The following is a 138,904-nucleotide window of genomic DNA, read 5'->3' as shown; positions in this document are numbered from 1 at the left end:
TGCCGAAATGGTTTGGATAGCGTAATCCTTTTCTCCAGACCTAGACCCATTTCTAGTAATAGTGAGTTCAAGGCCAGCCAGGCTACAAGGACAAAAGCCAAACAAGATGGCCCACACCAGCACTCAGGAGGCAGATGCAGGCATACCGCTGAGTTTGAGACCAACCTGGCCTTATCTCTAAAAACCAAACCAAACCAACCAAACACACCACCACCACCACCACAAAAAAAAAAAGAAAGAAAGAAAGAAAGAAAGAAAGAAAGAAAGAAAGAAAGAAAGAAAGAAACAGCGTACTCAGGTGTGGAGTCTGGCTGGTGGCAGACCATCCATTTAGTATGCGGAGGACCTTGAGTTTGATTTTCTACATCATGACCAAGAAGGAAGGAAGGAAGGAAACAGAGCATGCGCTAGCCCTACACTTTCCATGAAAGGCGATAGAGAGTGAAGCTCCTCTCATGAGGTCCTCTGGCCATCTGTAAGCCAGCTCCTCTCTCCCTCCCCCGTCTGAGCACTCCAGTTCATCAACGCTGAGCTTAAAATAAGGCACTCAGTCTGAAGTTCCCCGGGTACGGCCCTAGGCGGGCAGAACAGCAGAGCGACTTCACGCTCTGTGATCTCCAGGATGAACACGGCAAGCAGCCGCTGCCACTAAACCCGTCTTCTAAGAACAGGGTTGTAAGGTCCTGCTGGAGGGAGACCTGTCTAACGGATAGACAGGTAAGCTTGCGTTTGCAAAGGCTGAAGCAAATGTCCGCTCAATTTGATACTGAAAATGGCATCTTGTAACAATGTACGTAATGCTTTGCAGGATGTTGCACCTCAGACCAGGGCTCAGCTCTCTCACTCCCACGTGCAGGAAGAGGCCCTTGAGGAATGCCATTTCTATTGCCTTGTGATGTTAATTCACGGCAATTAACATTAATGGCTAAAAGCCAGCTTTCCTTGTTGTTTTTGGGAAAGTCCTGTGGTAGAGGACCTGGCTGCCTGAGAGGTGGAGGACCGTAGACCTTCCGAATCTGGGCATCGGTTTAACCACTGTCGGTGACTGCAGGATGGCTGAGTGGTTAAGAGGGTACACTCTAGGTTCACTTCCTGGTAGCTCACAGCTGTCTCTAGGTCTAGGGGATCTGATGTCCTCTCATTAACTCTATGGTCACCAGACACAGTGCACACATACATAAACATGCAGGTAAAACTCTCATACACATAAAGTAAAACAAATTTAGTTTTTAAAATGTATTTTTAAAAAGTTCAAATGGGCCTATCAATCACCCAGGCCGGAAAGCACCCCTCAGAAAACCAGCTCTTTCTAGAAACTTTAAGAAATAGTTTAAAGGGCTGGAGAGATAGCTCAGTGGTTAAGAGCACTGACTGCTCTTTGGGAGGACCGTGGTTCAATTCCCAGCACCCACCTGGCCGTTCACAACTGTCTGCAACTCTAAGATCTGACACCTTCACACAGACATGCATGCAGGCAAAACACCAATGCATATAAAATAAAAATAAAAATAAAATAGTTTAAAGCCTAGCCGGAGAGGTGGTTAGTGGTTAAGAACATTTGTTGTTCTTGCAAAGGACCCAGGTTCTTCTGTTGCCAGCAGCCACATGGTGGTTCGCATCCATGACTGCAGTTCCAGGGGGATCATCTGATACCTTTTAAAATCAATCTTAAGAAAGACTTAAAGAGTATAATGCCTGCCTTAAAGTGCAGTTTGTGCGATGGGCTCTCTGGGCCTCGTACTCTCATCCTGTGAAAGGCTCCCCCACCCCGGTCCCTTCGGTTACTGCCCACTCTCATCCCAGGAAAGCTCTGTGTTTTTTGAGGGTCCCGCCAGTCACTCCCCACTCTCTTCCCCCAGGGACACCACTTTGCTCAGTAATGTACTCTTATTTGCTTTGTGTGTTTTGTCTGAGTTCCTTTGACAGAGATGACAAGGACTAGAGAGCCTGGGGTGGGGGGCGGGGCGACCAAAATGAGATCCTGATAGCAGCTTCATATGGCAATTTTAATTAATCAATTAGTTTATTTATTGATTTTTTTTTTTAGTGTGTTTTTTATTTATTTTGGTTTTTTGAGACAGGGTTTCTCTGTGTAGTCTTGGCTGTCCTGGAACTCACTCTGTAGACTGGGCTGGCCTTGAGCTCAGTTACACACACACACACACACACACACACACACACACACACACCTGCGCCTGTGAGTGCAAGTACATGCCACACACACACACACACACACACACACACACACACACCTGCGCCTGTGAGTGCAAGTACATGCCGTGGCATGTGGGGTCATTAAGCAACTTTCAGGAGTCATTTTGGCCTTCTATCTTGTTTCTGTCTTATGCACCATGTCCCGGGCCAGCAGGCCCAGCGGCTTCTGTGCTTCCTGTCTCTGCCTCCTCTCTCACCACAGGAGCGCTGAGGTTACAGATGCCCACCACTGCACCCAGCTTTCTACCTGAGATTAGGAGATCAAGTTGGTGTCATTAAGCATGTGTGGAAGCAGTTTTACCTCTCAGCCACCTTACAGGCCCTTCACTTAGTATTTTTGTTTGTTTGGTTGGTTTTTGGTTTTTCGAGACAGGGTTTCTCTGTGTAGCCTTGGCTGTCCTCGAACTCACAGAGATCCACTTGCCTCTGTCTCCTGAGTGCTGGGATTAAAGGCGTGCGCCACCACCGCCCGGCTCACTTAGTATTTTTGATGTGTATTCATTTTCAGCTTTTATGAGGCAGGATGGGCAAAACTTCGTTTGCCCATTTTAGAACAGTTTTTATCCCAAATAGAGGAAAGGCTTTTCTCCTTCTTGACACACAACCACATGACATGGACCACACAAATAAGAGTTACTTTCCTGAGCTTGTCTAGAAACTGTTTCCATGATTCACGCTCCCAGCATTCACTGGGAGGCCTCCACAAGCCATTTCTGGGGCCTTTCATTAGCTGGTTTGTCCCCTCTTCACATGGATTAAACCCAGCATTGAGAGTGGGGCATGGTGGCACATACCTCAATCCAAACTCTTGAGATTGCAACTTTGAGGCTAGCCTGGTCTACAAAGTGAGTCCAGGACAGCCAAGACTACATAGAGAAGCCCTGTCTCAAAAAACAAACAAAACATCTTTGTGGTTTGTTTTGTTTTTGTTTATTATTATTATTATTATTATTATTATTATTATTATTATTATTATTATTTTAGTTTTTTGAGTCAGAGTTTCTTTGTGTAGCCTTGGCTGTCCTGGACTCACTCTGTAGAGTGGCTGGCCTCGAACTCACAGCGATCCTCCTGTGTCTGCCTCCCGAGTGCTGGGATTAAAGGCGTGCGCCACCACCGCCAGGCTCATATCTGTGTTCTTTTGTTTTTTTAAAGAACAGCCCCGCCCCCAAAATGGCCTCCCAAGCCAGGTGAGGTGGTACATGCCAGAGGTAGGTGGATCTCTGTGAGCTCAAGGCCAGCCTGGTCTACAAAGCCAGTCCGGGCTAGCTAGGGCTATACAGAGAAACCCTGTCTCAAACAAAACAAAACAAAACAAAAACCCAACAACAACCCCCCAAAACCAAACAGACAAAAGAATGGACTCCATAGGCTCATATATTTGAACGCTTAAGTCACCAGGGAGTGGCACTGTTTGAAAGGATTAAGAGGTGTGGCCTTGATTGAGAAAGTGTGTCAATAGGGCATGGGCTTTAAGGTTTCAAAAAGCCATGCCAAGTCTAGTCTCTCCTCTCTCTCTCTCTCTCTCTCTCTCTCTCTCTGATGTAGCTATCAGCTACTGGTCTAGTACCATGAGTGCTGCCATTTCCCTGCCATAATGATAAGGGACTAAAGCTCCGAGACTGTAAGCAACCCCAATTCCATGCTTTCCTTTCTAAGTCTTTTCTTGGTTATGGCGTCTCTTCACAGCAATAGAACGGTGACTAAGACAGCCACCTAGTCAACCTCTTCTCCAAACCCAAACCAGCTGGCATGGTGGCACACACTTTATTCTAGTGGGTGGGAGGCAGGAGGATCAAGAGTTCAAGTCATCCTCAGCTACAGAGCAAGTTTGGGCTACATGAGACCCTGTACCGTTTAATGTTATGTCAACAGGACACACAAACTAGAGTTATCTGAAAGGAAGAAACCTCAACTGAAAAATGCATCCATTAGATCTGGTTGTAGCGCATTTTCTTATTTAGTGATTGGTGGCGGAAGGCCCAGCCCATTATGGGTGGTGCCATCCCTGGGCTAGTGGTCAAGGGTTCTATAAGAAAGCAGGCTGAGCAAGCTAGTAAGCAGCACTCCTCCATGGTCTCTGTATCAGTGCCTGCCTCCAGGTTCCTGCCCTCTTTGAGTTCCTGTCCTGACTTCATTTGATGATGAAGATGATGAACAGTGAAATGGAAGTGTAAGCCAAATAAATCCTTTCCTCCCCAACTTACCTTTGGTCATGGTATTTTTGAAAAAGATTTATTTATTTATTTATTTGTTTATTTATTTATTTATTTATTATTATATATACAGTGCTCTGCCTACATGTACACCTGCATGCCAAAGAGGGCATTATTTCACATTACAGGTGGTTGTGAGCTGCCATGTGGTTGCTGGGAATTGAACTCAGGACCTCTGGAAGAGCAGTCAGTCCTCTTAACCTCTGAACCATCTCTCCAATGCCTGGTCATGGTATTTTATCACAGCAGTAGTAACCTTGTCTAAAACAGAATTTGTCTCAAAAAAGTCAAACAACAAAATGGAAAGAAAAATCATTCCCAAACTATTAAAACATACAAATAAAAACAATCAAACAAGTGAACAGAAAACAGATGAGTTGAAAGTGCTGGGGATAGATAAATAATTAATATTCTCATGTTTCAGTGTTGGAACCTCTGGGCCACAAAGAGAAGATCTTGAACAGCTCTGGAGAGTCAAGAATCTGAGACCAGTGTTGGTTGTAACCATACATCAGCTTTAAAGGGGGGAAGCCACAGCTCAGAGATACGGAAACACTAACATCAGCTCTCTGAAGTGGGGATTTGTCAAAACATAGGAAAAGCTTTGAAAAATGTATATTCTCTCCTGAATCAGAGAGAAAACATATTGGTCAGAAGGAAAACACCCACTAGGTGTCCACGGAAATGTAGTTGAAAACATGAATCTCAGAGGCCTTGATCGTGGTGATGATGATGGTGATAATGGAGGTGATGATGGTGTTGATAATGGAGGTGATGGTGGTGCTGATGATGGTGATGATGGTGTTGATAATGGAGGTGATGGTGGTGCTGATGATGGTGATGATGGTGTTGATAATGGAGGTGATGGTGGTGCTGATGATGGTGATGATGGTGTTGATAATGGAGGTGATGGTGGTGCTGATGATGGTGGTGATGGTGTTGATAATGGAGGTGATGGTGGTGCTGATGATGGTGTTGATGGTGTTGATAATGGAGGTGATGGTGGTGCTGATGATGGTGATAATGGTGGTGATGATAATAGAGTTGATAATGGTCATGATAATCTTCTTCATCATCATCATCATCATTATTTATTTTCTGCAGGGGTTAGGCATAGGGCTAACCTGTGTTTCTCTGTTTCCAGTGCTGACCCTGTGTTGAGACTTTAAGAGATGGAGTCTTGCGGAAAGAAGCAGGTCACTAGAGGCAGACCTTCGAAGGTTTCATTAGTTTCCAGTTCTGCCCTGAGCTTTCTGCTTCTTAATTGGTCAAGATGTGGAAAGCCACCATCACCACAAGCCAAGGACCATGTGTTATGCTTGGCTGTCCCTGCCATAATGGATGGTCTGTGGCCCTCTGGAACCACAAGCCAAAATAACCCTCTCTTTCCAAGTTGGTTCCGATGGGCATTTTGACCATAAGGATAAGAAAATTAACTGATACACGGTCCTTCATTGGCAACAGAGGATGGTTCTTCCCAACTCAGGCAGATCAGAGGAAACCACCTCTCCCTGGGGGCACCACAGCAGGGCAGAAGTTGAGCATTGCTGAGACGGGCATACAGGTAAATAAAGCACTGTTAATTGTGGTGGTAGGCCTTCATTGTTAGCTCCCTTTGAATGCCTTTCTCTCTCCTTCTTCCCTCCCTCCCTTCTTTCCTTTCTTCCTTCCTTCCTTTCAATAAAATGTCTGTGGCCAGGGCAATTTGACTCTCTAATTGACAGTTGTTAGAAACTTCCCTTCTGCCCAGGCTGCCTTGAGCCCAGGCTTGCTAGCCAAGCAGCCCCTATTTGGCAGCCAACTGGAAAGCCCTCACGCCAGCAGGCTGCTTTGAACACTTCATGGATGTCTTGAGAAAGCTATACTGCGACCACAGGTGCTTGCTGCCAAAGCACTACTCCAGCTCCTCCAAAAGGCACTGTTCCAGATGCTTCTGTTCCAGATAGCTTGCACCAGACTCTTTGCCATGGCAAGTCTTGGTGAATTCTCAGTTGTGTGTGTGTGTGTGTGTGTGTGTGTGTGTGTGTGTGTGTTCTCTTTCTTTTTGTTTTTGTTTTGTTTTGTTTTTTACCAAGGCTAGATACTCAATGCTTTCTGTAGTCACCCAGAAAAATGTTTGTGATTGGTCCAGACATGGTCTTTCATCTGAACGGACTGTGCTATGACTGGTGGAAATGCAGACTTTAATTTGCATGAAGGATTATGCCACACTGCAAACATCCTCTTGCCAACCCTTTCTGGCAGTGTAAACGGGTTGTTCTGAATACTTTTGAGTCAGTCAAGAGACACCCTTCTATGCCGGGCACGATGGCACACTCCTTTAATCCCAGCACTTGGGAGCCCGAGGCAAGCCGGCTGTGGTGGCGCACACCTTTAATCCCAGTACTCAGGAGGAAAAGGCAGGCAGACTGCTGTGAGTTTGAGGACAGCCTAGTCTACAAGGAGAGTTCCAGGACAGCCAAGGCTACACAGAGAAACCCTGTCTCAAAAAAAAAAAAAAAAAAAAAAAAAAGACACCCTTCTGTGCTGCCCCCTAGTGTTGTGACAATAAGCCCATTAAAAGGCTTTCTCTCCTCTTTAAATTGTTTCCATTTTTGTTTGTTTTTTGAGTCAGGGTTTCACTGTGTAGCTCTGGCTGTCCTGGATCTAACTATGTAGACCAGGCTGGCTGAGAACTCACAGATATCCACCTGCTACTGTCTCCCTAGTGTTTGGATTAAGGGTGTATGCCCCACACCCAGCCTATTACTTTTCTTTTAAAATTTTAAACAGGGGCTAGAGAGATGGCTCCACAGCTAAGTGCACTGACTGCTCTTCCAAAGGACCCAGGTTCGATTCCCAGCACCCACATGTCTGTAACTCCAACATCTGACACCCTAACACAGACATACATGCAAGCGAAACACCAGTGCATATAGAATAAAAATAAAAGGTATTAAAACTTCAAACAAATTTAATATATATATATATATTTACTCTGTGTGTGTAGGGGGGGGGCACGCGCATGCCATTGTTCCCATGTGAAAGTCGGAGAACAGCTTCTTAGAGTTGTTTCTTCTACCTTTGCATAGACTCTAGGGAATCAAAGTCAAGGGCTGGTCATGCAGGGCAAGCCGCTTTACCTGCCGAGCCATCTTGTGGCCTTCCTCGATTGCTTTTGGTCCTTATCATTAGCAGAGCACGCTGAGCTGAGCACTGCCAGGACCGGTGCATACATTTAAATAACGCACTGTTAGTGGTGACGAGAGACCTTCCTTGTTAGTTCCCTTTTGAATGCCTCAGGAGAGGGCACCTGAAGAGTTGCAGAGGCCACAGGGTGGAGAGCAGGCCTGACAGAGACGACTGAGGCTGAGAAACTGTGAGCCCCGATCACCGGAAACCTTCTGAGAGTGTCTGTGTGCTAGGCTTGAGCTGGGAAATACTAGGCGCGGTGGAAGCTGAGGATTCCAGGACCAGAGCTCACACACTAACAGGTGCTGCTCATCGCTGCCAGTTGCTGCTCATTGCTGCCCGATGTCACCGCTCACTGTTGGCAGCCGAGGGTTACAATAGGGGCCATATGCCAGTGTCACTGGTAGTTAAAGGCAGAGCAGTAAGCCTCTGGCTGCTGAGACCTGAAGCCATAGGCTGCCGAGGCTCAGGGTTTGGAGCTGTGAGCCACTGGGTTTGCATTTCAGTCCCCAGGCTGTGGACATTTAAGCGCCTGGGAGTTCAAACATTAAGAGTTTTGAGGGGGGGTGGGGAGGGGCTAGGGTTAGGGGGGCTGAGGGTAACCCCAGCACTTGGGAGGCAGCGGCAGGCTGGTCTCTGTGAGTTTGAGGCCAGCCTGGTCTACAAAGTGAGTCCAGGACAGCCAAGGCTAAACAGAGAAACCCTGTTTTGAAACCACCCCGCCCCCCCCAAAAAAAAAGTTTTGGATTTTTTTCTTCTTTCTTTCTTTCTTTTTCTTTTCTTTTCTTTTTTCTTTTTCTTTTTCTTTTTTTTTCTTTTCTTTTCTTTTTTTTTTCTTTGTGTGGCTTTGGCTGTCCTGGACTCACTTTTGTAGACTATACTGGCATTGAACTCACAGAGATCTGCTTGCCTCTCTCTCCCAAGTGCTGGGATTAAATGTTTGCACTACCATTCCTGGCCATTAGGAGATTTTATTTTGTTGTTGTTGTTTTTGTTTGTTTGTTTGTTTTTCAAGACAGGGTTTCTCTGTGTAGCTCTGGCTGTCCTGGACTCCCTTTGTAGACCAGGCTGGCTTCAAACTCACAGCAATTTGTCTGCCTCTGCCTCCTGAGTGCTGGGATTACAGGTGTGTGCCACCACGCCCGGCTTACATTAGGAGATCTTTACATCACCTATTCAATTATTTTCATCCAGGTACAGCAAAAGGGACTCAGCAGCCAGCATCAATTTCTGTCAGGAACAGTGGGCCAACAGCTACAAGACATTCAAAGGAAGGAAAATGTGGGCCAAGTAGTCTATACCGTCTATGTACCTTCAAGTGTGACAGCTATACCCAAACCTGAGTGTTCATCCTGGCACTCAGGAGGCAGGAGGGATCTTTATGAGTTTAAGGCTGCCTGATCTACATAGTGAGTTCCAGATCACCCAGGGCTATGTAGTGAGCCTTGCCTCAAAAAGAAACAAAATTGAAAAAACAAAAACAAATTTTCTGTAATCCTAGGACTTGGGGAAGCTGAGGCAGGAGGATTTAGAAGTTAAAGGTCATCAGGTACACAGCAAGTTTGACAGTGACGGCAACAGAGAGACAGGCGTGGTGTTTCGCTGCCTGTAATCCCAGACCGGGAGAGGCAGAGACAGTAAGATTGAAATACGTGTAAGGCCAACCTGGACTACACAGCCCGCAGCAAGTTCCAGTTTAGCCTAGGTAACATAATAAGACCCTTCCTCAAAAGCAAAACAGAACAACAGGGAGCTGTGAAGAGAAGCCTTGACACACGGGCTGCTCTCGGAAAGGACCCATCCAGGTTCAGTTTCCATCACGCACTTGGTGACCCAGACTGCCTGTAGCTCCAGTTCCGGGGGAACCGATGCCCTCTTCTGGCCTCCACCTTCCATTTGTACAGATAAAACACTCATATACATAAAAATAAACATTATTTTATTTTATTTTATTTTGAAGCAGGGTTTCAACATGTAGCTTTTGGCTGTCATGCAGCTCACTCATGTAAACCAGGCTAGCCTAAAACCCACCGTCCTGGACTCCCTTTGTAGACCAGGCTAGCCTAAAACCCACAGAGCCTAAAACCCACTGTCCTGGACTCCCTTTGTAGACCATGCTGGCCTCCAACTCACAGCAATCTGCCTGGCTCCGCCTCCTGAGTGCTGGGATTAAAGGCATGCATCACCTACCACATTTGGAAATGTCTCTTTTTATTTTTTTTTTTAACTCGAAGTATGGTCTGGAGAGGTAGCTCAGCAGGTAAGAGCACTTTTTGTTCCTACAGAGGACCCAGGTTCGATTCCCAGTATTCACATGACAGCTCAAAACTGTCTGTAACTCCAGTTTCAGGGGATCTGATATCCTCTTCTCCCCCAGGTATGCACATGGCACACAGACATACATACAGACAAACACCCATACACACAACATTGTTAAAAATAGTAAGAAAGCCAGGCAGTGGTGGTGCACGCCTTTAATCCCAGCACTCGGGAAGCAGAGGCAGGCGGATCACTGTAAGTTTGAGGCCAGCCTGGTCTACAAAGTGAGTCTAGGACAGCTGAGGCTAGCACAGAGAAACCCTATGTTGAAAAACAAAAACAAACAAATTGACCATGCTGCACTATCTTAAGTGACAAAGCCTAACTGGTACATTGATGTAAAAAGATCATGTAAGGAGAGATACATTACTGCCTTTCCTACTTTGATTACTGCCAGTGAGGAAATGGACATTTTGAATTAAAAGAAAAGAAAGAAAGAAAGAAAGAAAAGACAATGAACCACACAGTATAAAAGATATGTAAGGAACAAAGAACAGAGTGGGAAATGGGTTTGGAAGTCTAATGGCTTGTGGGACTTAAAAATATACTATCTCTGTAGCTAAAAGGCCAGGGTCTTTTTCTCATGGGGCCCTGTGCAATTGTTGCAGGAACTGTGCAGCCTATATCTTGTCTGGGTTGCCCTGAGGGGCCTTCAAGATGGAGTTTTCTGGTGGATATACTTGTTGCTGGCTCATGCTGTCCCTACTCTAGGCTACAGACCTGTAAGCTCAGTGCTTTTGGGAGCCCCCAGGAGGACACAGTGGCCAGGTTCACACAAGTCAGGTCATCATGTCCACCTGCTTCAACTGCAGACCAAGGGGCATGTGTTCGAGACCCTGGGAAAGGCCAGGTCCACGTTCACTGCCCACCAGAGGGTCCACATCTCGGAGAACGGAGACTTCAGCACATTTAATGCAGATGGATTTGAAGCCAAGATAGCTGAGAAGCAGCTTATCCCTCGTGTCTGTGGGGTCAAAGACATCCGCATTCTCCATCCCCTGGGCCAGTGTGGCCCTGCACTCCTGAGGGCTTCCTCTGTCCTGAGTTCCACATTCTGCAAATCATGATTACTAATAATGCTCACATCCAACCTACCTACCAACCAACCAACCAACCAACCACAAGGCCAGATGTAATGGCTCATGCCTGGAATCCTAGCACTGGGTAAGTGGAGGCAGAAGGATCAGTATTTCAAGGCTAGCCTCAGCTACAAAGGGAGTTCAAGGTTGTTCTGGGCTACATAGGAGCCTGCTTTTACAAAGCATGCACCACCTTCCATACACACACACACACACACACACACACACACACACACACACACACACACTCCAGCACACCTGTCATCACAGGAGTTAGGAAGCTAAGTAAGGCAGGAAGGTTGAGATTTCAAGGACACTCTGAGATACAGAAAGGAACACCATCTCGAAAACTGAATACATAAAATAACAGCAGAACAAAACCACACACACACACACACACACACACACACACACACACACACAAGCCTAAATAAGTGGAGAGATATATCATTATCATGTTTGTAAACTGGAAGATTTAATATTGATGAGAAGTTAATTCTTTCCCAATTCATCTATATATTCAACATAGTCCTGTATGAGATATCAACAGTCTGTTTCTCTAGAAGTCAACAAAGAGATGTTAAAATTCATATCAAAAGTCAATAGCATGGTGGAGCACACTTAAAATACCAGCTCTGGCCAGGCATGGCGGAGCATGCCTATAATCCCAGCGCTTGGGAGGCAGACACAGGAGGATCTCCGTGAGTTCCAGGCCAGCCTGGTCTACAAAGATAGTCCAGACCAACCAAGGCTACACAGAGAAACCCTGGTCTCTGGCAAGGAAAATACCAGGTCTGGGAGGCTGAGGCAGAAGAAGCATCTTAAGCTTGTAGCATGTATTATTAAAAACAAACAAACAAACAAACAAAGCAACTGGAGCTGGAGCTGTGGCACACGCCTGTAATCCCAGCACTATGGGAGACAGAGACAGGCAGATCTCTCTGAGTTTGAGGCCAGCCTGGTCTACAAAGTAAGTCCAGGACAGCCAAGGCTACATAGAGAGAGCTTGTCTTGGAAAACAAAAAACAAAAAACAAAAAACCAAACAAAAATCTCCTGCCTCAACATATGGAGTAGCTGGGACAAAAGATGTCTGTCACTGTACCTGGTGTATCGAATGTTCTCAGAGTCTGGTCAGGTGAAGTTAGAAGCAGAATTACCCGGAACCTTGATTCTGGGTACCCAGGGGTTCACTTGGGAGTCTGCCAAGGCAATGAGCTTGTCAGGGCACGTCGTCTGCGTGTTGAACACTTGGACCTGGTTGCTATTATCCACTTTGGTTGCTGCTTGCTGGGGAGAAGCTGCTGCTATCAGTGGATTCTCATACTTGGTTCAGATGCTCTATGCCAGAGTGTGAGTACCATGCCTTCCTGAGATTAATGAATGTCCCCCAGCTCGGTGCTGGTCCTCACACTACTCTGGCACGTGTGTACTGGATTGCATTTGCGCCTGTTGAGGTCCTGACACCTCAACAGAAGTTGCAGGAGGGAGGAAAGCAGTTGCAGGCCATCCTGAGGTATGTAGTGTTAAGACCCTGGGGTGGGGGGGGAAGGGTCTGCCATAGCAAACAGCATATATATAATGAACATTTAGCTCACTCACCACTTAAGACCTTCCCTGGGGCCAGAGATCCTGAATTCTGGGTATTCTTCTGTACCCAACGTTACATTTTATATTTTTACATTTATTTGTTTGTTTGTTTGGTGTGTGTGTGTGTGTGTGTGTGTGTGTGTGTGTGTGTGTGTGTGTCTATAGACACCCATGTACCAGAGCTTGCCTGTAGAAAGCCAGAGGACAATTTTTCAGGAGCTCGTTTTCTCCTTCTGCCATGTGGGCTCAAGGGGTTGAACTCATGTGGTCTTCAGTTTTCCATCACCACTGTCCACACCCCCAAGACTGGAGCAGTCGTTTGTTTCTTCAGGTTTGCGGCAGCTTGACTTTCTTTTATGACTTGTCGTCAAGTTCCCGGTTACTTGGGCAATTCTTTCACTACCCATCTACCTTTCTCACAAAGTTCTTTTGGGGTGGGGCATCCTGGGCACCAAACAATGAGTGCCTGGTAGGTCCTCATCGGACGATGCCTCACGGCAGGAAGGCAGGACACAACCTGAGTGAAGATGCCGAGACCACAGTAAATCCTTAAAAGAGAGGACCTCACTCCCCAGGGAGATCTACAAAACGTAGGGTAAGCCTCAGCTGTGGCTGAGGATACAGAGGTGCCTGGGAAACACCCCAGGGCAAAAAGGCAACTGAAGAGCCCCAACAGGCACCCAGCTGAGGACTCAGTATACCTAGCAGTTGTAAACACGGTAAATGCTGGAACGGCCCTTGCAGTACTAGGTCGCACTAGGCCTCCGTGCCCCGCGAGGGCGCTCCTGGTCAGTCCTCCAGAGCAATCGCGGTCAGCCGGGGCCGCTCTAGCCGAACGTGACGGCGCGGGGCGTGTCGGGAAAGCGGCGGGCTGGTGCGATCGTCGGTGGCGGCAGCAGCGGGAGCCATGGTGGGTGGCGAGGCTACCGCCGCGGTGGAGAAGCTGGTTTCCGGCGTGCGGCAGGCCGCCGACTTCGCCGAGCAGTTCCGTTCCTACTCGGAGAGCGAGAAGCAATGGAAAGCGCGCATGGAGTTCATCCTGCGCCACCTGCCTGAGTACCGAGACCCACCCGACGGCGGCGGCCGCCTGGACCAGCTCTTGTCCCTATCCATGGTCTGGGCCAACCACCTCTTCCTGGGTTGCAGGTGCGGACACCCCGACGGCTGGCTGACCCCCCCGTCCCCATCTGCCGATCCTCTGCTTGGCTGAACCCCTCTTAGCATTCCCTCGGCAAGGATGTAGCTCTTCTCGGAGCCTCGCTTTCGAGAATGGGTGGTTGTGATGACTCCAGGAGTTAAATGGTGGATAGTGCAGTGCAGGTGGGCTCTAAGGCGCCCTGTATTGCTATGGTCATTTTTTATTACACTTTATTAGCCCAGAGGATGTCCTTTGCAGAGTGTGTTTGAAGTCCGTTAGCTCCTGTTACCCACATGGCAAAGGTGCAGATAGAAACCTAGACTTTGCCCCTTACCCTCTATGTGAAGACACCTAGCAAGAAGGCGTGATATATCGCACCGTTGGTTGGTGGGTCTCACCGCTAAAGCAGGGTGTAACCTTTCCTCCCCTTTCTCCGTTTTGCATTCCCTCTTATGGAAGTAACGGATGCTTTCTTGTTGCTGTCCCAAGGCCCCCTGAACCTTCACGACCACCCCAGGAAGGCAAGAGCATCCTTCAAGGCATTCCTTTAACCCACCTGGAAAAAGCGCCAGGTTTTTTAACTCGCTTGTGTTTTTTATATTTTTAATTTTTAAGGCAATCTTCCTTTATAACTGAGGCTGCCCTCCGGTTTATTATGTAGCCCAGGTAAGCCTGGAACTCCAGCCTCCTAAGCACCCACGTTCGGAGATTACAGGCACACAACACCAAACTCTTACAGGCTTCTAGAGTTTCTTAAGATTATGTTAGAATGGGATAACCGCACTCAGACTGATGTTTGTCCTCTAGCTGGTCACATGGCCACTTGGTTTGCTTTTTGGTTTTTGTGCTAGGGATGAAACTCAGGCCCTTCACATAGCAAATAGCTTCTAGCACTGAGCGTCACCCCCAGCACTGAAGCTGCTTGGTTCAGATCTTGGGATATTTGTCAGAACAGGATGTGGGGAAACTGTGCCAGACACACCCATTTCTCTCTCTCTCTCTCTCTCTCTCTCTCTCTCTCTCTCTCTCTCTCTCACACACACACACACACACACACACACACACACACACACACAGTGCTGGGATTAAAGGCATGTGCCACCACTGCCTGGCGATGAAAACAATTGTTTTTCTTGAGATAGGGTTTCTCTCTGTGTAGCCATGGCTGTCCTAGACTCACTTTGTAGACCAGGCTGGCCTTGAACTTGCAGAGATCCACCTGCCTCTGCTTCCCCGAGTGCTGGGATTAAAAGCCCACTACCTCCTGTCTATGATATTATTTTCATGAGATCAACATTCTGTGTGTTTTAAAAATAATCAGTTTTTTGGCCCTCAAATCTCATTCATGAATATGTGCCACCAGATGTATGGTGCTCCTGATTTTGTACTTTAATTTATTTATTTATACCTATCTTAAATTGTGTATGTATGGGCGTTTTGTCTCTACCATGTGAGTGGAAGCCAGAAGAAGGCATTGGATTCCCTGGAACTGAAGGTGGTTGTGAACTGCCATGTGGATGCTGGGAATTGACGCTGGGTCCTCTGGACACCCAGGCTGGAAGCAAGTGCTATTAACTGCTAAGTCATCTCTCCAAACTCCTGCTTTTGTAATTAAAAAAAATTTTTTTAAATTTTATTTTACGTGTATGCGCATGTAACAAATGTATACCCAGTATTCTCAGCGGCCAGAAGAGGGCATCAGACCTCTAAGGCCTCAAATTTTAGCCATGTAGGAACTGAACCCAGGCTCTCTTTTAAGAGTCTCAAGTGCTCTCAGCTGCTGAGCCATCGTCTCTCCTGGCCCTGTTGTTGTAATCCTTGACATATCTGCTGTATTGGCAAGCCTAGCTCTGGACCCACAGGCGGAGAGAGAACTATTTGTTAGCCACACGCCAAGCGCCTCTGCAGTATCAAATCAGTCCTTGCAGATCACCACATATGTGTGTATCTGTGGTCCCAGCCACTGAGAAGGCCGAGGTGGGAGCATTGCTTAAACCTCAGGTGGCACAGTGACGAGAGCGCGCGTGTGCTGCCTCAGGTTTTTACCCTGCTGCTTTCTGTTGTGCAGTTACAATAGAGACCTTCTGGACAAGGTGATGGAAATGGCTGATGGGATTGAAGTAGAAGACCTGCCACAGTTTACAACCAGAAGTGAGCTGATGAGAAAGGTAATGAGCGCTTGCGAGTGTAGCGGCGAAGGCCCCGCTCTGGCGCTGCGTCATGTTGGTGTTGAGCGCCCTTGTTTCCTGCTCCACGGTCTTCCGTCCTTTTCATTGTTTCTTCACGCTTGGTATAAACCTTTTCATAACTAGGTAACAACTCAGTGTGATAAATTATGCATTGTTGGTGGAGTAACACACAGGCTCAGTCTCTTAGGTTTGTCTAAAACACTTCTTTTCTCTTGATGCCAAGGTTTAAACCCAGGTCCTTTATGCTGGGTACACGGAGTCAGTAAAGAGGATTCTTTAAAAAAAGTAGAAACATTTTCCAGCTGCACTGCTAGGGATTCTGGGTAAACATAGCAGTGATTTTACATGCGTGTTTATTGCTATAGTGTTCATAGTAACCAGCCGTGATATCTATCACTACACAAATGGATAGTGAAAACACAGTGCATATACACCATGGGATATTGTTCTACTGTAAAGAAAAATGAAATTGAATGTTCACAGAAAATGAATAGAAGCTGGGATAGATCTCTAATGGATAAAGATCCCCGTGTTGAACAAAAAAAGCTAGAACAAAGAAAACCAAGTATGTTTTCTCTCACAGTGAAGTGGAGGTTTATGTGTATGCTGTTTTATGTTAATGGAATTGAGCCCAGAGCACTGTATGTGCTAGGCTAGTGCTCTACCCCTGAGTGTGTTTCCTTCTTTCTTTTTCCACACAGGGTCTTGCCCAGGCTTGATGTTGACCTTTAGCCCAGTAGGCTCTGAGCTTGCAGTCCTCTTGTTCTGCCTTTCTGGTGGCCTAGATAACAGATTCTGTCCCTAGGCACAGCAGTTTTCTTATTTATTTAGGTTTTTTGTTTGTTTGTTTGTTTGAGACAGGATCTTGCTCTGCTGCCCAGGCTGGCCCGGAAGTTGCTGTACCAGGCTGTTCTCAAACTTAGTGTGATTCTCCTACCTCTTCCTCTTGAGTTCTGGGATTATAGGTATAAAGCCCCAGGCTTGGTTTGTTTTGTTTATTTAAAAAAAAAAGAAAGACAAATCTTGGTTAGAATGTTAAAAGTTAGAAGTACTTCAGCAAGGCATGGTAGGACACGCCTTTAATCCCAGCACTCTGGAGGCAGAAGCAGGGGATCGCTGTGAGTTAGAGGCTAGCCTGGTCTACAGAGTGAGTCCAGGATAGCCAAGGTTCTTGTTATACAGAGAAGCCCCCCCCCTTTTTTTTTAATTACTTCATTTTAGAAAAATTTATACAGAGTATCTCCTGTCTCTGCCTCAGCAGGTCATGGCTGGACCAGACTTGCATGGACTCTCTCCGACTAGCTAATAAAGAATGTGGTGGGGGTAATGTCTGGACACCACAGCTGCGTCCTGGTCTTCAGGCCCTGGCCTTGTACACAGTGAGCCTTGCCCTAGGGTCTTATACTAGATCCTGGATCCCTGGGGCCAGGGAGAGGCAGAAGGGGCTTTGGAGAATCAGGCTGTGTACCCGGGACACGTGTGTTTCTCACATCTGTCCTGGGCTCTTCAGGCAGCAGAATTGCTCCCATGTTTCCTAAAGGCCCTTTCTATCTCCCCAGGCCTCTTATATAAATGCCATATTATTTATTTGGGGAGAGTATGAGGTTTACTACTGAGCGTAATTCAGGAGATGGTGAAACCACGTAGGAGGCAAGAGTGCAGGGCCCGCTGTGACACCACAGACCTTCCTCTCAGCCACCCAGTCTTCAGATTTACTTGCACTGAAGTTGGTAACGCCCCACATCTGTGGGCTGGGGTTCCCTGGCAGCTAGTGCACTTCAGATCTTATGCAAGGCATCCGTCACATGCTCCTTACTCTCAGCTTACCGCAGATGGACAGGATGACCTCGCCAGCGTGAGCCAGGCCTCTGCGCTCTTCAGAGACGTCTCAAATACCTGTCTGGAGCCTGTAAGCCCAACATGGAACACCAGGATGGCTTGTTAGCGACAGGGATGCTGGGAAAGGCTGGAGCCATGCTCATATGTGAAGGCAATATTTGCACAAATATACCTAACATGTACTCCAGGGCTTTGAAGGAGACAAAGTGTGGAGATAAATTGGGAATTCTTCCACTTTGTATTCTGCCCTAAGTCAGATGCCAGGCTTGGGCCAGTGAGATGGCTGGCAGATAAAGGTGTTTCCCGCAAGCTTTATGACCTGAGAGCAATTGCCAGAACCCACGTGGTGGAAGGAGACGACTGCCTCCTGAAAGTTGTCCGCTAACCTCCACCTGTGTGCTGTGGCCTCCACACATACATGAGCACACACAGTGTAAACTAAACAAGAGAGATTGTTGTAGGAGGCTGGGGATGTGGCTCAGTGACAGTGCTTGCCAAAGTTTGGTACCTCCTAACACCTGCAACAAAACAAAGTCCTATAAATAAGCCCTTCCTGAGAATCTGTCCCCACGCACTGTGACTGGGTTTGTGTGCTGTTGAAGCCACCCTGAGAGTCCTCTGCAGAGTGTCTTCCAAGTAGTGTGTCCTCCCTTTCCTGTCAGATGAAGCTGAAGAGTACTAGGCCAGGAATCTAAAAGCCCTGTCGTCAGGCCAGTCACAATCGCTCCTCTAAAATTAGAGTTTAGTTGGGTTTAGAGTTAGCTGGCTTGTGGAAATGAATTGCTCGGGATTGTTGGCACCCCAAGACGAGGTGATGACTTAGACATAAGCTCTCTGGAGTAAACTTTTCAAAATGCACTTTACCCTCCTGCAGTTTGGGGCAGGTGTATCTCTGTCCAGCTCTTCAGTCTGAGGGACAAATGTGACAGGTGGGCTTTCCTCAGCTGCTAGAGTGTGCGCTCTTCTCTGAAAGGGGCATTTGGCACAAGCCTATTGAGCAAACAGCCTTGGCGGTCTCAGTTCTACCAGGGCTCATCTGCAGCCTGTAGCCAGTGTGGCTGCTGCAGGAGCAGTGACAGTGTCAGCCAACTCAGGACGTCGCCAAGCTGCCGTCACTGAATCAGTCAAGAATAGCCAGGTGTTGGGGGCTGGAGAGATGGCTCAGAGGTTAAGGTCCTGAGTTCAATTCCCAGCAACCATGTGGTGGCTCACAGCCATCCATAATGAGATCTGGTGCCCTCTTCTGGTGTGTAGATGTACATTATAGTCAAAACACTGTATAATAAACAAACAAACAAATAAACAAACAAAAAAACCTAGCCAGGTTTGGTGGCCACGCCTTTGACCCCAGCCCTCCGGAGGCAGGTAGATTTCTGAGTTTGAAGTGAGGCTGATCTGCATGTTCAGTCCAGAACAGCTAGGGTTATAGAGAGACTCCACCTGAAAATGACAGAGAAGCTGTCATTGGTTTAAAGAAATCGTTAATGTCATGGTTTGATTCTTCTCCTGGGAGCGTCTGCAGCCTCTGAGGAAAGTGAGAACAGATAACAAAAGCACAGGCAAGGTTCTCCTATGCTGTGCGCAGTCTCAGCCTACTCTGAGGCCATGTTTTCATGAAAGCCGTAACCAGATTTGGGGTCCACACCTTTAACCCCCCCGCACTCCAGAGGTAGAGGCAGGAAGGTGAGGCGCTCAAGATGTAGCCTAGCTGCCTGTCGAGCCAGTTGAGACAAGCCTGGACGGTGTAGACCCTGTCAACGGAGAGGGAGGAAAACTAGATCTCACCCTGTGGGCCAGATGGATGATGGACCCGCTGACAATGCTGTGTGGAAAGGCAGCGCTCTGGGTCTTTCCAGGTGAAAATCTGAGTGAGGCGCTCAGTGGCTAAGAGTAAATTCCCAGCGCTAACTTGGTGGCTCACAATCATCTGTTACCCTAATCCTGGGGCATCTAACTCCCGTCACCTGGCACCTCCTCAGGCACCAGGCACAGACTTGGTGCGCAGACAAAGCACCTGCATACATGACATAATTTTTAAAGAGAAAACCTGAGGGAGGTGGCTGGGGGTGTGTGCCCTGGACTGCTTGCAGGTGTTGTCTTGGGTCATACTGTATTCTCCTGAGAGCACAAGGACTTGTATGTTATCTCTGCTGCGCGTTTTTGGCTGAGCCAGGAAATAGGTCATACCTTGAAGTCTCGGATTACTAAAAAGACTTTCAAGGTGATTCACTCCTGCTGCTCAGTGGGAGGCACTCCATTCAAACACCCGGCAACAGTCAGTGATCTCGTCACACTCACCTAAAAAGCTTTCTAAAGCCACGTTTAAATTTGCCGAAGGTGCTAGAGAGCACCCGGAAGGAATCTGTGCGCTCCAGGTCATTGCTGTTTTCAGACTCACTTTTACAGTTTCTAATTTTGTGAACTCCAGAAATACGTAACCTTCACATCTCCTAGTGCCCTCCTGACTCAGTGCAGAGTGCTACAAATTACCACCTGAGTCCGGCCGGGTTGAGTTGGGAACAGTGAGTGTTTGCGGGAGCAGAGGCTGGCGGCGGGAGGAGCATTTTAAGTTTTTGCATTATCATTTTAAATTGTGAACACTTAGAGACAGCAAGCCACAAGTCAGGGAAGTCAGGGTTTGGCTTCCAAATGGATCATGTGGTCAGTGTCTAGCTGCATTTTCTGTATGTAGTAAAATATTAATAATTTCTGAGTAGACTTGCCATCTGGGTCGCACATAAATATTCCATCACTTCTTTATTTGAATGTGTGAAGAGACGTGATTCACGGGACCCGATGGCTGTGTAACTTTTTCTTCTCTCTCTTTTTTTTTTTTTTCCTCCAGCATCAAAGCTAAGGCGGATCTCCACATTTCCACCCTGGGGACAGGCTTACAAAGGAGACTAGGGTGAAGGTGACTGAACCATGGCTGCTCGGGAGGTTCCTGGGATCTGCAGCATAGAAGCAGCTGGAATGGAAAGGGACCTGGCTCAGGGGCTGCAAAGAACTCTTCGCTCTTCCAGAAGCTGCTGCTGTAAAACGTACATGTGCATATTTATGTGTTTATAAGTGGCGAGCTCTCAGAAATTTGATCAGCATTGCCTAAGCCAAACTTTGTTTGAAATGCCTTTTATGTTGATATAACAATGACAGGTGGTAAATTTTATAATTTGATTTTTTTTTTAAGCAGAGTACCTTTAAATGTAATTCTGTTTTTTTGCCTACCCCCATCCATTTTTGTCCTAAGGCAAGCCGGATCCTCTGTGCCCCTAATTCTTCCTGAACTCCCTCTATGCTTTACCTCACTGCTGATGGCCACCGAAGGACTGTGCACTGACTATGTCACAGGAGCAAACTCCACTGCTGGACTCACAGATCTTTGTGTAGGAAACGGGAATCATGTTGCAGGCCTGACGTAGCCGAGCAAGCTCATAGGGAGGTGGCAGCTTACAAAAAGTATCTGGCCTCATTTTAAAGTCACTGCAGGCCAGAGCTGTAGCTCAGTGGTAGCATGCTCGCTTAGCATGCTTGAGGTCCTGGGTTTGCAGAGAGAAAAAACCAGTTAGATTCAAAATTGCTGGTTTCCAGACTCTCTAGGTCTCCCAGGCTGCCCATGTGCCTACAGCCTGTTTCTAGAAGGTTTTCATACTTGAATTGCCTTGCACATTACCTGTAGGTTGAAGTGCCGTCCTGCTCTGTTCTGAGGTGGTGGTATTGATATCCCCCGACAGCTGATGTGTCTGCTCTGGTCCTCTTCCCCTTGTTTAGTCACCTATTTACTTCTGACTCCCCTTTCTCTATTTAGTTACCACGAGTTAATGCCTGAGCTGTGGGCAGCAGCGGGACAGTGTAGCACTCACCGGTGACAGGTCCATTATGGCCAGCCAGCCAGTGCGGTCTGCCTTAGTTTAGTCTACTGAACACAGGAAATTGGGGCCGGTGGTGTTTGGCATCAGAGCAGTGGGATGACATTCTTGTTTGTGGCTTGAGATGAAGGCCACATCTTTATGTGGCTTTAGCTCTAGTCCCCAGTGACCAGGAGGATAGACCGAGTCATGATTTGTAGCCTTGGACAAACTCCTCCAGCAATGGAGGTCAGATTGCCTGTCAGGGCGAGTGATGGCAAGGGAGTGGCTGATAGCGGGCTCCGCTCTGTACTCTCTGCCTGAGACTTAGCCTTGTCTTCTCAACTGCAGCCTAGTGCAGCCTAGTGCAGCCTTCTACCATTCTAATCACCTGTGCGAACTTGTGAGGCTTAAAAACAAAATGAAAAATTGTGATCATTCACTTTAAAGTCACTTTCCACAGACTTGATTTTATGTTCTGTATACAAACCCCAATAAAACAGCTTTTCCATTGAATGAAGTTAAGTTTGAGTTGTGTGATTTCTTCCCTTCCGTTTACACTTCCTTCCATGTAGGCAGTTGGACAACCAGAATCAGGAAGTGAGACAGGCCTGAGCCATGGTGTCTTGGGCCCAGCATGGCAGTTGTGTGGCCTTCCATTCTGTTTCTCCCTCTCACCCTTTCTTTTTTGCTTTTCTTTGATTTTGGAGCTGATGATCAAACCCCGAGCCTCATTTGAGCCACGCAAGGGCTCCAGTGAGCTACATACCCAGGACCCCAAGTTAAACTTTTGGTTATGTTTTTGAGTAAGCTTTCGTTTCCTCAGCTAAGCTGCCTGTCTCTCTTCTCGTCTTATGTTTATAACCTGGTGGCTGACTCACCTATAAAATTAATCAGCATTTTATTCTTTATGTATTTCTTCCCAAGCTTGAAGCGAGAATATGTGAGGTCACATGGAGGGCCATCCTAATGCACACACTCAAGTCATGCCGAGCAGAGGACTTCCCGAAAGTGGAAACTGACACAGGAGTTGAGGTTGGAGGTGCAGCACCCAGAAAGCCGTGCTCTGCAATGTTCCTGAGAAGCCTCTGGTCCACACTCAGGACATGGCTCAGTTGGTAGTGGAAGCCCTGGCTTTGATCCCTAGCACCACGTAAACTGGATATGGTGGTGCATGTCTGTAATCTTAGCACTAGGGAGGGTCAGAAGTTCAAGGCCATTCTCAAGCTGATACTGAGTTCAAGTCTAGCCTGGGCTACATGTGACTGAGTCTTTTTTAAAAATTATTATTACATAACAGTGTTCTGTCTGCTTGTACCCCTGCATACCAGAAGAGGGCACCAGATCTCATAGATGGTTGTGAGCCACCATGTGGTTGCTGGGAATTGAACTCTGGACCTCTGGATGAGCAGACAGTGCTCTAAACCGCTAAGCCATCTCTCCAGCCTGTGACTAAGTCTTAAGGGTGGGGTGGGGTGGGGGAAGGCTGTGGTTCATGTGATGAAATCTCTGTCCTTAAAGGTAAGGATTCCCTCTGAGCCATTCCAGGGTTGATGTGGACCACTGGCTCACTTGTCTGCGGGCACTGGGGGAATGACTGTCCACTGGGTAATGCTTTGTAATGTGTAGGAAAATGCCGTTTGAAGTCAGACTCCTGTGCTGCCCACTTGAGCGCTGAAGGGTCTGGACACCAGTCATGGTGGCACTGTTCACTGGAAAGGGGACTCCACCTTCTGCTGCCCACAGCCCGTGTGCTTCATGATACCCAGTCATGGCTCTTGTTATTGACGAGTTTCCTGCTGCCAGTAAGATCTTCGGAGACAATAATTTCATAACTTACAAACCAGATGTCAGAGGGAAATGCTTCCTTCCACAAGTACTGAAATAAGAAACCTTATCTTGTGAGTATGTGTGCAAAATGAACTTCCAGGTTCGTTCACTCTTTCTGAAAGATCACACTGTTGGGCCGGGTGGAGGAAGAGTAGCTGCCACCAGCTGGGCAGCCTGTGGCATGTGCTTGTCAGAGACGGAGGGGGAGCTGGATACCCATACTGAGACACAGCAGAGGAAAGCAGGTTTTAAGCTTAAGCAGTCTAAAGCTTAAAATTTCCTTCTCCCTGGCCTTCCAACCTCATTTGCCTGGCGAATGTCACTACTAGGGGTTTAAGAACCACCTTTGTCTTTTTCTGGTTTAAAATTATTTTTAAAAGCCAGGCATGGTGGTGCATGCCTTTAATCCCAGCACTTGGGAGGCAGAGTTCGAGGCCAAGCCTGGTCTACAAAGTGAGTCCAAGATAGCCAAGGCTACACAGAGAAACCTTGTCTCAAGAAACCAAAATAAAATACTTTATGTGTATGGGTGTTTTGTCTGTATCTATGTCTGCAATATTTTGCATCCTGGTGCTCTTGGAGGTTCCAGATCCCTGGACCCAATCTCCTGGAACTGGAGTTACAGTTGCGAGCCACTATGTGTGTACTGGGAATTGAACCCAGGACTCATGGAAGAGTAACCAGTGCTCTAAACCACTGAACCAACCCTCCTTCCCTTGGTTTAATAAAGGAGCAATTAGAGGTCATTCTTGAGCTGTGTGGGGCTGGTGACTAACAGTTGGCATCAAGATTTATTCCACTTGGGCTGTGTTCTCTCTCTGACCATTTTGTTTGAGTCTTGCCAGGTAGTCCTGGCTGGCCTGGTCCACCTGCCTCAGCCTCCCATGTGCTTAGGGTGACACATGGGATTCATAACAGGTTTGGACCTTTGTTTCCTAGGAGTGCTCACTGAGCTGTCCACAGTGTGACTACAGACACTTCCTGTATCCAGAGCCTTCATGGAGGCGTCTGCCAAATAGGACTCCCCTTACCGGGGGAGTGTGTGGGAAGCCAGTGTCTGTGCACGCCTGGCACGAGTGTGCTTCTGTTCTCTCCTGGGTTTTCACTGAGGCCAGGCTGGAACATATTGAAACCAAAGATTTTGACGAACTTGGACTCGCACAAAAGAAAAGCTACTTCACGAGCTGCTCCACGCAGAAGATCCAGTTTGTGAGAGAAACTCTGTGGGGCCAGGGGAGAGTGCCTGCCTCAGTGCACGGAGACCTGAGCTCTTCCCCAGTTCATCTCCAGCAACCCATAAACCAGTTGTGACGGCGCACACCTATAATCCTAGGCCTTGGGAAAGGGGGACAAGAGGATCAGACATCAAAGATCATCCTTGACTATACACCAAGTTCAAGGCCAGCATGGGCTATGTTAAGATTCTGTCTCAAGGGGCTAGAGAGATGGCTCAGAGGTTAAGAGCACTGACCTCGGTTCAATTCCCAGCACCCACATGGCAGCTCCAAGATCTGACACCCACAGACATGCAGGCAAAACACCAGTGCACATAAAATAAAAATAAATAATTAAAAAAAAAAACTCTTAGCCGGGCATGGTGGCGCATGCCTTTAATCCCAGTACTCGGGAGGCAGAGGCAGGTGGATTGCTGTGAGTTCGAGGCCAGCCTGGTCTACAAAGCGAGTCCAGGACAGTCAAGGCTACACAGAGAAACCCTGTCTCAAAAAAAATACCACCAACAAAAAAACTCGTCTCAAAAAAAAAAAAATGGGGCTAGAGAAATGGCTCAGTGGTTAAGAGCACTGACTGCCCTTCCAGTGGACCTGGTTCAGTTCTAAGCATGCACATCATGGTTAGCAACTGTCTGTAACTCCAGGTCAAGGGGGTCTGATGCCCTCTTGTTCTCTGCAGGCATCAGGCACAAAGACATCTATACGGGAAAAACACCCACTTAGAAGTTTGAGGCAGGAGGATTCTAAATCTGAGGCTACCCTGGAGACTACATTGTTTTAGGTTTGCCTGGGCTGTAGCAGACTGTTTCTACAACACACAAATATGGGATAAGCAAAGCCAGGATGGGGAGTATTTTACCACCAAACTGTCCAAGCCTCAGCATTGGCTTTGCTTGTGCTGCTGGCTTGCAGAGGACCCTTAGGAAGAGTCCTCCCTCTAAAGGAAGCCTTTCATCCCATTCTGCCTGACACAGCATCCTTGTGTGCACACGAGAACACTTCCAGGGATCAAGGCGGGTCACCGCACAGTAGAATGACAGCTTTTCCTGACATAAGCTGAGGCTGGCCATAGGCCAGCATCCCTGCAGCCCTGTCTGTTAGAGTGGTAAATCACCAGGGTCCAGCAAACACATCCTTTTCTATGGAAAGGCAGAGTGTCTCTCGGGCTTAGAATGAGGTGTTAGGTAAGGGGTTTCCTGATGCTTGTTTTCTTTAAGCCAACTCTGTTATGAAATTTCCAAATCCATTTTCTAAAATGACTTTACACAGGCCAGCCAGAGCTGCGAGCCTCTTTATTTGACAGTCTTCAGGAGCGCCGCTAGGCCAGTTCAGCTGGTGAGCAGTGGTATTCTTGGCAAAAGATCTTGTTTGTAAAGGGGCAACTTTCTCCTCTGGGCTTCAGAAAGGAAGCAGGCGTAGCCAAGTCTTTGCTCCTAAGAGGGCAGCTGAGGTGCAATGTCTTCTTCGTTCCAGCAGCTTTCAAGACATAGTAAAGTCCTTCTCAGCTTCTAAGAATGACGACGAATGAATTCACAGTCAGACTCTGATCTCTTTTTGAATTCCCAACCCGACCACATTTTAAGGATTCACTTCAAGATTGTTCAATGTCTCCTAAACAGCTAAGGGCATCTTACTGTGTGTGTGGATTGCTGGGACTCAAAACCAAGTCCGAACACTTGCTAAAATAGGTGCTACCACTGAACCACACACGCCCAGCCCAGAGGGGTCGTTTTCTGTCACTCTGTAAATTTATTCCCCAATAAGCTTAGCTATCTGCTCTCAGCAAGAGAAGTCAGATAACTGCCAAGTGGCCAGGGCCTTAGTTACATAATCAATGGCAGTTATATCATCTAAGCCTGAGCCTTCTCTATACCAGAGTATGCTTGGAGCTAAGTTGAGCTGTGGACTGACACAGGTCATTTATCCTTCTGACCCAACTAAAGCCAATTCCCTAGCCATCTTATGAGCAGAACATTAAAACCTCAATATTTTATTTTTAAAAGCTGTAGTAGTGATGGGACAGATTTACTAAAAATGGCATATGTATCCAGTGATCTCTATTTCCTCAAAGGCTGGAGGAAAGGCCACTCCTTTCCGTCAAATGACTTCTGGTATCCTTGCTTTATCTACTAGATGGTAGCTCATTCCCCCTCCCCCCCAAACTAGATGGGAACTAAAGAGAGCCACAACTCTGTCACAAGTCTCCCTCCTGACAACTGTGCACCTCCACAGCTTCAACTACTAGATTTCTCTTTACACATTTAACACATCCCATGGCTGGATACAGTAAACTGTGATCTACACTGTCTACTCCCCAAACTTGGAAAAAGCATGCCAGGGTTTGGTAATACAGCCTGTTGATGAACACTTGCCTAGCATGTCTGAGGGTGTTTTGATTCCCAGCAACTCAGAACAGAACTGTGGATCCTACCATGAGTCCAAAATGTTCTTTCTAAAGGCAAGGTCTCCTCAAACTCATGGTAATCCTCCTGTCTTGGCCTCCCAAATGGACCACACATCTGCATTATTATACCAGTGTTCTTTTAGGATCTTTATGTGAGTGTCTGTGTCCCTGATAGCTGGTGCCCTCAGGTCCCTTGGAGCTGGAGTTACAGGTAGTTGAGAGCTACCTAGCATGGGTGCTGGAAACTGAACTCAGGTCCTCTTCAGCCTGCGATCTTAGCACTGAGCCTCCTGTCCAGTCTCCAGGTCATTTCTACTGGTCAGTAGGAGCTGGGAGAAGAGTGCTTATCTCATCTCATCCTCACAAGGACCTTGGCTCAGAAAGCAGTACACTGTGGGCAGATGCTTTTGTTTCCTGAACACTCTTAGCTTTCTTCATTGCTCTCCACACATGAGTGTTAGATCAGTTCTCAAAGTTTACATTGACTTTGCGGCTATGTGTATGAAGAGTGTATGTTGTGGTTGGAGGTCAGAGGACATGTCAGCTCTCTTCCCATGGGGTCCCAGGGATCTGACTCTGGACTTGGTGGCTGGCACCTTTACCTGGTCAATCATGTCGGTCAGCCTCTCAAAGTTACATCAGTGTAACTATTTTGTTAAGAGGGCTAGGCTTGAGGAGTTACAGATGGAGGGGAAATGGCTTATTGAGAAATCAGTCCTTTATATCAGAGACCAGGAAGTTTCTATACCCAGGCTTTCTGACTAGGGGTTGTGTGTGATGGTGGAAAACCATGACAAAGAAACTTTTTCACTGGATAGTCTCTGTATAACTCTTCATCAAATAAAGCACTTCTTCAAAAGTAAAATTCCCCTTAATAGTCCTTAATGGTTCAGACTACTCCAAGCGCCAGCTTGTTTCCTCACCGGCTGACCTGAGACACCCCATCTCTCTAGTTTCCTGATGTGTAGTATGACAGTGCCCAGCTTTAGCCGAGAACAGTGCCACACAGTTGCTCGTTGCCAGGCCCTGCTACGGAGGAAGCACATCATGAGCACATGTAAACCCTATGCAAATCCACCTCAATACCTAGCTTCTAGCTTCTGGCCATACAAATGTTATCTTGAGTAAAAATGAACATTGTTCTATGGTAACATCAGTTAAAGATTCAGATCTGGTACTCTGCCAAAGACAAAACAGGAACGACTGAGAACCTTACTTACATGGGCCCGATAGATACCAGGTGCATGTACTGAGCAGCTAGGCTCAACACCTGACATCACGCCCTTTACTGTTTACCAAGCCAAGTATCTGAAACGTTTGTTTTCAACTGGGTGAGGAAAATGGTTAAGAACAAATATGGTGCTGACATATCCACGACAATGTTTAGCCAAACAGCAGAGCCCCGTGCAGGTATTGCTTATCTACTGTCCAGGTTGCAGGAGAGAGACACTTTTAGAGCTACATGGCAGAGCCATCATCACAGGTGGGTCCCACTCTGTACCCCAAATGGCCTGGAACTCAAAACCACAATACTCTACAGCCTCCCCAGGTGAGCAGGTCACGTGCCACCATGCTCAGCTTAACAACTGGATGTGCTCATAGTATTATAATTATGTACATGTCTGTGTGTTTGAGTGCCAGTATCTGAGTTAGTCAGCTTTGGATCCTCCCAGAGCTGGCAGCTGTCTGAAGTGGGCTCTGGGAACCACGCTTGGTTCTTGCAGAAACAGTACGCGCTATTAACCAATGAACCATCCCTTTGGACACTCAGGGTAACAACTCCTAAAGGGAAGTATCAGTTCTTATCCATCCCAGTTTTAAACTTTGCTCGTAAACAGAAGCCACGGTCACTCTGCAACCCAATCTTCCAACAGAGAGGCTACCAGAGCACGTCTCTAGGAGACCGGTATAGATGACAAGAAACTCAGGCTCACTCACTGCAACAGCTGTTTCAACTACCAGAGAGACTACACAAGTGGTTCAACAGAATTTACTTGTATATTTTCCATTTTCTATACTATTTGAAGGCATAGGATAGCTTTGTATTAGCTTTCTACAATACTGTGTTTTAAATCTATCCAGTAAACTAGGATGCAGTACAACTTGTATACAACTAAGGGTGAGAAGCAACTCAGCAGGCCCTGGTGCTCGACAGTTCCAGAACAAACAGGTAGCGCGCAGCTGCATTAAAAGGTAGTTTGCAAATATTCAAGTTACACCAAGATTCCTTCCAAATCTCTGCCTTGTTCAAACCAACACAACCGGCCATTGCTAATACTGCGGCGTGGCGTTTGGTAAGTGGTGATGGTTTTACTTTCTTCTTAATCAAAAGCCTGTGAAGGTGCTGCCACACCGCAGAGTGAGTCAACTCTGCTTGTGGTGGAGGTGCCAATTGTGAAGTCACAATAGGTACAGTTTAACATGAGAAACGCACGTTAACAAGTGGCCCAAATACAGAGCTGGACAGAATCAGACCAGTATGTCTATAATTACTCAACTGAACTAACATAAGTACATTCAAAATAAAGCCGGAGATCAGAATTGGTTTTAGATTCAAATTTACAGACTTTCTTGATAAAACAGAAGTGTGATCTTCTGCAGTTGGAAATGAGGCTCTCGCCTGGTGGAGAGCTAGAGACTTCACAGTCCCTCCTGCACAGGTAAGGAAATAAGTGACAAAGTCTCTTGCACTGAAGTTATGTATTTTAACAGCTTTACATGTAATATTCATATATAAAAAACTTTAAGTGTTTTTCTCCAATTTAAAAATCTAAAGAATTCAAAAATAAGGCATTCAATATTTGAAAAAAGTACAGATTTACAAAATGTGTATATTCTGTCATGAAAACTCCACACCAACATTATACACTTGGAAAAAAATACAAACAGGATATATTACAAATTTATGCAGCAATAACTTAGTTCACACCATGCAATAAAAAGTACATTAATCAAGATACACAAGCTTTTGTAGGTTCTAAACTGAAGGACTTTTTCTTTTCTCTCTGCAGAATCCTTTAAACCCGTGGCACTTAAAACTTGCTAGCCTTTCTACTGGGAGGTAAATTATACACAACAACGATGAAAAGATGAACAGACCCGGGGTCTATTATGAATCATTCCAGCTTTGCTCAACAATGGCCGAGACTCTCTTCTCGTACTCCCGTTTGTTTTCCTGATAAAGCTGTGCTGCTTGGCTATTGGCTGGACTGTTTGGATTCGGTTCATCCAACAGAGACTACGAGAAAGAGAGAGAGGGAAATGCTTTTCAGTTGTGTGTCATATTAACAGGGCCCAGATGAGGACTGAAAAACACAACAGAATCACCTGAAGTTCCTAATGTCATCTTTTACGTTTTAAGCCTTCAAAAATAAGTGTGAGACAAGTTTCTGCTGCTAAAGAACATAAGGTTTCAAAACAATTCCCAGTTGCCTTGAGACTTCCAATTTCAAGAAATCAGCCAAGAATATTAGCATATTAGAATTTCCAAACCATGAAATAAGGAGCTTATTTTGGTTAAAGTATAACACCTGTAAATACCTTAGTAACTGGTAGTTAAGTCCACATATTTTATTTTATGATTTTCGAGATGGTTTCTCTGTGTAGCCCTGGCTGTTCTGAAACTCACTTTGTAGACCAGGCTGGCCTCGAACTCAAGAGATCCACCTGCCTCTGCGTCCCTAGTGCTGGGATTAAAGGTGTGCCACCATGCTGGGGCTCCACTACTGTCATTTGTGGTGCTCAGGTCTTGGACATCCTAGGTAAGTGCTCTAACACTGACCACACCCCCAGGTCTACATCTTATTATTGTGATTGCTCAGCAAGTCTATAGGCAAATTGGGGTACAAACTTTGCTCCTCTGATAAATAAAACACGTATGTTTAGCAGGAAAGGAATAAAATAGTAAAGTTGTAAAATAACCCGAGTGGGAAAGGCAAAACAGAGTAACCAGCAAGCTAAGGGTAATGATTGCTTTTCTATGTTGTCTACACCTTTATATACGTGGAACATGGGAACAGAAATAGACTATGGCGGGTGTGTGTGTGTGTGTATGTATATGTATGTGTGTGTGTGTGTGTGTGTGTGTGTGTGTGTGTGTGTAAAGTTGAAGGTTGCAGACACACAGGGATGGGACAGATAGGTAGTGGGAATCAGATAGGTGTAAGGTTCAATGATCATGACAGACCCCACAGATGAGCAGAACAACAGTAGGGCAAAGACTCACAATGATGGACCAAAATACAAAATTTACCCCCCTCTCAAATCAGCACAGCTACAATAGCCTCCCCAGACTCAAAGAGAGTCTTTTAAAAACAGGTTCTTGGGCTGGAGAGATGGCTCAGAGGTTAACAGCACTGGCTGCTCTTCCAGAGGTCCTGAGTTCAATTCCCAGCAACCATATGGTGGCTAATACATCCGTAATGTGATCTGATGCCCTCTTCTCACCTTCGGTGTGCATGCAGGCAGAGCACTGTATGTATGGAAAGAAAGCTGGGTAGTGCTAATGCACGCCTTTAATCCCAGCACTTAGGAGGCAGAGGCAGGTGGATCTCTGTAAGTTTGAGGCCAGCCTGGTCTATAAAGCGAATCCAGGACAGCCAGGGCTACACAGAGAAACCCTGTCTTGAAAACAAAAGAAAAACAAAAATCAACCAACAACCAAAAAACCCACAAAAAAATCCAAGAAAAAACCCCCAAATCCCCAGACTTCCTTGAATGGGACAGCACAGGCAAATGTGTAGCAGGTGTTTAGGCAACAAGTTGTTATTAGGCATGGTGGCACACACCTGTACTTGGGAAGAGGCAGGAGGATTACGTCTTCCGTGGGTCAGCCTAGGCAATAAGAGGACCCCAAAGAAACCAGATTGTGGGGCTAGAGAGATGGCATAGTGGTTACCACCTGCTCTTCCAGAGGCCCTGAGTTCAATTCCCAGCAACCACATGGTGGCTCACAACCATCTGTCATGAGATGTGATGCCGTCTTCTGCAGATAAAGCACTCATATGCAATAAATAAAATAAGTAACTCTTAAAAACCAAAACAAAACAGATTTTGGATTAGATCTCATGTCAACAGAATTGCAGCACATCTGCTGGGGTCCTGTCTGAGTGCCTCACTAGTTACTGGGCCCTGGCAGGTGGTGTGCTTACCTGGCTTTACACTGCTGTAACGCGATGTCCACAGAGCATGCGGAAGCTGCAATGCACCCCACACAAACTTACCTGAATTGAAGTTAAGATGGAGGAGACATCGTATGTGGGACTCCACCGATTCTGCAGGATATCTAAGCAGATGCTGCCATCAGCATACACTGTGAAAAGAGCGCTCAGGTTAGTTACAAGCAGCTCACACCCACGGGAAGAACTCTTCAGCACACACACGACACCTGACCAAGCACAGTTCTGAACCTCAGGCAGCAACTAACCGTGTCCTCTCAGAGGGAAACTTGTGCCAACTAGCCAGGTGGCGCACACCTTTTGTTCCAGCGCTCAGGGAGGCAGAGCGATCCTATTGAGTTCGAGGCCAGCCTGGTTTACAAAGCAAGTCCAGGACAGCCAGGACTACACAGAGAAACCCTGTTTTGAAAAATAAAAACAAGAGCTGGGAGTGGTGGCGCACGCCTTTAATCCCAGCATTTGGGAGGCAGAGGCAGGCGAATCGCTGTGAGTTCAAGGCCAGCCTGGTCTACAGAGCAAGTCCAGGGCAGCCAAGGCTACACAGAGAGACCCTGTCTCAAAAAACCAAATAAATAAATAAATAAATTAATTAATTAATAAATAAATAAAAACAAAAAACCCCACTCCTTGAGATGATTCTCAGGAGATTACCATGAATACATACTAAGATGTATTTGTGGGATGTTCACAATTATTTAATTATGAGAAAAAACAAAACAAACAAAACAACCCAGTAAACTCCCTTGTGGTCCAAAAAAGATCTGGCTAAACAATGGTGCTCATGCCTGGAGGTCCAGCTCAGTGGTGGAGCATGGACACCCATGGACACAGTCTTAGGTTAGGCTCCCAACATAGTAAATAATGACACATCCAATGAATATTACTAGTGCAAATCATTAAAAATGCCATCTACCTACTGTGCTTGCCATGAAAACAAGGAATTTTTGTTCGCAGACAGGTTCTTACTATGTAGCCCTGGCTGGCCTGGAACTCAAGAGATTGGCCTGAAAAAAAGTTTAAAACCTACATCCAATAATTACATATTTTGATTTCTAAAAAGTGTATCAATACCTTCACTTTGACTAAATGAGGTCACAAATATTTGTAAAGTTAATAAAAAGGCAGAAAGTTAACATGCACCGAGAAGCTTGGCAAATATTGCCAATGTGTGGGCCGTGGTTCCTTTGGAAGTCTCACATAGCCTAGGACAGCAGTGAGCTCTGAGCTTCCTGCTTCTACCTCACAAGTGTTAGGATTAAGGGCATATTCCACTTCTGACAATGCCAAACTGAAAAACCTGACAACCAGAATATTCTCCACAGCAACAGGACTGAGGAGAGACAGAGTGTACATGCGTGCGTGTGTGCATGTATGTTTAAATCCTGCCTTTCCTCAGGGCTCCATCCTAGGGTTTCTCTCTGCTTTTGGGCAATTGTATCTACCCTCCTAGTCTCATGTGTTCTCCGTGCACAGCACTGCTAACAGCCAACCTTGGCTTAGATCTTTCAGTTAGATCTTTCGGTCTGAGAGTGTTAAGCCAGCCACGTTCCATCTTTCCTACAGAGTCAAATGTCAGACCACTTCCCCTAAACATTTGATAATTATAAAGTTTTTAACTAGTTTTGATTTTTTGAGATGCCAAAAGGAAACCTGGATCCAAATGTCCATCAATTGATCAACAGGTAAACAGAATATATCTAAAACATTATTCAAGGGCTGGAGAGATGGCTCAGAGGCTAAGAGCACGGCTTGCCCTCTTCTGGTTTGTAGGCAGAACACTGTATACATAATATATAAATCTTAAAAAATAAATTATTTAAGCAATAGAGATGAAGTATAGCTACAACAATCACAACAGATAAATCGAAGGGTTATGTACGTGAAAAGTCAGTTAAGGGCTGTGTGTTCTAAGAATCCATCAAGCATTCATACTGGCTGCGCAGTGGTGGCGCATGCCTTTAATCCCAATACTTGGGAGGCAGAGGCAGGCAGATCTCTGTGAGTTTGAGGCCAGCCTGCTCTACAAAGTGAGTTCAGGACAGAGAGGGCAGTTACACAGAGAAACTTTTCTTGAAAAACCCAAAACCCAAAACCTACCAAACAAACAAACAAACAAACAAAATCCAAAGCATTCAGACTATTTGTATCTCACAAGAGAAAAGGAAACTGGTCATTTTAATTAGTTTTATTGTGTCTGTGACTACACCAAAACTTCACTGAACTGTGTGATGCAGTGGTGGTACACGCTTTTAATCCCAGTCCTGGGGGAGGCAGAGGCAGGTAGATATCTGAGTTCATGACCAGCCAGGTCTATAAAACATTCCAGAAGAGCAAAGGCTAAATAGAGAAAGCCTGTCTTGAAAAAGGAAATAAATACATAAAAAATTAAAACAGATAAAAATGAACAAGGAGAATGTACACACGCTGTGTGTGTGTCTCATCCCTGGACCTGGGATGTAGCTCAGTTTGTAGAGTGGCCACCTCCTGCGTAAACTTGGAATTTGATCCCCAGCACCACATAAATTGGGCATGGCAGCACCTGCCCATAAGCACTCTGGGGATGATCCTGAGTTCAAAATCATCCTTGGATACATGTCAATCTGAAGGTCAGCATGGCTATAAGATCCCATCATTTATCTTATTACTCAATTGACTATGCACACATATGTATGTGTGCTCAAGTAATACATTAGGAGGTCAGAGGACACCCTGCAGGAATTGGGAGTCCTGGGGACTGAACTCAGGCTTAGACTTGGTGGCAAGATACCTTTTACTTACTGAGCCGTTTTATTTTATTTTGGGAGACAGGGTCTCATGAAGTTCAGGCTGGCTTTAAAGTTGCTAAAGCAGCTGAGGAAGACCTTGAATTCTTGACCACCTATCCACAGGTTTGAAGATGTATTTGTGTGTTTAAGATTTGATTATTTATACAGTGTTCTGCCCACATGTATACCAGATCTCATTATAGATGGTTGTGAGGCATCATGTGGTTGCTGGGAATTGAATTCAGGACCTTTGGGACTGTCTTCTTAACCTCTGAGCCATCTCTCTAGTCCCGAATGTGTCGTTTTTAAAAGCCAAACTTCAGGTGAAATTGTTTGTTTTTTGCTTTTCAAGACATGGTTTCTCTCCGTAGTCTTGGCTGTCCTGGAACTCAGAGATCTGCCTACCTTTGCCTCCTGAGTGCCAGGATGAAAGGTGTGCACTACCATCACCCAGCTAAAATCTCTGTTTTTTAAGCAAATAAATGTTCATTACTTTAATTCAGATGTTATTAAAATTACTTTCCTTCACACATGGAACCTTGTTAAGATTCTAACAATGAAACTGGAACTAACATAGACATGAAGGCAGTATTTGAAGACGAGCCCTAACAGGAAGAATACGCTATACTCAAGTGGAAAGAACAAACCCTCCCATCCCCTCGTCCTATCACTGACAGAATTGAAGAAGCTGCTACTTACCATTTGGATGAAACATTTTGGATAAAAACCTAACGGTTGGTGGTTTATTTGGATATTCTTCAGAAAATTCTATTACTAGTTTAAAAGTACCTAGATAGAAAACAAAGCAAAGCACAGTAAAGACAAACATTTAAGTATCTTTATCAATTCTACTTTGCACAAGCACACCACCAGCCTGAGAACCCTGGTTTAGCATGTAAACATCTAACACACAAGTATCTTTATCAATTCTACTTTGCACAAGCACACCACCAGCCTGAGAACCCTGGTTTAGCATGTAAACATCTAACACACTCAGTGTTAGACGGGAACAAGCAATGCTCGCAAGGGCTCAGAGGACAAGCACCTTCAAGGGGTACTCAACTAGTGTGGTGTTAACCTTTGCAAGTGGGCAACATGCCATAGGGGTGTGTGTGTGTGTGTGTGTGTGTGTGTGTGTGTGTGAGAGAGAGAGAGAGAGAGAGAGAGAGAGAGAGAGAGAGAGAGAGAGGGGGGGGGGGGAGAAGGTCAGAGGTCAATTTATTCTGAAGTTAGTTTTTTCCTCCCACCTTTACCTGAAAAGGTCTGGGAAGCAAACTCGGGTTGTCAGGGCTTGTGGGGTAAGCTCCTAAGCCCTCTGAGCCACCTCACCAGTTTCAACTGTCATATTTGTGGAAGGCAACTGGGCCCTAGCTATTAAAAAATTTAAATACACACTTAAGGAACTAGAAAGTTTTTACAGCATGAAAGGAGGGTACCAAAGGATTCTGAGAATGGACTACCACCTGGCAAAGGACAACCTAGGCCCGGGTGCTGATGGGACAGGCAGCTCTGTCTCTCTCATTTGAACATGCTAAGAATCAGTTATATTGTTCACATCTTCACTTGTCATAGATATGGAACACAATCTCCATTTCATTACTTTTTGTGGCTGCTGTTGGTTGGGAATCTGGAGTTAGAAGCCAAAGATATAAGCCAAACAAAGCTAAGTCACACTTCATATCTGCACAGGTTCACTAGAGGTACCCGAGACAGCTGGGGACGCTGGCCTTACCTGTGCTGAGGATAAAGGACAAGGGCCTCACGTACGCCTCAAGCATACACTCTTTGCTGAACCTACACCTCCAGTCCTACATGCTTCAGGCTGACAGTCTCAAGTTTGCAATTATAAAACAGCTGGATTATATACACATACAGTTTCAAGCAAAAGCATGGGATAGTCTTAAGCTTTTGGAATCAGGACCACTTAGCAGAATTGGTCCTACTATGGGCAAGAAGTGGGCTCATGAAACTGAGAGGTGTACATAACAGTGTACACTATGATACCTCACCAGGGCAACAGACACAAGAACTCCAAGAACCAGATGGTATCAATGGCAGAAAGATTAGAAAACAATTTCTGATCTTCAAAACATTATTTTTTAAAACAGTGTTTAATTAAAATAATGGCTACAAAAGTCTCTGAGATTTACATAGCTACCTCTTGTGGTTCAGTATAGGCTGGCAGTAATAAGCCACTGGAGATGGTGCTTGTACCAGAAATTGTGATCTGATGTGGCTCAGTGATAGAACACTTGACTAGTGAGCAGGCAAAAAGTCTGGGTGGGAAGCATGGGAAAAATTGTAACCTTAGCTACTCAGGCAGCTGAGTCAAGAGGACCTCAAGTTCTAGGCCAACCTGAGCAACCCTGTAGGACCTTGTCTCAAAATAAAGTAGAAAGGGGTTGGGGCAATGTCAGCTCAGTGGAGTGCCAGCCTTGCTCACCTGGAGTCACTCTCCAGTTGTCAAAACAAGACTAACTGATAAAAACCCTAGAATTCGTCAAAAAGTAACACCGAGCCTTACTACATACTAAGTAACCTAAATAATATACACTTAAGAGAGATGCTAAATAACACACTTGAAGACGTAGTGGCAAGCGTACCACTCTTCTGCATTTTCTCTGTTCCTCATGCTTGGTTTAGAGACCACAGCTGGGCTCTCTCATCTCCATGCCATCTGCTACAATGTTGTCACAGTACATGAAGAAAATCTGGCCTCACACAGTATGTAACTGAAAAGAATTTTCATAGCTCTTTCAGATAACTAGATTGGTTTGATGTTGCAGTTTTTTTTTTAAAGGTTTGTTGCAATGGAGCATAAAACAAAACAAAACAACCCAATAAACTTTCTGTACTCAATTACATTATACTCTGTTGTACTTTTTCTCTTTTTTCTTTTCTTTTCTTTTTTTTTGCCATTTTTTGATAATGCTAGAGATCAAACTCAAGGCCATGCCAGGCACACACACGACCACCCAGCTACCTCTGTAGGCCATCAGTCATTCCTTAAAGTGAACACGTTCCATTAAAAAACTAACACCCACCCGAAGCTCTGACTGACTGAGCTGCACATCTGATGTTCCTTCATCATGCAGAGTATTACAGAACAGACCGAGAGGCCCAAATAATGACACAAGCAATTCCAACCATCACCAAACCATTTCTTTTATTTTCTTTCTTGAGTCAGGGTTTCTCTGTGTAGCACTGGCTGTCTTGGAACACTCTGTATAGACCAGGCTGTAGATCTGCCTGCCTCTGCTTCCCAAGGGCTAGAATTAAAGGACCATGGCACCGCGCCCGGCTTCACTAAGCCATTTTAACAAGCAAAGTAACAAGCAAAGAACACAGCAACTGTCAGTACACAGTAGGCCCAGTCTCAGCTACAGAGAGATCCATCTCAAACATACAGATGCTAGATTATCCTCCAGCACTTTTGTCTAGGACCATGTCCAGATCAGCTGTATTTTTCATCAACAGGTACTTAGTCTGGAGTCCAATTGCAGTACCACTGCTTCTCCGCCTCTCAGGTGATCCCCTCACAAATAGTTCAGTGATTATTCTTGTCAAATATGTTGAACAGATGAATTCTCAAGTCTTTTGATAATTATAGCAAAGCTGTTTAATTTTTAAAAATCCACTATAAGGCCAGGCGTGGTGGCGCACGCCTTTAATCCCAGCACTCAGGAGGCAGAGGCAGGCGGATCACTGTGAGTTTGAGGCCAGCCTGGTCTACAAAAGTGAGTCCAGGACAGCCAAGGCTACACAGAGAGACCCTGTCTCAAACCCCCCCCCCCCAAAAAAAATCCACTATAATTAGGGAAAATCTTTAAGGACCTGTTTAAAATCAATTTAATAACTGTGATTACAGATTAAAACCATTCTCCCATTTTCCTGGCTCCTGTTGGATACACCCAACCTGAAATGCTAATGTGCAGATGCTTCTAGGTGTTATATGCTAAGCAGCAAAGTTATGGACTCAGGACTCGGGAGAGCTTGGCACCTGGATGCTTGCCTACAATACATGCGCTCTGGGCTTGATCCCTAGCACTAGGGGAAAAAGGAGAAAAAGAGAAGAAAAAACTTATCACAAGACCCTTATCAATGCAGATAACAAAACAGGAAAGCATAATTACCCTCTTGGTATTACCTCAGGGTAACACCTTCTCTTAGGCCACCCAAATATAAACTATACTCTTAACACAGACCTACTACTTCTATCTCCAGTTCTATAGGCAAACCATATTACAGAGGAAACCGGTGGCAGAGGTATCCAAGATAATATATTTAAAATATAGGCAAATAGCTGTGTTGGTATTTCAATCTCTGACCTAAAAGCACCTTTTAATATATAGGAAATAATTAAAAATTACTCACCATCTTCAAAGGGTGTCCCTTCTGGTCTGAAAACAAAAAGACTTCTGATTAAAAGAAGTTTTTTATTTTGCCTTTTCTGTTTTCAAGGAGGGGAAGGACAACTGGGGAACCAGAAAGGACTACACTCATTCCACCGCCCCGAGAGCTGTACACCACTGCTCAGGCTTCTTACCGAGGGAGCAGGAGTGACAGCCCTCCAGCCCCAAACAGCGTTTCTCTGTGTAGCGTTGGCTGTCCTGGACTCACTTTATAGACCAGGCTGTCCTAGAAGTCATAGCGATCCGCCTGCCTCTGCCTCCCGAGTGCTGGAATTAAAGGCGTGTGCCACCACACCTGGCAAGTTTTTTGTTTGGGGGTTTTTTGTTGTTGTTGTTTTTAAAAGGACAGTTTTACTCAACAAACTTGTCATTGATTTTGTTGGGGGTAAAAAAAAGATACAGTACAGTCAAGTGTGGTGGCGCATGCTTTTAGTCCCAGCACTGGAAAGGCAGAGGCAGGTGGATCTAGTTTGAGACCAGCCTAGGCTACAGAGTTAGTTCCAGGATAGCCAGAGCTACACAGAGAACACGTCTTGAAAAACCAAAACAACAAAAACACCCAACTCAGCAACCCCCCCAAAGGAAAAGAATGCCAAACCAGTAACTACTCAACAACAACAAAAAAAGCTAATACAAGTAGGCATAGTGCCACACACTTGTAATCCCAGAAACTCAGGAGGCAGAAGCAGGAGGATGTCAGATATTGAAGACTGCCTAGTAGGAAGCTGGCCTGAGCAACTTGGCAAGACTGGCTCAAAACTAGAATTTTAAAAAGGTTGGTACAACACACATACACAGGAAATAAATGGGGATCAGCTCAGGCTTGCCTGACCCTGCAGCCATCCTCCAACCTCAGACCCTGAGTGCTATGGCTTATTAAGTGTGAGCCAGTATACCTAACTATTTTGATTTTCTTAAGACAAAGTCTTGCTAATTTGCTTCTATTTTGTGATCCTTCTGCCTTGGCCTTCCAGGGGTTATGATTACAGTTGACTGGAGCCAGGACTTCAAGAACACTAGGCAAGCACTGCACCAACTGAGCTACATTCGCAGTCCCCCACTTGTTTTTTGTTTTTGTATTTTTTCAGAGACAGGGTTTCTCTGTGTATCCTTGGCTGTCCTAGACTTGCTTTGTAGACCAGGTTGGCCCTGAACGCACAACAATTCGCTTGCCTCTGCCTCCCAAGTGCTGGGATTAAAGGTATGCGCCACCACACCTGGCCCCCACTAGTTTTTAAATGCAGCCTCTTGTAAGATGGCTCAGTGATTAAAAATAACCTCTTACAGGAGCTTGGTTCCCAGCACCCATGTCAGGTAGCTCACAACTTTAGAAGATTGGACAGCCAGCTCTGGCTTCCATGGGCATCTACTCTCTTGGACACATACCCTGACAAACCATAGTTTTTAATCAATTACTTGGATTTACCGTAAGACTATACTATAGCCAACTGTAGTGGCAAACTCCCACAATACCATAAACAGACATACACATATAACCAAAAATAAATTTTTAAGTTTTAAGTCAAAAGGCTATATAGGTTAGCCAGATAGTTCAGCCATGTTATCTCTGAAACACATAATGAAGGTAAGTGATGGAACAGTTGTCACCTTACCTCTACCTTGAGTGTTGTGGGTTACAGGAACCTACCTATACGGTCAGTCAGTCACAGGTGCACACACAGACAATAAAAAATTTAAGAAGCTATTAAGTATGATATCCCATTGAGTCAAGAGGATCCTAAGTTTGATACAGTCTGAAAAATTCATGGAGCTCTTTTTGCCTTTTTGTTTTTGTTTTGTTTTGTTTTGTTTTCTGTGTGGGACAAGGCCTCATTAGGCAGCCTGGACCTTAGCCTCCAAGTGCTGGATCAAAGGGCTGCACCCCAACCCCTGCCAAGAGTCCATCACAATAAAATCTTAAAGAGGCTAAGAGTAAAGCCCATTGATGGAGCATTTGCCTACAATGTGGAAGATGCTTTGGTTCAACGCAGCCACACAAAGTAAAACAATTCTTCGGCTCAGTGCTTCTCAGTGAGATGTGCATATATGATTCTTAGCTGAAAATCTTGTCACAGCAAAGTTCATTTCAGCATTTCTGGTTCCAAGTGCTTTTACAGATCCAACAGTATGAACATAAACACTTGCATGACACATTTTATATGAAATAATTTATCTCATCTCCTCTATCACCCATTTAATTTCAGTATTTTATTTACTTCTTAGTGCTGGGGATCAGGGCCAGGACCATATGCCTGGCAGGCAAACACTCTGCCACTCAGCTTGTTCAGCATTCAAATCCTAGAATCAGTTACCTGGAGTGAGCAGAGCCAGGTACAATGTCATACTCCCACAATCCCAGCTACTCCAGAGGTCCTAAAGCAAGAGGGTCACTTCAGGACAGTTCAAAATCACCCTGGGCAACATTGCAACACCCTGGCTCAAGGGAAAGAAACCAAATTAAACTATATGTAACAGTAAGGAGGAAACCAATTTTATGTAACTGTCCCAGACTCAATAAAATGTTTCAAGGGCTGGGTGTACAGCTTAATGGTAGAGTGCTAGTAGGCACATAGGAGGCCCTGGGTTCTCACAATCAGTGGCACCCCCACAAACGGGTTTTGGATTCTACCTCAGCCTTTCCCCATAGTGCTTATACTCCAACTCACCCAAAGATAACTGCGTTCCACTGCATGATGTTGTTTTCAGATGGTGCACCACTGACCCCCACAGGCGGGTCCTCTTGCAATCTAGAAATCCAGAGTGGTCATTTTCAAAGTTGAACATAAAGGTCAGTGAGGTCAAATTCTACTGCACCTACTCCGAGACTGGCTGGACTGACTTGTTACTGTTGGACCTGGAATGAGGCACGACTTAAACGGACCAACCCAGCTACTATACTCACTGATACTACAGGTGATTTTTAAGTTGAAAGGGCTAGGAGATCATGCCTCTTCAAACAGCAAGATTTAAGATATGGTCTTGAAGAACTTATGTTTCCTGATTGTCCTCTTGACCCACTAAAAGTTTACAATTTCAGCAATAAAAAATACTTTTGGAAAGTAATCCCAGCACTCAGGAGGCAGGGGCCAGCCTGGTAGACACTGTGAGTTCCATGACAGCCAGGGCTATACAGGAAAAAAACAAAACAACCCCCCCCCCCAAAAAAAACCCTACAAAACCAAAAACATAATTTAAAAAACAAAAAAACCTACAACTTTCCTACCTTAATCATGCAAGGTTCCCCAGTCCGAACACAGGCACTGCACAACACAAAAACGTAGGAAATCTCTGTACATGCTAAATGACTAAAAACCATATTCATTCTAACTAGAAAGCAAGTTTTACTTCATGGCCTGTGCTTCAGACAGTGGCTTTCTGATGTAGCCAGAAGCTCCAGCTACTTTGTCAGGACTCTGCTCTCAGGCCAAATCTACCTCAGAGCAGGAGACGTCACAGGAAGCTTCCAACAGACGCCATCCACAAACTCTTGCAACCCCAGGGTCCTCAAATAAAAAAAAAACCACCGAAAGCGCCGTGTATTCAATTCAGAATCAAGTACAGAAATTGCAAAAATGAACAAAAAAAGGTAACAATGGATCTGACTGGGAAGTTTTGTTTGAATTTCAGTCATGGAGCTAATCAAATATTTTGACTTCAAGCTTTGGGGAACTTTTGTACCAAAAAGGGCATCTCCTAGTCTGTCAGATGATTAAAAAAACAAAACAAAACAAACCCAAAACCCAACAACAACAATAACAAAAAACTGTCCACTATATACACTCAAACAAAATATTTCATTTTCAAGTGGTAAGACACTTGGCAATCAGTCCACCACATAAAAAGTGCACGGTTTGGTCAATCTCAGGTAGGTTAGGCCACTAAGAGGGTTGAAAGGAACTACTTACTGCTTAACTCCCCACTTTTAAGTGGCTAAAAGCATCAACGAATTAAACCAAGTTATCTAGGGCCCAAGACAATGGCTTCGAATGCCTCACTCAGGGCTTTATAATGGCGAGGCTGAGAGGTTACTTCCTGAACGCCAAATCTAAGTTTTATATTACAGATTTGTCTCAATCTCCGCCCAGTCTGCCCAGGAAAGAAAACTTATGACTATCCGGACCTTGGGTTTTCACATACTGTCTCTGCACTGTACGATTCCAAGGCGAGGTAAACAACTGGAAGGGGAGGGAGAGGTCATTTTCTTCCTCTAAGCCCCACATTTCCTAACAAACCCCTATTTTCCAAAAGAAGGCCCAGGTGGAGTATCAGATTAGCTCGAGTCTGACGGACGGCATTTTTCCAGGCCGGGGAGGCTATAGATAGGCCTTTATTCGGCAGCCAGATCGTGGTTCCAGAAGGCACTGGCAGCCCGAGTGGCCAGCTCCGGGCCTAGGTTTCCCGAGCCAGTTCTCAAGGTCCTTCCAGGTGGGCGGGGGCAGAGTCGGGTTTCGGGGGATGGGCTAACCACCTCCCCACCTCGCGCAGCAGACCCCACCCTCATCACTGCAGAAAGGGAAGGGACGTGGGGCAGTGTTCACCCCAATCCCGCTCCAAACGAGAGACCGCGGGGCCCTGTAACAAAGCTGGGCTGGTCCGCCGGGCGAGCCCCGAACCTTAGGCGGAGCTCACTCGCCCCGGCTGGGGAGGGGACGCCGCAGGGTGCAGAGGCGGGAGCTGAGGCGTCCGCATCTGGCCTAGGTGGGCCTCTGGGACACCTAGGCCCAACGATGGCAACCTTCCTACTTTTTGGGGGGGAGGGCAGGAGGCTGTAGTACCGACCATCTTTACTCAGAGGGAGGTACGAGGCGAGGGAATAGGAGCTGCCGGTAAGCCAGGGTTGCCGCTGGTCCCGCAGGCCCACAGCCCGCCCCTCAGGGTCACCAAGGGAAGATGTCCTGGATCCCCGCCCTGCAGTCCCATGGCTTAGGGAAGGGGCCGTCGTATTGGGTAAGAGGGAGGCTCTTACCGCTTGAAATCTCGCATGAGCCTCCTACGGGCCGGGGTCGACATGCTCCGCAGCTGCCCCGCGGTCAGTCTGAAAGAAAAGAGTCCCGTTCGGCCCCCCCACCCCCCGGCGCAGCGGCCGAATCACTGTGGGTCGCCGCCGGCGCCGAGACTGCACAAACAACCCTGCAATGACGTCTCCCTCCGCCGCCTCCAGATCCCTCCGCCCTCCGCCAGTACCACCGCGGGAGGAGGGGGGAGGGGGCGGGGCGAGCGGGCGCGCGCCGCACTGGCCCGCGCAGGAGCCCGGCTTCCGGGTTGGTTTCCTGTAGGAAGCTGTAGAGGGTCCGCTCGGTGCTCACGCTGGACACGCTACGCCCAAGGGCGCGGGAGCACACACGCCACCTTGCCTCTCCTCCCCCACCACCTCGTTACTTTCAGGTTCGGCCGGACGGGGAAAATGGGCGCATCCGGAGCCTGAGATTTCGGGGAGAGGGAGGTGGGATGACGTCAGGTCACGTGATCGCAGGCGGTGTTGTCAACAATCCACCCCTGAGGGGGAGGGAGCGAAGTATCTAGAACCACGTGTCCCTCTGACGCCATTAGAACAGGTCACGTGCAGCATCGCCTAGCTCCTGGTTTCGGGTCTTCCGAAGCAGGTCCTTGAGTTTAAGGGGTTGACACCTCTAGAATTACATCGTTTATTTGGTCCCAAGTACAGAGTCTTTGTTTAAGGAGACGTATGGAAGGAACCGCTTGTGTTCTAAGTCTTTAAAACGGAATTTTAAAAAACCTGGACTTGTTTCAAGTGGTTTAGCAACTCTGGTACGTGGGACAGGTGCTGAAAGGCTCGCATAGCCTTATTAAAAAACACCTTCGAATTCCAAGAACAGCTCAAATGAGATGGGGTCAAGGGCATTTGGACTAATAGCCCATTGCTACTAATGGGATTTCTACAGTCTCTACAGAAGCAAGAGTAGAATACATTGCCCAAGCCCTAAAGACTCCATAGAGCTAAGAAAATTGGAACCTGTGGGTTTGCCTGCGGTAGGGCATAATTGTACTTCTCAAAAAATGAGGGGTGTGATTTTAAGAGCCTATCAATGGGCTGCTGGTTGTCAAAGAAACCTACAAAAATGATTCAGCTCGGGGGAGAGATCCTGCAGACATGGGTAGGAGTTACATCTCAAGTCTGAGATAAATCATCACAAGCTTTTACAGAGGCAAGGAAGATCCAAAAGGACCAGAAGTGCCCGGTCATGGGGGGTGATGTGCAGAAGTGGTGGGCCTGCAGGCTCCTTTCTTTCCTAGTCACAAAATTCGCATCTTCAGCTTCTGGCTCCTGCTGTGGGGATGTGTTAGTTTAAGGAGATGAACACTTCAGTAGATGTGGAATTCTTTTTTTTTTTTTTTTCTTCAAGACAGGTGTCCTGGATACCAGGTTGACCTTGAACTTAAGAGATCCACCTGCCTCCACCTCTTCCTCCTAAGATGTGGAATTCTTTAGCTCTAGAAGGGGGCCGGGCATGAGAATCCACTGCTCCACTCCTGGTCAAAGCTCCATGAAACCAGAAAAGGTCTACGTTTCCCACTGAACTTTTTTTCCCTTCTTCCTTCTGAATTCTCTTGACTTAAAATGTCCGTTAGAAATCAAAGTCGTGGTTCATCCTGCTTAATCCCACCGTTCATAAGTGGAAGGGATCAGGAGTGTACTGCTAGCCTCAGTGACAGCAGTGGCATAATAGCCACCCTGGGCAGCCTGAGTGTCCCTCAACCCCCCATAGAAGAGTAAGCTTGGGGATTGTTAGGTAGGTCTAACTTTGCTAGCCGCTGCTGTTTACTCACAATGCTACACTCACAAAGTTAAAGGTTAACTATTCAGTGAGGTGCTGTAATCCCCGCAACTCGGGAGGCAGACGCAGATGGATCTCTGTGAGTTCGAGGCCAGCCTGGTCTATAAAGTGGGTCCAGGACAGCCAAGGCTACAGTGAGAAACACTGTCTCGAAGTTAAATATTCTTGCCTTTACCTTTTGTATTCTTTTTGAGGTATGTGACAGAACCCCAGGGCCTTAGATAGCCCTTGAAGATGTTATTGAATGGTTTGTCGTGCACAAGTGCAACCCCAGCACTCCCTTTGTGGAGACCTTGCGCTACATGGAGAGACCTTGTCTCAGGAAAAAAAATAGTTAAGACGGTCTCTTTAAAGTCCCTAGACTGGGGGTTGGGGATTTAGCTCAGTGGTAGAGCGCTTGCCTAGCAAGCGCAAGGCCCTGGGTTCGGTCCTCAGCTCTGGGAAAAAAAAAAAAAAAAAATAAAGCCCCTAGACTGTAAACCAGGCTGGTGGTGCATACCTTTAATCCCAGTACCCAGGAGGAAGAGGCAGGAGGATTTCTTTGAGTTCTAGGCCAGCCTTGTCTACAAAGTGAGTCCAGGACAGCAAGGTCTTACACGGAGAAACCCTGTCTCAAAAAGCTAAAAACAAGCAAACAAATCAATCCTAGGCTGGCCTTCAACTCCTCTTTGAGTAGGTGGAATAGATGCCTTGCCTTCTCCCTGCCCCGACCTGGCCATATAGATCCTAATCTTCCACATGGCTAAGTAGACAAATGTGGAATTATATACAGTGAAATGCTAAAGAGAGTCTGTATTTTTTTTTTAAATCTCATTCTGTTGCTTATCTACCAATTTATAATGTTAAGGAATGGATGAGATAAGCCGGCTTCCCAGCACTCGGGAGGCCGAGGCAAGTTGGTTTCTGTGATTTTGAGGCCAGGCTGGTCTACAAATCAAGTCCAGGACAACTAGGCTACATACACAGAGAAACCCTGTCTCAAAAAACCAACCACGCTTCTTAACACGCTTCTTGTGCGCACTCATTTATTTGTGTGTGTAGATCACAGGACAACTTAACACGCTTCTTGTGCGCACTCATTTATTTGTGTGTGTAGATCACAGGACAACTTAACACGCTTCTTGTGCGCACTCATTTATTTGTGTGTGTAGATCACAGGACAACTTGGACCTAGTCTCTCTTTTCACCATCTACGCCCAAGGAATTGAACTCGAGTCTTCAAGCTTCGTAGCCTTTTGCTCCTGAGGCATCTCATTGACCTGGTTTTACTACTAAGATTAAATCAGAAGACTCTCTAGAAGCTCTGCGGGTGGGTGGGAGAGATGGCTCAAAGACTGGGGGCACTGACTGCTCTTCAGAAGACCAGGGTTCAAATCCCAGCACCCACATGGCAGCCCACAACTGTGTGTAACTCCAAGATCTGACACTCTGACACTGACATACATGCAGGCAAAACATCAATGCACATAAAAATAAAGGTTACCAAAAAAAAGTTCTGCTGGTTATTTAAATGTACATTTTGAGATGCACTCAATATGTGGGGGAGTCCAGTCAATTATTTGCTCTCCTAAAAAGTTTTGTGTTTCACATGCAGTGAGAAAACTTTTTAAAAGTACTAGTAGGGCTGCACACAGTGGTGCACATGTTTAATAGCACTCTAAACAGGTGGGTGATCTCTTGGGAGTTTGAGGCCAGCCAGGTCTACATGGTGGGTCCCAGCCCAGCCAGGGCTACAAAGTAGACTTGTCTCAAAACAAAAAAGGATTGCTAGTAGTTGCAAAACACGAAAGAATACCGAGAATTCGTACAGAATTGGTGTTAGAAATAGGGGAGTAGGGCTGGAGAGGTGGCTCAGCGGTTAAGAGCACTGACTGCTCCTCCAGAGGTCCTGAGTTCAATTCCCAGCAACCACATGGTAGCTCACAACTATCTGTAATGTGACCTGATGCCCTCTTCTGGCCTGCAGGTGTTCACGCAGGCAGAGCACTGTATACATAATAAATAAATCTTTTTTAAAAAGGGGGGGGGGGAGTAAATGCTGAGTATGTGGCTTACCATTGAGGTATGGCCTGTGCCTAAGATATAAAGTCTTGTCCCTAGTTTAAATTAATGTCGGAATCAGGTGTATGGAATATTAATGTAGTGTTAGCAAACTGTAGCCACAAACTGTAGCCTTCCTTAGATCAGTTACCTCTACTGGCAGCCTCTTAGGACCGAGCACAAGCAAGTGGCCATTAGTCATCCAGGCGACAGAAGCTTTATTCCTGGGCAAACGAGCCCTCGAGGGCGTTCAGTTAGCAATAAAAAAAAAAAAAAAAAAGTCCCGCCCACCATCACCACCTCCACCTGCAAACAGGCGGGCGTCCGTCGTCCCGTGTCCCACGGCATCTAGCTTCCGGTTCGTGTAACTTTCTCTTCCGGGTCGGGACCCCGGCGTTTTCCAGTCTTGCGTACTGCGGTCGGAACGCGGCGAGGCCCCGCCCCTGCCCCGTTGCTAGGGCGCCCGGCTGCCGGTGGCGGGCAAGGTCGGCCAGGAGAGGAGGCGTGGTGCCCCGAGGCCGGCTGAGACTTCACCGAGGCTGGCGGGCCGGACTACAGAATGGGCTGAGGCGGCGGCGGCTCTCAGGACGAGGTCCACAGCGCCGGGAGACGCGCGGCTGGGGCTGGGGCTGGGGCTGCCCAGAGGGCGGGTTTGAGGAGAGGGCAGGACTGGGGGTGACTGCGGTTCTGAGGTGGGGGGGTCCCCACGCTTGGTGGGCCGTGGCCTGTAGCAAGGGACCCACACTATTCGTGGGACTTTTTTAAAAGTATTATTATTTTGTTTTGTTGTTTTGTTTTTCAAGACAGGGTTTCTCTGTGTAGCCTTGGCTGTCCTGGACTCACATCATAGACCAGGCTGGCCTCGAACTCACAGCGATCCACCTGCCTTTGCCTCCCAAGTGCTGGGATTAAAGGCGTGCGCCACCCCCGCCCGGCTTGCTTGCTTATTTATTTATTTATTTAGTGGGACTTTTTAAAAACTTGGCTTCCATTGTCGTTGCTGTAAAGGGGGCCTCTTATTCTAAATTCCGTTTTCTAAAACGATTCCTGAATTAAACGCGTATCAGACTTCCCTTTTACTTCTTAATCCCCGTCTACACAAAATGCTAGATTAACTCAGGACACCCTGTGCTCTGTGAAAGGCGGAGCTTCTCAGACAACCTGAAAGCTGCCGCGAACAGGCTCTGCTGTAGCCAGCGCTCCTGGTTTTCGTTGTTCTGTTTGAAAGTTGGGGGTTATATCGGCTCTGCCAAAGCCAGCTTGAATAACTGAAAGTGTCACCTTTTTTTTTTTTTTTGTTAACATTTTCTTTCTTTATTTTTGTGAAGTAGAAGCCAGGCTTGAAAATGGAAATGTATGAAACCCTCGGGAAAGTGGGAGAGGGAAGTTACGGAACGGTGATGAAATGCAGACATAAAGATACTGGGCGGATAGTGGCCATTAAGATATTCTATGAGAAACCAGAAAAATCTGTCAACAAAATTGCAACGAGAGAAATAAAGTTTCTAAAGGTTTGCTGCTTTTGCCTTTTATTACACACATATGTATACAGATATATGTATATATATTTATTTTGTCCCATTGGGACCTGTCTTGCTAGGAAACCTAGGCTAGCCTGGAATTCTTATTTCTTCCAGAGCTGAGATTTACAGGTGCTCGTTATGTAAGTCAAATGACAAATTGTTATGGAGTAAAGATAAAATGTGTGAAAGAATATTTCCATTAACAGATAAACTTAAGACCTGTCATAGGGAAAAGCCCTCACTGTCTACACTGTCTACTTTGCTTAGTGATAGAAGATTTGTGTGCTCATGTCTATTGTGAGATCATTCAAAACTATTCAAGTATAATACTTAATAAAGATGTCTGCTTTGGACAAGGGATTGTGGAAGAAGCTAAGATTAGAAAGAAGTTTTTTTAAAAAATGTTCTTTGCCAGGTGTGTTGGCACAGGCCTTTAACCACAGCCCTTTTGCGGCAGAGGCAGGTGGATCTCCACGAGTTTAAGACCACCCTGGTTTACAGAGGGAGTTCCAGGACAGCCAGGGATGTTATATAGAGAAAGTCTGTATTGGGGAAAAAAATGTTCCTTGATGTCATAACTAGGCAGGAGGGTATATTAAAATAATCTTGAATAAGAGTGGTCCATGCTGGCCGGGCGTGGTGGTGCACGCCTTTAATCCCAGCACTTGGGAGGCAGAAGCAGGTGGATCACTGTGAGTTCGAGGCCAGCCTGGTCGACGAAGCAAGTCCAGGACAGCTAAGGCTACACAGAGAAGCCCTGTCTCAAAACAAACAAACAAACAAAGAAAAAAGTGGTTCGTGCTGGGGCAGTGGTTTAGAGGCCAGATGGCTCTGTTAGTTCCACCCCATGTCAGGAAGCTCACAGCTGCCTGTGACTGGAGCTCCCAGGCATCCCACACCTGCTTCTGGTTTCAGGGACACCTGCAGGGATGCGCGCATAATCACATACCTACACAGGGTTTTTTGTTTGTTTTCTTAATAGTTAATATTAAATTCCACAAATTCCTGTTTTACAGAAAACAGGTGTGTACTTGTCCTTGAGCGATGTGAAGCGTTTGGGTAGGATGGAGATGCTACTGAGTTCAGGTGAGGGGAACAGCATTACGCTCAACAAGATTAAAACAGGACAGACCAAGAGTGGGAAGGAGAAAAAACCCAGATACTTATCTATGATTTTCCTGTATAGAGTTAGAAAGAGGTGTGATTAAGACAGTAAATTGGAAGTCGATTTTTAAAACAGTAAATTGGAAGTCGAATTTTAAAATGTTTTAGGTTAAGAAGTCAAAATGTGGTTTGTGGGCTCGAGATGTTCAGTTGGTGGAGTGATTGAAAAGCATTGCCCGAAGCCCAGCACCAGGTAGGACTCAGTGTGTGGGACCCGAGCACCAGCCTTTGCTGCAGGCTGAGGTCCAGGCCAGCTTAGGATACATGATGCCGCCTCAGAGGTGGAAAGTCAAGATTTGAGTTCATTGTAAAGAACCCCTCCCTGCTAAGTATTAATCTAGCAGTGGTGTGTAGAAGCCTGGAAACTAAGGAGTCTGATGAGAATCTAATTCAGGAATTCTGCTAATAGCATGAGGCCTTTTATTTTATTTATTTATTTATTTATTTATTTATTTATTTATTTTTAGAGTTCAGCAGTGTAAATGGGTATAAAGTTTAAAAGGTGTACTGCAGAAGACATGGAGAGCGTAGACGCATACAGAGATAAGTCAGAGCCCTTAAGGCCAGAGGATGCTGCAGTTGGTGTAACTTGGATAAGAAATTGAGAACAAGCTCAGTTTTGGGAACGTTGACTCGGAGATGACAGGAATACTTAGCTAAAGCTTCTCAGGCTTCTACAAGCGTCGACAGCATCCGGAAAGGTCAGGCTGTAGGTGTGCTAAGTCGGCGGAGGTGAAAAGAGAGTGAGCATGCTTTAGCATACTTTAGAGTCTGGGTCCAAAACTAGAGACTGAAATTTGGTAGGGGAGGGAGCCTCCATGCCAGGCGTGGTGGCTCATGCCTTTAATCCCAACACTTGGGAGGCAGAGGCAAGTGGCTCTCTGAGTTCGAGGCCAGCCTGGACTCTGGGTGCACTGAGGTCGTTGCCTTGAGCACAGAGTTTAGGTGTCTTCTGTGTGATGAAGAGTGCAGCTGTCCCTGCCCATCTTTACCTAGTGCCCTTCGAGTCATCTAGATAGCCAGTTTTATACGATGCCAGGGCTGTGTATGCTAGACAGCACTCCAGCAACTTAGCACCAGCTCCAGCCCCAATGGTGACGACTCAGAGACGAACTTGAAAACGTCCTTGCTTATAACTACAGACAAATCACATTTGTTTGAGACAGGGTCTCACTCTGTAGCCCTGGACGTTTTAGAATTTGCTATGTAGACCAGGCTGTCCTCACTCACTGATCTGCTTGTCTCTGCTTACTGAGTGCTGAGATTAAAGGTGTGAGGTACCATGTCTGGTATATGAAAAAATTTTTATTTTAATTTTAAAAAAAGATTTATTTATTATTATGTATACAGTGCTCTGCCTGCATGTACACCTGCAAGCCAGAAGAGGGCATCAGATCACATTATAGATGGTTGTGAGCGACCACGTGGTTGCTGGGAGTTGAACTTGTGACCTCTGGAAGAGCAGTCAATGCTCTTAACTTCTGAGCCATCTCTCCAGCCCTGTGAAAAAATTTTAAGACACTTTATTTTTGTGCTGTTGTTGTTTTTAAAGACAGGTTTCGCTATGTAGCCCTTAGCTGCCCCAGAACTACTACTTCTTCTTCTTCTTCTTTTAAAATTATTTTATTTAATTTATGTCTGTTGGTGTGGGACTGTCCGATCTTGGAGTTACAGACAGTTATGAGCTGCCATGTGGGTGCTGGGAATTGAACCCGGGTCCTTTGGAAGAGCAGGCAGTGCTCTTAACCACTGAGCCCTCTCTCCAGCCCTGCCCCGGAACTTCTTACGTAGAACAGACTAACCTCTAACTTACAGAGAAAGAGATCTGCCTACCTGTGCCTCGTGAGTGTTGGTATTAAAGGCATGTGACACCACTAGCAAGACACTTTAAACTACTCTCATTTTGTATGTGATGGCCCCCTCACATGGGTGTGCTTTCACCCTCACCCTGCCTTTCTTATTTTTAAAACATTTTTAGACTTAAAAAATGTTCACACACACAAAAATGTTTTTTTCACATTATGTGTACGGGTGTTTTGCCTGCATGTATGTCCGTGTACCACGTGTATTCAGTGCCCACAGAGGCCAGAAGAGGGTGTCATATTCCCTGGAACTGGAGTTAACAGATGGTTGTGAGCCTGTGGGTTCAGGACCCTAGGGGCTAGAGCATTGACTCAGCAAGAGTATTTGTTGCTCTTCTAGAGGACCTAGGTTCCGTTCCTAGAGCCCACAGGGTGGCATCTGATTTTCTCTTCTGACCTTCGGCATCAGGCATACATGTGGTGTGTGGACATTCATGCAAGTAAACTCTTAACAGTAACTAACTCTAAAGGACCTAGAGTCCTCTGAAAGAGCAGCCGGTGCTCTCAATCTCTGCTCCATCTCTCCGTTCCCTTCCTTATTTTTACACAAAATCTTACTGCATAGTCTAGTCTAGCCTAAACCTCACTGTGTGGGTCAGGCTGGCCTCTAACTCTTCCTCATTCTGCCTGGAGTCCTGGGATTACAGGCATGTGCCAGCACAGACTACTTTTCAATTTAACATAATCTAATTAGAGATTTCTTGCACTTGTTAATATTCTTAGCCTAAAATGATTGCCCAAATAACTCAATTTTAACTACATTTTAGAATCTCATTAAATTACTGATAGAGCAGTTAGAATGTCTGTGGAGATTTCTAGTAATCAGGAAAAATATAATTAAATACATGAAAAATAAACTGTTTTCTCTGTGTATCACTGCTGTGCTGGAACTCACTTTGTAGACCAGGCTGGCCTCAAACTCAGAGATCTGCTTCTGCCTCCCAAGTGCTGGCATCAAAGGCGTGCCCCACCACTTCCTGGCTCCCGGCTGTTCTTATTAGCTCCTTACTGCTTTCACTATTTTCCCTTTAAAATAAAGACTAAGGGCGGGTGAGGTGGCTCAGCTGTTAAAAACACTTGTTGTTGCAGGAGAGCTGGGTTTGATTCCCAGCACCCATATGGTGGCTCACAACAACCTGAAACTCCAGTTCCAAGGGTGGGCCCCAGGCATGCACATGTACACAGACACCCATACACATAAATACACTTATAAAACTATAAAATAGATATCAGACAGGAAGCCAGTAGCTTTCCCTCGTCGGGCTATTTGTGTGGTGTTCCAAAGCACTTCATCCCTGACTGTCTCTTCACTGTCGCTCGTGTTTCATTGCCACAGCAGCAGCACTCTGGGGCTTCATGCTAAACAGAGAAATTGAGAGCAAAGATAAAGAAGAAATTTGGCATTGTATTTTGGCACAGTTTTCTACCAGTCATGCTTCAAGGATTTTAGCCTCTGTTAGTCACAGCAAAGTAGAAGACTTAATCTTGTGCCGCTGGAATAAGAGCAATTTAAAAAACTATAGTTTGTGCCAGGTGTGGTGGCACACACCTTTAATCTCAGCACTTGGGAGGCAGAGGCAGGTGGATCTCTGAATTTGAGGCCAGCCTGGTCTACAAAGTGAGTCCAGGACAGTCAGAGCTTTCCAGAGAAACCCTGTGTCATAAAACAAAAACAAAAAAAATTATAGCTAGTGAATCTAATACTAAAAAAAAAATTCATTTTTATCCAAATTAATATTTTTATTAATTTTAAAATGTTTAAATATTTCAGAATTGATTTAGTGAGGATAATAGGTTGAAAAATAGAAAAGCTACATAAAATATTAAGCTTTTTTAAATTAATTTATTCTTGTTACATCTCAATGGTTATATTAAGCTTTTTTTTTTTTTTTTTTTTTTTTTTGGTTTTTTGAGACAAGGTTTCTCTGTGTAGCCTTGGCTGTCCTGGACTCACTTTGTAGACCAGGCTGGCCTCGAACTCACAGCGATCCGCCTGCCTCTGCCTCCCGAGTGCTGGGATTAAAGGCGTGTGCCACCACGCCTGGCTATATTAAGCTTTTTTATTCCTATGCTGATACATAGTAATTTCTTGACATTTTAAAATTATTTTTTATTATTCAAAAGCATTTATTTTGTGTATGTTTGTGTATGTGTTATGTTTAGGTGTACATGTGTACCTGGAGGTGAGAGATCAATACTGGGTATCCCCTTCCCATCACTCTACTTTTTTTTTTTCCCAAGACAGGGTTTCTCTGTGTAGCCTTGGCTGTCCTGGACTTGCTTTGAGACCAGGCTGGCCTTGAACTCACAGTGATTTTGTTTTTAAAATTACTTGTTTAATTTTCATTTATATGAAATGAGAGTCTCACTGTGTCGCCCAGGCTGGCCTCTGACTCATCTTATTGTTTTAGCCTCCTAAGTAGTTGAGACAAAGGGTGGTGTTTTGTGGTTTAATATAATTGTAGACTAGACAGTGAATAAAAATACCCTAAGTATTTGCATATTTGTCATTTCTGTGGTTATAAATTAATTTACATGTTTGAAGGTTTCTGAAATACTTGATACTCTTGATTATCAAGTAGATTCATAAATGATCCCTAGAATTTATGGTTTATTCTGTGTAGAGTTTAAGACCAAAATTAGAGAATAAGTTGTGTAAATTTGTAACACATATTGAAGTCTGTGCTTTAGCTGGAGAGGTGACTCAGTGGTTAAGAGCACTTATTTTTGCAGAAGACCTGGGTTCTGTTCCCAGCACCGGCATGGGGTTCACAGCCATCCTTAACTGCAGTTGCAGGGGATCCAGCACAATCCTCTTGTGATCTCTGTAGGCGCCAGGCATGCACATGAAGCACACATATACATGCAGACCGACACGCATACATAACGTAAACATCCATGCTCATTTGGAAACATGAGGCCTTAGGGGCTAAGAATAGCTTAGCTCAGCATGTGAGAAGATCCCAAATTCAGTTTCCAGAAAGCAAAACAACTGAACATTGACTGTGGTGGCTCATATCTGTAATCCTAGCACTTGGCATGCCCAGCACTCCAGAGGCTGAGACAGAAAGGTGGTGAGTTCTAGGCTAGCCTGGAATACATAGCAAGTCCTTGTCTCTCAAAATCAAAATAACAAACATGAACCAAGGTCCATTTTATTTTGTTTGTTTTTGTTTTGTTTCAGTATGTGTCTTTACCTAACCTAGAACTCCCCATGTAGACCAGGCTGGTATTGAACTCACAGAGATTGGCCTGCCTCTGCCTTCCAGTTACTGGGATTAAAGGCCCCCTTCCTCCCCACCCCACTCATAAAGTCCTTTTAAATTTCATGTGTTAAATACAAACTAAATTAAAAGATAGAAAAAACAGTTTTCAGCCTGGCGCTCGTGGCGCACACCTGTAATCCCAGCACTTGGGAGGCAGAGGCAGGTGGATCTCTGTGAGTTTGAGGCCAGCCTGGTCTACAAAGTGAGTCCAGGACAAGCAAGGCTACACAGAGAAACCGTGTCTCGAAAAAAAAAAAAAAACAAAACAAAACAAAAAACATTTCTCATTGTGTTGTGGTTCATTAGTCCTAAATTAATTTAATAAGCAACCAGAAGGCCACGTGTCTCACCTTTTTCTCCAGAGGGCAAGGAACCACTTAACAATAATGTTTACACATTAAGAGCTTGCCAGGTCAGCTGAGATATTTCTGCTCAGAGAAAAGAAACTGAAAATGTTTTTGTTTCCTTTCAAAATTATGTCGGTATTTACAAGAATTACTGTTTGAAACAACTTTATTTAAAACTCTTGTTTCTTTTGTCAATAGCAATTTCGTCATGAAAACCTGGTCAATCTGATTGAAGTTTTTAGACAAAAAAAGAAAATTCACTTGGTATTTGAATTTATTGACCACACAGTCTTAGATGAGTTACAGCATTACTGCCATGGACTAGAGAGTAAGCGGCTGAGAAAGTACCTGTTCCAGATCCTCCGAGCGATCGAGTACCTGCACAATAACAACGTAAGTGCCTCAGAGGGAGCCCAGCTGGGGCCGGCGTGACTCACAAGTGCCATTTGAATAGTGCTATTTTTAATGAAGGCTGTTAACATCTTCTAAGTATACTAATAGACATCCTGAAAACGAGAAGGGGGGCGGGGCGGTCTTGCCTTTCAGTTTATTTTCAGAACCCAAAAGCATTTATTGAGGACTTAGTAACTGTAAGGTAGGTTGAGTCTGAGGTGCTGTTAGTTTCCCCTAAGCTGTGACCAAAATATTGTGAGAATTAACTTAAAGGGAGGAATTACTTGTTTTGCCTCATGATGTTAGAGGTTTCACACAGGGCAGTGTGCTTGTCTCATGGTGGACAAGGAACAGAAAGAGAAAGGGTCCCAGACAAGGTATATTCCTTCAGGGACATGCCTTAGTGACCCACTTCCTCCAGCTAGGTATGTGCCTAAAGTTTTCCGAGTCACCTCGGACAGCAGTGAGCCTTTTTGCAGGGGACACTTCATAGCCAATCAACAACAGATGCTGAAAGTCGTCCCAGTGATTTGGTTTAAAGGAGTCACCAGGACATGAGGACCGTCTCTGAGAAAGTGCATGAAAAGGATGAAAGTCAGAGCTGTGCTTTCATGAAAGGTTCTTTCAATGGAGGTGGATGTTAGGCCAGGGAACAGCAAGTTAGTTATTGCCTTTAGGGGAAGAAGGCAGAGCAAAGTGTTTGATCACTCAGCCTGTAAAAAATTGAAAAGAGAAAGGCCACGCTGTTCTGATTTTTATTACTGAATTCAGTTATATTTAAGTAGTAATGTACCTCAGCAGTTTTTTGTTTTTTGAAACATGGTCTCTCTAGTCCTGTGTCCTGAAACCTGCTGTGTAGAGCAGACTGGCCTTGAGCTCACAAAGTTCCTTCTGCCTCCACCTCCCGAATGCTGGGATTAAAGGTGTTCACCACCAAGCCCAGTGTAGCTCAGCAGTTTTTCTGTCACTTAATTTTTTCAGATGGCTACACTTTCTGGAAAAGCACATATAGTCAGGAAATAGCAATATATTATACAGCTAAGAAAAAGTAGTAAAATCTTCAAAAATAATTTTGTTTTTATTATTTATTTATTTATTTAGGTTTTTCAAGACAGGGTTTCTCTGTGTAGCCCTGGTTGTTCTGGATCTCAAGGCCAAGCTAGTCAGTCTCAGAGGTCTGCCTGCCTCTGCCTCCTGAGAGCTGGGATTAAAGCTGTATGATGCTGCCAGCAGGCTTGTTTTACTTAATTTACTTTACTTCTTTGAGACAAGGTCTCAGTAGGTATGCTAGGCTAATTCCAAACACAGACTGTATCTCAAGCTAGCCTCAAGTTCCAGATCTTTCTGCTTAGCCTTCAGAGTACTGGGATCTTGGTGTGATCAAGGGTTGCATTTCAGGTCATTTTGTTAAATAGTTGATAGCAGTACAACTGTCTACCCTAGGGCTTCTAAGATCTAAGATCTACTGCCTTGACTTTGTAAGAGTGCCTCACAGTTCATGGCTTTGAAAAAATGTGAAGATGTAATGAAACTCATGTGGTGATGTCCTTGCCACCTACACTCAACAGGAGGCAGTTATGAGATCATCACATAGAGCTGGGCATGAGGTACACATGTGCACTCAGCAGGCCAAGCAAGGCAAGCCAGCCAGGCTATGTGATGAAACCCTGTCTCAGAATGAAACAGCATGTACAAGCTTTGAAGTCACACTACCCAGTGTTTTCACCACAAGTTATCTGAAAACACAATTTGTGGAACCAGAGCTGACGACACCATGATTCTGTATCCTGGAGATCTAACATTCTTTGTTCTGTTTGTTTGTTTGTTTGTTTGTTTTGAAACAGGGTCTCACATAGTTCTGACTGTCCTAGAACTCACTCTGTAGACCAGGCTGGCCTCAAACTCACAGAGCTCTGCCTGCCTCTGCCTCCCAAGGGCAGGGACTAAAGGCATGTATTACAATGGTTGGGAAATTTTAATCTTCTCAAGCTTCCCTCTCATCTGTAAAATGACAAAACCTTACCTTACTGACTTTAAAATACCAAATGGAGGGCTGAAGAGATGGCTCAGAGGTTAAGAGCACTGAATGCTCTTCCAGGGGTCCTGAGTTCAATTCCCAGAAACCACATGTTGTCATCTATAAAGTGATCTGATACCCTCTTCTGGCCCACTGGTGTACATGCAGGCAGAGCATTGTATACATAATAATAAATAAATCTTTAAAAATAAAATAAAATACCAAATAGAGCGAGGCATAGTGGCACAAGTCTTTAATTCTGGCTCTCAGGAAGTAGAGGCAGTCAGATCATTGTGAGGACAGCATGATCTACAAAGAGACACCAGGACAGCCAAGGATACACAGAGAAACCCTGTCTCGAAAAACCCAATAATAAATAAATAAAATAAAAATACCAAATAGGCCATAGATGGAAGGTCACACACACACACACACACACACACACACACACACACACACACACACACACGTCATGCTCCAAGAAAGTAATGTATGGTGCCACCATGGAGTGTGAGGCAAACTAGAAGTCTGAAAATGAGGTACAGCTAAAGTAATTGGCTTTTGAAATGTAGCAAGTAATCCATTAGCCCAGTGACCTACGCACAGGCTGCCACTGTAAAGTAAGTGCAAGTCAACCTGAGCAGAGGACCTCAGAGAGTGGCATTAGGTCAACTTCAGAGACCAGGAAGGAGAGATATGACTACATGGTTGCCCTGGATCGGAGGTTTTTTCCTCCCTAGAATGCACACATGCACACAAAGTGTATAAACATTTTAAAAGAAAAGTCATGAGGGACAGTGAAGATGACTCAGTGGGTAGCTGTACTTGCTGCCAAGTCTGACAACATGGCTCTGATATCCTCTCATCTCCTGGTCTGTCTAGTGAATTTCAGGATTCCAGTGCTTCATAAGACCCTGTCTCAGGAAAAAAACCAATGTCCTAGTGAGACCCACTGTTTTATACAAGTGCTATATGCTAACAGAAAGGAGTAAGTTAGCTGACTTAAAGGATGATCAACAAGTACAGTGTTGGCTTCTTGGGAACATATCTGCTAAGTTAAACTGCTATGTTTCCTGAGTTGGGGCTTTTTTTTTAAATGCCCCTAAATTTTTTGAAAACAGGACATTTAAAATAATGTGGCAGTGGGACTGGAGATATGGTTCAGTGGACTAGAGAGCACTGTCTGTTCTTCCACAGGTCATGAGTCAAGTCCCAGCAACCACATGGTGGTTCACAACCATCTGGTTGTGATCTGATGCTCTCTTCTGGCATGCAGGTATACATGAATACAGAGCACTCACATACATAAAATAAATATTTAAAAAATAATGTGGCAGTTATAGAAATCAGAGTTTCCTATTTCTCTCTGGTCTTATTCCTCTGCTCCAGGCAGCAATAACTAGCTAGTTTTGTGTTTATGGATAGGCCTTTTTAGGAAACTTCTTATAAATGAAATACAATAAGCAGTCTTGGCATCTGTTCCTTCTCCTCAGGACAGAGTTCCCAGAGTCCTCTTCCTGGGACATGGAGTGGTGCTTTGTTCTGTTTGGATGCTCTTTTGATGTTTTGTGCAGATGCTGCATATGTGGGCTGGCCAGCAGGGCTACCCTGCAGTGAGGGTGCCGCATACACGGGCTGGCCAGCAGGGCTACCCTGCAGTGAGGGTGCCACATACACGGGCTGGTCAGCTTATTTCTAGTTCTGGCTATATGACTACTGCTCTCATAAAGCTCAGCTTTATTTTGGTGGTTATCACTGTATTAAAGAAACTGCCAAGTTGTTTTCCAAAGTGACAGTATCTTTTTGGGGTTTGTTCCTGGAGCTCTGATCCAGGGTTTCATGCATGCTGGGTTGTACCACTGAGGTGCACTCCAGCCCTATGACTGTCGCTTTGATTGTTAGCTATTGTAGTAATGACGTGGCATCATTTTTTTTTAGTTAGGTTAAGTACACTGTCTTTATTCACAGATAGCTTGTTCATTTATATAGAAAATTCCCACAGCAAAATTTTCTAGGCTGTAGGGTGCAAGATGTACATTCCTAAATGTATTGTCTTTCTATACATTAGCTACAAATAATCACAAATTTGAATTTTTAGGTACAATTTATGTGCTGGTAATGCGGCTTAGTTGGTAGAGTGCTTGCATGTAGTTCTGGGTTTGATCCCCAGCAGCGCATAAAATTGAATGTGGTGGCACACTCCTGAAATGCGAGCACTTGGGAGGTAGAGGCAGGAGAATCACAAATTCAACATCAACCTTGGCTACATAGTGTATGGTATACATGAGACTTTGCCTAAAGTAAAATAAAATGCCATTTATAACATCAAAATATTATCCTAATAAAAACTTGACAAAAGATGTATAATATCTTTACACCGAAAAATAAATATTGCTGAGAAATACTAAAGACAGTCTAACCAAATGAAAAGAGATACAGTTTTAATGTAGTGTCAGTGTGATAATGACAGGCCAAAGCTTCTAAAGTCTATGACCCGCATTCAAAAGTCAACTCACGGCAGCCTAAAGACTTAAATGTGAGGCCTGAGTCTAATATTAAAATAGGAAAACAGCTTTGTGATCCTAGAGGGGCAAAGGTGGTGTTTTGTTGGTTTGTTTTTGTTTTGTGTGTGTGATGAACCCAGAGCACATGAAATAAAAGCAAAAGTAAACATGGTGAGACCAAGCTGAAAGGCTTCTACAAGTCAAGTGAAAAATGCACAGCAGATTTCAGATAGTAAATTCAAAAGCAGAGACAGCTTATAGAATGGGAGAAAATTGGAAACCAATAAAGAACTCAAACTTGATAGTAAGTCAACAGTGATTAAAAATGAGCAAAAGAAATAATCATTTTAGGGCTGGCAAGATGGCTCAGAGGTTAAGGGCACTGGCTGTTCCTGAGTTCAATTCCCAGCAACCACGTGGTGGCTCACAACCATCTATAATGAGATAAGGTGCCCTCTTCTGGCCTGCAGGTGTACATGCAGGCAGAGCACTGTCTACAGAATAAATAAGTAAAAAGAACGGAAGAGGCATTTTAAAGAAGTAGAAGAGGTATGTGAAGAAATGTTCAAAGTCTGTCATCTGAGAAATTTAAATTAAAAACAATGAAAATCATTGCTCAAATGGCCATTTCAAAAATAGGAAGTAGAATATGGAGAAGAGAGACCTTAGCCGTCTGCTGGGGAGTGTGAGTTACATGGGCTTTCTGCGGAGCAGTATGCAGGTCTTCGGGGATTTAAAGCTGAAATCTGTGGGTGATCCAGCAGTCTCAGTACTGGGATGTATCCAAAGGAAACAAAAGCAGCTTGTTTGAGATACCTGCAAGTTCATAGTCACTGCAGCAGCATCCACTGTGGCAAAGCATGGTGTTAACCTCAGTATCCCCCTGTAGGTGAATGGGTGCAGAAAATATTGAGACTTGACATGAGAGGGCATGATATCATCTGTGACAACGTGGATAAGTTGAGGATAGTGTGTTACGTGTGAAATCTAAAAAGGGAGAATGGGAGAAAGATTTCTGTCAGGGGCCACCAAATTTCAGATAGGTGTGAATTTAAAAGATTCGGGGTGAGGAGGGGTATTGATTGATTGAGACAATCCTGGATGTCCTGGAACTAACTCCATAGATGAGGCTGACCCAAACTCACAGAGATAAGTTCTGCCTCTGTCTCCCTTGTGCTGGGATTAAAGATGTACACCACCAGTGCCAGGCTCAAAAGATTTGTTTTTACAGCGTGGTAACTATAGTTAGTGACTATTGTGTTATTTAAGATTGCAGAGAGTAGATTTTAAAGCCCTTTGCAAAAATGACAAGAGGTAGGAAGTTGGTGAGTCTAATTTAGTCATTCCATGGTGATTTTAGTTTAGTTTTAGTTTTGTTTGTTTGTTTGAGATGGGATCTCTTTATTTAGTTTTGGCTGTCTTGGAATTCACATGAGAAACGCATGAGTTGTGGTTTTCAGAACCAAGTGATGAAATAAATGGTCCATGGTGAGAGACAGCGCTGAGGGTGGTCATGTGCCTGCGATCCCGTAAGACCAGGACTGTGAAGCTCTCCCAGCCAGCAGAGTGAAGTGAAAGCTGGACCGGACCACATGAGAGCCTGTCTGAAAAACAAAACAAAACAACAGAAAACCAGGGAGAGAAACAGTGATTGGGCGGGGGAGAAGTAGGGAACATATTTTTGAGAAGAAGACAATCCTACTTTTAAGGGACAGAGAAAGGAATTGGGGACAGTTTAACACTACACAGGAAGCAGGGGACAGGTTCATACATGGCATTCTTCAAGAGGGTTGGCTGCGAAGGCAGTGGTACCAACTGGGTCAAAGGAAAGTTGAACTTCCCCCACTAAGTCCCTTTGATCTTAGAGTGTGATTACACAGTGTTACACTGTGACCGTTCTGGCTTCATTTCATTTTGAAGTGACCTGTGGAAAATATGCACCTTTTTACCAGTGGTTAGGAAATGTCTTTACTGTCAGCTGTTTGCGTTAGATTTTTTTCTAAAGCAATTTTGATCCTATAGAAAATGAAACCCCATCTTAACATATCAAATTTTGTTGTCTCTGTAGATTATCCATCGTGATATAAAGCCTGAAAATATTTTAGTCTCCCAGTCAGGAATTACAAAGCTATGTGATTTTGGATTCGCAAGAACACTAGCCGCTCCTGGAGATGTCTACACAGATTACGTGGCTACACGCTGGTACAGAGCTCCAGAGCTGGTGTTGAAAGACACCTCTTATGGAAAGTATGTATTCTTTGGGGACCACCTGGCTTCTTCCAGGTGTGTCATTTTTCCTCTATTACTAACACTCCGCCCTGTGTGTCTGGCTTTGGTCAAAGAGGGACACTTTAAAGGTACCTGGAAGACGCCATGGGGACCTGTGCTATTGGTGACTGTGTCTGTGTTTACACTGGGGGGTTTAATGGCAGTGACTACTAGAGGCTCTTACACTGTGTCCGTGCTTGCTTTAATCTGTGCCACCCCTAGCAGTGCCGTCTCCTCGTCTGATGTTCTGCAAAGATTTTTTTAAAACTCTGTTTTATTTTTCTGTGGGGGTGGGGCTGGTGACATGAGTGTGGAGATCAGAGAGCATGCAGGAGTCCGTTCTTTCCAACTGTGTGGGTCCCTGAGGCCCAGTTCAGCTTATTAGACTCAGTGGGCAGCTGCCTCTACCTATTGAGCCACCTCGCTGGCCTCTCCAAAGACTCTGGAATAATTTGCCATAATTCTATCCTGAAATATGATCTATTGAGTTTCCTGTTTATTGAAAAAAGTCACACTTTCCTTATAAAGACTGAAAAGTAATGGTTTCTTAAGATTGTGCTGTTCTTGGTGGCTCAAAAGGGATCATGGTCTCACAGTTAGCAAATATTCCACAGTGAAATGTTGTAAATAATACCACTTAAACATTATTCCCCCATGCCTCCCCACTACGCACCCCGGGTTCTGAGACAGGGTTTCACTATTTAGCTGTGGCTGGCTTGGAAGTCAATATATAGACTAAGCTGGCCTCAAAAACCACAGAGATCCACCTGTTTCTGCCTCACTGGTGCTGGGATTAAAGGCCTGTACCCCCACTTGTGGCTTTCCCCTCTTGGGGGCATATTAATCAAATAACATAATGACATATATTGGGCGTTTCCTCGCATGTACACACTGGGATCATGTTCATCTGCCCTAGTTTCTTTCCTCCTTCCCCACATCTGCTGGCAAACGTTCTTATACTCTTTAGCTTTGAGCTCATGTAAAATGTTTTTAGACTAGTTATCTTATGTATTTGTGCCTGACAAAGTAATTTACTCTGTTTCTTTTTCTTTGTTTGATTTTTCCAGACCGGTAGACATCTGGGCATTGGGCTGTATGATCATTGAGATGGCCACTGGCAACCCCTACCTTCCTAGCAGTTCAGATTTGGATTTGCTTCATAAGATTGTTTTACAAGTAGGTAGGTATTGCTGCAGTACGCAGTCTAAGTAGCCACTGCCAGGTCAGTTATGCTTGCTGCCCATGTTTAGTGAAATGCCTTGCCTAGATGGGTGATGACAGGTGGATGCCTGTGCTGATAAGGTAGAAATTCTATTTTGACAAATAATATTTTCTTTGCAGGAACTCAAAGCCACATGTTAGTGATTGGTGCTAAGAAAAGTAGTACAGTGTGGTATTTGCCACTGAGGGAAATCTCCAGCCCCAGCAATAAGGCTTTTCTATAAGCTGTGTTGTTCTAGAACTAAAAGTTGGCCTCTATTGCACTTCTACACAAGGGCTTTTAGTAATAAAGCTGAATCAGATGCTTTTGTTTGTTTTGTTTTTTGAGACAGGGTTTCTCTGTGTAGCCTTAACTGTCCTGGACTCACTTTGTAGACCAGGCTGGCCTCAAACTCACAGCTATCTACCTGCCTCTGCTTCCCAGAGTGCTGGGATTACAGGCATGCTCTACCACACCTGGCTGAGCCAGATGCTTTTTTTTTTTTTTAAAGTATTGGATGCTGGCCAGTGGTGGAGCACACCTTTAATTCCAGCACTAGGGAAACAGAGGCAAGTGGATCTTTGTGAGTTCAAGACCAGCGTAGTCTACAAAGGAAGTCAGGGAAAGCCAGGGCTATTACACAGAGAAACCCTGTCTCAAGACAAACAAACAAAATCCCCAAAAGTAAGTATTGCAGATAGAAATTTAGTTATTTGCTCAGGTTACTCTTTTTTTCTCTTCCTTTTTTAGTATTCAACACAGTATTTCTCTGTATAGCCCTGGCTCTGTCTTGGACTCACTTTGTAGACCAGGCTGCCTCAAACTCACAGAAATCTGCCTGCCTCTGCCTCCCGAGTGCTGGGACGAAAGGTGTATCACCATGCCTAGGAAATTTCCTTCCTTCCTTCCTTTTTTACTTCCTTCCTTTCTTTATTTCTTTCTCTTTAAAGATTTATTTATTATGTAGACAATGTTCTGCCCACATGTGTGCCTGGCTGCCAGAAGAGGGCACCAGATCTCATTATAGATGATTATGAGAGAATTGCTTGGAATTGAACTCAGGATCTCTCGAAGAGCAGCTGGTGCTCTTAACCTCTGAGCCATCGCTCTAGCCCCAACTGTTTTCTTTCTTTCTTTTTCTTTCTTCCTTTTTCTTTTTCTCTTTGTGTGTGTGTGTGTGTGTGTGTGTGTGTGTGTGTGTGTGTGTGTTAGCCTTGGTTGTCCTGGACTTGCTTTGTAGACCAGGATGGCCTCGAACTCACAGTGATCCACCTGCCTCTGCCTCCCAAGTGCTGGGATTAAAGACATACACCACCATGCCCGGCTTTCCTACTGTTTTCTTTTTAAGAGAAGATCTATTTTGCCTTAATTATGTGTATGTATCTGTGTAGGGGTATGTGCATTTAAGTGCTGGTGTCCACAGAGACCAGAGGCATTGGATCCCCTGGTGCTTGAGTTACAGGCAGTCAACTGTAAACCACCAGAGTCAAACTGTAAACTGTAAACTGGGGTCCTCTGGAAGAGCAGGGAGTGCCCTTCACCCCTGAGCCATCTTGTCTAGTCCCTTAAATCACCTTCTTTATTAACCAGGTAGCTATATAACTTACTCAGTAGTATAGATGATGAAAAGGAAGATTTTGTTTTGAAAAGTATGATTTTAAAAGTACAATAGATAAGACTTTAATTATCTTACAGTCTGTTTTAACTACCGTCTTAGATGTTTTTCCTGTTGCTATGATAAAATGCCTGATAAAGCAACTTAAGGGAGATCAGGCTTATTTTTGGCTCACAGCCTGGATTACAGTCCCTCAGAGAGTGCAAGTCACAGAAGCAAGAGCCTGAGGGCCTGATTACATCACACCCACAGCCTGGAACAGAGAGTAACAGATCCGGTCAGTTGCTGGGCTCTCTTCCTCTGTTCTCTTCCTCCACGTCTACAGTCCTGGAGCCAGCACCTAGTGGTGCCACCCACTGTAGGAGGTCAATTAATGCAGTCAGGGTAATTCCTCAGGGCATGCCCAGGGGTCTATCTCCCAGTGGTTGACAATTAACACTGATTACCACAACTACCTAAACATTTTGCTTTTTAGCCTTGCACGTGGCTAAATCTGAAGGAGCTTGAGGAGCTCAGGTGTGCTGGGCGAACCCTTCCTAATGCAGGATCCTTAGGAAGAGGGTAGTGCCAACAGTCATTAATGTGTAAAACCTGGTTAACCTTGATTGAAGATGATTAAGATTAATAAAAGTCAGACAGAGCCTTGAAGCACCACACTTTATGTGCCTTTTAAAAAAGGTTTATTTTAACTTACATGTATTGGTATTTTGTCTGTGCGCCACAAGTGCGCCTTCCAGAAGAGGGTGTCAAAGCTCCTGGCAATGGAGCTACACATGGCTGTGAGCCATCATGTAGGTGCTGGGAATTGAACCTGGGTCCTCTGCAAGAACAGCAAGTGCTCTTAACCCCTGAACCATCTCTGTAGCCCTTTATGTGCCTTTTAAAATTCCTGTTCTGAGACTGTTAGAAGAGAGCTGGGAAGTAATGACATGAACACTCTCTCTCTCTCTCTCTCTCTCTCTCTCTCTCTCTCTCTCTCTCTCTCTTTGGTTTTTCGAGACAGGGTTTCTCTGTGTAGCCTTGACTGTCCTAGACTCACTTTGTGGACCAGGCTGACCTCAACTCACAGTGATCTGCCTGCCTGTGCCTCCCGACTGCTGGGATTACAGGCATGTGCCACCACGCCCAGCATGTACCTTCTTGTTTTACAGAGGAAAGCAAGCATAAATGATGGAGAGGTGTGCTTCCTGGTGCGCTGTTAGTCGGCTCCACTGTGTTCCCACTTCTCTGTACTCTGTGGCTGCTGTCTGTACCAGCCATTCTCAGCCTCTGGGTCAGGACCCTTTTGGGGACCACATATCAGATATTTACATTAAAATGGATAACAGTGGCAAAATTACAGCTATGAAGTAACAAATAATTTTATAGTTGGGGGTCGCCAAACATGAACTGTATTAAAGGGTTGCAGCATTAGAAAGGTTGAGAACCACTGGACTATACAGTACTTTGGTTTCTGATTTACTTTACTGGTTTTAGCTGTTTTGAGTAAGGCTTTGGGCTGTAAAGCTGATGACTACTTGACAGTTAAACCATTAGGATACCAATCAAGCCGGACGTGGTAACATATCCCTGTAATCCCAGCACTTGGGAAGCAGAGGCAGGAGGATCACTGTGAGTTCAAGGCCAGCCTGGTCTACAAAGTTCAGTCTAGGACAGCCAGGGCTACACAGAGAAACCCTGTCTCAAAAAACAAACAAAGATATCAATAAAGAAATGTGTCAAAGCCTGGTGTGGTGGCGCACACCTTTAATCCTAGCATTCAGGGAGGCAGAGGCAGGCAGATCTCTGTGAGTTCGAGGCCAGCCTGGTCTACAAAGCAAGTCTAGAACAGCCAAGGCTACACAGAGAAACCCTGTCTCTAAACAACAAAACAAAAGAACTGTGTCAAATGTTAGTGTTTTTGCTGGTAATTATATATTGTGTCCTGGAGTTTAGGGGGGAAAGGACCCATATGCTTGTATGTATTTTGCTGCCAGTCAGCAGTTTACTGGAGGAAACCTCATTTTTAAAACTTACAATTTTGTATGGAACTGAAGACTAACCTAGGGCTTCATACTTGCTAGACTAGCACTCTACTGCAGAGCTGTATCCCTAGCCTAGAATCTATTTTTTATGACATATTAAGATATTTTCTTCTAGCTGTAAAATAAAAACCAGTGCTCGTCCTTGTCTCCACATTCATAGCTGAGAGCAGATCACACGGGATTTCTGCTGAGTGCAGTTTCATGATGCAGGCACTTCTTCTCGTTTCAGGCAACCTGACCCCGCACCTGCACAATATCTTTTCCAAGAGCCCCATTTTTGCTGGGGTGGTTCTTCCTCAAGTTCAACACCCAAAAAATGCAAGAAAGAAGTACCCAAAGCTCAACGGATTGCTGGCAGATATAGTTCATGTATGTTGCGACATTAAGAGTGGCTGAGAAGTAGCAGATAACATGGGCTCTTTTCTTTTCCTTGGTGTTAGAGGCGGAACCCATAGGTGGGCACAGGCATACATGCAAGCAAAACAGCTATGTCCCTAAGTCTAAAAGTAAAACATTTTAAAAGAGCTGTGTATTAGGAACGAAGGCTTCCCTCTAGCCATGCAGCCCTCATCCCGCTTGGCAGATCACCTCTCATGCTTCAGATCTGCGCAGCACAAATGATTACCCATGCGCTTTCCCACCACACAGGGCTGACAGAAGGAGCAAAACAAGCCAAGTTATCTCTGCTAACCCAGTGCAACTTTATACTTTTATAATACTTTGTGCATGAGAGCGATGCTAGGAATTGAATTGGAGCCTTGCATAGGCTGGCACTCTGCCTCTAAACTGTACCCTCAAGTCCCAAATTCCTGCTAATTACAGCAGAATCAGGATGATTTTATTTGGGCTAGAATCATGCAACTTTTAAAAAAAATCATACAACTTTTAATCTGTAATAAAAGTTTCACTGGCTGGTGAGATGGCAGCTGGTAGAGGCACTTTTCTGCAGGCTATGGGCTTGAATTCAGTCCCCAGATTCTACAAGGTGGCAAGAGAGAGCCCATACCAGAGTTGTTCTCTGGCCTCTCCATGTGCCTGTGGCATGCACTTGCCAACATTCACAAAAACAGTAGCTTTTAAGAGTTGCAAAAGTAGTGCCAGGTGTGGTGGCACATGCCCTTAATCCCAGCACTCTGCTAGGCAGAGGTCAGCCTGGTCTATAAAGCAAGTCCAGAACAGCCAGGACTACACAGAGAAAACAAACAAACAAACAAACAAAAAAGAAAAGAAAGAAAAAAAGAAAGAAAGAAGAAAGTTACAAGGGGCCTGGCAGAGGCAGGTAGATCACTGTGAGTGCAAGGCCAGCTTGGTCTACAAAATGAGTCCAGGACAGCCAGGGCTACCCAGAGAAACTCTCTTCAGAAAGAAAAAAAAAAGTTGCAAGGGTAAATTTCATAGGTAACTAAATGGTCAGAATGCACTGTTAGAAATATGCCTGTTAATAGCCTCTGTTATCTCTGTGTAATTACTTTGTCATGTGTCAAATGCATTTTAGAGACACGGCCAAAAGTGCATCTTTTACTAGACTTTTTTTCTTTTCTAGGCTTGTTTACAAATTGATCCTGCTGAGAGGATATCGTCTACTGATCTTCTGCATCACGATTACTTTACTAGAGACGGATTTATTGAGAAGTGAGCGTGTGTGGTCTTCATAGTGTTTTATATCAGGGGACTTGCTAGAAGGGGACCCACTAGATAGGATAGTGTTACAAACCAAAAATATTCCGCTCAGCAGAAACCTAACGGAGTTACTGTGTCAGGTATTAATCAGGTCCATGGTAGGCTAGCATGTGACATGGGGGAAAGATGGTTTTTCTGTTTATAGGCTGGGTCCAGCACTTAGTGCACCTTTTTAAATTTTTCATTTTATTTTATTTACCTTGGTGTTCTGCCTCGATGTATGTCTGTGTGAAGATGCCAGATCCCCTGGAACTGGAATTAAAGACAGTTGTGAACTGCCATTTGGGTGCAGGGATTTGAACCTGGCTCCTTCAGAAGAACAGCCAGTACTCTTTAACTGCTGAGCCACCTCTCCAACCCTGGGGGGAATATTTAATAAAAAAAAATTAAATGGCACCATCTCTTTGTATCAGTTATAATTATATGTCATTTTTTATTTTTATTTATTTAATTTATTAATTTATTTATTTTGGTTTTTTGAGACAGAGATCCTCTGTGTATCCTTGGCTGTCCTGGACTCACTTTGTAGACCAGATTGGCCTCAAACTCACAGGGATTCACCCGCCTCTACCTCCCGAGTGCTGGGATTAAAGGCGTGCGCCACCACCGCCCGGCTATATGTCATTTTTAGTGCTTGACTGAATGATTCTATTAAGATAAACCATGTAGAAAAGATAATTGGTTAATATTGCTTGATTCATCAGATTCTTACCAGAGCTGAGAGCTAAATTATTACAAGAAGCAAAGATTAATTCCTTCATAAAGCCAAGAGAGAATTGTAAAGAAAATGAACCCGTGAAAGATGACAGAAAACCAGTTTTCACCAACACGCTGCTTTATGGAAAGGTGAGCTCCTCCTTGCTTTCTGGTGCCGCCTGTGCAGCTTCGTCATTTAGGTCTAATGACAACAGATGTCCCCATGACTCAGATTCTCGACATACCTATTCCAGGAAATGGACAAAGACAAAAGATCCAAGGATATCAAAGTCAGAGTTATTAAAGTCAAAGGAGGGAAAGGAGATGTCCCAGATCTGAAAAAGACAGAGTGTGGCGGGGAGTGCCACCAGCAGGGTGCAGCGGATAGCACGCACGCCTTGCCCCAGGATAGAAAGCCTTCTGTTGCTGAACTGCCAAACCCTGCCAATCCCAGCACGTACTCTGATGGTGCCAAAGAAGACCCACAAGCGGGAGGTTGTATGATAATGCCACCCATCAACCTGACAAGCAGTAATCTGATGACTGCAAACCTCAATTCAAACCTCTCCCACCCCAATTCAAGGTGAGCTGGAGGGAGAGGAGGCCGAAGAGAAACACTCTTCTGTATGCGGCATTGCAGAGTTACTTAGGGTGTCAGTGTGGATTTGGAAAAGATCTGTTGAAATTACAATTATGTAGCAAGGCGTTCACGGAGGAGTTTTTGCAATGTCATATGAGAAGTTTTTCTTAGCTGTATAAGCATTTATTTATTTATTTGAGACAAATTGCCACAGTGCTCAAGACTAGCCTGGAACTTGCTTTGTAACCCAAGCTGGCCTCCTACACATGGGCCTCAGCCTCAGCCTCCTCAGTGATGGGATCCCAGAATGTGGCCCACCACGACCAGCTTGGTGTTTCATTGTTCCCTGGTATCTTTAGGATAACCTTAAATTATTTATTTTATGCCTGTTTGTGTCTCTAAGGGTATGTATATGTAACACCACATTCATTCGGTGTCTCTGGAGGTGAGAGGGCATCAGATCTCCTGAAGCTGGAGTCACAGGCAGTTGTGAGCCACCCTGTGTGGGTGCTGGGAACCGAACCCAGGTCCTCTGCATGGGCAGTACTCACTTTCAGTGGCTGAGCCTGGAATATCTTTTTAAAAAAAGATTTATTTAATATATATATAGTGCTCTGTTTGCACGTACACCTTCATGCCAGAAGAGGGTAACAGATCTCATTATAGGTGGTTGTGAGCCACCATGTGGTTTCTGGAGATTGAACTCAAGACCTTTGGAAGAGCAAGCAGTGCTCTTAACCTCTGAGCCATCTTTGCAGCTCCATGGAATATCTTTTTAAAAGAAAAATATTTTCTATTTGAAGAGGAAAAGGGTGATTTGACTTAAGCTTTGGTATCATGTGCCTTGATGTGTTAGTCTACTTAGTATTGCTATGGCACAATAACACACATAGGACACTTTATAAAGAAAAGAGGGTTGTGTGGTTCCTGGTGATAGTGGCTGCAGAGTCCAGCAGCATGGTGCCACTGCTCTGGCAAAGGCTTCTTGGCTATGTCACAGCATACCAGAGGAGGAGGCAAAAAACTGACCACATGTAGAAATAACATGTGTGCCAACAAGGAAGAGAGATTTCATGGATGGTGACAGGGTCCTTTATAAAGACCCTCTTTTATGGAGCATCCCTCAAGTGCGAGAATGCCTCCTAAGGAAGAAGTTATCAATCCATCGTGAGATTTAGTGACCTCCTTTCTGAGAGTTCTCACCACTTACAAGCTCCACCCCGCTCAACACTGCCCACAGGGAACAAGCTTTCAACCATTAGAGGATGAACCGTATCTAACCTTAGTGCTCAGTACTATAAAGTAAGCTTTATTTCTGCCTCATAGCAGATTTTCTCAATGGAGAAAGAATAGCCTAAAATTAGTCCTTTGTAGCACATAGCCTTTCAGTAGTAAATACGCTGATAGGAAATGGTATATTGGGCCAGTTTTAGGTTCAGCCTCTGCTGCAGAGAGAGAGACTGATAGTGCTGGGCACTGGCGATGGATCGTGAAGACAAGAGGTCTGTTTGCAAACTTAGCTGGGAAGGTCCATTGGCTGACTGGATTCTGGCAGAGTGCGTAGGCTACAGGTTGAGAGAATCAGTGGTCTGTAGATGTAGGCCAGTGGACATGTCTGTGTAAGTCCAAAGGTACATCAGGCCACAGGCTGCAGCAACCCAAGTGTTCTCAACGACACACTGCCAATAACCATGGTTGTAAGCCCGTGTCAGACAGCAAGCCCCAAATTAAGAACTCAAGAGGTTAAGCAATCCAGGTTTAGAACAGATACGAGGGAGCAGTGCTTTCCTGACGTGCCTCACCAGCCATTAACCATGCATTAGTGTCTTGTCCCTATACTTATTAAAACTTCAGAACCAAGAATTGCTCTTTAAAAAAAAAAGATTTATTTATTTATTTATTTATTTATTTATTTATTTATTTATTTATTTATTATACAGTGTTCTGGCTGCATATACCCCTGCATGCCAGAAGAAAGCATCAGATCACATTATAGATGGTTGTGAGCCACCCTGTGGTTGCTGGGAATTGAACTCAGGACCTCTGGAGGAGCAGTCAGTGCCCTTAACCTCTGAGCCATCTTTCCAGCCCCCCAAGAATTGCTCTTTAACTCCCAGTGTTCTAACAGTACCATGGTATAAATCCTTTCCTTTTTCATAAGCCAGGGCCTGGTTATGTTGCTCAAGCTCTCCTTAAATTAAAAATCCTCAATCAGCCGCTAGAGTGCCAGCGTTATAGGTGTTTACAGCCCAGCCCACCTATTATAACTTATTTGTTGTTTTGTTTTGTTTTGTTTTTTGAGACAGGATTTCTCTGGGTAGCCTTGGCTGTCCTGGAACTCTCTTTGTAGACCAGGCTGGCCTCAAACTTACAGAGATCTACCTGCCTCTGTCTCCTGAGTGCTGAGATTAAAGGCATGCGCCACCACACCATGCAATTTATTTGTTCTTAAAGCTAAAATAAGGACAATTCTGGGAGGTTCTAATAACTTCTCATTTACTTTTAATTAATAGGTTATCTGAAAGAGCAAAAAAGAGACGTACTTCTTCACAAACTATTGGACAAACTTTGTCTAATAGCAGACAAGAGGACACAGGTCCCACACAAGTAAGGCAAGATGCTAGTCATTAAAATGTGGAGTCTTGGGCTGGGGAAGTGTCTGTCAGTGAAGTGCTAGGTGAGCAAGCATGAGGGCCAGATTTGGATCCACAGCACCATATGAAATGCTGGGCACAGTTGCACGTGCCTGTGGTCCTAACACGGGGAGTCAGGGATGCGGGTCCTCAGGGCTTTGCTGCATCCCAGTCTAGCCCAGGTGGAATGAGAAACCCCGTCATCAAAAATAAGGTAGAAAGCTATCCAGAAAGACACCCAATGTAACCTCATGCTTCCACACTCATGTGCATGTATACCCTCACATGCATGTACAACACATATAAGAACATGAACACACATGAAATGAATAAGCTAATTAATTACTAAAATGGGACCTCTTTAAACATTATCTACCTTTTTCTCTTAAGTTCTCCCATTAAAAAATTCCCTCCCAGGGCAGAGAGATGAGATGACTCAACAGCTAACAGCACTGGCTGCTCTTCCAGAGGACCTGGGTTCAATTCCCAGCACCCACATGGCAGCTCACAGCTGTCTGTAACTCTGGTTCCGAAGGACCTGGGTTCAATTCCCAGCACCCACATGGCAGCTCACAGCTGTCTGTAACTCTGGTTCCAGAGGACCTGGCACTCTCACATAGACATGCATGCAGGCAAAACACCAATGCACATAAAATAAACAAATCTTAAACAAAAATCCTTCCCTTCTACCCTTTCTCTCCCTTCTTTCCTATCATCCTTTTCCTGTGCTGGGACAAGTCCAACGCTTTGCACGTGCTAAGCAAATGCCCACCAAGAATCATTGCATAAGCCCCTCTTAGCTTTCTTTTCTTTTTTTTTTTTTTTTCCTCTTAGCTTTCATAATAGCATCAAACAAGATAAAGTATTTTGGTGTAACGCTAACCAAACAAGTAAAAGGCTTGTATGGTGAAAACTTGAAGTTGTTGAAGGAGAACAGGTCATCATTCCCCCTCATGCTTTGTGCTTTTGGTTTGCCTTGTTAGCTCTCTATTTTTTTTTTATTTCCTTTGAATTTGTTTTATTTTATATGTGATTACCTACTGGTGCCTGTGGAGACCAGAAGAGAGCATTAGTTCCCCTGGAGCTAGAGTTATGCCTGGCTGTGAGCCATGCATGATGTAGGTGCTAAGAACTGAACCCAGGTACTCTGTGAGAGTAACAGCTGCCCTTAACCACTGAACTGTCTCTGTAGCCCCTGCCTTCCTTCCTTCCTGCCTGCCTTCCTTCCTTCCTGCCTGCCTGCCTTCCTTCCTTTCTCTCAGCCCTTTATTTCTTTATCTTAAATTGTTTTCTAACGTGTGACTTCCACCTTTACAAATCACAAGACTTGTGTTTTTCTCTTCCAAAAATATCTTTATGGATCAAAAACACTTGCCAAATAGATGTAGTTTCCTTGATCTAAAAATGCTAGCCATGTCTTTCTTTTTTGCTTATAATTTTTAATATATCACAATAGGTTTATTATATTCAAGGCAAAGCATTATTTATAATAACAAAATTGAAAACATCCAGGTGGGGGTGGCATACACCTTTGATCCCAGCACTTAGGAGGCAGAGGCAGAAGGATCTCTATTAGTTTGAGGTCAGCCTGGTCTACAAACTGAGTTCCAGGACAGTCACAGCTGTTACACAGAGAAACCTTGTTTTGCAAATAAAAAACAAACAAAAAACCCAAACCCAACAAAAAACCAAGTTAAGATGGGTTCTCAAAATCAAAAACAGTAAATAGATTAAAAACCTCACTTGGAAAAATTCCTGGGAGTCTGACCTGCTTCTGGGTTAGTGTCCAGTATTGCCTTGTTGTTTGGTTTGTGTGTTTGTGTTTGCTTTTGTTTTCTTAGGGGCTCACTAGGGATCATAGGTTGGCCTTGAACTAGAGATCCTTTTGCCTGTCTCCCAAGTGCTGGGGACTATAGGCATGTCCACCATACTTTGTTCTGTTCTGCTTTTTAATTGTTTTTAAATAATATTTATTTACTGTGTATACAGTGCTCTGCCTGCATGTATGCCTGCATACCAGAAGAGGGCACTAGATCTCATTATAGATGGTTGTGAGTTACCATGGGGTTGCTGGGAATTGAACTCAGGACCTCTTAACCTCTGAACCATCTCCCCAGCGCCCTGCTTCTCAATTATTAAGATAGTTACCATCGTCCAAATGGCCAGCACTTCTAGGCTTGAGATTCTACAGTTAGTTTCACACAGTTCTTCCTGCTAACTGGTACTTGTTTGTCTAGATCCAAGTGGAGAAAGTATTTAATGAGCGAACAAGTCAGAGTGACCAAATGGCAAGTGGGAACAAAAGAAAGCTGAATTTTTCCAGATGCGACAGGAAAGAATTCCATTTCCCTGAACTGCCGTTCACAGTGCAGACAAAGGAGACAAAAGGAATGGAAGGTGTGTACCTTGTGGTGCCCAGCTCCACAAAGCTGTGCAGATGACACATATAAGGGATAAGCTTTTTGTAAGATAACTTACATGTGATCTTTGTAAAAGCAGTCAGTTGCTTTGGTAAGATTTTTTTTCTTCTGTAGTTAAGGGTCAGACTTCTGTATTTTGTTTAGTCAGGGTCTCACTATGTATGTATCTCTGGCTGTCCTGGAGCTCACTATGTAGACCAGGTTGGCCTGAACTTGCAAAGAGCCGCCTGTCTCTACCTTCTGAGAGACTGCAGGGACGAAAGGTGTATTCCACCATGCCCAGCAAAGGTCAGACTTAATAGAAATAATTTTTTAGAAAGGCAAAGACAGCTCCCAAACAGCAAATGTGTTATTAGATTAATGTTGAGACCCTGGAGCAGAATTTGAGAAAGTGAATTTAGTTCAGAGTATGAGCTGAGGTAAAGCACCTTCTCTGGTCATTTGCCCAAAAGTGTTAGAGAGGCTTTGGGTATTCTAGGATTTGGGAGATTTTATAAACTTAGAACTTTAAGCTTTATCTTAAGGGCTGGTGAGATGGCTTAGCAGGTAAATGCATTTGATGCTAAGCCTTGATGACCTGAGGCTTTGATCCCTTTCATCATGGGATTTACATTGTAGAAGGTGACTGGCCCCACCCCAATAAACACATGAAAAAGTAAAGAAATTATAATAAAATTAAGCAGATATTTATTTGAAAATGAAATTTATTCCTTTCCTTGGAAAACAGAGACCTTGTGAAAATGTGACACAATAGCAAGGTGTCGAGTGTGAGCAACTTGACAGTCACTCAATAAAAGTGGAAGGTGTGCCTTTGTGAGAGCACACCATACCCTAAAGCACACAGTTCCTCTGCAACTAACCTCAGAAGTGGGCTTAGTGGCCCCTGGAAAATCTACCTGAACTCCTTGAAGGAAAGTGTAGTTATAAGGCGGGGCCAACAAATTACTTTTTTTTTTCTTCCAAAAGTTAAACAGATAAAAGTGCTAAAGAGAGAATCAAAGAAAACAGATGCCCCTAAAATACCAACTTTACTTAGTGTGGACCCAGATCAAGAAAAACAAGAGGTAAACTTTTTATGTTCTTTATAGAATGCTATTTTGTCTTGTACTCAGTATTTAAATTTAGTTACTATTGGAAAGTTTTATAAAAAGTAAAACTTGTATAATCTTTAAACTCTAGAAACAGGTCTGTTTTTATTTTATTTCTGTATTGTTTTTTGGCTTAAAAAAAAAAGATATACCTATTTATTACATATACAGTATTTTGCCTGCCAGTGAGCCTGCATGCCAGGAGACAGCACCAGATCTCATTATAGATGGTTGTGGTTTCTGGGAATTGAACTCAGGACCTTTGGAAGAACAGAGAATGCTCCCAACCTCTAAGCCATGTCTCCAGACCTGTTATTTGGCTTTTTGATACAGGGTCTCACTATATAGTTCTGACTGTCCTGGGACTCACAGATGCTTCGGTGACAGAGGCAGATGTTTCTGCTCCCCTCACCCAGTGTTGAGATTAAAGGTATATAACATCATACCCAGTTATTTATGCCTATATAACCAACTACTGAAAGCTTCTAAGTATTAATTTTTGGAGTAGTAAACATGAGCTCTCATTAGAATTTTTTTTTTCTTGAGAGGGTTTCTTTGTGTAGCCCCGGATGTCCTGGACTTGCTTTGTAGACCAGGCTGGCCTCGAACTCACAGAGATCCATCTGCCTCTGCCTCCTGAGTGCTCGGATTAAAGGCGTGCACCCACCACCACCACCACCACCCCCACTACCACCCCCAGCCTCATTTGAATTTTTAATGATTAGGATTCACAGCATCCAGGACAAAAAGTAGTCATGTCATGTTCATCCTCCAGCAGTGTTCAGATGATCCATGCCATGGGACAGGAAGTAGCTGACCGGCCTGCATACAGAACAGCCTTGTTTGCTTTTGGCTTCTTCTCGTCTGTTTGCTTCCAGTTTACTGTCCATCACTGTTCATTAAATGTTGTCCTGTTTTCAAAAATATCTACTGTTAGCTCTAACCCCACCCACCACAGCGATTCTTGGATTTATACAGAAATCTTGTAGTCATCAATATCCATTTGAATGTCTTCTCTTTTATATACATATATATTTTATTTCTTTATTTTATATATATGAGTGCCCTGTCTGCATGTACACCTGCAGGCCAGAAGAGGGCATTGGATCATATTACAGATGGTTGTGAGCCACCATGTGGTGGCTGGGAATTGAACTCAGGTCCTCTGGAAGAGCAGTCAGTGCTCTTAGCCTCTGAGCCATCTCTCCAGCCCCCTAAATGCCTTCTCTTAAGGGAAGGAAACTAAACCGACACTCACTGAGTCCTAAGCATGCATGTGGCCTTGCATTCCCTAGTGAGGTCATCTCTGTGCATAATTTATCAATTTTATTATTCTCAGTACAAATGAAATTGACTGTATTTTAATTCTTGATAAAGTTATTCCTACTTTGTCAAAGAAAATTGAGTAAATTAAAAATATGTAAAGCTGGGTTTGGGGGAGTAGTATAGCTCAGCCGGTAATGTGCTAGCCTAGCATATACAAGGCCCTAGCCCCAATAAACCAGGCATACAGGTCACTAATCCTAGCACTTGGGAGGTAGAGGCAGAAGGATCAGAAGTTAAAAGTCACCTTCAGTGACTTTGAGGCCATCCTGGGCTATGGACTTTGTCTCAGAAAATAAAAAAGCAAAATATATGTATGTACATAAGATTTTTTCTGAAGCCCCGAAGAAGGCATTTTAATTGTGACATTTAGAGCTATGGCTTTGTTTTGACAGTCCCAGGACTTCTTATGTATGTCACAATCCACTTTGCAGAACCAGAGCTGTTATTGAACAGGAAAGCCATTAATGACCATCTTTTAGTTCATTATAAGTCACAAGATCCTTTAAGCTTATGCATTTAAGTGATGTACTCATGTCCTGGAAGCCTGCATAGCATACCATTTGCAAATGTGTTGACTCATTGGGTGAGTTAGGGCTCCTGGGTTTGAAGAGAGCAGTGATATGCCACTGGTGTGCATCCTGCTATTCCATGAGAGGACCAGAAACACAAACCACATATACATGCAGGGGGAAATGAACCCAAATCATTTACATGGTGTGGAATTCCTGAAAAGGTGGCCTTGAAGAGTAACTGAAACCATTTGCAGTTAGTAGAGTTAACCAGGAGTTGTCAGTGTTGCTCAGAGCTTGGGAAGCAGCTCTAGTACATAGCTGAGACCCAGACAGTGCTAATCTGAACACATTTTAGTGAGTTAATGTCAAAAGTAAGAAAAATGTTACTCACTACTGAGATGATTCAGTGAGTAAAGATGCTTGCTGCCAGGTCTAAAGACCTCTGAGGTCCATCTAAGAACCAGGCCCCACAAGTTGGCCCCTGACCCTAACAGGAACATCTGACACACATATTCATGCATACAGAATATACATCTATGTAATTTAAAAATAATTCCTTAGCCATGCATGATTTCACATGCCTTTAACCCCAGCACTTGAGAGGCAGAGGCAGGTGGGTCATTATGAGTTTGATCTCATCTACACAGTGAGTTCCAGGCCAGCCAGAGCTTTATAGTGAGACCCTGTCTCAAAATCTTGTCTTCTAAATTTTCAGTCTGTAGCTTACTTTATAGTGTAAGGGTAACATTCTTTTCAAAACATGGGATAGGAGCTAGGAGTGTAGCTCCTAGCATGGGCTTGGTCTCCAGCACCCTAAGACAAACAGAAGCCAGAAGACAGGGCATAGCCTCTTACTTGTTCTAGTCTTGAGTTCTGCATTGCCTTGGTTTTTTAATTACTTCATCAGATCTGAGCACTTCTTAGATGGGTATTAAACTCTTTAGGGGTCTTACATTGACAGTATGTAGGTGCACACGGAAGGAGCTCTGTGACCAGATAGAGCCCTCCATGACTGTGAGTGAATGGCGTGGGCAGAAGAGAAAAGAGTGTTACGTATTTACACTAGGACGTATTTACACTAGGACGTATTTACACTACACCAAGTAGTTCTGTTTGATGAGGAGGAGTCCTTTGCTCCCAGTCTCCCAGTGCCTGTATGGGGCAAAGTACAGGTATTTTTGTCTCAACCTGAGTTCCCTTAGCCAGTGACTTACCACTTCCTGTTCGTCTTTAGAACACAAGAAATGCACCAGCTAAAAAGAGAGGAACCTGTTGACTGTAGAGTAGAAAATTGGCAGATGAAAATTCAGGGAATCCCAAAATCCTGTGTGGTTAATACAGCCTTTTCTTTTTGTCAAGGTTAAATGTACAGAAGTGCTGGCTAGCAGTGAAGCCTGGGTAATGGGGTATAATCTCTTATTTTTGCTTTTAAATTTATAATATTGTTCCCTGTTTTCTTAATTTGAACTTTAAGTTCACAAATGCCTGTTAATAGAACTATGTCTCATGTCAAGTCCTGTGATTTTGTTTAATCATCTGTTATTTCTAGCATGTTGGTTAGTGCTCCTTCCTGGGTTTGGCTCAGAGCTTTATGATTAATTATAGAAGGGAAAGTTGCCAAATATATAACACTGAGAATCCCAGTGTAAGTATATAATACAGAGTCCCAATGCAAATATGTAACACAGAGCATCTTAATGTAAATATATAGAGTCCCAGTGCAGATATGTAACACAGAACATCTTAATGTAAATATATAATATAGAGTCCCAGTGCAGATATGTAACACAGAGCATCTTAATGTAAATATATAGAGTCCCAGTGCAGATATGTAACACAGAACATCTTAATGTAAATATATAATATAGAGTCCCAGTGCAGATATGTAATACAGAGCATCTTAATGTAAATAAATAATAGAGTCCCAGTACAAATATGTAACACAGAGAGCCCCAATGTAAATATGTAATACAGAGAGTCCAGTGTGGATATATAACACACAGAGTCCTAGTATAAATACATAACACAGAGAATCCTAGTGTAAATATATAACACAGAGAGTCCCAGTGTAAACATGTAACACAGAGAGTCCCAATGTCTAGGTGCTAAAGATTCCCAAGCAAAGACAATAAGCATGAGTAGATGTTGGTTCTACACTGAGCATGCTCGGTGAACACTGAGGCCTGTCCTATGGTTTGATTTAAATAGGACTTAAACTGAGCAGCGCTCACCACTCAGTAGGTCGCCTGTAGAGTAACTTTAGTACAGTCACGGCTTTGACAGCAGATATTTACATGTCTTATCCCTGGTTCTTACTGGCTTGGTTTTTAATTTTAGGGTGGAGATGGCGATTGTGAGGGGAAGAATTTGAAGAGGAACAGATTGTTTTTTTCCCGATAGTGTTTTGCCTTTTAAGTAATCTTAAAATACAAGCTTTACAACTCTTTCTTGTTTATTTTATACACAATAGACTGTAACATAGGTTGCTGCTAGGATAGCTGTCTATCCTGTCTGCATCAGCATCATCTGGTTTGTTTGGTTTTTTTAATTAGCAAAAATTTAACCATTTTTCTCTTCTGAAAACTGTGTTATTTTGATGCTGTGATTTGGAATTATAAAGTCACCTTCTCTCTGCTTCCTTCCTTGTCCCGATTACTGAGTGGGCAGTGTCACATGATGTGCCCGGCTCGTGCCACTCAGCCTACTGAGAGTCTCCTGGAAAGCACCGGCCTCTTCAAGTAGATGCTCGACCGACCTTCTTATCTGTTGTCTTAGTAACCGCTCGTTACCATCACAGGATGAAAGACATTCTGTTGTTAGCAGTGAAGCATTTTTAGTACTTACATAACATCTGACAGTGATATGATGTCAAATTCCTTTAAATGAAACAACTGCCTGCATTCTCCCACTTGCCTAGTCTGACAGCGCCTTCCATTTAGCCGGAAGAATTTCCTAATGAAGCTGTGCACAACCTGAAAAAGGTTTCCTTTCTACCCTGGGCTGTTTCCTTTCTACCCTGGGCTGTTTCTTGTTGCTGAATAGTACAGACTGGATAGTTAGTTATTTAGCTTGTCGTTCTGGAGGCTAGGAATCCCACTGGCACAGGCCAGAATCTGTTCAGGGTCCAGGAGGGGCCTTGCTACTGTTGAGCATGGTGGGGGGCTCAATGTAGGCAGGCAGTGCAAGCCGCTAAGACATCACGGAGGACCGCTTCATGACCTCATCCATTCTGAATTACTTCCTGAAGGCCCCAGCACCTACTGCCCTTGACATATTAACTTGGGGGTTAAATTTATAGCACATAAACTTCTTTTTAATTTTGGGGTGCTGAGAAATTAATTCAGGACACACAATTTTTTATTTGATCTTGAGACCGAGTTGCCCTGGCTGTCCTAGAACTCGCTCTTAGACCAGGCTGGCCTCAAATTTAGAGATCTACCTGCCTCTGCCTCCTGCGTCCTGGGATTAAAGGCATGTACCTTCACACCCAGCAAGAAAACTAAATTTATTTAGTACAATATTGTGCTGTGTTTTTAACTTGGCAAAGTTTTTTTTCCTTTTTTTTTTTTTTTTTTGAGACAAGGTTTCTCTGTGTAACCTTGCCTGTTTTGGACTCGCTTTGTAGACTAGGCTGGCCTCAAACTCACAGCGATCCACCTGCCTCTGCCTCCCAAATGCTAGGATTAAAGGCATGCGTCACCACCACCCTACAGGAAAGGTTTTTAATATACTATTTTTATTAATTCGTTGAAAATTTCTTACAATGTGTTTTGATTATATTCACTTCTTACTCATTTCCCTAACTCTTCCCAGATTCATGCCCACTTTCTATCCCACCCCAACCTCATGTCATATATTTGTTTTTGTTTATTTTTTATAATCTATCAAGTTTAATTTGCTCTGCCTATATTCTCCTGGGTGTGGGACTATCCACTAGAGTGTGGGAAACCCACCAGGGGCCAGACCCTTAAAGAAAATTGACTCCCTTTCCTCCGAAGCCATCAGAAGTCCAGGGCTACACAGTTGGGGCTAAGGGCTCATGAGCTCCCTCAGCCTCCATGCTAGACTACCTGGCTTGATCATGCACAGGCACCCACAGCTGCTGTAAGTTCCTGAGTGCATTGTTCTTTTTTTTTTTTTTTTTTTTTTTTTTTTTGGTTTTTTGAGACAGGGTTTCTCTGTGTAGCCTTGGCTGTCCTGGACTCGCTTTGTAGACCGGGCTGGCCTCGAACTCACAGTGATCCGCCTGCCTCTGCCTCCTGAGTGCTGGGATTAAAGGCAAGCGCCACCACGCCCGGCTGAGTGCATTGTTCTTACTTGTCTAGAAGTTACCGTTTCACTCCAGTCGTCCCTGGCCCCTGGCTCCTGCAGTCTTCCTGCCCTCTTTTCCATGATGTTCTCTGAGCCTTGTTAGAGGCTGGGTGGCATAGATGTCGCGTTTGTAGATGGGCAAACACTCCACTGACACTTATTCTCTACACTTTGACCAGTTTCTGCATTAACCACCATCCACTGCATAAGGAAGCTTCTCAAAAGAGTTCGGAGAGCCACCTGATCTATGGGTATAGAGGAGTGCATTTAGAGGGCAGGTTGATACTATGTGCATTTAGCAGAATAATAGTAGGTTCAGTCCTGGGGTCTATGAGCTCCCCAGATGTGGGTTCTTAGCTAGATTTACAGTAACATGTATGCATTTCTCCTTTGCAGGCCTTAAGTGCAATCATGAAGCAGTTAACAGTCATGCTGCTGTTGTACTCATTACTGTAGTACACAGGATTCATAGCTATGTAAAACCACTGATGACTTTTCCCCCCTCAGCAGCTTGCCTAACACCTTCCAGTACTATGATAGCTAACCAGCTAGGAAGAAACTTCCCTGGTAATTACCAACTTGATTTCTCCATGACCTGGCACAAAAGTGGGTGGTGTCTTTAACAATGGGGGCTTTACCATTAAGTTCTAGTGTGCAACCAAGAGCTATGGCAATAGCCTATGTGGCTTTCAGAGTCTTAGAAAAGTTTTGATTCAGGGCTGCGGATATAGCACAGTTGGATGAGTATTTGCCTAGCATGCATGAAATCCTGGCTTCAGTCCTCTGTACTGCATAAACCAGCCATGTGGCACAGGTGAGGCCCTATCTAAAAAAACACACCTCTTGCCACTAAAAAGCATTTGGGGGCTGGAAGATAGTTCAGTGTCTTCTAAGAGCATTTGCTGTTCCCAGCACCACACAGAGGCTCATAAGTGCTTGTAACTATAGTTCCAGGAGATCTGACCCTCACTCCTGGCCTGTATCCCTACATAGACATAGAAGGGCACTGCGTTACTGCATAGGAGCACACTGCACCAGTGCATAGGGGCACACTGCACCAGTGCATAGGGGCACACTGCACCAGTGCATAGGGGCACACTGCACCAGCGCATAGGGGCACACTGCATCAGTGCATAGGGGCACACTGCATCAGTGCATAGGAGCACACTGCACCAGTGCATAGGGGCACACTGCACCAGTGCATAGGGGCACACTGCATCAGTGCATAGGGGCACACTGCATCAGTGCATAGGAGCACACTGCACCAGTGCATAGGGGCACACTGTATCAGTGCATGGGAGCACACTGCACCAGTGCATAGGGGCACACTGCACCAGTGCATAGGGGCACACTGCACCAGTGCATAGGAGCACACTGTACCAGTACATAGGGGCACACTGCACCAATGCATAGGGGCACACTGCACCAGTGCATAGGGGCACACTGCACCAGTGCATAGGGGCACACTGCACCAGTGCATAGGGGCACACTGCATCAGTGCATAGGGGCACACTGCACCAGTGCATAGGGGCACACTGCACCGGTGTGTAGGAACACCAAGAGAGCATACTGTCTGAAGAACCATACTGTCTGAAGTGCAAATTAAGAGGCCCTACTGAGAAATTGGGCCATGTTACTAAAACAGTTCACAGGATGGTATAGGGAAATAATGGAGAGATATTAGGTGACTAAGGAACTGCAGTTTAAGGTGATTAAAAATGAGAAAGCATTTTTAAATAAAATTAGTTTTAAAAAAGCAAACTGTACACATACACACACACACACACACACACACACACACACTAATGTTGTGCCATGTGATTTCAAAAAAGCAGTCTTTAGTGTAATGGAAGGCAAAGCACAGAAAGAAAATACTCCATCACCAATCTCCTAACTACCCAACTTCCTTTTCCTGCAGAGGTGGGAAAGCTAATAAACTATGACCATGGGGAGGGGCCATGTCTATAGCAGTCCGTTTTTCTGAAAAAGTAATCCTGAGGTCAGCTAGTCAGCAGTGTGCGCCTGTGATGGGTAGCACTCAGTCCACACTGACGAGCAAACTGGTAAACAAGCTCTTCAGGCTGTGCTATAGTTGGGCTCATAGATTTTTATTTTAAATTGGTAAGAAATGGTTGTTACCGATTAGTTTTCATTTCTTCTCTCTGTGTGTTGTCATGTTTTGTTTTGTTTATGAGACAGACTCTCATGTATACCTGATGTTTTGATCTCTTATTTGGACAGCCTCTCTGGTGGCAAAGCATCATATCACTCTTCTTAAAAGTGTCTCAGATCACAAAAAGAACAAGCTTGCTCCCTCTAGCCTAGATAGTCCACTAACTCCACATTCAGACTCTCCACCGGCTGACGGTGCTGTTGAAGCATGTAAGAGGCATCATCTCAAACTCAGTGTGCTCGTGATGAAGGCCTCTGATCATGTCCTCCCTCCCTTAGTTAGCATCAACCCCATTTATTTCTTGTTGCTCAGGAGAAATTTTGTGGAGTAAATTTCTACTTCTCTCCTCCTAGCCCATCCTTTCAGGTCTGTTGCTTAAGTCTTTCCAGGGTCTAACCCCTTGGCTCTCGGCTGTTTTTCATGGCGTCTCTTACCCAGGCTTGGTAGAAATCCCCTAATAGGTTTTCCTGCTCACACTCTTATTCAACCTTCAGTTTCTTCCCAGGGAACAACCAGAATGTTCCTCCCACCCCTCACATGTGTTGCTTTGCCAACATACACAAAAGTTAGGTGACCCCTGCCTCTCATAAACCTGCCTCTCTCCCTCCTTTGGTCCCATTTTCTGCTTTCCTCTTATCCCACTCTGACCAAAAAAGGTCAGCTGCCCTTGTTCCTGTGGGCCTCTCTGCTTAGAATCCCACCCCCGATGGTGTGGCTGCAGGGTCTCTCCACATGTCCAGGAAAGCTGTTCATCCATCTGTGCTTACGTAAAAGACATGCTGCTGCTTCCAGCTTCATCCCCACTCCCGTTTCCTGTTGACTTTCGTATAGCACTTTGCAGTCTGATAAGCTGTTTTGTATTGTTTGTCTTACCTACTGAGATCCACCTTCAGGTGGGTGGGGATTCCCCAAGCTTAGATCATGCTTGGAATTCATTGGCACTCGTTTGACTTGTGTAAAGCAAAGGAGCGCACCAACGTGTTTTTTTGTTTGTTTGCTTGAAGCCAGGTCTCCCTGTGCGGCACAGGTTGGTCCTGAGTTCCTGAGCTCATGCAGCTCTTCTGACTCACTCATACAGCTTTGACTACAAGCACATGCTACTGAGCCTGGGTGCAGTGTGATATGAATTTCATTTCTTAGACTATAGATTATAGTAGGTCCTTAGTAGCTGTCAGATGGACTGCATCTACCTCCCTCATAGAAGACAGCATCCTCCAGAGGGAGCCCAAAGTCCAGCCTTTTCAGGACTCCCGGTGGGAGGGAGGGTGAGCAACCTAGTCTCTGTTGGACTGGACTAGGTTATGAAGATGCTCTTTGCTCCAAATCCTCTAAATGTGGATGTAATAAAAAGCCGATTTGGGATTGGTTTCCTCAGGTGAATGAATCCAATCCTGAAACAACGTACATGTGGCTCGGGCTGCATTTACACTTGGCTGGCTCCTTTGGGTAATTTCTTTGTGTTTACTAATTATTACATTGAAATGTGTTGTTATCTTGCTAAAAACATCTGAGGCCTCATGAAAATAAGATTTATTATGGAATCATTTTGCCATCAGTCATCCTTGGATTTCTTTCATCTTTCTCTCTTCTCCAGAGAGACCATCTAGCAGGATCAGAATATTTATTGAAACTGTACAATTCCGTGGATCCTTTAATTGAAAAATTGTATTGAACAAACACTGCCTTTATTAAGGCACTAAGAGTGGAACCATCAAAGTCCAGATGAACATCAGAATGGCTGAGTGACAAGGCAGATACTCAGTTTTATATGTGTGTGTTTGGCCTCATGTCTGTGTATCACACATCTGCCAGATGCCCACAAAAGCTAGAAGAGAGCATCTGATCCCCTAGAACTGGGGTCATAGATGACAATGAGCCACCATGTGGATGCTGTGGATTAAACCCCAGGTTCTCAGGAAGAGCACCCGAACTGTTGAGCCATCTCTTCAGCCCCCTTACCATTTCTTCACTGGGGGACTGTGTGTGTGTGTGTGTGTGTGTGTGTGTGTGTGTGTGTGTGTGTGTGTTGTTATATTGCCTCAGATTTTCCATTTGGAAAGGGGGACAATAGTTTATTTACACACACACACACACACTCTAAGTAAGTTAACATTAAAAAGAATAGATTTGTTTTTAGAGATTATTAGGTTGTTGCTTTAGTGTATATGAGTGTTTTGCCTACATGTATGTATGTGCATAATGTGATGGCCTCATGCAGAAGCTAGTGAGGTCATCAGATCCCTGGAACTGGAATTATAGACAGTTACGAGCTGCCCTGGGAGTGCTAAAAACTGAGCTTGGGTCCTCTGGAAAAGCACCAAGTGATCTTAACCACTGAGCCCCACTTCTTGGAGATATTTAAGGGCTCCTGAGATAAGGTTTAACGGACATGAAGCATAACAGGTTTGTGCTGATTGGAGTCAGTTATTTGTAGAATTTCCTTCAAGAACGTAGAACTGTGGTCTTTGTCTTGGTTTTGTTCGGCTGCATAAGTTGTGAGAGTACATCCTGACTTCTTTGGGAACAAATTCAATACAGAAGGGTCCTCTGCTCTGTGGCATGCTGTCTCAGTAGTTGCATTTGCTTTAGACATGAAGCTGGCAAGGTGATAGCATATACTCTGTCTGCACTGTGTGCGTACAGTGTTTCATTAACTATTAGAAGAAACTCTGAAGCCAGGCATGGTGGCGCACGCCTTTAATCCTAGTGCTTGGGAGGCAGAGGCAGGCGGATCTCTGTGAGTTTGAGGCCAGCCTATTCTACAAGTGAGTCCAGGACAGCCAAGGCTACACAGAGAAACCCTGTCTTGAAAAACCAAAAATAAATAAATAAAAGAAACTCTGTATTCAGAGGCTTTTGTTTGATTGATTGATTGTTAATTTTGTTTTCAGAGTCTTATTGTGTAACCCAGGGAAGACTTCAGTCTCGCTTGCCTCTAACTCACAGTCCTTCCCACGTGTTTGAGAGCGCAGGTCTGAGCTATCATGCCCATTTGGATTTGAAATTCAAAAAGACAGCTGGAGAGATGGCTCAGAGCTTGTTCTCCCAGAGGATCTGGGTTTAATTCCCAGCACCAACATGATGGCTCACAACCATGTGTAAGTCAGTTTCAGGGCTACTCTACCAGGACCAGGCGTCCAAGTGATACTCAGGTAAAACACCAATATTAATGACTAATAAAATAATCATACCTATCTCCTACTGTTGTTGGAAGAAGGTCAGTGTGGAGGCATGGTGGCTCATCAGGGTGCACCTCCTCGAGAAGAGGTGTTAGTGCTGTAGTTCCTTTCCATCAAGACCACAGGCTGTAGTTCTTATTTGTCTTTACAGTGTTTTTGGTTTTTCTTCAGAACTTTTGTGCATTCATGAAGTTCACTGTTTTCTTGTTTGTTTGTTTCCCTGGCTGGCCTGGACTTCATGTTATAGACTAAAGGAGCCTGGAACTCACAGAGTCTACCTGCCTGTGCCTCCAGAGTACTCAGACTGGAGGTGTGCACCACCCCTTGCTCATGGAGTTTTTGAGGTGCCATTACAAACACAGCTATGGTTAACGGAGCCCCACTTGTTTTAGGCATCTCCAGGTTTTACAGATGTTGATGCTTTTAAATGAAAGTCTTAAATGAGGAGAATTTCAAGTGCAAAATTACTAGGCTGCTTCTGTGTCCCTGGAAGGAGTGTGATCAGGGACTGGGTCACATGGTTTCTCAGCAAGTAGGCCTCTGCTGACAGGATTGGTGCCACTTGAGTCTCTGGCCACCCACTCATTCCTACAACTTTGCTATGGCAGTACAGCTGAGTCAGTAATCAGGTGCTTGGTGTTGAAATCTGCGGGGTAGACATTCGTAGATGAGGCAGAAGTCTTGGCCACAGTCCTTTGCCCTCAGTTGTCACAAACAAAAAGGGTGACAATTGGTGGCTCAGTGGGTATTGCTATGTGGTACCCACCTCCTTTCAAAAGGAGGCCAAGGATGTAGTGCAGAGGGCAGGAAGTGGGTCTGGCTCCCGTTTCACCAGCCATAAACCCCTGCTTTGGCTGGGCTCCAGTTGTCTCCTAAATCCTTCAGCTCAGTGGCTTTCTCCCAGTCTTTGTGTCACATTTGACACCGAATCATGCTCCTGTTCTGGAACCACTCTCATCTTTTTTGTCACGTGTCATCATTCCCTTCTCGCCTTCAAATGCTTTTCTGCTCTTCTGATAATTTATCTTCCCACCTGTTTCCCTGTCAGCATTTTCTGGAGCACACTTCATCAGTTCTGTGCTCTTCCCGTTTCCTTGGTCACCACGTCCCAGGTCCTGAGAGCCGAGCCTTGTAGTTCTCACACTGATGTGTGTTTGAAGACTGGGCCTCTGTATGTTTGCTAATATGTCCATCTCATCATCTTGCGGTCCCTGCAGGCATATATGTCTAAACAGGATTGATTTATCCTAAACCGTGTCTGTCTTCGAGCATTTTGTATTTTTAAGAGTGGAACTGATGGGGATTCCTTGAGTGTAAAGGGATCCACCTGTCTTGGCCTTTAGTCAGCTTAACCAGGGAGTTTGGAGGCTGGACAGTGAGCAGTCACCAAGGCTGCCCCCAGTCCCTGGCTTCTAGGTATCTTGCTTGTTTGTCTCGAGGCCAAGAACAAAAAGGAAACATGAACAAGAAGTGAGCAGAGTGAACATAGATTTATTAAGGAAAATGAGACTGACTCCTGGGAATGGAGCTGCCTAGTGGTATTCTGTTGTGTGGTGGGAACTGAGTAGAGACTTAGGTAATCTTTTGTTTTCGAGACCGGGTTTCTCTGTGTAGCCTTGGCTGTTCTGGACTCACTTTGTAGACCAGGCTGGCCTCGAAATCCGAGTACTGGGATTAAAGGTGTGTGCCACCAAGCCTGGCTAATCTTTCTTGAGACTGATTATTTGGGGCTAGTCATTTGTGTCACGCACCTGTGAGGCGTCTACGGGCCTCTGCCTGCTCCCTCGGCTCAGCCAGAGGGAATGGTTGTGAATGGCGATCTGTTGGTTTCCAAGCGGCTTGACCAGCTCATGGTCCTCCGTGGGCCCTGCCGCCCCTTTCCTTCCCACAGGAGCTGCCTCTGGTCTCAGCTCCATGGTTCTCCTGCCTGAAACTTGGCATCAACTTGATAGTTTTCAGCTTCTGGTGTCTGATAGCCATTTAGGCATCAGACCTACTTAATTTATTCTTGCTGTCACATTCTGGCTCTCCCAAGTTATATTAAGTTTCCTACATTTAAGCATTTATAGCCATCATAGTCATCTCTTTTTCTTGTAGATTCTCAGTTCTAATGTCTTTGTTTTTAACTTTCACATCCTGGTTGTGACACATGCTACCTCTTAACTTATGTTTGGCCTCAACTAAACCAGTCTTGAGTGGCCTACTTTTAAAGTTGGCCATTGTATTTAAAATCGGTTATTGTATTAGTCAAAGATCCCCAGCAAAGCAGAACAAATAGGATGATAGGATAGGATGCAAGAAGAGGGTTATTAGGTTGCCTTACATCACCTGGGGCTGACTGGGCACACAGTGGCCACCTGCGCACTGGGAAGCCAGGGGATACTGGTGGCTATCAACTGAAGCCTTGGCACAAGAGAAACAATGTGGCCATAGTCTGAGGCCAAATGCCTGAAAGTCCCTGAGGAGCCACTGGTACAGATCTGTACTTAGAGGCCAAAGAATCTGATGTCTACAGGAGATAGTAATGGCAAAATTCACATCCACTCAAGAAGGGTTGAGCATGCAGCTGCCAGCTTCCTTGTGACTTTCGCTGTGACTACCCCATGCCTGTATGTACCACCCAAGTTCATGGCCAGTCGACTCATGGCACCAACCTGAACACCAGGCTTTTAGAAAGAACCTCACTCCATCAACTTGACAACTATAGTAGACATCAACATTTTTCCAAAGAAAGGTTAAAATTGCACAGAAATGAAAATGTATGGACCACGCAAAACAGTGGCAGAAATAAACTCAATATGTCAGTAATTTTTAAAAATTACTCAGGCGGGCTAGAGAGATGACTCAGAGGTTAAGAGCACTGGCTGCTTCTCCAAAGGTCCTGAGTTCAATTCCCAGCAACCACATGGTAGGTCACAATCACCTATGAGATCTTCTGGTCTGCATGTGTACACGCAGGCAAAACACTGTATATGTAACGAATAAATAAATTTTAAAAAATGACTCCAGGCTGACAAGGTGTCTTAGCAGGTAAAGGCCCTTGCCAAACCTTACAACGTGAGTTGACTCCTAGAAGCCATATAGTGGGAAGAGAGAATGGACTCCCACAAGTCAGCTGACCTTCACATACATACAGGGACATATATGTGTGCATATGCATGTACACATAAACACAATTATAAGGAGCTGGGCATGATGGTGCATGCCTTTAATCCTTGCACTGAGGAGGCAGAGGCAGGTAGAGTTCGAGGCCAGCCTGGTGCACACCTTTAATCCCAGCACTTGGGAGGCAGAAGCAGGTGGATCTCTGTGAGTTTGAGGCCAGTCTGTTCTACAAAGTGAGTTCAGGACAGCCAGGACTACACAGAGAGACCCTGTTTTGAAAAACCAAAAACCAAAACAAAACAAAAACCCAACCCCCCAAAAAACAACAACAACAAGAAAAAAAGATACAGGGCAAATACTGAAGAAAGTAGTTTTTTATAGCTATGTTAATATCAGGAAAAAAAAAAAAAAACACCAGAAAGGTAAGAAAGGGCACTTGCTACCAAGCTTGTTTAGGTGAGTATGAACCATGAACCAATTGTAAAAAGAGAGAACAGGCTCCTGTCATCTGTCCTCTGACTTAACACACACACACACACACACACAGAATAAATAAACGTTAAAAAATTAAATTATAGAGAAAACAATATACATAAGAGAGGCATGATATAATTAAATATTAAAAACTTGTGTGACAACAACCCGAAGCTACAGCTCAGTGGCAGAACATAATCCCAGCATGCATCAGGCCCTGGTTGTGGGTTCAACCTCTTTCCCCCCTCCCCCACCAGGTCTTGTATCTAACAGCATACTTTCAAAATACATAAAGGACAAATTTAGTGAGCCCAAAGAGAACTTGAGAAGTCTATTGTCACAGTGAGAGATTCTTTTTTGTTTCTTGGTTGAATTTTGGAGTGTTTTTGCTTTTGTTTTTGTTTTCTGATGGTCTTCCTACATAGTTCTGGTGAACTGGAACTCTTTATGTAGCCCAGGCTGACCTCAGACTCACAGAGATCTGCTTCTACCTCCCTGACTCTGCCCCTCTGCCCCTCTGCCTCTGTCAGAGCAAACAGATCAAAATGAAGCGACAAACCAAAAAACAAAAGCATGGATACCAAACAAAACATGGATATGAATTTGAGTAATACAGTGTTTAACTTTCCTATAGTCGACATAGAGGAAAATATGCAGAAATAAAAAATAACCCATACATATGAGATTTTAAATATATTTTCTAAATGTATCAAGAAGTAAATTATAATGAAAATCAGAAAGCATAAAAAGGGACATTAATTGAAAGTAGACTCTCAGAACAGGAGACCTGTGCTCCTGAGTGGCTTAAAACAGAATTAACCAGCGGGACAAAACACAAGTTGTTCAAAAGTCAGCCGGGCATGATGGCTGGTGCCATGCCCTCAGCACTTGTGGGGCAGAGGCAGCAGCATCTCAAGTTCAAGGTCGTCATCCTTGCTATTTGGCGTGTTTATGATCAACAGGATGTATGAGAGAGACTTCACCTCAGCTCAGAACACACAGAGCTGGCAGTGAGCCGTAATTTGAGGGGATTATTACTGAGGCTTGTATGATGATCCACATCCCTGAATCTTCAGGAGTATATATTGATTTTGAAACAAGAAAACAACTGAGATTTTGAACTTCTTGAAAGAGGGACACTGCTGGTGCGCAGAGAAGTGGATGGCACAGCGTAGACTTCTTAATTAAGATCACCCTCAGTTTCCCTTTCAAAATCGTGTTCTAGCATAAATGTAAGTAGGACTGACTGCAGACCAGACCAGAGAGGTGAGGCGACTCAGAGTAAAGGAATGATGCCCGAATCTGCTCCCAGACAGACAGACAGACTATTACAGGCACTCTATGACCCCAAATGAGAAAATAAACAGAAAATGCAACAGGTGAACACTGTAGTAAGACCGTGGCAAGCAAATAAAGCTTAAGCAAGAAAAATCTAAAAAGCAAGAGAACAATCTGATAACAAAGTGTGATTCCTGCAGAAGTGTGTGCCTGAAGAGCAGAGACAGGAAGCCAGAAAGCAGAGGCAGGCGTGGAGAGGAAGAAGCTGCTCACTGAGATTCTTCTATCTGTAAGGTTTACTTCAAAGATGAGGGAACATAAGAAAACATTTTGTCAGCAGTCTGCCCCTAAGGCAAAAGCTTAAGGGAGTTCTTTTAATTTTTTTCATTTTGTTAATGTTTGTTATTTTACTTAAAAATTTAAAGAATTACACCATGCAGTGGTGGCATACACAGTTAGTCCCAGCACTTGGGAGGCAGAGGCAGGCTGATCTCTGAGTTCAAGACCAGCCTGGTCTATAGAGTGAGTTCCAGGACAGCTTGGGCTACACAGAGAATTAATTGTATGTTTGCGTATGTCTATTTGAATAAATGCCACATGCTGGGGGTGCCCTTGAAAGCCAGGAGGTATCAGGTCCCCTGGGTCTGGAGTTAGGTGGTTGAGAGTTTCCCAGTGTGGGTGCTTGGAACTGAACTCTGGTCCTTTACAAGAGCTGCAAATGTTCTTTCCCACTGTGCCATCTCTCCAGCCCTTTAGTTTTTTGTGTGCATGCACAAATGCTGCAGTCTACATTGCTTCTATGGAGCCAAAAGAACAGCTGCATGGAGTTGGCTCTCCCCTTCCCCTCAGTGGGTTTTGTGGATCAAATTTAGGCTTTAAGGCTTGGTGGCAAGCTTCTTTGCCTGCCAGACTCTCTTGCCAGTCCCTTTAAGGGACCTCTTTATATCAAAGGGAAATAGTCCCAAGTAGAAATAGGAAATTCAGGGAAGAATAAGGAATAAAGCGGGAAAGTGTGGGTAAATATTATGTATGAATAACAGAATTATAAGGGTTTAGAATGTGTGGAGAACTGGGAGTATAGCTGAGTGGCAGAATGTCTGCCTAACAGGCATGAGCCGCTTCAAAAATATAACAAAAAACAAAACAGAAAAACCCAGAATCACTGTGCTTGACCACAGGAAAACCAGGAGGAGTAGGTGAATACAGCTAATGTGCTCTAAGCTTCCAGAGTGAACATATTTTATTTGTATTAAACATAGACAAATCAAAGATAACAGTAATAAGCATAACTATCTTAGTTATTATATGAGATGGACCAAATACATGAAGTAAACTAGGATAATAAGTTATCAGGATAGATAAAAACTCCCCACCCCTCTGTTACTTTTTAAAAAGCCTTCTACATGAGCACTGAAAGATGAAAATAAAAGATGGAGGGAATCTAGTCTCCAACATGAACAAGAACCAAAGGAAAGCTTACAGTAGATCTTAAGGCAAGAATGGGGAGACGCAAGGGAGATTTTATCATCACAAAGAAGGCATCTGTCAAAACAATACATTGACTTAAATCCTGAGTTAATGTTTGCTGCATAGCATGGTTTCACAACACAAAATGCAGAAATAGAACTGGCAGGAGACGACAGAGCAGGCTGCAGTAAACACACTTCTCTTGGGAGCTCATGAACCGAGTGCACGTGAATTGGTAATGACATGCAAGGCAGAAATAGCTGATGAACGAGCCCCTAACAATGCAGCAGAGCACTGCGCCCAAGGTATGTGGTGAGTTAATCAAAAAATGCTTTATGACTATAAAGCAAACCTTACCAAAGTCCCGAAACATTCAGAATATGTCCTCTGGCCACATGAGGATTAAGGGAGAAACTAATAATAACTAACTAGAAAAAATCGTTTAACCAGTGCACTTATAAATAATCTATGTGTTCAAAGAGTAGAAATTAGGAAGTACTTGCAACTCTTTTAGTGAAGACAGGATGAAGAGCTGCACAGTGAGATTTCTCGGAACTTGCGCCTGCCATGCACAAGCAGCCAGGACACAGGGTGAAAGTAGGACCAAGGGTCCTAGGATCCTTTTCAAAGGCACACTCATGAGTTAGTTTCCTTCCGTCAAGCCCTGCTAGTGGGAGTCCACGACCACACACTTCCAGCACAACAGGCCTTTAAGCATATGGGTCTTGGGGGTACTTACTGAATCCAAAGCAGTCAAGGACCTAAGTTTGTACCTTAAGAAGCTAATCAAAACAGTAAACTAGAAGAGAAGGAGAAGGAGAAGAAGAAGAAGAAGAAGAAGAAGAAGAAGAAGAAGAAGAAGAAGAAGAAGAAGAAGAAGAAAAGATTAAGCTATTCCTAAATTTAGAAAACACTCAGGAGCTTTGTTTCTGCCATGAGGGAGAGACTGAGGGATATGTATTCTTGCTTGGTAACAAAGCTGGCCTGGGGAACAAAACATCTGAAAAGAGTATTTCAGGCACTGAGTGGAGAGTTAGCCCGGGGGGCCAGCTTCAGAAGCAGAGGTGAACCTTATGGGCTTTAGGGCTTCTCCCCAGAGGCAGCTGCTGAACCACAGCAGTGGCCCAAAGAAAGCCTGGGAGTTTGCTGCAGCGCGGTCTGCTGAGGTGAAGTGTGCATGGAAAGCTTGGAGAGACTGAGAAGTGATGTGATGAGACAGAGCACTAACAAAGGGAAAGCTCTGATAACACAGAGACCCTGCCTCAGAAAGCAAAGGGAAAGCTCTGTGGAGAGTAAGGAAGGGACTCTAGGTCAGGCCTGTTCCGTAGACTCTGGGCTGCAAGTGTGGTTCTCAGCACTGCCAGCCTTCCTTAAAACTGCCCTACAGCCCAGCTCTTTGCCCGTCAGCTTTTCTTTCCCTCACAAAGTTAGACATATTTTGTAGTGCAGTTCCTCTACCTGGCACCTTCCAGGTATTTCCTCTGGCAAATCTCCCAAATTCCTAATTCTGTCTTTTGATCTGTTTCTCAGATCATGCGGGCCAACACAATGGTGCCAAGAAAAAAAAAAATGTTAAGCTAAGATTTGAGTCTGGCTGGCACACCTTGGGGTAGGCAGAAAGGACATTATCCTGACTGTCACATGAGCCATAAATAGATCCTGGCGCAAACTGAAGCTCGACAGCTATTTCATAGGCAACGACTGAAGGCGCTCTGTTAGAGCAGAGTTAGGTGTCGGCTGTGCTGAGGGAGGACGGTGAAAGCCCAGCAGGGGAAAGGGGGAACGCCACAGAGAGTTGACAGCTGGATGAGTTGTGTTGACCCCTGCAGAGGGACAGAGACCGAAAGCTCTTTGGAAGATTTATTTATTTGTGTGGGTGCGTGCTTGCAGGTGTCAATTGGAGACCAGAAGAGTGCGTCACACTCCTGGATCTGGAGGTACAGGTGGTTTTGAGCTGCCCAACATGGGTGCTGAGAACTGAACTCAGGGCCTCAGCAAAGAGCATCAGCATCTTTAAGTGCCAAATCATCTCTCCAGCCCTAGACACAAAGTCCTTAAGGAGTTGAGGGTGGATGTCAAAGGTCAAAGGTGACTTATAGAACCTCAGCAGAAGAACAGACTGAGCGCAGATACTGTGCAGTAGGGGAAGAGGCCATTGTTAGAGTTGCAGAGCTTCAGAGCCTCTGAATGCCCAGCACACCAGAGGAGGCAACGCCTCGAACTCAGAAACACAGAGTGGGACCGTCTGGGTGGATGTGTGCAAGGATGCTGGTGCAGCAGCTCTTGGTTCCTGCGGCTTTTGGAGGGGCCCCGTTCTCCTTTGTAAGAACTAGCACTTCCACATGGCTAGATGCTGCTGCAGGACTTCAGTAGCTGCCCTGACTTCTTACTCTATGTCAGTGACTTAGGTTGAATCCTAGGGTAGCTCCACTGAAGAGAGCTACTGTTCTGATAGAGCAAGAGCAGGTTGCTGTGGTCAGCAAGGTGAGGCGGGTGAGGCAGGGCTCCTGTGACACGAAGAGGACAGATGGTGTATGTGCTGAACCCAGCGTAGCCGTGCCAGTGCCTCTTGCTATTACCTCACACTTTTTTTTGTTTGTTTTGTTGGTTTTTTTTTTTCAAGGCAGGATTTCTCTGTGTAGCCCTGGCTGTCCAGGACTCACTTTGTAGACCATGCTGGTCTCGAACTCACAGTGATCCGCCTGGCTCTGCCTCACAAGTGCTAGGATTAAAGGCATGCGCCATCACACCGGAGTTTACCTCACACTTTGTTAATTGTGAATGCACACATGTGGCAGCCTCTAACTGGGAAGATATGCTTGCCAAGAGGGTCAGATTACCTAGAAATGGAGGTTTCTGCGCCATCACATTTGCCCTGAGAGCTTCTAAAGACACAGCTGAGTCACAGGTCAGTGGGCATCAGAAGGCTGAGGATCAGCTGCTGGCCTGAGATGAGCTGTCTCTGGCCTGAGTTCCCCTCAGGAAGAAAGAGTGATAGGAACCATGAAAATGCTCCTCTCCAAATTAGGAGTAAATGTATTTTGATGGCTATTTGGAGGCCTCCAAAATATACCTCTTGGATTTGGGGGGAAAACATTGTTGCCTGATGGCCTCAGCTTCAGCACCCTGCAGTTCATCACTGCATTTTCACCAAGGCCACACTCCCTGTGTCCATCTCTTGCTGGCTTCTCAGGGACAAGAACACAGGATGCCCATCAGGATCTTCCACTCAGCCTTCTTTCCTGCTCACAAGGGTTAGATCTGCACTGCTGCCGGCCTTTCAGTTGCCCTGGTTCCTTTCTCACTGTCTTACTACAGTTCCTTGGACAAATGTCGAATATGTCAAGTTCCCTTCTTGCCATATGGCTTTTTGTGCACTCAGGCTTGACGAGCTTTGTCGGGGGTAGAATTTACAAAGCCAACCAAAGAATCAAAGACTGCGCTTGTCTTACGTGCATGAGACTCTGGGCTGATATTCCCCTAAGACCCCACAATCCAAACAGAACTTTGTAGAGCTAAAAGAAAAAGTGATTCATGTCCTTAAGACTGCAGTAGAAAACACCCAAACTGAGTGATAAAGATCAAGATGAAATTAAACAAAATAACAGAACTGGGAGCGGGAAAGTGAAGTTGAGACAACATTAAGATAACGTGCTCTTGTATTCCAGAAAGAAGAGAAAGGGCAGAAAAAATGATGGCTGAAATGTTTTCAAATGTGAGGAAAACTGTAAGTCCTCATATCTGGGGAAATTTAAATTGCTAAGAATTAGAGTATTAAAAAACACAAATCACAAATGGAGACACTCATTGGTGACCATGTTACTCTGAATGTGCCTGATTTCAGAAGCTGGGTGGCGTTAGCCTTCGATGATACTTGGATAGGTGAAGGGGACGTGCCATCCCATAAGGAGGCATGTGGCGAAGCACCCAGGGCTCACCAGGGGGCTCTGGTACATGAAGGGAAAGCAGGCCAGACTGTTTACTAAGGGTCTTGGGAAGAGGGAAGAAACAGGAGAGACAGGGTGAGACGTCTTAGGGTGGGAGTTTGTTTTTGTTTAGGTCTTGATACTGCTGTGCTAGTTTAGAACTCCATACAAAGCCCAGGTTGGCTGTGCATTCATAAACCTCCTGGGTCAGCCTCCTGAGTGCTGGGACTACAGATGTCTGCCATTACCTTGGCTAGAATTGGCTGGCTTGAGTCACTGTGGTGGATCTGGGGTGAAGGGGCTCTCCCGCACTACTGTCTCCTGACTGGTGCTTGTGCGGTTAGAGCAGTGGGATGTGCTCTGAGTGTACGAGGTTGGAGAAAAGGTGGCTGGGGAATGGGCTGTGGATAAGTTATTTGCCTGTAAATGGCCCAGTGGCACAAGTGAGACCTGTACTGTCCCTAGGGATTGTCTCATGCTGGGGCGGAAGGTGGATAATAGTCCCTTGAGGGAAAGAAAGGCACGATGTGAAGATTCAATATGATTGCTGTGTTAGTTGGTTTTTAATTTCAAGAGGGATTCCCTGGATCAGATTGGCCCTATGGCTACATTTGTGAGAAACTGTCTTGATTGGTGATTGATACATGAGGACCTAACCCATTATGTGTAGCACCATTCCTAGGCCAGTAGACCTGGGCTTTTAAGAAAGCTAATTGACAGAGAAACCCTGTCTCAGAAGAAAGAAAGGAAGGAAGGAAGGAAGGAAGGAAGGAAGGAAGAAAGAAAAAGCAAGCAAGCTAATTGAGTACAAGCAAGCCAATAAACTGCCTCCCTCCAGAATTCCTGCTCCAGGCTCCTGCCTTGAGCTCCTGCTCTGACTTTCCTAGTGATGGGCTATTTTCAAGAACTATTAGCCAAAACAAATTAGATCCTTTCTTTCCCAAATTTTTGTTTGTTTGGTTAGTTGGTTGGGTTTTTTGTTTTGTTTTGTTTTGTTTTGTTTTTGTTTTTTGTTTTGGTCATAGTGTTTGTTACAGCTCAGAAAGCAAACTCAGTCAATTTATCCAGTTTTTAAAATGAGCAAAGGAATTTGTATGGGCTGAATTGTAACCCACCCATTCCCACCTTTGTCAGATTCATTTGTTGAAACCCTAACCCTACATGTGTGCTAGTTCTGGAGATGGGTTTTTGCTAAAGCAATTAAGGCTAACTGAGGTAGTAAGGATGGGCCCTGATCTGATAGGGTTGGTGTCCTTGGAAGAAGAGACACTGGAGACTCAGGGTGTAGATTAACAATAGGAAGCAACTGAGCATGCTCTGAGGGAGGGCCATGTGAGCACACCGTGAACGGTGAACACAGCAAGCCTGGAGAGCCCACACCAGCCCCTGTCCAGGCTGACACTGTGAACATGGATTTCCAGCTTCTAGAATCAGGAGAAACTGAATCTCTGCTGAGTGATTCTGTGTGTGACATCTGCTTAAGACAGGACTTGAGTGGACAGTTCTCTGAGGAAGATGTGCAGGTGCCCAGGATCTTTAATAAGCTCAGTGTTTTTAGTTCTCAGAGAGATGTACATCAGACTTCACATTAGATACAACTTTGCCATGCCCTAGATAGACAGAAGGTCAGTTAATAACATAACCTGTCAATCCTCACCTGGAGACATTGGGATCTTCAGACACACTACTGGCAGGGCATAGAGTGATGTGAGCGTCTAGAGAAAGGATCTGGTCAGTTTTCAACTGTCTGCACGGAAGTTCTACTACCTATGTCAAGTAGAAGTAAAAGCACACCCTGCAGAGCAACATGGGCAAAACTCTGTCATATCCATGGAGCAGTAGTGTCTGCTCATAAAAAAGGGACAGGGCTCTGGCAAGATGGCTCAGCAGGTAAAGATGCTTGCTTTGTAAGTGTGCAGACCCGAGTGTGATCCCGAGAGAAAAAGAATCAACTCTATGATTTGTTTTCTGATCTCCAGATGCATACTGTGGTACATGCACCACCCTTCCACATCATGTGTGCATTTTAAGGAGTTAAGTACTGATACATGCTATTTTGAGAAAAAGGCTTGGTGGTGCATGCCTTTAATCCCATCAGGAGGCAAGAGCAAGCAGGTCTGTGAGTTTGAGGCCAGACTGATCTACATAGGAGTCCCAGGGCAGGCAAGGCTAATAGTGAGACCTTATCTTAGAAAACTAAAAAAGGAGAAAAAAAAAAAAGGTTACAAGAGCCACTTAAATATATAAATGGTTCAAATACTCCAGTTACAAAACTGAAAATTAATCCAGTTGAAAAACTGGACAACTCTTCAAGAAACATACTTCAGTGTGAAGATGCAGAATTAGAAGAAAAGGAGCCAGGTGTGGTGGCACAGGCCTTTAGACCCACACTCTGGAGGCAGAGGCAGGGGATCGCTGTGAGTTTGAGGGCAGACTAGTCTACAGAGTGAGTCCAGGGCAGACAGGGCTGTTATACAGAGAAACCCTGTCTTGAATGAATGAACGAATGAGAGAGAGAGAGAGAGAGAGAGAGAGAGAGGGAGGGAGGGAGGGAAGGAAGGAAAGAAAGAAAGAAAGAAAGAAAGAAGGAAGGAAGGAAGGAAGACAGGAAAAAGCATGCTAACAGTAATCAGGAGAAAACTGAAGTGTCTGTTATCAGATAGAGTTGAGTCCTGGACAAGAGATCCTAGGATAGAGATCCCATGATGATTGGACAATCAAATACACTATATAAAAGAGCCTTAAGATACATAAAGCAAGCCAGGCCTGGTGGCACATGCCTGTTATCCCAGCAGGGAGGCAGAGGCAGGTGGATCGCTGTGAGCTCGAGGCCAGCCTGCTCTACAAAGCAAGTCCAGGACAGCCAGGGGTACACAGAGAAACCCTATCTCAAAAAGCAAAAACAAAAATACGTAAAGCAATAGCTGTTAGACAGCCTCATAAACATAACAGATACTCCAGTCCTTCTCTGTGGTTCGGCGACTGAACCCATGGCCTCATGCGTGCAGGAGAAGTGCTCTACCACACAGTGACAACCCAGCCCTCTTTTTTTACTTTTATTTTGAAACAAAATCTCATTAACTGCCAAGGTTGTCCTTGAACTCGCTCTGTTGCCTAGACAGGCTTTGAACTTATGCTCCTGCCTCAGCCTCCAGGTAGCCATGTTTCTAGGCCACACCACCTTTAGCACTCTTTCACATAAGTGACAAAATGAGTAGAAGGAAAGTCAGTAGGCACATAGGTGGCCTGAATATCACCAGCCAGCTTGAGTAACAGATTCTTCTAGAACAATATACCTAAGATAGCCGATACACATTAAAAACATATTTATTTCTTATTTATTTATATGCACTTTATGTGTCTGTGTACGTGTATGCATGCATATGAGTCCCCACAGTAGCCAGAATAAGGCATCAGACCCCCAAGAGCTGGAGTTACAGGGGGTTGTGAGCCACCTAATGTGGTGCTGAGAATGGAGCCCCAGTCTTCTGCAGGAATAGCGGGTGCTCTTGGCTGCTGAGCCATCTCTCCAGCCCCAAGAACGGTACATTTTAAAAAGTGCAAATATAACATTTACTAAATGTACCATTGTGCTGCCTAGTTTATGCCAACTTTATACCAGCTGGAGTCATTTTGCAAGAGGGAACTGCAGACGAGAAAATGCCCCCACCAGAGAGACTGGCCTGTGAGCAAGCCGGCGGGACATTCACTGGTGGTTGATGTGGTAGGCCCAGCTCACTGTGCATGGGGAAACCTCTGGGTTGGTGGCCCTAGGTGTTATAAGAAAGCAGCTGAGCAAGCCAGGAAGGATGAGCCAGTAAGCAGTCCCCGTCCATGGCCTCTGTATCCGCTCCTGCCTCCATGTTCCTGTCCTGACTTCCCTCGGGAATGGACTGTTACCTGGAAGTGTAAGCAAAACAAACCCTTTCCTCCTCCGGTTGCTATTGGACATGGTGCTTATCACAGCAGTAGAAACCCTTAAGTGGTGCAACTGTATATGGAACTATAAAGCAAAGCTCAATGCATTTCCAAGGATTGCTACCATAATCTACTTTTAAAGGAATTAGCCACATAAGTTAAAGTGGGAGAGAGATAGCCAGCCAGCCAGCTCACCAGGTAAAGGCCCTTGTGGCCCATCCTGACTACCTGAGTTCAATCCCTAAGACTCACATGGTGGCTTAGCCTCAGAACACATCGGAGCACATGCCCACATGCACATAAAATACATGTAAAATTAAGAAGAAAGTGGAGGATGCAGAAGGTGGTTCACCCATGTTTGATTCCCTGCTCCCCTGCAGCTTACAACCCTCTGTAAGTCCTGTTCTAAGAGATCCAATGCCTTCTTCTGGACTCTGTGGGCCTGAGGCACACCTGTATGTGTGTATGCAGACATACATGGAAGCAATACATCTATACTCATAAAATAAGAATACTAAAGAAAAAGAAAAGAGAGAGAAGAGATTGAGCAGTATGAGGACTGAAGGAGATGTAAAGCAGATCCCACAGCCATGAGGACTAGGAGCTTCCCATGTGGTGCAGACGCGCTCTGTAGGGTGCAAAGCATGGTGTTAAAAACACAAAGATGTCTAATAACTTTGTGCCAATATGCGTGACCCCAAATGGGAACAAATTCCTTGAAAAAACAACACTGACAGAGATTTAGAAAATCTAAGGAAGCCTTTATCTGCTATAGAGAATCTCAAAAGCTCCTCCTCAGCCTGGAGAGGTAGCTTTGTGAGTAAAGGCACTTCCACTAAGTGTGATGGCCTGAACTCAGTCCCCAGGAAGCTCGTGGTGGCACAAGAGACTGACTCCTGCAGGTTGTCCTCTGATCTCCATGTGTGTACTGTGGCATATGTGCACACACACATACATGCACACACCCCATAACACACACACACACACACACACACACACACACACACACACACACACATACACACACACACACACACACACACACACACACACACATGCACCCACCCACATGCACAAACTGAATTAATTAAAAATGTTTCTTAGGCCAGGCATGGTGGCACACACCTTTAGCCCCATCACTCAGGAGGCAGAGGCAAACACATCTCCATGAGTTTGAGGCCAGACAGTTTTACATAGTGAGTTCCAGGCCAGCCAGGGCTACATAGAGACTCTGCCTTCCCACAAAGTTTCTAGATATCCTTTCTAAAATTTTTCAAAAGAAAGCCTTTAATTCTGGCACTGGGGAGGCAGAAGCAGGTAGTAGATCTCTGTGGTTTTGAGGCCAGCCTGCTTTACAAAGTGAGTTCCAGGCAGCCAGGGCTGTTCCACAAAGAAACCCTGTCTCGTGCTCACTTCAGCAGCACATATACTAAAATTGGAACGATACAGAGAGGATTGGCATGGCGTTCCATATTTTGGGGGAATAGGGTAAAAGCAGGAGGGAGGAAGGAATGGGAGGATACAAGTGATGGGATAATAATTGAGTTGTAATCTGAGTAAATTAATTTAAAAAAGAAACCCTGTCTCAAAAAACAAACAAAATGCCCTCCCTGTGCTTTCTACAAATTGCCAGTATGAATTTGATCCCCCTTGAGAGCACCTACATCTATGTGACAAGTGGCCTAGAGAATAAATTTTTTTTTCCTTGTACAGTAGTCTCAGCCTTCACATCAGGGTTACCCTGCTTCCCCAGGGCTGTGCGCTGCTATTCACAGATACTCACCCTGTCTGCCCTCCCAAAAGCCTGTGTGTGCCTGCCTAGTATAATGTGGTTAGCAGGGATGCTTCTGGAAGAGGAAATACCTGTCCCAGAGGCTGAGGTTTGCTCAGGCGATGGTAGGTGGATGGATGTGACACGGGCCTCGCTGAGCAACTGTGAAGCATTTGTGTCTTCTGCCAGCTCCTTGTTCCTTGTCCTTTGATAGTAGAACCTGAGAACAGCAAATCCCAAGTAGAGGGACATGCTCCCTCAGCCTAGGTCCTGAACAAAGAAACCACAGGGACAGAAGCCATAGCTGCCCTCGGCCCAGCAAAGAGCAGTAGATTCCCAGCTGACTGTGCTGGGAGATGACTTGAGTTCCTGCAACTTGAGAGTTATTTGCATCCATGGCACAAAATAGCCAAATTGTTGATAAGGTTTATTTGAGACAGGGTATTTCTATGGAACCCAGGCTGGTCTAGAACTTGTAATCCTCCTGCCTCAGCCTCCCAAGTGCTACAATTATAGGTACGTTCTACCACACCCAGCTCAACTGATACTGAAAATACTCCTTTGGGTTGGGAGTTTATCTCAGTGGAGAGTGCTTGCCTAGCATGTGGGAGTCCCTGGGTTCAACTCCCAGTGTTAAGTAAAGTGTCCCTTTCTTTAAAAAGGAAAAACAAAACAAAACAAAACCCCCCAACAATCTCTAAGGGTCTGGCAAGGAGAAGCGGCTCAATTAGTCAGAGCCCAATTGTCCTCTGTAGAGGACAGGACTATTTTCCAGCACCCACATCAGGCAGCTTGCCCGCCTCTAGCCTCCGAGGGCACCTTTATGTGCATGCACGCACACACAGACACATAATTAAAAGTAAACGTCTTTTAAAAACAATCACCTGAAAATGTTGTAACTTTGGTTTATCTCATTTCCATGATAAAAACCTATCAATGAAATGAGTTCTCTGTGACAGCTCCCTCCCTCCCCTCCTGCCCTCCTTCTCTCCCACCCACTTCTCTTCCTTTCTCCCCATCTCCTCCAATCTCTTTCCCTCCTTTCCACTCCTTCCTATCCCTCTTCTCCCCATCCCCTTCCTTCTCTCCCTTTGGTTTTTTATTAAGATTTATTTATTTATTTTATGTAGATGAGTGCGCTATTTGCATGTACATCTGCATGCCAGAAGAGGGGATCCGATCTCATTATATATAGATGTTTATAAGCCAGCATGTGAAGTGCTGGGAATTGAACCCAGGACCTCTTGGAAGGGCAGCTAGTGCTCTTAACCCCTGAGCCATCTCTCCCACCCCTTGCCCTTTCTTTTCTTTCATCTGCTCCTTTTATTTTTTTTCCAAAAGACTTTTTGTTTGCCATGTATGACTATTTTGCCCGCACATATCTGTGTGTACCACATGCATGCCTGGTGTCCATGGAGGCCAGAAGAGGGCATCAGGTCCCCTGGAACTGACTGGAGTTGCCGATGGTTGTGAGCCACTATACAGGTGCTGGGTCCTCTGGAAGAGCAGCCAGTGCTTTTAACTGCTGAGCCGTCTCTCCATCCCTGTCTGGGTTGCTCTTATGGTGAAGCGCCCACACACCACAACACCACAACAGGTTATTTTCCTGGACTCTGCTACTGTTTCCTATTTTTCTTTTGATTTTTAAGCAAACATATCCACGGACTTTTTAACTTACGCCAAAACTTTTCTGAAGCTTGTGCTAATACCACACACACACACACACACACACACACACACTTCTAGCATTCAAGGCTGCTATGTAATACTTTAGTGTCAGTGGCCCCCACTGCTGCCTAGCACAGCTCTGCTGGCTGAGTGTGAGGCTGCAGCTGTGTGACATAGGCTCCTGCGCAGAGCTGCGTGGTGAGAACTCCTAACACAAATGGCTCAGCGGTTAGTGCACTCGATGCTCTCCTAGAAGACCCAGGGTTTTTTGTTTTGTTTTGTCTTGTTTTGTGGGTTTTTGTTTTGTTTTCTATTTTTGTTTTTGTTTTTTATATTTTATTAATTTATTCATATTACATCTCAATTGTTATCCCATCTCTTGTATCCTCCCATTCCTCCCTCCCTCCTGCCTTCCCCCTACTCCCTTCCCCTATGACTGTGACTAAGGCGGAGCTCCTCCCCCTGTATATGCTCATAGGGTATCAAGTCTTCTTGGTAGCCTGCTGTCCTTCCTCTGAGTGCCACCAGGCCTCCCCATCCAGGGGACATGGTCAAATATGGGGCACCAGAGTTCATGTGAAAGTCAGTCCCTACTCTCCACTCAACTGTGGAAAATGTCCTGTCTGTTGGCTAGATCTGAGTAGGGGTTCAAAGTTTACTGCATGTATTGTCCTTGGCTGGTGCCATAGTTTGAGCAGGACCCGTGAGCCCAGATCTGCCTGTCATAATGTTCTTCTTGTAGGTTTCTAGGTTTCTAAGACCCTCTGGATCCTTCTATTTCCCCATTCTCCCATGCTTCTCTCACCTAGAGTCCCAATAAGATGTCCTCCCCTCTGTCCCACTTTCCTAGTAAGTGAAGACTCTCGTGGGACATGCCCCTTGGGCTAGTGTCCAGATAAAAGTGAGTGTATAGCATTTGACTCTTTCTGCTTCTGGGTTAACTCACTCATTATGATCATTTCTAGTTCAATCCATTTGTGCACAAGTTTCAGGAATTCCTTGTTTTTAATAGCTGAGTAGTATTCCATAGTGTAAATGTACCACAGTTTCTTTATCTATTCTTCTACTGAGGGACGCGTAGGCTGTTTCCATGTTCTGGCTATTATGAGTAAGGCTGCTATGAACATGGTTGAGCAAATGTCCTTGTGTGCTGGAGCATCTTCTGGGGCCTAGGAACTTTCTCAAGAGAATAGGGTAGAAAACAATAGAGAAAGACACCCGCTATATCCCCTGAATCTGTATGTGTGCATGCACACACATGTGAAATACACACACATGTGAAACACATACACACTCTACACAAAGACTGTTCTCTTGTTGAGCTAATTTGCACCAGGTGTGTGTACTTGTGAGGCAGGAGCGGACTCTACACAGAATACCAGTACTAACAAATTAATCAGGTTGTTGACTAAAATAGTCATGCTGAGAAGAAAAAGACCAAATTTTAATGTTAATGTAGTATGTGAGATGCATGAAATTAGAGGACTTTATTTTCTTTTGTGTGTGCACATATATATGTGTTGTGGGCATGCTCATGTTACAACATGCATTTGGAAATCAGAGAACAACTTGCAGGAGTCAGTTCTCTCCTTCTACCATATGGATGGTGGCAATGGGACTCAGGTCATCAGGCTTGGCAGTGCCTTGACCCACGGAGCTATTTAACTGGCTCCACAGAGACTAATCTAGCTGAGTTTGGAAGGCAGCTACGCTCACCACTATACCACCAACGCCACCTAGCTGAGTTTGGAAAAGAGAACTTTGCCTGTATACTATAAGGCTAAAAACAAAATAGTGTGCCATTGCTGCACTTGAGTTGTAAATGTGTTCCACATCAGCATGTGTTAGTAATTCTGAAATTGCATGTATATTCTAGGAAAGGGTTGGGCAAGTATACAGTGGAATGAAGTCATGTTTTTATTAGATATAGTGGGAATGTTTTGTGCCAGAAAGCATGAATAACTAAATAAATTATGCAAGCATATCAAAAGGACACAGAAGCCAACTGGAAGGAGCTCCTAATAACCAAATATGGGGCACTAAAACAAATACAGTTACAAGACTGGAGTAGACTGGATCTCACGTAACAGTGTCTATGAACCAACCCCCCCATGGTAGCAATGACTATCATGTGCACATGAGGATGAACGTTCATTCCCTGACACATGTAAAGACAATATGTATGATATATATCATATATATAGTTTGTGTGTGTATAAAACTGAGAAGAGTAAGCAAAGGAAAGTACACATCTCTATCTATAAAGTGATTCCAACTAATAAATGAAGAAGGAATGGCAGGAAGAGAAGTCATCATCACCCAGTGACCCAATAATAGGTGACTCAGGGACCTTTCAGATGGCTCAGTTCAGACACTTGTCATATAACCCTAACAACCTGTGTTTGAGCCCTGGGACCCACACTGTGGAAGGAAAGAACCAACTTCTGAATGTTGTCCTCTGACCTCCAAATATGCCATGGGCATTACTATGGCCCACCCCTGCACTGAATCAATAAAGTGTAACCATAAACAACAACAACAACAACAACAACAACAAACAAACAATTAGATGAGGCCAGGCATGGTGGCACATGTCTATAACCTCAGCAGTGGGTGGGAGAGGCAGGAAGGTCAGGAGTTCTAGTTTATCCTTGGCTATATAGCAAGTCTATTGTCATCCTGAACTACACAAGACCTCCCCCCCCCCAGTCCAAACAACCACCCTCTCGCCCACCCCTGTCGATACCACTAAAGGAGTCACTGATGAAAGTAAAACGGGATAGTGTGTTTTCTTAGTTTTAGACTGTCTCCTCATAAGAGACATATTAGTTACCAAAGTGGGGGGATGATGATTTGTGCAGAGAGAATTTTAGAAGGCACCTGTGACTTTATCAAAGTGAGCAGGCTTAGAATGGAGTAAACTAAGGGATAGAGAGATGGCCACTGGTTAAAAACACTCCCTGCTCTTGCAGAAGACCCGAATGTACCCGTAACCTCCTCTTCTGGCCTCTGAAGGCACCATCATGTATGTGAACACAACAGACATACATGTAAAAAAACAAAACATTATATAACATTGGACAAGATACAACAAGAGGAACAGCGCAATAGCAGTATTTCCATGGTGTTCCTGCCCCAAAATAAGTGACTTGATTCTAAATGTGAGAAAGTATCTGGTAAAGACACTGTAATGATAGTGGCCTGTAACACTCTAAGGATCAGGCCATGAATGTTAAGGAAAGGCTGAAGGACAATCCAGGATAAGGGGCATAATTCAGTAGAATGCTTGTCTGGCATACACAGGCCTTGGTGGTTTGGATGCCCAGTGCAGTTATGCACCATAATCCCAGCACTCAGGAGGTGGAAGCCAGAGGATCAGAAGTTCAAGGTCATCCTTGGCCACTTCCAGGCCAACCTGGCCTACAGAAGAGCCTGATCCAAGAGAGGAAGGGAGGGAGGGAGAGAGAGAAAGAGGGAAAAGAAGGGCACATTTATATTAGTCACTGCAGGAAAAGTTTAGTTCAAAGCACAGTCTTAAGCAGAGATGGAAGGAAACCTCATGAATCTGAAAACCCACTGAGATACCATTCATATGTCAAGGACTCAGCATGAAGATGGGGCCACCCTCAGGTCTTCCTTCCTCTCTTCCACAGGAACTCATGTCAGCAAGGTGCCAGTGTCTCCCAGGGCATGCCAATAAAACCCTGGCAGTTTATATGGTATCTTGACTTCAATTTAGAACTCATAGAGAACAGGCAAGGACTCAGAGCTGCCAGCGAATCATAAAAACTGGAGCAGAAGAACGTGTCTAACTAGACTGCAGGTGGTTTTAAAGTTATAATTAAGGCATTGCTGATGTGATGAAAGGGTGGAAAATGAGCCAGTATAACTGGTGAAGAGCCTAAAAACAAGCCCATTCATGCTCAGAAACTCAGCCACTGATAATCCCAATCACTGGGGAGATGCCACACCTTTAACAGTGGGACTGGACTATGGATAAGGGACAGGAATTGGGCCTTTCCTCATTAGAAACACTATGTATGTATTAAGAATTGTGAATGGGGAAGCTTGAAAGATTTACAATGAAAATCTAGACCACCCTGTGAGTGTGTGTGTGTGCACGAAAGAGAGAAGAGTGTGTGTGTGTGTGTGTGTGTGTGTGTGAGAGAGAGAGAGAGAGAGAGAGAGAGAGAGAGAGAGAGAGAGAGAGAGAGAATGTGAGTGTGTGTGTATGTGAGAGAGAGAGAAGGAGGGAAAGAGAGAGGAGAGTGTGTGTGAGTGAGTGTGTGTGTGTGTGTGTGTGTGTGTGTGTGTGAGAGAGAGAGAGAGAGAGAGAGAGAGAGAGAGAGAGAGAGAGAGAGAGAGAGAAGGTCAGAGAGAGAGCAACTTTCAAGAATCTCTTTCTACGGTGGATTCCAGGTCAAACGAAAGCGGTCAGGCAGGCCTGCTTAGGAAGTACTTGCTTTTACTTCCTGGGTTGTTTTACTGCTTAGAATATATTTAAAGCTTTGGGGGTCGATTTTTTCTTAAAAGAGAAAGGGAAAATAATGGACAAATTGAACTGTATTAAAATGTGTGGTTCTCTATGGGCCCAGCTGTTAGGAGGATTGGCTGCTCTTGTTGAGGGCTAGGGTTCCATTCTCAGCAGCCACATGGTAGCTCCCAAGCATCTGTAACTCCAGTCAGAGGATCTGATGTCCACTGCCAGCTTCTGCAGCACTGCAGGAAAGTGGTACACAGACAAACAATGCAAATCAAACATCCCTGTACATTAAAAAAAAAAATCTCCTGGGCCAGGCGGTGGCACGCGCCTTTAATCCCAGCACTTGGGAGGCAGAGGTAGGCAGATCGTTGTGAGTTCAAGGCCAGCCTGGTCTACAAAGTGAGTCCAGGACAGTTAAGGCTACACAGAGAAACCCTGTCTCAAAAAACCAAAAAGAAAAAAAAGAAAAAACAAATAAAAAAATTACTAAAACTTATTTAAGTTTGTGAATATTCTTCATTGCAGAACAATAAAAAGAATAGAAAAGTCACTACTTGAAACTTAGAGTTAACACACTTATCTCCATAGAGTACAGTGAGTTACTGAAATCTCTTTAACAAAACAGCAAAAAGGGTGATAAGCAGGGTGGAGAGATGGCTCAGAGGTTAAGAGCACTGACTGCTCTTCCAGAGGTCCTGAGTTCAATTCCCAGCAACCATATGGTGCCTCACAGCCATCTATACTGGGATCTGATGCCCTCTTATGGCATGCAGGTGTACATAAATAAAATAAAATAAAACCTTTAAAACAAACAAACAAAAAAGGTGCTAAGCTGGGCGTGGTGGCCTTTACAGTGCTCCATAGCAGAAGCAGGCAGATCTCTAAGTTCCAGACCAGCATGGTCTACATAGCAAGTTCAGTCAAGGGCTATATAGGAAAATAATAAAAGAAAGAAGATGAAAAATAAATAAAAGAAAGAAGATTAATAAATGGCCAATAACAAAAAAAGACTTCATTAGAAATCAGAAAAGTAGAAATGAAAATCATAGATTCCTCTTTTTATTCTCACCCACTTGGCAAAGACCTGGCACACAGGGTTGGGGATGACACAGGGCAGCTGGAACCAGTGCGCTGCTGGTGGGAGTGGAATGCGGACCCGCCTCTCTGGAAAACAACCTGGCATTGTATGCAGAAGCCTGATGTCAACCTCAGAGAGCGCCTTGCACATGACCTTCAGATGAGCGTGATGATGTTCCCAGCAGTATTTGTTACAGCAACATCTGTAAATGTTGCAACAGTTCCTCAACAACTGTATTAATGAGTGGTTACATCTCCACAGTGAAAATGAACTGTAGTTACAGCCATTCACATGGGTAGAGCTCCCATTTTTTCATTAAAAAGATACAGTTGTGAGAAGATGGAACTGTGAAAGTTAAGGCTAGCATAGTATGTCATAAGAGTACAAAGAGATCTCTGTGAGTTCGAGGCCAGCCTGGTCTACAAAGAGAGTTCCAGGACAGCCAAGGTTACACAGAGAAGCCCTGTCTGGAAAAACAAAACCAAACCAAAAGAGAAAAAAAAAGTGCAAAGAAATGGGCTTGTATAAATCAGTGTAATATAGTAAAATGAATCTCAGGGAGCTGGGCAATGGTGATCTTTAGTCCCAGCACGTACTTGGAAGGCAGAGGCAGGCAGATCTCTTTGATTTTGAGGCAATATTCTTTCAGAGGAACAGGTTCAGTTCCTCCTAGTGTCCACATGGCACCTTCCTGCCATATATAATACTAATTTTTTATTAAAAAGAAAAAGAAGAAAGAAAAATACCCCTATAATACTCCAGGGGATCCAACACCCTCTTCTGATTTCTGAGGGCACCAGGCACATACATGTTGCACAGACATACATGCAAACTTAACACTCATATACATAAAATTAAAAAATTACCTTGGGGTAGCAACATGGTGTTTGTCACCAATCCTGACCACCTTAGTTCAAGCCCTGGGGCCCATATGGGAGGGGAAAAAACTGCCTCTAAATTGTCCTTTGACCTCCACGTGTGTACTATGGCATGTGCATGTGTACATACACACACAGTAAGTACAACTCAATAAAGGTTAGGTTTTTTAGTTTCTTTGGTTGGTTTGGTTTAGTTTTGGTTTTGGTTTTTCAAGACAGGGTTTTTCTGTGTGGCCCTGGCTGTCCTGGACTCACTCTGTAGATCAGGCTGGCCTCAAACTCACATAGGTCTGCCTGCCTCTGCCTCCCAAGTGTTGGGATTAAAGGGGTGCACCACCTCCATCTGGCCCATGTGTGTCTTTTTAATAATGGTATAATATGGTATGTCTACAGCTCTTTTCTCCTTTCTCCGTGTGTGTGTGTGTGTGTGTGTGTGTGTGTGTATGTGTGTGTGTGTGTATGTGTGTGTGTGTGTGTTGGAATGTAACACGATTCTTGGTGTCTAGTTTTGATTCATGCTTTCAATCCTCCAAGATTTTGAAATTTTTTTGCTATGGGTAAATCTTACATGTTCAAGAAAACAGAATCTCATAATGACTTGTCCCATGTACTTACCATAATACTTTTTTAAAAAGTTTTACTTACATGTATTTGTTATATGTAATAATAGACTTCCTCATAGCCCTGTTACCCACAGCTGCTAATACCCTCCTCTTCCCAACTACCCCCCTTTCCGTGTCTCTTTCCAGTCATTGTGTGTGCAAGCTTTGTTTGGCTTGTTTGTAGGAGTGTGTGCACCTTACTAGTGGACACACCACTGAAGAAAATGTATCTCCTCACCCGATCCACTATTAAAGCTTCTCCCCAGCAAGAAGGAAGCTTCTAGCCTGTTTCAATTTGATCTCTCTTCAGTTCTGTGACCAAAGCATGTGGTGTCTTCAGCAGTAGAGTCTTACCATCCATTTCTTGTGGTCAGCCAACAGCTGAGGCAAATTTCTCTGTTTTAGGCAATTTCAGGGGCCCTCCTAACCAATAACGCATAGGAAGGTAGCCCACCCCTTCGCCATGTAGTTTTAACCATTTTACACACATCGTCAATTTTTGCCCCCTTTATCCTCCTAGGCATTTTCTTCACGCGTGTATTATTTTGAGGTACATCCTAGATATCATAAAATTCTTCCCTAAATATTTCAATGGTGGTGGTGCACAGCTTTAATCCCAGCACTCAGGAGGCAGAGGCAGGCAGATGTCTGTGAGTTTGAGGCCAGCCTGGTCTATAGAGTAATTCTAGGACAGCTAGGGCCACACACAGAGAAAAACCCTGTCTCAAAGAAAAACAAAAAACAAAAAACCCAAATCCAAAACCAAACAAACAAACATCCCCTCCAAAAAAAAAAAAAAAAAAAGAAAAGGAAGGGGAAAAAACCCCCAAAACTCTAGTTAACACTTTAGTTTCCAAGTTTCTCATGTGCCATGTTTTGCATTCTGTCTGAATCAAGTGTCTTTTGTTTTGTTTTTTAAGACAGGGTTTCTCTGTATAGCCTTGACTGTCCTGGACTCACTTTGTAGACCAGGCTGGCCTTGAACTCACAGAGATCTGCCTGCCTCTGCCTCCCAAGTGCTGGGATTACAGGCTTGTGCCACCACGCCCCGGCGAATCAAGTGTTTTTTAATCTTTTAAGTCGGTGATCCCACTAAAGCATTGATTGAGGTTCTGCTGAGCACACCTGGGTGAAGGTGTCAGCATAAACACAAGGTGGCTTGATCACCCAATGGCATAGGTTGTGATCGTAGACTTCACAAGGCTGGTGGAAGCCAACAGCCATTTCCATAGATGCCTGGTTTGTATATCCCTGATATAATGTATATCAGATATTGTGGTTAGCTTTCCCTTCTTTTTCCTTGTAAACATGCCCCTTTGGTTATCTTTCTTGTTCCCATCTCATTAAGTGACTGTGTAGCTTCTCAGCATTCACTGCGTCAAGTAAGACATGTTGCACTTAGTTACCGATGTTTCCTGCGTCAACAGACACTGATGTGCACAGCCTCGCCATCCTTGCTCTTCCGTGAACCTGAGAAGGCTGTGGATGGATGAGTGCTTTGCAGAGGTGTTCTAATAGAACAGGCATTTAAGTTCATGCTAGCTGTGAGGAGGTGCCCCCAGCTCATCTGTCTTGTTCAGGCTCTCACGCACCTTCCTGGCTGTCGCAGTGGGATGGCCTCTGCAGGCCCATGATGCAGTCTTGTTAATTTGACCCTACTGCAAGCACCGTGACGTTTTGTGGCAGTTTGACTTTCCCCCCTCTTGTTTGATAAAAACAGAAACAAATAGAAGGGAAGGAAGAGGGGGCAAGGCCACTAGAGGGACATGTAGAAGCAGCACCCGCAGAAATGTCACACTGTTCACAGAGAGGCACTCCTTTGAAGCACCGGGAGCAAGGCGCTTGGAGTCTCAGCTGAACACTTGGTCGCATGTGATCCACTGCTAAGCCTATAAAAATGAAAGCAACCTAAAAGCACGGACAGTACACTGTGTGAAAGCCGTACATGTGGCTCAGTTGGTAGAGTCCTTGACTAGTATACAGGAAACCCTGGGCTTGATTCTCGGCACCCAGTCAGTCAGCCATGGTGTCACACACCTGTAATCCTGCCTCTGGGTCCTGCAGGAGGATCAAGGTCATCCTTTGTACTTAGTTCTGGGCCAGACCAGTCTACATGAACGAAGAAGGGAGGGAGGGAGGAGCAGAGGTGAGAAGAGAGGAAGAGAGGAAAAAAAGAGTAGAGGTGGGGAAGGAGGGAGAGGAGAAGGAAGACAGGGAGGGAGTGGGGGAGGGGAGGCTGGCCACTGCTTGATATTATGGTTAGCATGTGAGATGTCATGGGGCTACTCAGTGAGTCTAGCCTTCTGAGAATGGCCAGTCCTAACAAGAGCTCATTGTTTGATGTTTTAGAGACATACTATGTTTGGAAACAGAAGTGGCCATCATTAGCTAAAGCTTCCTCTCCTGTAGTTCCTGGAAGAGCTAGAAATCTGGAGATGGAGAGAGGCAACCAGGCCTACCCTCCCACCAGGCCACAGTGGCCAGCCAGCCTAGCATGGAGGCAGCAGCAGGGAGAGAGTAGGCTGTGCCCAGCAGACAAATCACTTCTTCACTGCCAGCCCAGGGCCGTCACTTCATGAGAAGTCACTTTGATGACATGCACCCAGTTCACACGGTCAAAATATGCTGCCCAGGTGCATTGTTTCCTCTTGTGGTAGGCGTTGTGGGTGTCATCTTCTGGTATTTGGGTGAGGCAGGAGCTTGACCAGCCTTGCTTGAAGTCTTGATGACACTGAACAGCAGACAGTGACAAGGCATCATTTAGTATAAGGTACATGAGTCCTGCAGCAGCTAGGATTCCTGGCGTGCTGTAGCCAAAGCCCAAGGGAGCCCTTTGCCTCGTAACTTTGTTTATAGACAGGACGTGGGGGTGTGAGGTGTAGCATGGCCATGTAGACCACACCACCTGTTCTCAATGTCATGTGTACACCAAGACAGCACGGCAGAACTGCACTGCCAGGAAAGGGAGGCTGCAAGTGATCTTAGCCCTTTGCTGTGTATTTATTTTGGTGAAAGCTTTGGAAATGGTAAAGTCATAGTTGATGACTGACATCACTGATGTTGCTTTTTCCTTGACAGCCCACATAGCTTTTCTGTAGTCAACTCTAATTCTCTGTTGTTGCTCTTGGAGGATAAACTCTGTTTAATAGAAGGAGAAACAGTCCCTCTTTGAACTCTAGCTCAGACTGAGATTTTGTCATAAAGAGAATCTCGGGACAACTAAACATCACAGAGATGACAGTGACTCATCGCCTCATTCAGCAAACTGGGGAATTGTATCCAAGTTGCTGGTGTCTATTTGCTAATTAGATTCATAGTTAAGGATCAAAGCTTCCCCTACTTTTATTACCATAGCATGTAACAAAGGACAGGAATTCAGTAAAGTTATGTCTATAAATAATTATAACTTGAGGCAGGAAGTAGGCTGAAAAAGAGGTAGGGATGTCAGAAAGGCTCCATGGTGGAGCAGAGGGACAACAGATTGAAACGCAGATAATGAGCTGGGCAGTGGTGGCTCACGCCTTTGATTCCATCTCTTGGGATGCAGAGTCAGGTGGATCTCTCTGAGTTCCGGGACAGCCATGGCCATACAGAGAAAGCCTGTCTCAAAAAAAAATTATAGGTATGAATTATTGTAGGTAAGTTGGATGCTTATGTGTGGGAGACATTGGTCTGAGCATGTGCCTGCCTGATCCAACTGAACCCTTCTGGCAACTCAATGAAATGTGTGCTATCCTTATCCTAGGCTAGAGCTGGAGAGATTTGTGTCAGATTAAAGTGATTTTCTGAGAGATACACAATTGGTGAGTGACAAGCAGGATTCAACCCAGCCTGACACGAAGGATAGCTTTTAAGGACTTGGCTATCCCGTTCTTTGTTCTAGGAGTGAATTTAGCTGTTCACTCAGTGGGAAAACATGGCTGTGTTGTGAAAGCATTGCTTGTCAGGAGGCCAGAGTATGGGGTGGGCAGAGAGCAGTGGGCTCTTCTGTAAGTTGGGTAGATCACAGAGAACTTTGGGTGCTATGCACATAAGTGAGAGGCTCTCAGAAGGCAACGGAAGTATTACATGCCTGTTAATGAAATGAGAGAACCGGCCGTGTGCTTTAGGAAGACAGTTATGGTGTGAAGGTCGGGATAGGAAGCCTAAAGACCAGCTGGCTGCTCTACCACACACCTTAAAACTAGAATGTGGCCAGCTGTTGTGGCCCATCCCTGCAATCCCGGCACTCAGGAGGCTGAGGCAGAAGGATTGTCATGAGTTCAAGGCCAGACTGAGCTCCTTAATGAGTTCCAGGGAAGCCTGGTTTGCAGTGAGACCCTGTCTCAAAACAAGTGGGAATTTCTTCTAGAGAAATTTTTGCACATGAATCTTGAAAAGCTCTGTGAACAGACCTGCGTTTGTGTGATATATCCTTTAGGCTCATTCACTAAATCTTACAAGGAATAAGGAGATTGTACATACATGTGTCAGTTACCACTAACATATTTTGTGTGTGTATGTCTTTCTTCTAACCTTATGGCACCATGTTAATTACATGCTAAATAAGTGTGTGTGCCTACTTCCAAGGAAAAAGAAACCAACAAAACTGGACTCTAGAAAGCTCTCACAGACCGCTGCCTCTTGCCTGTGTTCTGCATGCATATGTGACTGACTCCCTTGCCCTTTGTACTGGCTCACATTCCTGAACTGTGTGTGTCACTCTGAGGTCATGTGTGTTACCACGGCATGGAGTCACAAAGGGGATTGCTCATGAAGGAAGGCAAGTGTGTCACCATGACTTCCCAAGTGCCAACTGTAATACACATTAGACTTCAAGAAGTCTCACAACCCACCCTGAGCTAAGGCAACAAATCTCACATACTCTTCATTTAAGTAAAGGCCTATGGAGATTTCGGCATTGTTGAACGTCTCTCACCTCAAAATGAAAAATTGGGGCATTTGTGTTTTTTAGATTGGGGATGATCAGCCTGAAAAGTCTATATAAATTTTTCAAATTGAAAATTTCAAGTTCTGAAATCTGAAGTGGTTGGGTTTCATCCATATGAGATAAGGGCTGTGTGATCTGCGTTTTACAGCTCTCCTTTTGCTGGTGTTTTATTTACTGCCTACACTAAAATCACCTGGATAGTATGGAGCTATTAATTTTAAGTATGAAATGATCAGATTGAAATTTTATCTCTAGAGGCAGATATTAACTATTTACAAATGAGATTCTAATGCAAGGGATTTACTTCAGAATAGCACACGGAAGTGTCGTGGAGGATGCTGAGGAGTAGCAGTGGCTTTGAGTCGATGACTGGAACCAGATAATGGGACCTTGCCTGGGGAGTGGGGCCATTATACTGTTCACTATATTACATAAATGAGTGAGTAATTATGACCTTTATAGGTGTTTGAAATTATATATATACATTTGTTTAATTACATATGCATGTATACATATTATACATGTTTGAAAATAGACAGATGTTTTCAGTGGTCACTCTTGAGGCAGAGGGCAGGGTTAGTTGTGTTTCCATCTCACAGCCACGTTGTGAGAAAAAGGAGAACTACTGGTGGTGTTTCCAGAGACTCAGTTGCTCAGTAACACGTCATCCTTGTGTGTGGCACTCTCCTCATCCATCGGCCGTCTCAGCCAAGCCTGACTAACCTAGGTTGGTTGAGCAGTGATAGTTATGGATGCATTTCTCCTCTGCATCATCATCATCTTTATATATATATATATATTTTTTTTTTTCAAGACAGAGTTTCTCTGTGTCGCCTTGGCTGTCCTGGACTCGCTTTTCTCTGCATTTTCTGTGTCCTCAGAGCGCTTTCATGTCTGGCTTCTTTCATTCTCTGGAGGGCTCTCCCACTTTCCCACCCAATCAGCCCTGAATATTATGGTGTCTGGAGGACTATCAAATGATATGTTAAAGACGAGATAAGACATCAAAGAGTAGAAGCTAATATCCTCAAAATGGTGATTATCCAAAACATCCGATCTCACTCAGACACTGACAGCACTCCCTCTGAAACTAGGAGATCACCGCATGCTTTTTCTTACTGCAAAAATAGAAATAATCTAAAGACAGTCTCTTAGGTAGTGTTTCTATCAGTATTATAAACACCACTACCAAAAACAAATTGGAGGAAAGGGTTTGTTTCATCTTCCAGCTTGTAGTCCATCACTCAGGGAAGTCAGGGCAGGAAATGAAGGCAGAACTGTGGAAGCAGGGACCGACTTACACTGCTCAGACTGCCTTCTTCTACACCCTCAGTCAACCTTGGGGGCCTTCTCAGAGGCTGTGGGGAGTTGAGTGATTGGCTACCATTTGGAGAATTATGATCTCTAGTTTGGGCTTCAAAATAGTGTTGGGGGTACCTTGTGTTTCAAGCAAGCTGTTGAAGCAACCAAATTAAACATTCTGGGGAGCTGGTGATACTGTCGGCTCTTCCTGGTTCCAGGCTGAAACTGGGCTGTGCTGGTAGTAAGGAAGTAGAGGAGGAAGCAGAGCTGACTCACCAGGGCTTGAGAAGCCTGCTAAGTGGAGCTAGGAGTTCCTTGCTGTTGACAAGGCGACAGCACAAAACTTTCTCAGCCAAGGGCTTCACCCAAGGGGGGTGGGGGGGAAACTGCCCATGCTCATCTGTGTGCTCTGAGGAGCTCACAGAACCATAGGGAGGTCAGGGGTTCACTCTAGTGTTGTTCAGTTCTCCAGCCTGTTGGCCTTAGGGGGACTCTATATGAGACTTGCCAATGTAGTTCAGGTGCCCATGCAGTTCACAAGGAGGCATTGATCCCCTGGAGCCGGTGTTGGGATTCCGATTCAGTCTGCCTACCTATGACGTCATTGCTTACCTGCCACGGGGATGTGGCCCTGCCCAGGGCCATATAAAAGGACAAACCGTCCACGTGGCCCCTCTCTCTTCTCTCTCTCTCTCTCTCTCTGTCTCTCTCTCTCTCTCTCTTTCTCTCTCTCTCTCTCTCTCTCTCTCTCTCTCTCTCTCTCCTTTTCCTGTCTTTGTCTCTCTCTGGGGTACCCCTTCCCCCTTTCCTTCTCCCCCCCATACTCATTTAATAAACCTCATATAACATAATATCTAGTACCTTGTGTCTATCATTATCTTATTTTTATATATAAAAGCCAGAGCCACAGCTGTCATGATCTGCCCAGTGTGGGTGCTAGGAACCAAACTCAGGTCCTCTGTGAGGAGGGGACAAAAGCAGAGCTGCAGCCACTCCCTCAAGTAGGACAAATCACTTGTAATATTAGCACTGGATATGCTGAGAAGGGGAACCCTGAATTCCAGGCCAGCCTGGGCTACATAATTAAAGCTTAGTGTGTGTGTGTGTGTGTGTGTGTGTGTGTGTGTGTGTGTGTATGTGTGTGTGTGTGTGTGTGTGTGTGTGTGTCTGTGTGTGTCTGTGTGTATAAAATGTTAAAGCAGCTTTTGCTGGGTGCGGTGGCACAGGCCTATAATCCCAGCAGTCAGGAGGCAGAGGTAGATGGATTGCTATGAGTTCAAGGCCAGCCTGGTCTACAAACTTAGTCCAGGACAGTCAAGGCTACACAGAGAAACCCATCTCGAAAAACAAAAAACGTACCTTTATACTTAGGTATTTCATTTCCTCCACACACAGTCACTTTAAGAGGGTCTGTACAGTCAATAGAATTTCTGCTGGATTTCAATCCTGACCAGTCTTAAAAGCTCACCTAGACTGCTGTAGCTAAGCCTATTCTGGTGTCCTTGGGTAGAAACCATCTTTATTTGTTTCTGTCACAAGACTTTCACCAAGGGACAAATAGGGGGTGGCTTGGGGCCAGGTCTCTGCACTGTGGCAAAGCCACTTGAAGCTGCTGCTCAGTGGATGTGGCCCCCATGTTGCCAGTGACTACATAAGAGAGTGCTGCAGTGGTGGGGGTTGGCATGTTTCTCCACTTCAAGACAACCTGAGCAGTGCTGTACCAGAGCTCCTTGCCTCAGCCCAGGGCATCTAGAGCAAGGAGGCCTAATACAGAGAAGCCTTCACCTGCAGCCTCCTGAATGTGGACTCTGCCTCAACCAAGTGGAGGGAGAGAGTGAACTGACAGCAGGCCTCTGATTTCCATATGCACTACTGGCATGAGCACACAGAGATTTCCACCTGAGTCTGATGTGGGTCACTCAGATGGCTGCCCCTGGTGTTTGGGGAGAGAAGCTAGAGGCACGGGGATACCCATGAGTAGGGAAGCAGAGGTGCCAATTTGTCATGGGTGCACACGACAGTATGCTGTTCAGCAGGTGGGCTAATATATGAAATGTGCAGATGGCAATGCGGACAGGCCTAGAAAACCTTGAGGGGTGAAAAACAGGAAGACAGAATGAGATATGTAACATAGTACTGTTCATATAAATGAAGATACATACAAGCCGCAGCACACATATGAACACACATAAGCCAGGAAACATCAACTGTACTGGAATGACTACTTATAAGAAAAGAATGGAGAGAGGAAGGGGCAAATATAGGTGTATATATTTATACATAGATACATGCATATGCACATACTACTACATACAGATACGTGTGCATGCATATATATACAGATGTGTGATATGAACACACTACCACATTTGTGCACAGATGGGTGCATATGCTACCATAGGCATACACAGCCATATGTATGTACATACTAATACATGAAAGCATACTAATACCCAAAACAAAAGAGCCTTATGTGGACTGCTATGAACTGAAAAAAAATGTGACTAATGCTCTCTATCTGAGGTTTAATAAATTAGAAAAACATTAAAATGTAAAAGAAAACAGAAGTTCAGTGCCCAGACCATGCCATTTGTTTATTGTCACCATTGCTTTTTCAGTGTCACCATAGTGTTTTGATAATCCCATTGAGAGAAATTTAAATGTAGATCCTGTGGGGCGTGTTTTGAAATTTGCCTGCCCTTGTCAGGTGTCGGGTGTATGATGTTATGTTGCTCTATAAAATGCTTAAAAATTGGACTGCAGCAATGGCTCAGTGGTTAAGGACATGCATAGCTCTTGCAGAGGGCTTGAGTTTGATTCCCAGCATTCACATGGGGCAGTTCACAACAGCCTGTAGCTCCATCTTCAAGGGATCTGATACCTCGCCGTCTTCTGAACTTGGAGGCACCTGCATTCACATGTGGCACAGCCCCCCCCCAATATATTCACATAGTTAAAAAATAATTTTTTAAATAAAAATGTTTAATGCTTGGAAATTTATTTATATGTATGAGTATTTTGACTGTCTGTATGTCTGTGTACCACATGTATACCTGGTTCCTACATAGGCCAGAGATGGCATTGGATCCCCTGGGACTGAAATTACAGACAATTGTGAGCCACCATGTGGGCACTTGAAATCTGACCTAGTTCAGTTCCCTTAACAACTAAGCTACCTCTCAGCCCTCAGGAATATGCTTTATATTAGCTTACAGACACCCAGTAGAATGTTAAGTATTTACTCTTAAGGTATTTATCCCAAATATAAAGGCCATGCTAGCAATTAATGAGGACTGAAAGAAATTAACAAAGCAAAGGAAAGAAAATTCTCAATTCTGTTTAGCTTGGTTTCCTAGAAATTCTATGTCTATCTTTTGTGTCTAGCTAAGCCTGACAGCAGATGGGTCAGGTTGGGGTCCCTGGACATTAAGACATGGTGTCTCACCATCTAAGACAGTGCTATGACATTCTAGACCAATACAGCAAATAACAAGTGCAAGACCTGTAAGTTAAAAGTACGTACCATTTAAAAACAGTATTTGAGCCAGGCGCGGTGAGGGCACACACCTGTAATCTCAGCACTTGGGCAGGCAGAGGCAGGCAGATCTCTGTGAGTTCAAGGCCAGCCTGGTCTACAAAGAGAGTCCAGGACAGCCAAGGCTACACAGAGAAACCCTGTCTTGGGAGAAAAATAAAAGCAAGAAAGAAAAGAAAAAACAATATTTGAGGGCCAGAGAGATGGCTCAGAGGCTAAAAAGCACTTGTTGCTCATGTAGAAGACTCAGGTTCAGTTCTCAGCACCTAAATAAGATAGCTTGTATTTACAGTAGGTCTCAGCCTGTCAGTCACAACACCTTTAGGGGTCAGGCATCAGATATCCTGAATAGCAAGTATTTACATTATGATTCATAGCAATACTAAAATTACAGGGTTTTTGTTTTGTTTTCTTTGTTATTGATTTGGGTTTTGTTGTTGTTTTTGTTGTTATTGTTGTTGTTTTTCTTTTCCAAGTCAGGGTTTCTCTGTGTAGCCTTGGCTGTCCTGGACTCACTTTGCAGACCAGGCTGGCCTAGAACTCACAGAGATCCACCTGCCTCTGCTTCCTGAGTACTGGGATTCAAGGTGTGTGCCACTATGCCCTGTGTAAAATTACAGTTATGAAGTATCAATGAAGTGATTTAATGGGAGAGGGGGTAGAGTCACCACAGCATGAGGAACTGTATTAAAGGGTCTCAGCATTAGAATGGTTGAGAACCACCATCTTACAACTGCCTATAGCTTTAGTTCTCAAGGATGTATTGCTCTCTTCTGGTCTCTGGACACCTGCATGCACTCATAAGCACACGTGCACAAGCACACCTGCATGCACACACAAGCACACCTGCATGCACGCACAAGCACACACGTATCACTTAAAACAATACTTGAGTAATACAGCTTCGAGTTTTATGGTTACCTAGTGGGTCTAGCTCTAGGGACAAAAGGCTTGAAAACAGCCCGTACTGAAGTTGTTCAGTGTCAGGAGGATGTGTGAGCCTAGCAGCTGCAGTCCATGAGGAACCTGCTGCCCTTTGGTGTCTGACGTGAAATGGGGGAGGCCCTTGTCTTAGTAAGGGTTTCATTGCTACAAATAAACACCATGGCCCTGGAAACTCTTATAAAGGAAAACATTGAATTGGGGCTGGCTTACAGTTCAGAGGTTTAGTCCATTATCGTCATGGTGGGAAACACGATGATGTGCAGGCAGACATGGTGCTGGAGATGGAGCTGAGAGTTCTACATCTGGATCAGAAGGCAGCAAGGAGAGACTGTTGTCACACTGGGCTTGAGCATATAAGACCTCAAGGCCTGCCTGTACAGTGACACACTTCCTCCAACAAGGCCACACCTCCTAATAGTGTCACACTCTATGGCCAAGCATTGAAAAGCATGAATCTATGGGATCATTCCTATTCAAACTACCAAAGCCCTTGCTGCTCCTAGAGATGTGGGCACAGCTGGTCGCGAGTTCCAGCGCAGTCCCAGGTGTCCAGGGTGCAGTGTGCAGAACTAAGCGCTGTGCCTAACTTGCTCTTCTCTCCTCCTTCAGGTTTCCACTGTTGGCCACATCTTTCCTGCTTGGTACAAGAGAGGCAACTTTAACTGGCCGTCCTGACCTCCCACTGGGTCATGCCCCACACTCTGCTGGGATCTTGGTTCTCGAAAGGTAGACTCCAACCCACCCTACTTGAAAGGGCTTGTGGCTTTTACCCACTACAGTGCAGAGACTGACGCAGGGAGCTCTGGGATTTGATTAGAAAGAATGATACAGCCTCTGGCTTGTTAGTTGGAATACTTTGATCCCCAGAGCATGCTAAAACATAACAAACCAAAGCAAAACAAAAGGTCTAACTCTTGAAACCAGCCGGCTGTCAGGAAACTAAGCCACAGAGAGTGGCTGTGTCAGGGCACCAGCTGCAGTCCTTGTTTTGGGGGTTGTCAAGCCTTCAAGTGTGATAGACCTCAGATGCACCATTACTGCAGACTCTTGATCTCCCTTCCCAAGGAGGCTCCAAATAAGCATGGAGCAGAGAGAGCCATCCCCACAGTGTCTCCAGACTCCACCCCACAGACTCCAGTGTGCAATGAGCAGGGAGAGCCAGCCCCACAGTGCCTCCAGACTCCACCCCACAGACTCCAGTGTGCAATGAGCAGAGAGAGCCAGCCCCACAGTGTCTCCAGACTCCACCCCACAGACTCCAGTGTGCAATGAGCAGGGAGAGCCAGCCCCACAGTGCCTCCAGACTCCACCCCACAGACTCCAGTGTGCAATGAGCAGGGAGAGCCAGCCCCACAGTGCCTCCAGACTCCACCCCACAGACTCCAGTGTGCAATGAGCAGAGAGAGCCATCCCCACAGTGCCTCCAGACTCCACCCCACAGACTCCAGTGTGCAATGAGCAGGGAGAGCCAGCCCCACAGTGCCTCCAGACTCCACCCCACAGACTCCAGTGTGCAATGAGCAGGGAGAGCCATCCCCACAGTGCCTCCAGACTCCACCCCACAGACTCCAGTGTGCAATGAGCAGGGAGAGCCAGCCCCACAGTGCCTCCAGACTCCACCCCACAGACTCCAGTGTGCAATGAGCAGAGAGAGCCATCCCCATAGTGCCTCCAGACTCCACCCCACAGACTCCAGTGTGCAATGAGCAGGGAGAGCCAGCCCCACAGTGCCTCCAGACTCCACCCCACAGACTCCAGTGTGCAATGAGCAGAGAGAGCCATCCCCACAGTGCCTCCAGACTCCACCCCACAGACTCCAGTGTGCAATGAGCAGAGAGAGCCAGCCCCACAGTGTCTCCAGACTCCACCCCACAGACTCCAGTGTGCAATGAGCAGGGAGAGCCATCCCCACAGTGCCTCCAGACTCCACCCCACAGACTCCAGTGTGCAATGAGCAGGGAGAGCCAGCCCCACAGTGCCTCCAGACTCCACCCCACAGACTCCAGTGTGCAATGAGCAGGGAGAGCCATCCCCACAGTGCCTCCAGACTCCACCCCACAGACTCCAGTGTGCAATGAGCAGGGAGAGCCAGCCCCACAGTGCCTCCAGACTCCACCCCACAGACTCCAGTGTGCAATGAGCAGAGAGAGCCATCCCCACAGTGCCTCCAGACTCCACCCCACAGACTCCAGTGTGCAATGAGCAGGGAGAGCCAGCCCCACAGTGCCTCCAGACTCCACCCCACAGACTCCAGTGTGCAATGAGCAGGGAGAGCCAGCCCCACAGTGCCTCCAGACTCCACCCCACAGACTCCAGTGTGCAATGAGCAGGGAGAGCCAGCCCCACAGTGCCTCCAGACTCCACCCCACAGACTCCAGTAAAGTAGTACTCTAGCTTGGAGTAGTCTGTTAAGTACTATTGCAGGTTAGAGGCCTATTGTCTTCAGTGCTACCAAAAGTGGACAATGAGAAGGAAGACCTAGCCAACCCTGGCGGCTCACACCTCTGATCCCAGTACTCAGGAGGCTGAGGCAAGTTTATTCATGAGTTTGAGGCCAACTTGAGCTAAGAAGTAAGGCAGTTTCAAAAAGGAAGAAACAAACAAAATATAAATAAATAAAGGCAGAGTAGAGGATGCTGTTAAAATTAAAATTTTTTTAAATTAAAAACTAAACCAAGCGTGGTGGTGCGCACCTTTAATCCCAGCACCAGAAGGCAGAGGCAGGGAGAATCTCTGAGTTTGAGGTCATCCTGGTCTACAGAGTGAATTCCAGGACAGCCAGAGCTCTGTTACACAGAGAACCCCTCAAAAAACAAAACAAAACAAATATTGTAAAAGTAATTTTTATTCGCATGTTTTAAATGTGTACGGCAGAGGCTGGCCTTGAACTCCTAATCCCCCTGTGTCTACCTCCAAAGTGCTGCTGCACCTGCTCAAATGACATTATTTTGTTCCAAGTCAGACCAAACCATTGCAGGAAGTCAGTGAACAGGAACACCAGGTCAGTTTGAGCTCTGACCCTCTATCACATTAATACATTATTCCTTTTTCAGCCTCAGTACAGTAATTGTTGGGGCAGGGGAGTCTGTATTTCCTACAGGTACATATAAAGTATATAAAGATGAAAAGGATTCTAATTTGTTTTTAAATGAACGTGTGGGCGTGTTGGGTGTGGGTGGAATGAGACTGACATATGTTGATTGCTGAGACCAGACACTGGCTACAGAGTCCATCTCGTTACCATCTGTACTCTGTACACACTTGAAACTTCTCATAAGAGAAATGTTAAAAGAGACTTGGGGGGGCTCACTCTTTGCTGCCCAGTTCTGCCAGAGCTGGATTTGTGCCAACTGGTGCCACGCCCTTTCTGTGAGCCCGAGGCTTCTTGAGACCCCTACCCCAGAATGGGGGGTTTCTCATGCGCAGAAGCGACTACCAGAGGAAAGCCTATTACTCGGTAGCGCTCAAATTAGCATCATTTTTGGTGGCTAGAAATCCTCTAAGGACAGAACTGTCTCCCTTGACAGTGCCTATTAAATGCTAGGGACACAAGGGCCATCAGCAGACTTTCGCATTTGACTAAGAAATTTAAACTCAGCGTGGTGGCTTTCTGCCAATAAATCCCAGGACTGGGGTGGTAGAGGCAGGAGGCTACAGGAGACACTTTCAAGAAGTGTGGGGGCGGGGGGCAGCTAGCTGTCAGTTCAGGGTTAATTCCGCAGTTTACTTTGAATGTTAAATAGTGTTTAGTTTTCAGTCATGAAATACATCTGTCAGCACAAAGACAGACAAATGGGCTTCGCGTTGCTATGCAGAAGACACTCTCTGGAAGATTCTCCTTTTGCTTGAGGATCCTCTCTCCCCTAAGGAAAGCTATTAACTCATGCTGCAGCCTGCTGCTCTGCCTAGTTTTAGCTATGTCACCAAGCCCAAAATAGAAAGTTCTTTTACTGCAGAGCAAAGCAGGAGGTTTAAATTTATCAATTCAAGAACAAAGGGTAGCATTATGCTGGCTTGTCTAGGATAGTGAGTAGGGAGAGAGAATGCCTGTTTCATTAGGAGTGATCTGACACTGGCAGGGGCTGGGACCAGGAGACAATCTTCCACTGTGGTAAGCTGGGCATGTTTCCCACCCTGGCTCCCCTCACAGCCTCCTTCCAACAGTGTCACTCCTTTCAGGATGAGAGAAAGCAGCTGAGCCATTGGGAAATGGGTTCCAGAAATCAGTGACATTATCAGACTAGCAACAATTCTCAGAATCAAAGACCTGTTCTCGGCTTTGAGAGGAATCAGTACCTGGCCACAGAGCCAGGAGAGGGTTACCTTTTGCCTGTGAAATGGAAACAGTCAAAATGGCCTACATGATCCTTTCCTCGGGAAAGAGTGGAAAGGTGCATATTCTGTTATTGGAGGGGGAGCAAACTGCCCTCTCTGCATTCATGGGAGTGTGAGAGGAGGATGAACCAGGGTACATTTATGTTTTAGATGTTCTGGATCCATCAACATGAAGTGAATAACCCACAGCAATGTGTGGTGATATGAATGGACTTTAGTCAGTTAATAATTAACACAGAAAAAGTCTTAAATGATTACATACATGATACACTTTTTGTAAAGCTAAATATAATTGTAAAAAAATCGCTCTTTAGGAATATATATAGAAACAGCAAAACCACATAAAAAGAAAATAAAAAATGAACATAGAATTTAAGAAGGTTACTTATTACAGTATTAAATTAACAAATTTATTACCTAAGTCAATAAGATCGGACCATCCACTTGCCAACTGTGAGAATGTGTCATGAGCCAGGCGTTATGGTGCAATTCTGCATACCTAATATTAGCAGAGCAACAGTGGGGTAGAGACATTCCACTCCCAAGCATCTGTCTTGAAGAAATAGAGCCAGAGACACAAAGTTGTGAGCAAGGGCATTTGCCACTATATACAGAAATGAGAATAGGAAATAATTTAAGGGCCAAGATAATGCATTATGATTTGTATAAATATCAGCATGTTAGAAAACTAGGTAATAGCTGAAAGTATGATTGTCAAATAGTTACTAAGTACATGAGGAAGTGCTCATGATCCATTAAATGAAGAATGCAGGTTGCACAGCTTTCAGTTTCCCCTGAGTATATAGATACACACTCACAGCACAAACTGAGGAAGGCGGGCACAGTGGCACATGCTGTCACCCCAGCACTGGAGAAGCTGAGGTGGGACAATTACAAGTTAAGGCCAGCCTGGTCTATATAGAGAAACCCCACCTTAAAAAAAAAAAACTAGAAAGAGAAACACACAAATCTCTGTGTGTGTGTGTGTGTGTGTGTGTGTGTGTGTGTATACCTATGTGGTGTTGGGGGTATGTGTGTGTGTGATGTGTATGTTTTTTGAGACTCTGTCTCAAGATAAAGTCACTAACAGCTTATATATATATATATATATATATATATATATATATAGTGTACTAGCTATATGCTAAGAGCTTCACATGGAGCTCTTTAAAATGCATTCTCTGTGTGTGTGCGTGTGTGAGTGCATGTGTGTGCGTGTGTGTGTGTGTGTGTGTGTGTGTGTGTGTGTCCAAGTGCCCTCAGAGTCCAGATCTCTTGGAGCTGGAGTTACAGGCAATTGTGTGCTGCCTGATACGGGTGCTGGGAATCAAACCTAGGTCCTCAGAAAAAGTAGTACATGCTTTTAAGCACTGAGCCATCTCCCTAGCCTGGGCCATTTTGTTTGTTCCTTTGGAACAAGGTCTCAATGTGACATGGGCTGCCCTGGGACTCACTGTGTAGGCAGGCTGTCCTCAGACTCACCAAGCTCTACCAGCTTCCACCTCCCAGGTGCTGGGATTAAAGCAGTACACCACTATACCCAGCCAGGCCATTTTAGTTAAAGAGTAAACTCACCCTGTGAGGATGGTGCTACAAAGGAAATGCTGAGGCTTATCAATTAACCTGCAGAACACAGAGATCCTTAGAAAAACTTGAGGGGCCAGGGTATCCATGCCTGGGAGGAGGCTCTGATGAATGCCTGAGGAAAACGAGAACCCAGTGATTAGACAGCTAAGATGCTGTATTCATGACTTGGCCAGCTCTGACTCCCACCAACTGTTGAAGGATTGGTTTCCAGAGACTTGAGTAGCCAAGGGGACCGTACAGCCATGGGACAGTGCCAAGGGCGGAGCTGCGGCTTTCTCATCTCTCATGCTTTAAATATTAGCTCTGATGCGATCAAGGCATCAGAGATAAAATGCCTTTCTCAAACTAAGCAGGCAGGATCTGGTGTCCAATTTGGACAAGAGAGTGGAAAAAGACTCAAGAGGAAAAACAATTCTCTTGGCCTCAGCACTTGCACACAAGGGTTGAAGAATTTGACACCTTAACATTGTAAACAAATGTACACATAGTTTCCTGCATTCTCTCCGAGCACTTGGAATACACTGATATGATTTAAGAGGGAATTTTTTTAAGCAATTCTTTTCTTCTCAGCTAAGGAATTCCAGGTTATCCTTCAAGATGGAGCTCAAGCATCAGCTTCTGCAGAAAGACTTTCCCAATGTCACCAAGCGACGACCTCTCTGATGGGAGCATGATTAAAAAACGGCTTGTTCACCTGTTGGACCGACTGCCTCGTTGTTGCCAGAACCTAACTAAGCTCATGGGGCCATGTGGTAGCTATGTTTCTTACCACTGTGATAAGATGCCTGGTAGAAACAGTCCAAGGGAGAAAAGATTTATCTGGGCTCATGGCTTCAGAGGGTCAGATTGCTTACACAGGGCCCAAGCAGCTGGAACTTGGGACTGAGCTGGTACAGTCTAAGGCCTGCCCCTTGTGAGCCTACCTTCTCAGGGCCCTAAAGTCCTCCAGAACAGTGCTAAGGACTGGGAGCAAACACTGAGATTGCCCAGGCATGGTGGTACATGCTGATAATCCTAGCACTTTGGGAAACAACAACAATAAAACTCTCAAGAGCCATTTGGGCAGTGGTGGGACACATCTTTAATCTCAGCCCTTGGGAGGCAGAGGCAGGTGGAACTTTGAAGTCAAGGCCAGCCTGGTCTACAGAGTGAGTTCCAGAATAGCCAGGGCTACACAGAGAAACCCTGTCTAAAAAAACAAAACAAAACAAAAAAAACCCTAAAAACCAGTTTTCTCTTATTAGTGCTAATAATACCTCCCAAATCAAACCAAAACAAAAAACACAGAAACAAAACTCAAGAGCCTGTGGGACACATCTCATACTTAAATCATAATGTTCTATCTTGGCCTCACAAAGGGTATGGCCATCTCTTGATGCAAAGTGCGTTGAGTTCAACCTGCATATTCTACACAGTGTCACAGTCCCACCCATCACTGTTCAGAAATCCAAAGTCTCACTTGTGAGACCTTGTGGAATACAAAAGTAAGTTATAGTGTCACCACACCGTGGCACAGAGGGAAGGACAGGAATGCAGCACAGTGCTGCAGCAAAGCAAGACCAAAGTGAGTAGGCAGTCAAACCCTGCAGCTTCATGGCCATGCTATGGACGCCTAAGGCTGGGGGCAGAAGGTTCAGATCCATGAGCCTGTGGGAGACCACTGCCATGGTGGGCTAGGGAGCAGAGAGGCCTGGAACCAGCTTCCGGGTTGAAGTCTTCAAGGGCCTGTCTCTAGTGAGTTACCCCTACCATCTGGACGCACCACCTGTCAGAACACTGCCCCAGACAGGAACACCAGCCTGTAAGGACACTTTGAATTCAAGCCATGGCAGGCTATGTGTTGTGCCTTTTACTTTTCCTTGCTTTTCCCTTATCTGTCTCTCACCTGTTACCACCTGTGTTCCTGCACTGGTCATGGTGGCACACACCTGTCGTCCCAGCACTCAGCAGGCTAAGACAGAGGAGTCGTGAGTACAGCCTGGGCTATAGAGAAGTCTGAGGCTAGTCTGGGCAGCGGGACAGTGGGACATTGTCTCAGAGTGGCTTGGGCTGACTGTTGAAGCTGGGAGCTATAGAGGCTTGGAGCTCTAGTTTTATAGGATCTCCAGGATTAAGAACCAGATTCCTTCTTGGAAACCAGGTACTTGAGAGCATCATAATTGTAAAGGTTAAAGGCCTTTCTACTGAAAGAAAAAAAAAAGATAGATGGCAGCTTGTAGAACACTATATACAGACTGACACACAAATGTGTGTCTATAGCTGGGGAATGTGAGTCACACAGGCTGGTTGAGTCAACGTCGGTACCCAAGTCGCAGCATCGTAGTGTAACACTGCTAGATGTTGGTGCTGGGAAATGGTGATCTCTCCTTAGGATTTCTTACAGCTGCATATAAATTTATTAAACAACAACAAAAATCAACCAGGTGTAGTGTTGCAGGCCTGTGATCCCAGCACTGGGAAGTGGGGACAAGAGGATCAGGAGTTCAAGGGCTTCTTGGCTACACGGTAAATTCAAGGCCAATGTGGGCTACTTGAGATGCCACTGAAAGAAAAAAAAAGAAGAAATAAAAGAAAATTTAATTACCAAACATCCCCTCGGGTTGAGAGGTGATCTCTATATTTATCTATGCGTTAAGGACTGAGAACTTAAGTTTATACAGTCTCCACATTGTTAGAGAAACTGGCAGGAAAGGACGAGTGTGAAGTCATTCAGGTTGATGGTAGCAGATGGGAGGTGATGCCAGCTTCTTCTCTCTTCTTCTTCTTCTTCTTCTTCTTCTTCTTCTTCTTCTTCTTCTTCTTCTTCTTCTTCTGCTGCTGCTGCTGCTGTTGTTTTGTTGTTGAGACAGGCTTTCTCTGTTTAGCCTTGGCTGTCCTAGAACTCACTCTATAGACCAGGCTGGCCTCGAACTCAGAGATCCGCCTGCCTCTGCCTCTCTGGGATTAAAGGCGTGCACCACCACGCCGAGCCCAACTTCTTTTCATTATAGGAGAGCAGATCCTCTGAGGAAGGGAGTGCTGTCCATGATGTGTTGTTTACTTGCCTTAAAGGCAAGGCAGACTAACAATTCAGAGTAACTTTCCTATCCTGAGATACAGCAGTGTTGAGCAAAGACAACTCATTTTATATTATCTTGTTTTTGGCAATTCATGTTAGAGAATTAGTCTGTCTTTCTCTTCCTGAGTGGCTTGTACTCAGGTATGGTCTCATTTGAAAAGCAAGATGACTTAGAAGTCTTAGCTCAGAGGCCAGCAGCCGTGATTAACAATGATGGCTCTTCCTAGGCATGGTGGTGCACATCCTTAATCCCAGCACTCAGGAGGCTGTAATGGAAGTTTGAGTGCTTTAAAAACTCAGTTATGTTATGAGCCTGGTGGTGGTGGCGCACACCTTTAATCCCAGCACTCGGGAGGCAGAGGCAGGTGGATCACTGTGAGTTCGAGGCCAGCCTGGTCTACAAAGTTAGTCCAAGACAGCCAAGGTTACACAGAGAAACCCTGTCTTGAAAACACAAAAACAAAACAAAAAAACAAGCAACCAAAAAAACTCAGTTATGTTATATAAACATGTTTTTGTTTTAATCCCAAGCATGAGATTTTAGCGTCATCTTTAGTTTGTCCAAAGCTGACAATTGCCTTGTGCAGGTCGGAGTCTTTGCCAGCTGTCAGCTGTTAACAGCCTGCCTTATGTGGCATGGAGGGGGCATGGTCTTTGCCTGCCTTATGTGGCATGGAGGGGGGAGTGGTCTTTGCCAGCTGTAGTTAGTTTAAGTCTGAGGACTCTGAGGGGTATAAATATAAGGGTTCAGCGAGAGAGAAGGTATGTCAGTTTGGAAATGATGGTGAGAAAGAAAAGGTGGTGGCCTGGAGGAGCCAGATGGAGAGAAAGCTTAGAGGAATGCTTGGAGGGGAGGGGGAGGGCTTCAGTCAACCTCTAAACAGCCAGGAGAAGAGGCTTACACCCCCTCTTTCCACTAACCTCCTATCTCTCATGCCTAGTGTTGGGGGTGTTGGAAGGGATTGGGATGGAGAAGGGAGGTAGAGGCAATAAATACCCCAAATAAAATAGAGTTTAAAAACTAGCGCCGACAGGAGGCAGAAGCGGGTAGATCTCTTGACCTCAAGGCCAGCCCTGGTCTACAGAGTTGAGTGCAGGACAGCCAGGGCCCCACAGAGAAACTTTACCTAAACCAAAAGCCAAATGCTGTCTCTAGTTAGTGTTAGTAATTGACAGAGGCTCATAGCCTTTTGTCTATTCCTCCAAAGATGCGGAAGATAGCATGCTCCCTCTGAGAACGGACCATCTGCTTGTAGACACCAAGTCACCCATCACTTTTTTCTGTCCACGGTATCTGTTCTTTTGATTTTGGGACTCAAGTCCATGGTCATCCTTCAGAGTTAGAACTTAGGAATGAACACAGAAACACCAGAGAGAAGACTCAGTAGGTAAACCTACTTGGCCCCTGAGCCTGATGTTCTGAGGTCGACCCCAGGGACCTACATGGTAGAACAAGAGAACCACCTCCTTCAAGTTGTCCTCTCATTCTCTCATATGGTTTAAAAATAACATAATAATCAAAGTTTTTATTTTTAAAATAATAAAAAGAGAATAATTAGGTCTGGAGAGATGGCTCAGAGGTTAAAAGCACTGACTGCTCCTCCAGAGGTCCTGAGTTCAATTCCCAGCAACCACATAGTGGCTCACAACCATCTACGATGTGATCTATTACTCTTTTCTGTCATGCAGGCAAGCACTGTAGACATAATAAATCTTGAAAAAATATTTTTTAAAAAAGAATATTTAAATAATCAAAGGGGCACATGCCAGCTGGTTTGCCTGTCAACTTAGAGAGCAAACATTGCTAAGAAGAGAGACGGAGAGCTGTATATGAGGGGGAGAGCATTTGCCTGGCATAGAGAAGCACTACATTTGACATCCAGCATCACAGGAAGAAGAAAAAGGCAAAAGAAAGTAGAAAGGATGGAAGGGAGGAAAAAGGTAAAGAGGAAGGGGGAAAAGGAACCAAAAGAAAAGAAAGGAAAAAAATGAAGAGAGAGCTAAAGTCAACAGAGAAGCTCAAACCAACTGTGGACAAGTAGGGCTTGTATAGACACAGGGGTGTCCTGAAGCCAAGGCTGAGAGTAGGGCCATGGTGGGCAAGAACAGCTTGAGGCTAGGGAATAAGGAGGCCCAAGAGCTGAGGACAGAGCCTGTGAGAGGGAAGGCAAGATGAAAGACAACTTGGAATCTTTTGTTTGTTTTTCCAGACAGGGTCTCTCTGTTTAGCCCTGCCTGTCCTGGAACTCACTCTATAGACTAGGCTGGTCTTGAACTCAGAGGTATGTCTGTCTGCCTCTGCCTCCCAAGTGCTGGGATTAAAGGTGCTCACTACCATGCCCAGCAACGAGTTGGAATCTTGGGATGCCTGGTGGGGAGGCAAATGAGAAGGCCACAGGAAAGCTGGGACTCCTTTCCACAAGGAAGTATTGACATCCTCAGGCACAGTGGAATACTTAACTGGCCTCCTGGCTCTGAGGTTTTGTTTCCTCTTTTAGATTTTACTTTTCATCTACGTGTGTATGTATATACATATGTCATAGCACTTGTGCTCACAGGACAACCTTCAGGAAGTCACTGGATACCAGGATCAAACTCGGGTTATCAGGCTTGGTGGCAAGTGCCTTCAACCCACTGAGCCGTCTCTCTGGCCCCTAGCTCTGAGTTCTTTGAACCTGTCACTCCCTAAGAGATGTTCTGTTTACTCAGCTATCTTGGATGTTTACTTTTCACAGTCATGGAAGCAATATGTGTTCATTACAGAAGAATCAAGTAAGTACAGACTTAAAAAAAAAAAAGTCACTCCACTATCACCCCCTCCTGTTTAGCTTGATGGTGTCTCTTGAAAGCAGGTATTTATAAGAACTGTTTCATAAACTATCATACAGATGGCTGTTGGTTTGTTTGTTTGCCTTGAGACAGGGTCTCACAGTGCACCCAGGTTGGCTTCAAGCTCTGGAGTCCACTGCCTCAGCCTCCTGAGTGCTTGATAAATAGGTGTGTCCCACCACACCCAGATATACATATTGTTTTAAAAGGCTCTTTTACACTATAAATAGTCACCTGTGTCAATAAATAGACTTATGACAGTACTCCTGGAAACTGCAAGGCTGGTGGCAGTGTTCAAGAGGCTTGTCCTGCCCTCTGGGTGGTGAACTTTGCCTTTCTTTTTTTCTTTGTAACTGAGAACTGCCTGGACGTCATGGGCACCAGGCAGGGACGTGATCCTTTCTCTTTTTAGTCAAATGACAGGAGCTGGGAAGGTCAGTAATATATGTGTGACAAAGTTCCTGGCCACAAAACTTAAGCCATATCGACAAAGGTGAAAAGGCATATAAGCTTTTTTCTTCTTTTCTGAAAACTACAAAAAGAAAGAGATATCATCAGTAGCCTTGGGTGTGTGGGGTGCAGAAAGATGGTAGGTAGGCCCAGTTGGCCAGAGCACCGCAGGCATTTTTGCCCGAGCAGGACCAGTAATATCTTGGTTGGGGCTTCTGAGGTATAAGAGATGTAAGCACAAAGAACATATCCTTTTTAGGTGTGCTGCTCCTTTTAGATACAGGATTTGGAGCTAACAGGAACATGAGCCTGACAAAAGATATTAATTCTTGGGTTTATTCCTAAGTAACTGTCTCTATACAACAGATCTCATGACAAGGGAAGAGAGGGAGTGCTTTTTCTTTTGTTCTATTTCTACCTTTCTTTCTTTGCTTGAATTTCCTCTCCCATCTCTGCTTCCTGTTCTGATTTGATCATACATGATCTTTTGATATACCTGAGGGACTCTAATGAGCAATTGGCATACTTAAAATCAGATCTACAATAAAAATGATACATAATGTTCATTGGCTATGCATTCTGTGCTGCTCAGTGCTATACATTTATAATCTCAGTTAGTCCTCAGAATAAACTTACTTGGCTATTATAATTACCCTACTTTACAGATAAAACCCAGACTTAGAAAATCTAGATGTGCCAGGTGGTACACACCTTGAATGCCAGCATGCAGGATCTCTGTGAGTTCAAGGCCAGTCTGGACCGCAGCTCTAGTTCCAGAATTACCAGGGCTACACAGAGAAACCTTGTCTCAAGAAAACACACACACACACACACACACACACACACACACACACACACACACACACACCATGACACTGGGTGCAGTGGCTGCACCTCTAATCCCAGCCCTCAGAAACAGAGGCAGGCAGAGCTCTGTGAGTTCTGGGCCAGCCTAGTGTACACAGTGATATCCTGTTCCCCTTAGCATCTTCCAAACAGGGATTTGAACCCAGGCCCATCGGCCCCAGAGCTGTCCCTTCCATTCCTCTGCTTTTTGTGACAGTTGGCTCAGATGGGAAGCTGGGAGGATCAACAACAACAAAATTAATTTTAGTTAGAGAGAATGTTGGCAAAGCACATCTCATTCCTTCTCCATGTTTAATGTCAATTTAATATCTTGGCTAAGAGTGCTATTATAAAGCCATTTGCTCAAGGTTATCCTCCTCCTACCCCACCCCTTCATCAGATGATTTTTATTTATAGCTATGTTTAAACTCCTGGGCAACACAGACTCACAGCACACAGGATTTATCATCTAAGCAATGATTCTCAAAGTTGTCTCAATGATTTTTTTTTTTACTCAGAAGTTAAAAGGATGATTCTTTTTAATTTATCTTCTGCCTTTCAAGACAGGGTCTTACACTGCAACCCCATTTGCCTTAGACTCATTGTGTAGCCCAGGCTGTTCTTGAAATGGAGGGAATCCTCCTGCCTTATCCTCCTAACTGCTGATATTACAGGCATGAGATATGTCACGCCTAGTTGTTTAAAAATGTTTGTGTCAAGTATTCACCAACTCTCAAAATTGAGTCATTTGGGTCAAATTGGTTAAGACCAGATTAATCCAACCTAGCTTTCATATCCTTTGATTATATTGAAGTTCTACAGAGTTTGAAAGAATTCCCTGTTTCCGCTAAGGGAAAAGATACCCTGATTAGCATAGTTCTGTATTGTTTATGACTGGGTATGTCTTACTCCACTGCCTGAATGCTAATGAGAGCTTCCTAGAAGCCATTCCTCAAGAAGTCAAGTTGCAGCATCTAATTATTTGGCAGGATGTTTAAGTACACATAATTATATCTTCCCTCCATTTTGTGAGGGTGGTGAGCCAAGTAACCTGCATCAAGAGAAAATAAATAACACATTACTGCTACCAGCCAGGGTGCCTAGCTATAGCTAGTACTTTGGAAGAACCCTCATTATATAACCTTAGCATATATAGTGGGCGTTTAGTACTTTTCAATCTGCCAAACTGACGTCATCACTGTCTTTGCAGGTGAAAAAAATGCAGGCAAAGGGATGAGTACTGATCCTCGTCTGTATTTCAGTAGCCATATGACTCTGGCTGAGACCTTGGCAGTGTGAAGTTCTCAGTCCTGAGCATTATCTAGAAGTCTCTTCCCTTTTGTGTGAGCCTGCCTGCTTCTTCCCCTTTACATGGGTACAGGGCAATGGCGAAGAATCAGA

General features: G+C 44.9%; 3 protein-coding genes and 1 long non-coding RNA gene across 14 annotated transcripts; 3 read left to right on the top strand and 1 right to left on the bottom strand.

The window, feature by feature from the left end:
• The first annotated feature begins 13,416 nt into the window (after positions 1-13,416).
• Positions 13,417-22,119, top strand: CDKN2AIPNL (CDKN2A interacting protein N-terminal like). The gene is made up of 3 exons (XM_084764166.1): positions 13,417-13,734; positions 15,795-15,894; positions 20,600-22,119. Exons 1-3 carry the CDS (start codon positions 13,496-13,498, stop codon positions 20,609-20,611), a joined length of 351 nt encoding a protein of 116 aa, XP_084620292.1. The 5' UTR covers positions 13,417-13,495; the 3' UTR covers positions 20,612-22,119.
• A 3,817-nt stretch (positions 22,120-25,936) lies between these two features.
• Positions 25,937-44,540, bottom strand: UBE2B (ubiquitin conjugating enzyme E2 B). 2 transcript variants are annotated; one of them, XM_084764165.1, is made up of 7 exons: positions 44,386-44,540; positions 42,086-42,166; positions 39,382-39,407; positions 35,707-35,796; positions 32,288-32,376; positions 30,165-30,303; positions 25,937-26,169 (listed from the first exon to the last, which is right to left on the bottom strand). In XM_084764165.1, the coding sequence occupies exons 1-6, from the start codon at positions 44,427-44,429 to the stop codon at positions 30,175-30,177; spliced, it is 459 nt and encodes a 152-aa protein (XP_084620291.1). In that variant the 5' UTR covers positions 44,430-44,540; the 3' UTR covers positions 25,937-26,169; positions 30,165-30,174. The 2 variants fall into 2 exon arrangements, with proteins under 2 accessions (XP_084620291.1, XP_084620290.1); XM_084764164.1 differs by lacking the exon at positions 25,937-26,169 and having other exon boundaries at positions 29,042-30,303.
• A 372-nt stretch (positions 44,541-44,912) lies between these two features.
• LOC311587407 lies at positions 44,913-47,713 on the top strand. Of its 2 annotated transcripts, XR_014775851.1 has the most exons (3): positions 44,913-45,188; positions 45,785-46,410; positions 47,368-47,713. It is a non-coding gene; the product is annotated as an uncharacterized lncRNA (long non-coding RNA). The 2 variants fall into 2 exon arrangements; XR_014775852.1 differs by lacking the exon at positions 47,368-47,713 and having other exon boundaries at positions 45,785-46,680.
• A 955-nt stretch (positions 47,714-48,668) lies between these two features.
• Positions 48,669-131,096, top strand: CDKL3 (cyclin dependent kinase like 3). Of its 9 annotated transcripts, none has more exons than XM_084764135.1 (14): positions 48,673-48,848; positions 49,588-49,767; positions 56,617-56,811; positions 63,401-63,579; positions 64,668-64,780; positions 68,670-68,809; positions 69,984-70,072; positions 70,825-70,966; positions 71,071-71,399; positions 73,910-74,003; positions 76,267-76,426; positions 77,416-77,513; positions 125,008-125,124; positions 130,891-131,096. In XM_084764135.1, the coding sequence occupies exons 2-13, from the start codon at positions 49,603-49,605 to the stop codon at positions 125,071-125,073; spliced, it is 1,770 nt and encodes a 589-aa protein (XP_084620261.1). In that variant the 5' UTR covers positions 48,673-48,848; positions 49,588-49,602; the 3' UTR covers positions 125,074-125,124; positions 130,891-131,096. The 9 variants fall into 9 exon arrangements, with proteins under 9 accessions (XP_084620267.1, XP_084620260.1, XP_084620259.1 ...); XM_084764138.1 differs by lacking the exon at positions 130,891-131,096 and adding an exon at positions 99,031-99,089; XM_084764139.1 differs by lacking the exons at positions 125,008-125,124; positions 130,891-131,096 and adding exons at positions 99,031-99,089; positions 110,299-110,426.
• Positions 131,097-138,904: the final 7,808 nt, after the last annotated feature.

Source organism: Acomys minous (assembly GCF_964271855.1).
Source record: "Acomys minous genome assembly, chromosome: 16".
In the NCBI taxonomy this organism is placed as follows: Eukaryota; Metazoa; Chordata; class Mammalia; order Rodentia; family Muridae; genus Acomys; species Acomys minous.
This window is presented reverse-complemented; position numbering and strand designations above follow the sequence as displayed.

Coding starts and splice junctions, on each gene's coding strand:
- CDKN2AIPNL (XM_084764166.1), top strand. CDS start 13,496: ATGGTGGGTGGCGAGGCTACCGCCGCGGTGGAGAAGCTGGTTTCCGGC. Junction 13,735..15,794: donor CACCTCTTCCTGGGTTGCAG/GTGCGGACACCC, acceptor TCTGTTGTGCAG/TTACAATAGAGACCTTCTGG.
- UBE2B (XM_084764165.1), bottom strand. CDS start 44,429: ATGTCGACCCCGGCCCGTAGGAGGCTCATGCGAGATTTCAAGCG. Junction 42,167..44,385: donor CTCATGCGAGATTTCAAGCG/GTAAGAGCCTCC, acceptor CTGGATTTCTAG/ATTGCAAGAGGACCCGCCTG. Junction 30,304..32,287: donor CCATCTTAACTTCAATTCAG/GTAAGTTTGTGT, acceptor TCTTTCTCGTAG/TCTCTGTTGGATGAACCGAA.
- CDKL3 (XM_084764134.1), top strand. CDS start 49,603: ATGGAAATGTATGAAACCCTCGGGAAAGTGGGAGAGGGAAGTTACGGA. Junction 56,812..63,400: donor AGTACCTGCACAATAACAAC/GTAAGTGCCTCA, acceptor TTGTCTCTGTAG/ATTATCCATCGTGATATAAA. Junction 74,004..76,266: donor AGGACACAGGTCCCACACAA/GTAAGGCAAGAT, acceptor TTGTTTGTCTAG/ATCCAAGTGGAGAAAGTATT.